Source organism: Podarcis erhardii (assembly GCF_964252035.2).
Source record: "Podarcis erhardii genome assembly, chromosome: Z".
NCBI classification, from domain to species: Eukaryota; Metazoa; Chordata; class Lepidosauria; order Squamata; family Lacertidae; genus Podarcis; species Podarcis erhardii.
The window spans coordinates 47,278,363-47,407,417 of NC_138504.1; the positions used below are offsets into that span (position 1 = coordinate 47,278,363).

General features: G+C 44.8%; 3 protein-coding genes, 2 long non-coding RNA genes and 1 pseudogene across 14 annotated transcripts; 3 read left to right on the forward strand and 3 right to left on the reverse strand.

Annotated features, from left to right (window-relative positions):
* The first annotated feature begins 15,738 nt into the window (after positions 1–15,738).
* Positions 15,739–69,381, forward strand: EEIG1 (estrogen-induced osteoclastogenesis regulator 1). 8 transcript variants are annotated; one of them, XM_081847708.1, is made up of 13 exons: positions 15,739–15,881; positions 20,717–21,417; positions 46,651–46,771; positions 48,114–48,143; positions 54,139–54,255; positions 54,855–54,901; positions 56,449–56,624; positions 58,118–58,222; positions 58,853–59,042; positions 60,039–60,160; positions 62,035–62,104; positions 62,924–62,949; positions 63,076–69,381. In XM_081847708.1, exons 2-13 carry the CDS (start codon positions 21,272–21,274, stop codon positions 63,105–63,107), a joined length of 1,182 nt encoding a protein of 393 aa, XP_081703834.1. In that variant the 5' UTR covers positions 15,739–15,881; positions 20,717–21,271; the 3' UTR covers positions 63,108–69,381. The 8 variants fall into 8 exon arrangements, with proteins under 8 accessions (XP_081703834.1, XP_081703837.1, XP_081703838.1 ...); XM_081847711.1 differs by having other exon boundaries at positions 56,449–56,618; XM_081847709.1 differs by lacking the exon at positions 15,739–15,881 and adding an exon at positions 16,269–16,474.
* On the reverse strand, positions 67,984–71,504 carry LOC309333861. The gene is made up of 2 exons (XR_014152717.1): positions 71,085–71,504; positions 67,984–69,828 (listed from the first exon to the last, which is right to left on the reverse strand). It is a non-coding gene; the product is annotated as an uncharacterized lncRNA (long non-coding RNA).
* Positions 71,505–76,970: 5,466 nt separating this feature from the next.
* DPM2 (dolichyl-phosphate mannosyltransferase subunit 2, regulatory) lies at positions 76,971–82,541 on the forward strand. Of its 2 annotated transcripts, none has more exons than XM_081847824.1 (4): positions 76,971–77,078; positions 78,082–78,171; positions 79,659–79,761; positions 80,791–82,541. In XM_081847824.1, exons 1-4 carry the CDS (start codon positions 77,076–77,078, stop codon positions 80,847–80,849), a joined length of 255 nt encoding a protein of 84 aa, XP_081703950.1. In that variant the 5' UTR covers positions 76,971–77,075; the 3' UTR covers positions 80,850–82,541. The 2 variants fall into 2 exon arrangements, with proteins under 2 accessions (XP_081703950.1, XP_081703951.1); XM_081847825.1 differs by lacking the exon at positions 76,971–77,078 and adding an exon at positions 77,294–77,421.
* Positions 82,542–85,433: 2,892 nt separating this feature from the next.
* Positions 85,434–105,339, forward strand: PIP5KL1 (phosphatidylinositol-4-phosphate 5-kinase like 1). Its single transcript, XM_081847669.1, has 10 exons — positions 85,434–85,751; positions 89,351–89,551; positions 92,147–92,197; positions 93,219–93,373; positions 96,357–96,481; positions 96,604–96,638; positions 98,757–98,812; positions 100,645–100,757; positions 102,325–102,484; positions 104,347–105,339. Exons 1-10 carry the CDS (start codon positions 85,734–85,736, stop codon positions 104,921–104,923), a joined length of 1,491 nt encoding a protein of 496 aa, XP_081703795.1. The 5' UTR covers positions 85,434–85,733; the 3' UTR covers positions 104,924–105,339.
* On the reverse strand, positions 102,491–103,539 carry LOC309333852 (10 kDa heat shock protein, mitochondrial pseudogene; annotated as a pseudogene). Its single transcript has one exon. The product of its transcript is annotated as a 10 kDa heat shock protein, mitochondrial pseudogene (transcript).
* A 13,820-nt stretch (positions 105,340–119,159) lies between the features above and the next one.
* LOC309333903 lies at positions 119,160–120,763 on the reverse strand. Its single transcript, XR_014152774.1, has 2 exons — positions 120,560–120,763; positions 119,160–119,348 (listed from the first exon to the last, which is right to left on the reverse strand). It is a non-coding gene; the product is annotated as an uncharacterized lncRNA (long non-coding RNA).
* Positions 120,764–129,055: the final 8,292 nt, after the last annotated feature.

Consider the following 129,055-nt stretch of genomic DNA (forward strand, 5'->3'; position numbering starts at 1 on the left):
AAATAAATAACAATTCTTTCTCCCTACTCTTCAAGAAGGAAATTTTCTGAAGAACTCTTTTGAGAAATCTGTCCCTAGGAGTGGAGGGAAGAACAGAGTACATAATGAGCAGTATTTTCTCTTAGCCGTAGCAATACTCCCCATGTCTGCCATTACATTTAAAATGCTCGCTCTTTGGCTACTTCCTTAGACATGCATAGCAACACAACTGGAATAGTTAGCTATGTGTGTGTACATGCAGCTGTAAAATAAAATAGCTTTGATGGTTATGCATTGGACCAGGCTAGGCTTTTGTCATCAACTGTCACACAAGCTGGTCAGGTTTCTTTTACAGTGGTACCTTGGCTTTTGAACATAGACCGTTCCAGAAGACCATTCAAGTTCTGAAACGTTCGAAAACTGAAAACTCAATAGGTGACAGATAGCATTCAGGATCTTGCACTCAGCAGAAGCTGCATGGCGTGTTCGACTTCCGAAAAGTGTTCGAAAACCGAAGTATTTGCTTCCGAATTTACAGCATTCAAAAACCGAAATGTTCGTTAACGGAGAAGTTTGAAAACTGAGGTACCACCGTATTTATTTATTTATTGACTTTCTATACCATCCTTAATCCAAGGATCCCAGGGCAGTTTACATATAAAAACACATAACATAGTCACTAACAATAATTAACAATAAAAATAATTACTGCAGCCCAGTCAGAGGTGGGCTAGCACCTTTGTTTGAAAGAGCGTTATGTGTTGACAGTTTGTAACTCCTACTGCCTTGCCTGATTGGAGCTTTTTAGTTTAGAAAAAAAAAGTATTGTAACACCAGTTAGACCAAACATTTGGCTGCAGCTATCATCCCTAGCCATTGTTGCCTGAGGCTGATGGGAGTTTTATTCAAAAACATATGGGAGGCATCAGATTAGAAAAGGCTGCTTTAGCTTTTTCTCACAGGAAAAGTACTCCAAATTTTATTCATGGCTAGCAATAAGTGTTGGAAATCCTGGAAGCTAAGACTCAAGTTTAGGACGAGTACTCTGGTGAGAGCCCCAGCAGAGATATAAAAAAAAAAAATGGTAGCAAAGAAAAGTGTGGTAATGTTAAATCTTTAAAATATGAACTTTCCCACGAATCCTACTCCCTAGGACACAAATAGACCACATATTTGGTAAGTTATGTAAACATTTTGCATGCAGAACTTTAAAGAACTTTAAAATTCATGAGCTTTTCCATACCAGTAAGAAAAACTTGCAGAGACAATAAAATGCTGCTTACAGTGGTGCCCCGCAAGATGAATGCCTCGCAAGACGGAAAACTCGCTAGACGAAAGAGTTTTCCGTTTTGGAGGTGCTTCGCAAAACAAATTTCCTATGGGCTTGCTTCGCAAGACGAAAATGTCTTGCGAGTTCCTGCGGGGTTTTTTTTCCATTTCCCCCCCTTTTTCTAAGCCTAAAAGCTGCTAAACCGCTAATAGCGCTAATCCGCTAAGCTGTCAATGGGCTTGCTTCGCAAGACGAAAAAACCGCTAGACGAAGAGACTCGCGGAACGGATTATTTTCGTCTTGCGAGGCACCACTGTAGTTACAAGATGGTACAAGTCCCTTAACTGGTGTAGGAAAATGCTAGTTACAGACTCCATTCTTGTCTGAAGCAAAAGAGGCTGTTTAAAGCCATGTTGCTGAGCTGGAGGAACTAGCTCAATCCTCCTCACACACTGAATTCACATGCAGGCTGAGTATAACAAAAGGTTTGCTTGCCCATTTCCCCCCCAAGGTAAGGGTAAGCAACATGGGCTAAACCTGACAGGATGGCTTAATCCATTGTATTAACCCCTTCATGCATTAATTCCACTCAAGAATGCTGGTTACATGAAGCTGGTTACCCAACAGGAAGAAGCTAGGTAGAAAGTGTTGACAGCTGTCTCAATCAGTATATAACCCAATTTCACCTGGGTATTTAGGTCCAGATTGAATTGTTGACCAATTCAGCCTCAGGAACTACAGAGAATGGCTCTGCCTGTCATGGGTTCCACCTATTGTTTGGGTTGCCTGACTTCCATCCTTCCAGGTAAATGGAGTGCCAGTCACCTCCAAGAAGGGAGCAGACACATTTGACAGACTATATACACCTCAGTGGCAGAGTACTTCCTTTGCATATATAACAGGGATGGGGCATGTCAGGACCTCCAGGTGTTCTGGGACTCCCATCCTCCCCAGCCAGCTTGGCCAATGTTCAAGTATAATGGTAACTGGAATTCAGCAACACCCTGGTAGCACCACTTAGTAGATGACAGGAAAGGCATTTGTTTGCCTCAGACCTGGAAAAGCAGCTGCCAGACACAAGTACAGTAGTAGAAAAATTTGGGGTGGATGGACAAATAAAGTACAGTGGTACCTCGGGTTAAGAACTTAATTCGCTCTGGAGGTCCGTTCTTAACCTGAAGCACAACTTTAGCTAATGGGGCCTCCCACTGGCCCACCGCGCCACCAGAGCACGATTTCTGTTCTCATTCTGAAGCAAAGTTCTTAACCCGAGGTACTATTTCTGGCTTAACGGAGTCTGTAACCTGAAGCATCTGTAACCCGAGGTACCACTGTAGTCTCATCTGGTGAGACTATTTGTCCTATTTCTAAAAAAATTCCTTCCAGTAGCACCTTAAAGACCAACTGAGTTAGTTCTAGGTATGAGCTTTCGTGTGCATGCACACTTGAAGAAGTGTGCATGCACACGAAAGCTCATACCTAGAACTAACTCAGTTGGTCTTTAAGGTGCTACTGGAAGGAATTTTTTTATTTTGTTTTGACCATGGCAGACCAACACGGCTACCTATCTGTAACTGTCCTATTTCTGTCCAATTCCATTTCTGACCTGCTGGTGGTGCTATCCATCCATTCTTGTCTTATTTTTGAAAGCTGTTCCTTCAAAGTAGAATAAATAACAAAAGACCTTAGCTAAATTTGAGGACCTTATTTAACTGTAAGCAATATTGCTAAATAAAATATGCAGTCTGACATACGGAGAGGCCTAGAGCTGCAGTGGTACAGCTACGTGCTGTGAGTCTGAGCAAAGATTTTACAACTGGCTGGGTTTGTTCCATCATACTATATTGTTTTCAGTTATATTTTGTATAGTGAAACATCATAGAGAAAATCTGATCAAGCCAAGAGTGTGGCAAAATTGAAGTCTTTTACCAGCAGGTATTGGAAACCTCCAGATGCTTTGGACTCCCATAAATTCTGAACGTTGACCATGCTAGCCGAAGCTGATGGGAATTGGAATTTCAACACATTTGTAGGTCACCACACTGGCTGCCCCAATTTACTGTGACTCTTACATGCGAGGAAAGATTAGGTGCTGAGTTTATTGCTTCAATCCAGGGGGGAACAAGAGAGTTCTCATAAACACACCACAAGGTACACATACACATAGGCGCCGACTCCATGGGGCCTGAGGGGGCCCGAGCCCCCTCAAAAATTCGTTTGGGGGGGCTCTGCCCCCCCCCAATAATTTAAGAAAATTATTAGTTATATTATGCTTTGTAAAATCACAAAATTATGTTGGTATTTTTTATTTTCCTTGTTTGACGATAGTTACCTTTTAAAATACATTCAGTAATGAGTTAAAACAAAGCCACTCCCGATCTAGAGAGGGGGTGGGGTTGCGGGCTCTCGACCCATCAACAATCTCGCGTGGCTGGCGTCTGCCCCGCGAGAAGCGGGGATTCCCCCTAGCTCATTAATATTCATCGCCCACGGCGGCAGCCAATCGGCTGCCGCAAAGGGCGGGCCCTCACAGGTTCACTTAAGGTCGGGGCAGCCCGGGGCTCGCCCCTTTCGTTCCCCCAGCAGCAGCGGTTTGGAGGTCTTGGGCCCCCCCAATATTTTTTATAAGTCGGTATGGGCCCCCGCCCCCCCAATATTTTTTATAAGTCGGCGCCCCTGCACATACACATCCCTTGACACATGCAGACACATGACCACACACTTCACAGCTGGTACAGGTGCTGTGACTGCAAGGTGACTGGTCTAGCAGTTCAGAGTGAGGAAGACATAGCAAGACCCTGGCATCAGATGTGTCATGCTGCTCCAGGTGGATGCATAGTTTGTATTGCCTAAAATACGCTGTTTTTTTGCCCATGCTATTACAGAGGAGGCTGATCATTCAGACAAAGGGGCACATCCCAGCCAACTTCAGTCTGCCCCTCAGGCCTGTCCTCACCTGCCTGCCAATTTGGCACTGGTTATCAGTTTCCTCCTCCTCCTTAGTCTCAGTATTGCCCTTGTACAGCTCAGCAGGGAGAAGGAGGAGGACAAAGCTAGAATTAGTTGGCTCTGCCCATCACTGGCTCTGGCTCCACCTACTGTTGGCCTCCACCCTAACCTGCACCCTATGAGTTGCACTGGGCGCCAGCCATTTCTGGGCTCTTGTTTCCACAGCTACTGGAAGCACATACTTAGTTTGCCTGTTGGGTAATCCAGCATTGCTTGGGAGCAGGCCATGTGGCAAATACCCTGGTCCCAAACCATTTAGGGTTTTATGATCGGCACCTTGAATTGAGTCTGGAAATTAATGGGGAGCCAACACGGGTTGAGTGAAACCAGAGTAATATGTTCCTAATGGTTACTCCCCAGAGAACACTGTTGCTAAATACGGCGTCGTTACTGGTAGCGTCAACTTGAGCTCCGCATCAGTTGATGCGGTTTTTATTATTTTTACCAGTCTTTTATTAGCTTTTATCAGCCTCAGTATTTTATCTATGTCATTTGGCAGCTATTATATTCACAAAGCTTGAGTTAAGGGCTTCAGTTAAAAGTCTTAGAGAAAGTCTTGGAAAGTCTCGGAGAAAGCCTTAATTAGCGGCAGCTCAACTAAAACTACCAACACTTATCAGCAGGAGTGGAGATTAAGCACCCTATCGTGGGAGGACGCCGAGCTTCCTGATTTACAGCAGAGATTAGTAGCGGCTCTATCTCTGGGAAAATGTCTAGGAAAAAGAAGCGAGCGGCCTCTTCTCCACAAGTGAGCCCACAGCAGAAGAGCAAGCAGAGTAAACTGGACGATTTTGTAAGAGCACAGAACTCAGAACCTACTACATCAAATAGAACTCGAAATGAGTTCTATGGGAATAATAAATTAATACAATAAATTAATATGGCCTTTCAGTTGCATCCTGTGTATATTTACAGCAAACTCAATTATCTAGCTGTGGATTATTATGCAAATAAAGCAGCACTATTCATACCCAAGATGGAGGGCAGCTTGAAACAGCCCACAGAGGCTCAATGGCCACAGAATGCTGAATAATGAAAAATCAGGGGGTACGGGAATGGAATGGAGTAGCTTGGGAAAGGGCATGGTTGGTAAGCTCACTGCACTGCAACATTTCATGGCAAGTCCCACAAGCTAATTGTTATGTACTGTACTGAGCTGAATCCTAGATCAATAGGATCCAGAATGCAGCAGTCTGATTGGTCTGCAGGAACCACCCAATCCAGCTCCAGCTGGAAGTGAATCAGCGACCTCATTGGCCTGCAGGAGCAGCCAATCAGGCTCCTGGATGAAGTGAATCAGCAACCTGATTGGCCTGCAGGAGCAGCCAATCAGGCTTCTGGAGGAGGTGAATCCACAACCTGATTGGCCTACAGGAGCCACCCAAAATTAGCCAATCACATGGGGCCCATAGACGTTTTGGTGAAAGTTTCGTTCATTGCTACCGTGATCTGAATAAAGAGCATGAAATTCACACTCGACTCCGAGTATATTTCACTAATGAAAAATACAAGAGAATTGAAGAGTTGCACATAGTCTGTTATCAACTTAAGCTGAGAAAATACAAGTTTAGAGTCAGTCACTGTCATAGAATAATCCTCCTAGTGGGGAAGGTAAAGGTAAAGGTACCCCTGACCATTAGGTGCAGTCACGGACGACTCTGGGGTTGTGCGCTCATCTAACTCTCTAAGCCGAGGGAACCAGCGTTTGTCCGCAGACAGCTTCCGGGTCATGTGGCCAGCATGACTAACGCGCTTCTGGTGAACCAGAGCAGCGCACGGCAATGCCGTTTACCCTCCCGCCGGAGCGGTACCTATTTATCTATTTGCACTTTGACGTGCTTTCGAACTGCTCCATGAGCAGGAGCTCGGACCAAGCAACGGGAGCTCACCGCATCGCGGGGATTCGAACAGCCAACCTTCCGATTGGCAAGCCCTAGGCTCTGTGGTTTAGACCACAGTGCCACCCGTGTCCCCAGTGGGTATACATATATGCATATATTACTTCACAGTTTTGCAGAGCTTTCTACAGCACTTACACCTCAACCGATGAGGGCAACCACTCACCCAGCCACCCATCACATACTTTAAACTATCGTATTTTTCGCTCTATAGGACGCACCCAACCATGGGACCATGTTTTAGAGGGGGAGAACAAGAAAAAAAAATTCTCCCCCTCTCTGCTCAGCGCCCCTTCAGCGAAGCGGCAGGAGAAACGGAGCCCCTTCAATTTCTCCTCCCGCTTCGCTGAATGGGCACTGCACAGCTCTCCCTCTCTGCTGAAGCCAGAAGAGTCTTGCTCTCCTGGCTTCAGCAAAAGGAACCCAAAGCCTCCGGAGCGCAGCGGGACCTCCCGCTGCGCTCCGGAGGCTTCAGGCGGCTATCCCTGAAGCCTGGAGAGCGAGAGGGGTCGGTGCGCACTGACCCTCTCACTCTCCAGGCTTCAGCGAAAGCAACGCGAAGCCTCCGGAGCACGGAAGGAGTGCTCCCTCTGTGCTTTGGAGGCTTCGCGTTGCTATCACTGAAGCCAAGGAGGCTGCATTCGCTCCATAGGACGCACACACATTTCCCCTTAATTTTTGGAGGGGGAAAAGTGAATGCTATAGAGCAAAAAATACAGTAGGTGGCCCTTTCTTACATTCCAAATCAGGGAGAAAAGGGTCACCAATATGGCACATGACATAGGCAGGCCAACTTCCCTGGAAGGAAGAAAATCGCTTGGAGCAACTGAATATAAAGGGTTTAGGGACAGTGGGGCAAAGTTTATTTTTGAAATACAATTCATGACATTCTGGGCCCCTCCAAATTACTTGGCTTTTTTGTTGGTGTATTCTGCATTGTGTCATTTATGTAATAACAGTGCATTAGTGGTGAATTTATACTGTGGACCCTCCACACATCATTCCACCTTATGATTAATTCAGCAAGAAGTTGTGGGGGGCAGTGGGAAGCAGTATGTCCATTCCCAAACATTTGCAGGCACCCTCTTGAGCAGAAATCCTCATGCATGAACAATAAACAGGACATCTGCAGCTACAAGAGGGGAGCATTTTCCCAACAGCAGCCAGCTGCAAAGGGTAGTGCATGTACCTAGGGATGCAGAGAGCTCACTGATGCATGATCACTGAACAAACTTTTCCACAAAAATCAGCACCCAAGAGAAAAACTCCCCTTCTAGTCCTTTAGCTTAGGAAAAAGGGACCGAATGGTTTTTCAGACCATCAGGGATAGGAAGAGACTCAACATGTAGCAGTTGCATTGGAAGCAAGTAGGCAAGACCACGGTAGGAACTTCAACCCCATCCTGGAGACCAGAAGTGCCAACCACCAGTGCCTTTTTTTTCAAATGTGAAGACTGGCATTTCTCCCCAATATCTAGTCTCAACCAATCGTGTCCTCAGCCGAAACTGCATGAAGGATGGCTTTCCTGACACGGGTGGTGCTGTGGGTTAAACCACAGAGCCTAGGAATTGCCGATCAGAAGGTCAGCGGTTCGAATCCCCGCGACAAGGTGAGCTCCTGTTGCTCGGTCCCTGCTCCTGCCAACCTAGCAGTTCAAAAGCACGTCAACGTACAAGTAGATAAATAGGTACCACTCAAGCAGGAAGGTAAACAGCGTTTCCGTGCGCTGCTCTGGTTCGCCAGAAGCGGCTTAGTCATGCTGGCCACATGCCCCAGAAGCTGTACGCCGGCTCCCTCGGCCAGTAAAGCGAGATGAGCGCCACAACCCCAGAGTCGGCCACGACTGGACCTAATGGTCAGGGGTCCCTTTACCTTTTTTATGGATTAAAATGCATATAAAAGGCAACATCAGAAAATTCATTCTTGCAATATATTAGGCAAAACTGCATACAAACATTTTATTATATAAAATATTTCATTATTTTCATTTTTCATTGTTAATTAAATATGGTGGGGGACATTTGCTCCTTCAGCGCTCACCTCTCACCTGTAGTTCCTAGAAGCTGGAGGCACATGCCATTTCTTGAGACAGATGGATGTCAACTACATTCACTTTTCTAGTTGCCTTTTTATGGAGAAAGCCTCCCTGTTTTCTCTTTATTTTTTCACCCTACTTGAAACAGACTTCATACCTACCTAATATTTTGCAAGCTATCTTTACATTCAAAACAACTTAGCTTGAAGTGTAAACAAATATTTATTCCTAACTCACATTGTTGCATAGACCTTTAATTTAATGCTGGCTTTTCTGGTCACCAAGTATGGTATTTTTATTTATTTTTTGGATTCTCTTTTTAAAACCCTTATCTTGGTATTTTCTTAGATTTTCAGTTTAAATTTTTAAATTATCATTCAGGGACTTTTTTAAAAGTCCACCATCACTCCACAACTTACTGTCTCTCTTTTTATTTGGATTTCTTCTTCAGCCTTTAATTTTCTTTCAATTTCAATTTAAAACAAAAAACTTCCCTCTCCTAACACTTTTTAGAAAGAGATACCTAAGGTAGGTTTATTTATTTACACATTTAAAAAAATCCAAACCTACCCTTTTTGGGAACATGGTGACTTAAAACAAGAATTTAAAAATCAGAATACCACACTAAGATATATTAAAATGATAAAGCAGTAAAATACATTTAAAATGCAGTAGATAAAACCCACAGCATTAATATCCATTTAAAATAAAAATGGGTGGTCTCTGTTTTTTATGGTTACCATTTAAAACGGATTTTACCTTTTGTATCCTTATTGTACACCACTTAGAAACTGCAGTGTTAAGCAGTATATAAAAGGCTGAATTAATTAAATAATATGAACTGTATCTCCTTTTTTAAGGTTTAAGCTGTAATGAATATTTCAGTAGGGTAAAATCCCCCAGGTTTCCCTTAGAAAAAAATCACTTTAATTTTTCAAGAGAAAGCCCTTCTATGCTGCTTTTAGTTTCATTTTAAAGCTCATCTTCTCTAGCCTCCCTCTCCTAACATTTCTGGCTAGTAATTACAGATCCAACACAAAGGTTAGCGCTGTGACTAGAACAGTACTGCAGACCAGGGTAGTCTCACTCCCTAGAATGTGCTTGCTCCTTCCACCACCTGCTGGTCACAATAACACAAAAAAATAGTTCCGTGCAACATTGACAGGATGCATACACAGATGTGTTCATTTTCAGTGAGTAACCACTGCTTTGGCGGGAGATTAGCATTCATTTCCCATATTAATACGTCCTGGAAATAACTAAGAGAATTTCACAATGGTTCTTATGTTTCCTTTTTGTTAGGACAGTAGCCCATCTCCCCAGTTCTTGAAATTTGATCTTAACCTAAATGATTCTTGAAATGACTGGGCAGTCCTATGAATGTTGACTCAGATGTTACTCTTGGTATATTCTGTGGGCCATGTTCAGTGCTTTTTTTTTCTCGGGGGACCCGCAGGGGTATGCATACCCCTAAACATTTTGTGAATCTAAGTTTGGCCTAATTGAGGGGCAGTATTTCAGCATGAGTAGGAAAATGAGAGTACCCATAAACATTTTTTTTTTTTTTTAGGAAAAAAGCACTGGCCACGTTCATCGACCCATTTGAGCTAGTGGGTTCAATGTTGCAAAAGTTCCATGGCACCAGTCCCAAAATGGCAGTAGGGAGACATGGCATAAAACAAAATAGCTGCCACAACTAAAAGAGCAGAGCAAAGAGACAGGGCCACAAAATTGTGTGGGGATGCCTCCTTCCACCACAAATTAATGAGGGTAAATACTGTTATGTACTGAAGTTCTCACCCTGGGCCAGCAGGGGGATACTGTAGATAGTTTTCACTCAGTCCGCATATGCAAATAAGGAATTGAAAGTGATGTTCAGTGATTGGATAGTTACAGAATGTTGTTACTGTTGCTTTGTAGTTGAGCTCTATATAAGCAGGTTGGCTCAACCCTTCAGTTCAGTTCTGTTCTGGCCTGTGAATAAACAAGAGCTATTTGAAGAATCGCTGTGTCGTCTGATATGTTCACCCACATCTTAACAAATACCACTGCAATCACTCATAGATCACTCTTTGCATCTCTCTCCTCTGTTTCAACACTTGCTCTCTTAGAGTATAGGAAGCTATATGCCCATTGGAAGACACTTCCCCAGTCATGGCTACAACAGCACCCATATACTCTGCCCACAGCTCCATTGTCCCTCCTGCACCCGCCTTCTCACTCACCTACATGGAATTTCTGGTCACCTATGGCTTTTATGCAGGAGTGGGCATAAAATGTGGCCTCCAGACCTCTTTCCAGAACTCTTTCCAGGTCAAACCCTCACTTGTCCTACTTCATACCCCAAAAGTGTTTTTCCTGGCTGAAGTGTGCCTTTGAACACTGATAATGCCTCTTGCTTATCTGGACGGTGGCTATAGAGCATATGTGCAGAAACTAGCCCACACTACAAAGGACATTTTTTACATTAATTGCTCCTCCCACTTTTGTCTGTGGCCCTCACCACCATGGGTACTTGGCCATCATAGGGTTGCCTTGAAGGAAATGTGACCTTTGGGCACCCACCTGTTTTAATGTATAGTCACCAACATCCATCACTGGAGGATGTTAATTGCTATGACTGACATATGTACCTTTGCAAGGAAATCTGAGCCCAATCCACAAAACTTGAAACTCATTTTCCATAGTTAATGAATATGCTCCTTCTCAAAAATAATGGAGGGTGGCTAAGCAACACTACAAAAACATTAAGTAATGCTTACCCCAAACCCCTTTTAAAAATGCTAATTTATCACAGATTCATTCAGAGTGTCAGCCAGCAGAAAGAGGTTTCACACTAATAAACATTCCCAGTGAGGCTCTTTAATCCCCATTCTATTTGCCTGCCTTTTATCAAGGAAAATGCAGATCTATGGGAATTCAACTTTGTTAAATTGCAGTATGTTGAGCAATTCTCCAGGCATTTTCCCAAGCCTGTTTATTTTTAACATCAGTCATGTTTTCCAATTAATTACAAAGCCAACACTTGGGGGGGAAATGTTTCTGATGAAAGCTGTAGAATAAATATATGTGAGAACAGCAGGGTTTATAATGCTAGGAAACTTTTAGCATTCCCTGCCTGTTGCTGTAAACGTGTAGCAGGATTCCAAAGAGGAAGTAAAGAGTAATAATCACAAGAGAGATGTTTAACCTTTGTATCATACTGTACTGAGAACTTGGAAAACATTATTCCTTTTTTTCCAGTGAGGGAAATGAATACTACAAAAGATACTTTAAGGTAGGCTCCAGACTGTCAGTATTTTGCTGGAGAGATTCAATCACATACCAGAACTTTGGTACGTACTGCAGAAGTAAAGTGGATGAAGGCGGTCTCTCACTTTGGCACAACAAATCCACAATCTTTTATGGTTAAAAAAGTGATGGGGGGGATGCTCTGAAAAATGTAGGATGAATTAATAATTGATAGTTATATAGAATAACCCGATGCAAGCAAATCAGGCAGAATGCTCATTATTGTATAATCTCCCTGCAAATATGCAATAATGAAGAGTGGAGAACATATAACCTCCTTTTAAGCTTTGTGCAAGCAAATCAGGATGAATGCTCAGTAAACAGCTCATCTTTAGATGCCCTTAGGCCAGGGGGCAAGCTGATTTTGTTTTATCACTCTCCATCTTCCTTTTGCATGTGTGGGAAACCCTTGTCCCACCAGTTGTTGCTGAAGTACGACTCCCATGAGCCCCAGCAAGCATGGGATGTTTTGCAGCTGAAAAAAGAATAGGAGATGGGGATGGAACAAGTCAAGAGAACAAGCAAATTCTAGCACAAATTCTTCATTAAGTTACATAAAAACACAACAATGTTTTAAAGGCAGTGGTGAACTGTTGAAGGCTGGGGCTGGGCACAATAATCTGTTAAATGTCCACTCCCAAGGCTTAGATCAGTGATACGGAAGGGGGGGGCATGTCTTCTTCACCTTCTTCTTCGCTACAATATATCCATTTATTTCCAATTGTCAATGTCAAAAGGGACTAAAATCTATAAAACTGATAGAAAATCAACGTGCCAATTTGCTCAATTTCTCTAGGACTCCATGACACCTCCCCTGTCCTCCATAATCCCTCAAGCAAGGTATAAAGACCCTAATCCTGTCAAATCACTCTGCCAAGCCTTTCCTCCGGGCAATGCCAGTGATGAGAAGACAATGGGCAGATAAGCATATCTCCAGCTCTGCATATTCCCCCCTCCCTCCTCCATATGTTAATCCTGTGTAACCCAACCTCTTCTTAATGTATTCATGATGTAATCTGTGTAACCCAACCTCTTCTTAATGTATTCATGATGTAACTGGGATGTATTTTGTATAATCTCCCTGCAAATATGCAATAATGAAGAGTGGAGAACATATAACCTCCTTTTAAGCTTTGTGCAAGCAAATCAGGATGAATGCTCAGTAAACAGCTCATCTTTAGATGCCCTAACTCTTAGGCCAGGGGGCAAGCTGATTTTGTTTTATCACTCTCCATCTTCCTTTTGCATGTGTGGGAAACCCTTTGCACTGTATTCTGGGACATGGAGGGAAGTTCATGTCACCCCTTTCTCGCTGTTCAATCTCGCCTTGAACCTGTTGAGCTCATTTTCCTCCGCAGGGACCCGCGCACTTAGTCCAACGAACTGGGTGGCAGAGCAGCCTCGCACCCAGATTTTACCGTAACATCAGGAATGGGGAACCTTCTAGGTGTTGCTACACAAACAGTGCTTTGTATGGTGACACTACTACATGCCGGTCTGGCTGTTTGGATATCTGAAACTGCAGTGTGTATAGTGAGGTTTGGGTACTAATTATTTGTGATTGGCTAAGTGATTTTTTTGTATAAAGAGAATTTGGATAGTGGGGCATACATTTATTTGCTTTTCATCAACGGACTCTTCTTACATTCTTGCTCTACCTAATGCTAAGGCTGGCCGTGGGTGCAACCTTGCTTTGCTGGTAACAGAGGCAGGAATATGCTTCCCTACTGTTCTCTAGTCCTGTAGCAATAAAGTGCTTAATTTCCAGAAAAAGAGATACACACACCTTACATGTATCTTAGTGTGTGTGTTTTTTTCCTGTTGCTAGGTTGCATGTGTGTTAGAGTGTGTCAGGCAACAGAGATGGAAATTCCCGGGTGTCAAAAAAAGGTTATTTATCTATGCCACTACGGCGGCCCCTGTTTTGTTAGCCCCCAAATGGAAAACAAGTGAGGTCCCAAAGAAGAATGGCAACTTAAACTGATGGAATATGTGCAGCTTGCGGCTCTAACTTATAGAACAAGAAGAACATTTGTTTAAAGAAGATTGGAAAATGTTTATTGAATATATGGGGGAAACATCTGAAAACGTTGGCAGCATTAAGATAAATTCAAGAGTACAGTATAAATAAGTTTTGATGGAAGCCCTAGTTCAGGTGGGACCTGCCACAAAAATTAGTGAAGAGCTCCTTGTTGCAGCCAGCCATATACCCTTCTGCATGATACTCCATTCCAGTTCTTACCAGGTTTTCATATTTTTTTTACAGCCAACAGCCAACAAGCTTGGGCTGGTCATTTCCCCCTGGGTCTGACCCCACCTCATAGGACTGGTGTGGGCAGAGGAGGGGGATGGAGGAGAGATAGCCTTGAGAGGCTCTGTGGTATAGTGGTTAGAGTGCTGGATTAGGACCTGGTAGGCCCAAGAACTCAATGGCTAGCCTTGGACCAGTCAGTGTCTCTCAGCCTAACCTGTACCTCATACTTCTATGTACAGGTAGGTAGCAGCATTGGCCTTCCATAGTCGAAATGTAGCAATTAGGCCAGTCAAATGACCATGCAGCAATCAGAGAAATAAAGCAATAAAGTTTTAATTGTTTGCCTGCAGCAAGCAATGGCGCGGAGGAATAAGTTCCGAAGTCCAGCCCCTCCCAACAGGGGAGGCTTCCCTTTATACATTCTTGAATCAGGTCTTTATCCAATCAAAAGTTACAGCATTACACATACTCAGATAGAGACAATAGATTCTGCCTAGAGACAAGAACTGCTTTGCCTAGAGATTGTGTTCCAGATAGATACATTAGGTTCCACCTAGAGATAAGGCATGAATAGTTGGACATTACCCTTCCATGTCCTCATTTGGTATTCCTTATCAGCCTATCTCTCCATGCCTCTGAGTAGTGGGTGTCTGAGTGTTTTTACTGGATATGGGGGCCTGGCCTAGATCAACGAAACGACTTCCTTGCTTAACATTTTAACTCACAAACTGGCTTCCCTGAGCATGTTGCCACAGAAACAAAATAAAAAAAATTCCTTCCAGTAGCACCTTAGAGACCAACTAAGCTTGTTCTTGGTATAAGCTTTCGTGTGCATGCACACTTCTTCAAATACATACCAATAACTAACTTAGTTGGTCTCTAAGGTGCTACTGGAAGGAACTCTACCTCATAGGGCTGTTGTGAGAATAAAACGGGGAGGAAGAGAACCACATACATATGCTATATTGAACCAGTGTGGTGCAGTGATTAAGAGTGTAGACTTGTAATCAGGTTCGCGTCTCCGCTCCTCCACATGCAGCTGCTGGGTGACCTTGGGCCAGTCACACTTCTGTGAAGTCTCTAGCCCCACTCACCTCACAGAGTGTTTGTTGTGGGGGAGGAAGGGAAAGGAGATTTTTAATGGCTTTGAGACTCCTTAAAGGTAAAGGGTCCATTAGGTCCAGTTGTGGCCGACTCTGGGGTTGCGGCGCTCATCTCGCTCTATAGGCCGAGGGAGCCGGTGTACAGCTTCTAGGTCATGTGGCCAGCATGACTAAGCTGCTTCTGGAGAACCAGAGCAGCGCATGGAAACGCGTTTACCTTCCTGCTGGAGCGGTCCCTATTTATCTACTTGCACTTGATGTGCTTTTGAACTGCTAGGTTGGCAGGAGCAGGGACCGAGCAAGGGGAGCTCACCCCGTCGCGGGGATTCGAACCCTTTGGAGGAAAAAGTGGGAAATATTCAATAAATAAAATGCTTAAATGATACATTCATCTCTCTGGAGGAGAGATGTTCATTACAAAAATAAGTATATTTGTGTTTTTATATTGTGTTTGTCGGATAAAGGGTGGTGTATAAATTTAAATAATAATAATAATTTAAAAAATCAAAGTAAGGCCCTTGCTATAGAAACACTTTTTTCTCTTCCTCATCCTTCCTTTCCCCCTCTCAATCCATTCCCGAATCCCCTTACGCCTCGTTTTCCCGCCATTTCCATAAAACCCTGAGGTATTGGGGAAGAGGAGGCGGGCCCTTTCATTTGAGCGAAGGCACCCCTTCTCCAATCGCTTCGCCGCTGAAGTCATCCACGCGCCCAATTGGAAACCGGACTTCTTCCTGCCCCTTCGTTTTTTTCTACTTCTTCTTCTTTCCGTTGGGGGCGTGGCGAGGGGGGGAGGAGAAAAGCACTGCCCAATCCTCGGAGAGCGGCTTCTCGTCTTCTTTTACCCCCCCCCCCCGCACTCGCGCCCAATTTATGGACAGAGACAGAGCGCAAGCGAGCGAGCGAACGAGCGAATGCCTTGACTGCACAAGCGCAGGCGGCGCCTCCTGCCGTTCCTCCATCCCCTTCCGCCTCCTCGCGTTACGCTGTCGGCGCAGCGGGCGCATTCGGCGTAGCGGTGCCAGCGCCGAGGAGGAGGGAGGTGAGAGCGAGTCGGTCTCGGGTGGGGGGTGGGTGGCAGTGTGAGGTAAAAGCGGGGGGAGGTCCTTGCGCGGGGGCCTCTTTCTCCCCACGGAAGAGATCGTGGGGGGGTCAATCTGTCTTTTGGAGTAGGGGGGAAGGGTTGTTGTTTTTTTTTTTTAAAAAAAGGTTGCGAGTGGAAAGCTTTCTCCTGGGAGGGGGCGTTATTTTAAGAGGGGCCTGAGGGGGAGGCGAGCGAGAGCCATGGGGTGAGGTTGAGGGTCAGTCGGGGTGGGGGTGGGGGTTAGGAGGAAAGTGAAGGGCGAAGGGCTCCTCACGGCTCTTGTTGTGTGGGGAGAGTTTGTATGGGGCGAGCGGAGGGGGTGGGAGAGTTTAAGACCAGCTTTTATTTCTCCCCTTCTTCCGCCCCCTCTTGTATGGGGCGGGAAAGAGGGGTTTTATTTTCCCCCGTCGGGTGGCTCGTGCGCCTGAAGCGCTTGAAACACATTCACACTTTGTGCAAAGCTGTATACATCTCCCGGTAATCATTGGAAAGGTAGTTTATGGTTGCTGGCTGTAGCTCTGTGAGGGATGAACAACGCGTATTATTATTAGGTATGGTGGGAATGTGCTATAAATGTATGCTGTGTATGCAGCCTAAGTTCGAAAGAGTTTAAAACTATACATCTAAAGCGCACACATGTGAGCACCCAAATAATCCTGGGAAATGTATTTTATGTATGCTGAGAATCATAGCTGTCAACGTTTCCTTTTTTTTTTTTAAAGGGAAATTCCCTAATTCCGAATAGGATTCCTCGCAAGAAAAGGGAAAAGTTGACAGCTATGCTGAGAATTGAAGCACTTCAAGGGGCAAACTACAGTTCTCATCATTCTTTTTTTAGGAGAGAATGTGCTTTAAAATATGCTGTGTGCACAGCCTAAGTCTGAAAGTGTGTAAAGCTGTATACATTCAAAGCACTTCGCCCTGCACAAATAAATCATTGGAAAGTGTAATTTAAGGGTGCTGGGAATTGTAGCTCTGTGAGGGCTAAATTACAATTCTCAAGGTTTGATTTTATTTTGGCAGTGGTGGTTGAGGATGTTCTTTAAATGTTTGCTGTGTATGCAGTCTAATTTGTGGGTTGGATCAGGCTTGATCATACTTAGAGCCAGACTGCACTGAAATCAGTGGGGCTTAGGTTAGAGTAACATAAGCTCTGTTGATTTCAGGGGGTTTAGTCTCAGTGTGGTGAAGTCTGGATCCAATGTTGTTTTTGTAGAGTGTAGATACAAACACATACACCTGTGTAGTTTTATCTAAACACTTTTTATGTGTGGATGTGTGTACATATGCACCTACATGTGCGTATGGGAATTTATACAACACACCCATTCATACATATCTTGTGTGTGCAGGTAAGATACATGTGTGGTGGTGTCCACAAATGTGTATTGTGTTCTTGGCAGAACAAATTTTCCTGTATAAATGTGCCCTTGCTTTAAGGTCCACAGGGAAGACACTCTAAACTCTGCCACAGTTAACTGAAATCCAATATGTAGCACCGTGAGCGAGGGCCTTCGTAGTACAGGCACCCAGTTTATGGAATTCTCTCCCTTCTCAGATATGTCTGGTGCTGACTTCTTTAAGCTCTTCTTTAAGCCCAAGCCTTTTTGTGAGAATTGCTGCACCACTTAGTTAGGGATGTGTACGTGTGTATTCTTGCCTGTTTTGTTTTAATGTAGTCCGCTCTTTATTGCTTCAGCAATAAAAAATGTGTAAAAATATATTAATTAATTACATATTGTGCATGTATATAGTTCTGTGTACCTACAGACACACAAACATTATAGCCGTGATCTAGCCAAAGTGGCACACTTTTTAAAGTTAATGTTGAAACTAGTGGCGCTCTAAAGCACTTGCTTTTGAATGAATTGTACTTTAAGATTTACTTTTGTAAGTTGTGTTGGTCTTTAAGGTGCTATAGGACTCCTGTGCTCACTCCTAAGCTATACACTCATGGGCATGTTTGGAAATAAATATCTCCGTGTCCAGGTGACCTTCCTCCTTAGCCTGTTTAGAATTGCTGGAATGTAATAATGCTGCAATCCTATGCAAACCTACCTAGGAGTAAGGCTGTTGAACACTCTGGGGCTTACTTTGAAATAGACTTGCTTGGATTTAGGGCTGGGCAATATCGGGTTTTTAACATTGTGATATATCGCAATGTCTGAAATAAGGATGGAGCTATGTAGAGGCATTAGATGGTTTCATGGTTTTTCTTCCATCGTGATTTTTTCCAGTGCCTGCTCTTGTGATTCACTGCCCCCTGCATGAGGCAGGGGAAAGCTGAGCTGGCAGAGTTAACAGGGGCTGCAGGAATCAAGAGAAGCATTGGCTGGCTTCACGTTTTTTCCTACATTATGAGTTTTGCATAACACACACACAGTCATAATTTGTGATATATTTCCAGGTTAAAAACAATGCAACTGATACCACAATATGGACTTCAAACCAGTTTTGGATGATATATCAATATATCACCCAGCCCTACTTGGATTGCACTACAACAGCTGCTACTCCAGAACATGTCTAAGAATATAGTACCTTGGAAGTCGAACGAAATCCATTATGGAAGTCCATTCGGCTTCCAAAATGTTTGAAAATCAAATCACGGGTTCTGATTGGCTGCAGGAAGCTCCTACAGCGAATCAGAAGCCACGGAAGCCCTGTTGGATGTTCAGGTTCCAAAAGAGCGTTCGCAAACTGGAACAATCACTTCCAGGTTTGCGGCATTCGGAAGCCAAAACGTCTGAATTACAGGGCGTTCTACAACCAAGGTGCGATTGTACATATATTTGAGGATTTGATTGCCTGTGAGAGGTTGATTCTGTAGTTTCATAGGTTTAGTTTCCTCTCCAGGGTCTCAGAAGCAAATAGTTATAACAAGGATAAGCCGATTTTAATCTGGTATGGCCTCCTTTTTTCTTTATAAGAATCAGCACGGTCCGCCAATGTGTTCTAAATTTACAGAGTAAGGGTTGAATAATCAGGATATCTTTAAGGCCTAACTACACTACTTCCAGTAATCCTCACTAGGTACTCATTGCATAGAAATGTAAGGAGAATATAACTGGATCCGGCCAAAGTCCACACAGGGAAACATTATTTGCAGAAATCACACCAAACCAGCAGAAGCTACATGGTCCGCTGGAAATTGGCATGTGGTTCACCAGTAGACGCTGATGTATCTTTCACTTGCTTGGGAGTAAGATTATGAGGGGTGGGAAACAGGACACCCACAACTATTTTTTACCTCATCTGTCCTGAGGACTGTATAGCTTTATCCCTTGTTCAGAATAAATAATGGGTCATGTCAATTCAGCACAATGTTCACTGAAAGGGCTATAAAAATATGTATAGATAGTAAAAGTTGACTTGAAAATGGGTTGCTATATAGACTGTGTGTCCACTAAATTCTGTCTCCTGCCCCATCAGAGTTACCCCAGATCTCCTGTGTCAGGTCTGATATTGGAGATTTGGCAGCTCTATAGTTGGGGTAGAAGCTGAGGAGGACCTGATATAGGAGGGGTGGGAGTGAGAGGGAGGTGATTCCTATTGCAAGTGGTTAGCCATTTTGTTTTACAAGCTGGTGGGGAAGTGAAGTTTGTGATGGTGGAATGTTCGTGGGTTACAGATGAAGCTACTTGGATGGGATTTGTTGGTGAATTGGGTTGTAAGCACTTAATATGTCTAATGGGAATACTAGGTCAGTGAGCTGAGGAAAGCTGAGAATCACTTGGATTGGGAAAATGTTGCTGCTGTCTGTGGAAGGGGTATTCAACGTGGGCTAATATTGGAGGGGGTGGATAACTGGGCTGTGGTTAGGGCAGTTGGTGAGGAAGTCCCAGGAGTCACTTGGGTCAGCTGTTTATTTAAAATATAGCTGAACACAGCAGGCGGGATACGGAACTACAGATCAGAATGAACTCTTGACATTGAACTTTAGAAGCATTCATCAAGGCAGAGTGGGATAGGGCAAATATGCTGGAAGTATCTCAAGAACTGCCATGTAGGCTAGGTTCTTGAAAAATAATTTCATAAATTTTAATTTGGCTTTTGGCAAGCTCATTGTCTCATTACTGTCTCATTACATGTTAACTCTAATTTGAGTTGCTTTTGAAACTGACTGTGCCCACAGCCAGTCTGTTTTGTCTTCTTCAATGAGTTAATGGGCTGAACAAACCCTGAGCCTTATACCCCTGATGTAAAGGCATGTCTAAGGCCTAGGAAAAGCAAGCCTCACAACCATGTTTTGTAAAACCCTGGTCACATTACTTGACATGTTTTTTGCTTCCTTCTTGTTGTGGCAAAGCTGACTGAAAGGCGAGGTGTGGTGGATGGAAAGTGCCTATCATTGATACGCCACAGTCTGATATCTAGCAGCCATCTGTGGACTACTTATTTCTCTTTTGAACATCCTTTTCACTGGAAGACTGTGTGTGTGTGTGTGTGTGTGAGAGAGAGAGAGAGAGAGAGAGAGAGAGAGAGAACACACATGCATACATGCAAATGTGCCTATGAGCACCCATCCTTTTCTGAGACTGCTTGCTGTAGATAACCTGAAGATCTAATCCTCTATGTATACAGTACAGAAAAATAAAAACTATTCAAGCAGGTTGCAGAAGCATTTGGCATGTAAAGTAAAGGATAGTGATGAAGGCATCTTGAATTTATTTATAGATAGATATGGGATAATACTTGAATATTCATTTATCTATGATTAGATTGGGGGCAGAGGGAGGAACTGACACTAGCGGATACTAAGCTGAGACTAACCCCTTCTCTCCCTTCTGTAGGCTTGCATGAAACCTGTGGGAGCCACAACATATGCTGCTGATGCAGTTGTCCACGTGAAACTTTTGCACAAGGGGAGGAGACTGGAACTGTGAAGTGTTGACACTGCTGTGCAGCAGCTCAGAAAGAAACTAGCAGTACTGTCAAGAGGAGCCCTGAGAGAAGCCAAGCACCACAATCTCTAATCAAGGGAGCTCCTGCTGGTCTGGAGCTTAGATTTCCCCCTCTACCCTTGGAGATGAACCAGAGACTTCACTTGCCCTCCTCCTTACCTGAAGTCTGCACCAGCGATGATACTATAGCCAGATCAGACCACCAAAGAGAGAAGAGGATTTTTCATTTAAAGCTAGGGTGCCATTGCATTTGAACTGAGATTTCCGTGCTCTATTTTTGTAAACTGGATTGACTGTGGATTTATTTCTTACATTGTGGTTTCACCTTCTTTGAAACATCTTTATTGTTTATATTTGGAGCTGCTGCACTCTATAGATATTTTTGCTCTTTTTCTTTTGGGAGTTTCTAGACTTTGTGTTTTTTGTTCTTGTTTGAATTTGCCCATGGCTTTCTTGATGAAGAAGAAGAAGTTCAAATTTCAAACCAGTTTCACTTTAGAGGAGCTGACTGCTGTTCCTTTTGTGAATGGGGTTCTGTTCTGCAAAATTAGGCTTCTTGATGGAGGAGATTTTGCCACTTTATCTTCCAGGTAGGAAGTTCTTCATTTATAATAATAATAATAATATATTATTTATACCCCGCCTATCTGGCCCTCCCTGTTTGATATTTGTTGTACTGAGCAATTATGTGTCACTAGGGCTATTTCCTCTTGTCTAGTGCCCCCCTTATGCTTTGTGTGTGTATGGTGGGTGGGGAGAGAGGAAATGAAGTTCTGTAGACACTGATGGCCTGTGTGAGGTTCTTCAGGAAGTTGGGTACACATTTTTCAAGACTTTTCAAACTAAAGCATTTGTGATCTGAAAAACTTTTCATTTCCCCACCCTAGTAGTGCATATAGTGATGAGTGTGTGTATTGATACTCACTAAGGAACTTGAGATTTGGGAAAGATAGTTCTGCATATCCTTCCTCTTTGCTCCCTTGTTGAGCTTATTCTAGGTTGCAGAGTCTGTTTGAAAAATCACAGCTTTAGATGCTGTGTTGTTCTCTTTTCTTGTTGTTTTACATTCATTAATAGACCAAAATGCTGTATCATGAATCTAAACTAATACAGTTCTGGTTCCATGGAGGGAGTCCCTTTTTAAAAAACATTTAATTTGTAGGATTATTTTCTCTCTTCTCTAAAAGGCGACTGCCCTGTCTTTCAGTAACTGTTGCTTTTGCTCAAATGTTGCTTTTGTTGTTGGCTGTTTGCAGATTGATTATTGCCTAGCATTGTGCCAAAACAAATTCCAAAAACAATCCTGGACTTGCTCGTGAACTGCCTTGTTCCGTAACTCATGGCAGGAGATTTTAGAAGCTTTTCTTGTACAAAAGCACGTAGGTCTCTAGGAAGGGACAAAAACTGATTTTTGTGTGGCTTTCTTTTAAAAAAGCAGCATGAAACCAAAGTTTTTTTTGTCTCTTCATATATTATTATTATTTCTACCCCGCCAATCTGGCTGGTTTTCCCCAGCCACTCTGGGCAGTTTCCAGCAAAATATTAAAATATAATAATTCATCAAATATTAAAAGCTTCCCTAAACAGGGCTGCCTTCAGATGTCTTCTAAAAGTCAGATAATTGTTTATTTCCTTCACATCTTTTGGGAGAGCATTCCACAGGGCGGGCACCACTACCAAGAAGGCCCTTTGCTTGGTTCCCAGTAACTTCCTTCTCACAGTGAGGGAACCGCCAGAAAGGCCCTTGGCGCTGGACCTCAGTGTCTGGGCAGAACGATGGGGGTGGAGATGCTCCTTCAGGTATACTGGGCCGTGACTGTTTAGGGCTTTAAAGGTCAGCACCAACCCTTTGAATTGTGCCCGGAAATGTACTGGGAGACAATGTAGGTCTTTCAGGACCAGTGTTATGTGGTCTTGGTGGCCACTCCCAGTCACCAGTCTAGCTGCCGCATTCTGCATTAGTTGTAGTTTCCGGGTCACCTTCAAAGGTAGCCCCACGTAGAGCGCATTGCAGTAGTCCAAGTGGGAGATAACTAGAGCATGCACCACTCTGGCAAGACATTCCACGGGCAGGTAGGGTCTCAGCCTTCATACCAGATAGAGCTGGTAAACCGCTGCCCTGGACACAGAATTGACCTGCGCCTCCATGGACAGCTGTGAGTCCAAAATGACTCCTAGGCTGCACACCTGGTCCTTCAGAGGCACAGTTACCCCATTCAGGACCAGGGAGTCTTCCATACCCACCCACCCCCTGTCTCCCCAAAACAGTACTCCTGTCTTTTCAGGATTCAACATCAATCTGTTAGCCGCCATCCATCCTCCAACCGCCTCCAGACATTCACACAGGACCTTCACTGATTCAGATTTAAAAGAGAGGTAGAGCTGGGTATTATCCTCATACTGATGAACACCCAGCCCCAACCCCCTGATGATCTCTCCCAGCGGCTTCATGTAGATGCATGGGGGAGAGGACGGAACCCTGAGGCACCCCACAAATGAGAGCCCAGATGTCTGAACACTCATCCCCCAACACCACTTTCTGAACACAGCCCAGCACGGGTAAGGATCAAGGAGACAGGTGGTTGGTTTCACTCGTCCAAGCAGCCTGTCCACATCCTCGGAGGTAACAGATTGGAATTGATCCCACACAACTTGGACTAGACAGGACTCCAGCACTCTCCCGCCCCAGCCCTGTTCCCACAGTGGAGTCTACCTCTTTCCAAATCTGAGTGATTTTATCTGCAAAAAACCTTGCAAAATCATTGCAGGAGATCTTGGGGCCCTTACCGATGGCTCAAGTGGTACCGCTAAATTGTAAACCACCTGAAAGAGTCTCCTGCTGCTGTTTTCTGCAAATGCAATAGAGGAGGTGAAGAAGGTCCTCTTCGCCGTTGCTATTGCCACTTGGTAGGCTCGATGTTGAGCTCTAACCCGTGTCTGGTCAGATTCAGAATGAGTTTTCCGCCACTGGCAGTCTAGCCATCTCAGTGGTTGTTTCATTGCCCTCAGCTCCGGGGGAAACCATGGGGCTGTCCAGGCTCCATGCAATCGGAGAGGGTGCTTCAGAGCTGGACAGTCAATAGCCCTGGTTAACTCCACATTCCAGAGGGCCACCAGGGAAATCAGCTGAAAGGTCATCAACATGGGATAAAACATCCCCTACAACTTTCTGGAGATCATTTGGATCCATTAAGTGGTGGGGGCAGACCAGCCAAATCAGTCCCACCTTCCTGCAGAGGGGAAGGGTCGTGGAGAAGTCCAGTTGCACCAGGAAGTGATCCGACCATGGCACTTATTTTGTTTCACTTTTACGTAGTGTCAGATCACCCACATCCATAGAGGTGAACACCAGGTCTAATGCATGTCCGCGACTATGAGTTGGGCAAAACTTATTCAGGGACAGCCCCGTGGAGGCCATGCTTTCCACAAAGTCCCGAGAGGCCCCTTGTAACGTTGTGTCGGCGTGGATGTTAAAATCTCCCAGGACAACCAAACTCTGTGTCTCCAGGAGAACATCCACAACAACCTGAAGCAGCTCAGGCAGGGAATCCTTGGTGCAGCGGGGAGGTCGGTACACCAAAAGGAATCTTGTACTGCCCTATTGCCCAACCTCCAGAACATGCACTCAGAAAACTGGGTCTTCCCAATAGGACGCCTGGTGCAAACTAATGACTTCCTAAAAATCACTGCAACCCCCCCTCCCCGCCCACATGACCTGGGTTGCTGTGCGTAAGAGAAACCTGGTAGACAAGCAGCGGCAAGGACAGGCCCACATGCTTCATCCAACCAGATCTCTATTACACATGCCGGATCAAGTCCTCCATCCACGATCAAGTCTTTGATGGCAGTGGTCTTATCAATCATTGACCTGGCATTGCACAGCAGCACCTTCAGGTCATGTGGGTCTCCCTTGCTGATTCCAGTATCCATCCAGTCAAGACCAGACCTGGAGGCAGGGATAGTCCTCAAACAGCGACTAAATCTGCTTCCTCGGTAATGACGTGGTCTGGTCTTCCTCCTACTACACTTCCTCCTACTACACTGAGATCGGGTGTCCCAGTGCACCCCCCCCATGGAACCTTCCCCAGCCATTCTGTTGACTGGGGCCCACTCCCAGCCAGCCCTGACCCCGCCCCTTAAAAACAAAATACAACCTATACAAAAAACAAATAAAACAATAGAAATTAAAAATAATAAAAAGTTACAATCTTACTAAAATTAAACAAATCCCTAACCCCAACTAAACATTTATCCCACGCCCAATGTTAAAAAAGAATTTAAAAGGGTAAAAGAATAATTTAAAAACATTTTTTAAAAAGAACCATCTCTGCTGTTCAGAGGCCTGTCAGGCTCCGCCCTGGGCCAGGTGGAAAGAGGCAGGAACAGGGCCCTCAGGTGCTCAGCAGGGGAGTCCATGTAGGCGTTCAAGGAGATGAGCAAACTTAACTGCTAAAGTGTTTTCCCTTTGCTGATCCTTTTTGGAAGATGCTCCACCCCCTTGTAGTGTGCAGAGGCCAGACTTGTTTCCCTCCAAATCTGGAAGCCCTTTAGATTAACGGTTGAGTTCTTCATAAGTGCTGCCTGACCATCACCCCACCCCCTTTGAGATCCCACTTTCTCCCACTTTAGTTTTTACCTATTGTTTTGGGTGAAAGAGGCTTATCTCTGGAATTTGAAGTGTGTGAAAGATTGGGAAGAGGAAGGAATTAATTCCCCCCTCTCCCCAACAAAATAAGAATCTAGGTAATTTGCTTGCAAGTAATGCTTAGTATGCCTCCTTGTTGACCTTGGATGCAGCGGTGTAGTTCTGGTGTTTGTCTGTTCCAGTGCTAGTGCTGCTGCTGCTGCTGCTGCTGAACTCGTGTGTCTTTTTTTCCCCCCTGGCTGAATTTCAGCAGTCCTCTCAGCATGTGATTATTGCAGATCACAGATGTGTTCCAGCAGAGAAACTGCCTCTAATTTAATCCAGATGCATGCATTTTTCTCTCTACCAGCATGGTTACTCATAAACCAGTAAAGTGGAAAACTGGCAATAGAGTATGCAGTCTTATCCACGCATGGGCAGCCTGCCCCAAATGAGAAAGTGTGTGGAAACTTGTTTCCTTTCCACTAAGCTTCACAGTTTGCTGTCTTGTCCGCTGGACTCTGCAACCTCTATAAGAGCTCAAGTGGGCTTTGCACATCATATTCAGGGAGCTGGCATGGAAACCTTTCACAGTGTCCTTTATGTCCTCTCATGATGGGTTTGGATATACAGTACAAAGAACAAGGGTTAAGGGTGTATCCCCTTCCCCCCACCCTTCTCTCTCTTCTATGTGTGAGTGTGCATGGGTGTGCTTACTATCCTAGGTTAGTAAGAGCCAGGTATGCTTCTAAAATTTAAGGTTCTTAAAATTACTTTTTCATGGGATAGATATGGTTGGTCACACAAAAGCAGGTGGCTAGTGGAAAGGGGTTATGGGGGAGGGGTTGAAGAGTGTGTGATCCACATTCCACTCCCTAAGCTCTGGTTCTAGCTGTGCATTGAAACTGGCCTTAATTTTTGCAGCCTCCCCTACATCTTAATAAGATGCTCAGATTATAGAAAATCACGATCAGGTTTGACAACTGTTGCAATAACATGTAAACTTTTAACACTCATCCTATATGTTACAACTTTCCAACTTTATATTCAAAGCAACTCTCTGGAGGACGTAATTGTTCTCGTTTTATATACTGTTCACATAATCTGCCAACAGAGATGCTGTGGTGTGCCTTTCTGCTTAGGTGTCTAATTCCTAGCGCTGACTCCTTTTTAGAAAGTCAATGGTAACACACTCTAGTCATCTGGACCAGATGTAGGTTTGAAGGTGCTTGGCAAAGTGTTATCTGTTGCTTCTGGTGGCTATAGCATACAGCAGCATAGTCATGTTTGACTGGACTTAACCATCCAGAGATCCTTTACCTCTACAGTAGCATTGTAATCTGTGGCTATCTGTGAACCATACACTATCTTATTAACCTATAGTGCCCTGACAGTGTGGTTCTTAGGCATTGTGGGTAATTCAAATGATGGCCAACTCAGAGACCCAGCTGTCTTTATGGGGAACCCAAAGCTGGCATCAGTGTTTGGCTCTGTTGAGCTGCTGGGGCTTCCACATCTGCCCGTGAATGCTGGGTCCTAAAGCCAGTGTTGATAGCTGCAGCAGTGTAAGCAGTTTGAGTCACTTTAAGATTAGTGCATGTGGATTTCCCTCATTCTCTCACTAACAGACCCTGAAAGCAAATCCAGATTTGGGATATTTTTAATATCTTCTTGCTGCTTGTTTGCCGTTACTGTTTTTATTTATATGCCACCATTCAATATATGCCCAAGGTGATTTACATCAAATTGACAAAAACATAATAATACAATCCCCTCCCCAAATTAGCCTATACTTTTTTTCCCAGCAGCTAAAGCATAAATTCATGATAAGGCAACACACAAATAACAAAATATTAGATCAGTAAATCTTTTTAAACAATTCATTAAAAAATATAATACATCATGAATAAATTTACTAGATCATAGCAATGTTTCAGAAATGACAACAAAATAATAAAAATCTTCCAACTGTTCAAGGAATACCAATCCTAGCTTGTTTGGAACACATTAATATTTCCAAGCTTGGATTTTATAGGAAATAGTGTGATAGGCTCGACTGAAAGTTTCCAGCTTGGAATTTTAATTACCCTTGACCAAGCGCCACAAAAGTGAAAAGCTGTTTCCTCAACTTCCTGTAACCTATTGCCACAGAAATAGTCTTACAACAGTTTGGAATCAGACTTGATATGCAACATATTAGAACATGAGGTTCCTCTGATCAAAATGTGAATTTCTCTTTCTCCAAAACGTCACTATTAAAATGCTGTAGTTTGTATCCGCCAAAAGCACTACAGAAGATGTTAGGTGGCTTACAAATACTGGGCCAGCACCTCTGCTTTCAGAGTGCAACTATGAGATTTACTATGCCATCTGTTATAGAATGTTTCAAGAAAGACCACAGAAAGATACAGATAAACATACGGAAGTTTCATCATGGAAACTGAGGTATTTATTGCATATCCCATCCCCGTGTTACTAAATTAGGAAGTCAGTTTTACACAATAGTTTTCCCCATCACATCCATTATCAGAAGTAGTAACAGTTTAACACTGAGAGGTAACTTGGGCAGAAGGTTGTATCAATCACACATGTGACTGTGCACACTCATTCCTCCCCTGTCTACCTCCCCACAAATGTAATGGAAGGAGAGAAAGCTAGCAGTATAAACAAGACAATAGATATGGGCTGTTTCCAGTGGAATGTCGAAAACCAGTTTGGCAGGGAGGAGGTCCAGATGGCGCTAGCTTCTGAGAGAACACTTTTCAGTTAAGAGTGGGAAGTGGGGAAAACTATGTGAAAGGGAGCAGCAGAGCAGGCAGCATAAATGTGTCCTAGAGACAGTGTTCCTTCTGTAGATATGAGTTACATTTTCTTCTCAGTGTATCTCATTTTCATCATGATGTTTATCTCTCCAGGCTGTGGTTTTTGCACCTGCGTCATCTGATCAAACGGAAACCACTGCAAATGGTTGTTTGTTCTCTTAAGCAAAGCTTTCTACCCTGTGGACTTCAAGAAAGTTGCTGCTCCTTTTGTGAAAGGGGTGATTAAAAAAACTTCTGTCCTATGAAGGTCTGCATCTTTTATGTAAGGATAGGCCCTACAGGTTCTGACTTCCTACTTTTTCTGTTTTCATTTGTAAAAGTCAGAGTATGATGAAAGACATTTTGCTTCACTGGGTATTAACTGCTGTGGTGAAACCAGCAATGAGAGCTAAACTGCTGTGGTGAAACCAGCAGTGAGAGCTAAACTTCTGATGTGATCCTTTTTCTGATAACATATTGAAATAATGCTGAAATCCTATGCAAACTCAAAACTGTTGTATCTTTTCTGTTGCATTGGTCTCCCAGTGGCTTCTCATTCCATCGTACTTCATTAGCTTCAGCAGTGCTGCAGGCCTGCAGCAACAGGTACGCCTAGCCTAGACCATTCAGTAGGTCTATCCTATACACATTTACACGGTAGTAACTGCTACTGGGAGGCTCACCTGGCACTTTCATATTCTAGGTGCCAGGTGAAAACATTCTATGGGCTTTTGAACGGGGGGGGGTTGTTTTGTTTGTTATTATGTCACATATTTTTGTGTGTCTACTGTAAACCTCTCTGTGAACCTCAGAGGAAGGGGAGTATATAAATTTATTTATTTATTATTTATAACATTTATAATACTAAACCCTACTGAAAATTTATGCTTTGCATCTGTGCATCATTTTGAGTTCCATGGTAGCAAGGCAGTACGTATATAAATGTAATAATGCTAAAAAAAATAATCCTCTGTATCTCCTGCTATTTAAAATTAATATTGTTACATTATGAGGGAGAGTGGGAATAGAAAGAAGTTTGTCTTTGCTCATAACCACTTGTGGCACTAAGAGAGGTCTTCCTCTTTTTAAAGCAACTATTTCACCTATCCTCTTCAGTGTTGCTCTTAAAAAAAAAAAAAAAGGTCAGACTAATTGGTACTATTAGTCTCTGAGTTCTAAATACTTCATCTTAGGGTTGGGAGTGCCAGTCTTATGTAGAATGACATATTCTCCTTGGACTCTGCTCCTGTTCCTGCAAGCTTGCTATTTGCCCATCAGCGTGTCGCAGCCATATCACTGTGCCGGCATTCTGAGCTAATCTCGATGTGGTACCATTCAGCTGGGCCCTGAATCTCATGTACTGGCTGGGTTTGAAAGACTGTTCTCGTTAGATAAAACACTTGTGCTTATGTTCACAAAATGAATCCAGTTTTTGTGAGTGAGGGAATGGTTCTGTCATGGAGGTGGAGGAAATGAAATCTTTTTGTAGTGACTCTTTCTCTTTCCCCATGCCTTCTCATGACCCAAGCTCCTCCATCAAATTGTGCTCAGAAAAATATGTACAGTTATGACTCATATTTTCAGAAGGTTACTTCAGTTCATTAAATTCTTGAAACAGGAGAACTGGAGGATAAAGACTAAAATTTAAGTGAGGCAGTAGTACTTCTCAGTGGATTTCAGCACTCAGTGGATTTCAGCAAAGTAGGGTACTTAATAAAATGGTAAGTGACAATGAAATGCCATAAATGACAATGGAAATAAATTAATAATTCTTGTGTTCCTCAGCAACTGGTATTCAGAAGCATCCTGTCTCCCAACAGTGGAGGCAGAACATAGCCATTGTGACCATTTGCCATAGAGACCCTTGTTGTTGTTTAGTCGTGTCCGCCTCTTCGTGACCCCCTGGACCAGAGCACGCCAGGCACTCCTGTCTTCCACTGCCTCCCGCAGTTTGGTCAAACTCATGCTGGTAGCTTCGAGAACACTATCCAACCATCTCGTCCTCTGTCGTCCCCTTCTCCTTGGGCCCTCCATCTTTCCCAACATCAGGGTCTTTTCCAGGGAGTCTTCTCTTCTCATGAGGTGGCCAAAGTCTTGGAGCCTCAGCTTCAGGATCTGTCCTTCCAGTGAGCACTCAAGGCTCATTTCCTTAAGAGTGGATGGGTTTGATCTTCTTGCAGTCCACGGGACTCTCAAGAGTCTCCTCCAGCACCATAATTCAAAAGCATCAATTCTTCGACGATCAGCCTTCTTTATGGTCCAGCTCTCATTTCCATACATCACTACTGGGAAAACCATAGCTTTTACTATAAGGACCTTTGTTGGCAAGGTGATGTCTCTGCTTACCCTTTATTCATTTGTCTAATCCTCTTTTAAGAACATAGGAAGACCCTGCTGGATCAGCGCAATGACCCATCTAGTCCAACATCCTGTTCTCACAGTGGCCAACCAGATCCGTGTGGGAAACCCACGAGCAGGATTTGGGCATAAGAGCACTCTCCCCTCAGTTTCCAGCAACTGTTGTTTAGAAACATTGCTGCCTCCAACCATAATATTTATTTATCTATTTATTTATACATACGTCGCCCATCTGGCTGGGTTTCCCCAGCCATCATGGCTGGTACCTCCTGATCGCTTTATTCTATGTGGATTTTTGTAATCCATTTTAAAAGCCATCATTGTCTCCTGTGGCAGTGAGTTCCACAGTTTAGCTATGTTCTGTGTGGGGAGGTACTTTCTTTTATCTGTTCAGAATCTTCCAGCATTCAGCTTCATTAGAGGCCCATGAGTTCTGGTCTTGTGAGTGAGGGAGGAAAAATGTTTTCTATCCACTTTCTATATGCCTTGCATGATTTTATGAACTTCTGTCATGTCACCTCTTACTTGCCGTCTCTCTAAACTAAAAAGCTCCAAATGCTGCAACCTTTCTTCATAGGAGAGTCACACCATCACCTTTATCATTTTAGTTGCCATTTTCTGAACCATCTCCAACTCTACAATTTATTTTTTGAGAATTGTACACAGAACTCCAAATGCAATTGCATCATAGATTTGTATAATGACATTATGATATTGGCAATTTTATTTTCAGTTCATTTCCTAATTATCCATAGCATGCCCTTTTCACTGTTGCTGCACACTGGGTCAACACTTTAAAGTCATCCAGTTAGGCGGCCATCACTACCTCTTGTGAGAGTGAATACTAATACTACTACTACTAATAATAATAATAATAATATCATAGTTTTTCCTGAATCTTTCAAAAATTGTTCTGCTGGATCACACCAAAAGATCCAGTCCAGAGATTTGTTTCCCAACAAAGGCCAGTCAGATGCCTTGGGCAGTTACATAGTCATCTCCTGCTTTGTAACTTCTCTCTCTCTCTCTCTCTCTCTCTCTCTCTCTGTGTGTGTGTGTGTGTGTGTGTGTGTGTGGTAATTGGAGAGAGAAAGTATTCCTGGCAATTAAGATTTTAGTTTTAGCCACCATCACCACAGGCTAATAAAGCTATGGTAGACCGATTCATTGAATATAATTTAAATTAAGTAGCCATCTATTGCTAGTAGCCATCACCATTCTTGCCGTAACAAATTAAATGGCATGACCCAGTCAAATAAAGTATTTTTTAGCCCCATTGAGCTCACATGCTTTAACTCTCCCCCATGAAACTGATGAAAAGTAAATCTGGTTGGATCACTTCCTAAGTAAATTAAGCATTGGGTGAAGGAAGTGCTTAACTTGATGCCTGTCCTTTAACTGGGTGACAAAGTTTCAGTGTTGCATGAGAGTAAATTACTTTGAACTCTTCATGCTACTGATAACTTTTATAAATCTTTATCATATTTTCTTTTTAAACTGGGTGAATTTCAGGTGTTGATGAACTCCAGCTTCCTTAAGCCCCAGCCTGAATGACCAGTCTTCAGGGATGATGAAAGATGTAGTCAAGCACCATCTGGACGGTCACAGATGTTAAATATGCATTATTAAAACAATGCATATGTTAAATAACTGGCTTTCCATAATTCAGTACTATAATATTGTATTGCTCAGTGCACAGATGCATAATCACAACATCTATTTATAAAATCTATCTTGTTTGTAATGCTTCCTCTAGGTTGTTCCCTAGAATTTAAAAAAAAACAACCCTACCTCCAACATCATAGGTGCAATATATATATATATATATATATATATATATATATATATATATATAGCGCACCAGGCGCAATAGATAGATAGATAGTCCTATTTATTTAAAGAAATAGTTTTTAGCAAATGTTAAGAACTTCACAGATATGTATGTAACCAAGTTGTAGTGGTGTGTGACATGTTTGCACCTGTAATTTCTGAAGTGATTTAAGGTTGAAGATCCCTAAGTTCTTAATATGAGCAATGCCACTATATATTAATTAAGTCAGTGAATGTAGCTTGTCTTTCTAAATCATACTCCTTCCAGTCTCTTTGCCATATCCTTTTGAGGTGGGGTGACTGGTACTGTACACAACATTCTGACTGGGTGTATGCATCTCATGGAGCTATATGATGACACAGTGCTGTTTTTATTCTCATTCCACTGCCTAATTATTAGTGGGTTTCCCTCTTGTGTTTTGTGTGCCATCACACTGAGCCAACTTATGGGGAGAGGAGAAGAGGGTAAAAGAAAGTTGTTTTCTGACTCCTGCCTTCCACTGGAATTTCTACCCACCCTACTTCTCAAATTACTTACTTTGCTTATTCTGCACCACCAAGTGGCAGTAGTGATGGAAGCGGATTCAGGTCTTAACAAGTATGCATCATTACTACTCCTAGGTCTGGGCGATGTTAGGTTTTCACCATCGTGATGTATCTATCACCTGTCAAACAGTGTGGTTTGGTGATAAACTATGATGTTGAAAGAAGTTGTATTGGCCCCAGCCGGCGGGGCGTGGGTTGAAACTGAGTCAGCTCTCATTATGGGAGCTGAGGCGCTTTCACCCCATCGCCTCATAGGCTGGAGCCAATGCGCTGACCCCACTGCTGCTCAGCTGACTGAGCTGACCACTGCCCCTAGCTGACCAAGCCCTTGATGTCCCTGTTGCTTGTGCATGAACAGGAACCTCAGGGCTCCTACCCACCCTCGCAGGTGAAGTCCGCAAGGCGGGACTACCTGAGGTTGCTGGCAAGCTCTGGACCCGGCAGCAGCATCAGAGAGCCCTTGAACTGCCTGGCTGAGCCCACCAAAGCCACATGCCAAGGCTGTGGCTGCCTTGAAAGGGGGTGGAGTCTAATGGAGCCTGCACTTCTAGGTTGCCTAATGCAAGCTGGAGGTGAGGTGGGGGCTTTTTTAAGCTACAGAGCTTTCCCTACCTGTGATTCCCAGCAGCTGGTATTCAGAGGCAGAACATGACTTGATCGTGATGGTGGTCTTGTTTCTTTGTGGACTTGATAGCACCTGGTAGTGTTGTTTGATGGGACAAGTCCATACATGTTGGGGTGTGAACGTTTAATCAGGGCTATTTTTATAGCTCTTATATAATGCAGATTATGTTGTCATTTCTTGTATTGAGCTTAAAGGTGGTGTAACTTTGGAGATAAAAAGCAAGGCTAAAGTTCACTGCAGGACTGAATTTAGGCTTATATTATTCGTATTATATTATATTATATTATATTATATTATATATATTAATATTATATTATTAGGCTACAATTTATTTGCAGATCCAAAGGGTGAATTGGAAACTGTATCTAAAATGAAGTTACTAGTAAAGCTACCAGCTCCGGACTGCCTCCTTTTTTCACTGGAGAGGTTTTTACTCTCTGTTTTAGTAAATCTGCCAAGTGAAAATGAATTGCGCCTCACCATGCCTATAAAAAGCAAAATAAAAATGGAACCAATATGTTAGTTCAGAATCTGAGGTCTGGAAACAAATTTTTAAAGGAGTATGGGAGGAGAGAGTAGAGCAATATATATCTGATAGTAATATGCCCAAAAGGAATTCTGAATGATGTTTCTCTAAGCCAGGGCCCCAAAAAGTTGATCTTGTAACCAGGTTTAACACCTCTATGGCCTCATTTGCATGTCATTTTGACTATTAACTTTAACTATGGTTAAACCACAGAACCTAGGACTTGCCGATCAGAAGGTTGGCGGTTCGAATCCCCGCGACGGGGTGAGCTCCCATTGCTCGGTCCCTGCTCCTGCCAACCTAGCAGTGCGAAAGCACGTCAAAGTGCAAGTAGATAAATAGGTACCGCTCCGGCGGGAAGGTAAACAGCGTTTCTGTGCGCTACTCTGGTTCGCCAGAAGTGGCTTAGTCATGCTGGCCACATGACCTGGAAGCTGTACGCCGGCCCCTCGACCAATAAAGTGAGATGAGCGCCGCAACCCCAGAGTCGGCCACGACTGGACCTAATGGTCAGGGGTCCCTTTACCTTTACTGGTAAAGGTGAATGTGCAGCATGGTGATGCACAGGGCTGAAAAGGTGGGTGCATTGGTCCTCCCCTTCTCTTCCAGGCATTATGTCTAAACTTGGGCTCATTGGTTTATAAATCTCCACAAGCTATAACCAAAGTTTATTCTTGGTGTCTTGCTTGTGGTTTGTTAGGGGATGTAGCACTAAGCCACATCATGGCTTCCTTCCTTCTGTGCTTTTGGGAGCTGGGGAAAAGCCAATAAAGTCGCTGTGCACCAGCACTCTGCACTTCCATCTTAAACCATAGTGAAATTTGGCTGGTTTAAAGTGATATGTGAACCAGGCCTGTCTCCATCCAGACATAGTCATCCAGATGCTCCTAGGTAGCTTGTAAGCATAGCTGTCCCCGGTACTGGACAGTGGAGAGCATTGAAACTTGAATGGTTTTAACTTCCCCTCTACCCCAACTTTTGCTGTCCTCAGTCACTTAAACAGTAAGTCAGTTTCTCAGTTGAGCTTCCAACAGTAGCCCTTTGCTTCTCAGGAAAATATTAATACTAGAAGTCAGATTCCAATATCCAGAATGACCTTTCCTACCACAAAACATGTGCCTGTAAGTTTTCCATCGACTGATCTTAAAACCTATCACTTCTTTTCCCCACCACTTCGTTCTGTTATCCAATTTGCCAAATAAAGTTGAGTTCACATGTCTCCATTTCAGTGCTAGCACTAGTCCTAGAATGCATAACAAGATGATCTCATGATTACTGTTTATCACTTGTCACTCATTCTTTTTCATGAAGAGATTAGACAGAAAAGAGACACTTGTTTTGTATCCATACATTTGTTTTATAAAGTAGTTTCCAACCTATATTTATGGTGTGAGTAATCTTCAAGGGGATTGTAGCTGTTCTCCAAATCCAAAATAACAACCTGCGATCTTGTGTGTGCACTCAGTTTTTCTGCATTGTTAATAGTGTGTCACCATTGACGGAAGAAGAATTGTACTTATTCTGTTGATTTGCTCAACCAGTTGTTCTTCTTGACTGACGTACCTCAGTTTTATCTGCTTTTTAAGTACATGTGCTCCTATTTAAATGTCTAAAGGTAACTCTTTGAAATGAGAACATAGGTCAGCTATTTACATGAAACCAACCAACCAAAAGGCAATAAAGCCCCACCCTTTTCACTTGCTTAACCTCAGCCACCCAAAGTTAAGTGCAGATTGTATCTTAAATACCTAATAGTTCTGAATGATGTCTGGCCTTTGATAGCTCATTGGAAAGGCTGTTCACTGTTGTGGGCTATAAATGCAATTTTAAAAGGGAAAGAAGTATTCTTTGAAGGTGCATCACATTTCCTGCAAGGGCTCAAGGTGGCATACATGGTTCTCCCATCTCCATTTCATCCTCCCTATAGCACTATGAGGTAACCTAGGCTGAGAGACTGTGACTATTCCAGGGTCCTTGCCTTCCAATTATTGATACTGGGATAGACTCAAAAGGGTGGTCTCAGTGTTCAAAATTAGGCAGGCATCAGGCACACTTTGCCACTGGTGCAGATCCAATTGTGACTCCGTGGAGATCTTTAGACGCCAGGTTGGCGACTGGGAAAAGCAAAATTGTCACTTGGAGAAGGATCTGAAATACTTTCCCTGAAGCTTGAATTAGTTTTATTCTGGATTGTTTTATTTGATGTTTTAATGTATTGTAAACCACTTTGAGATTTGTTCTTTAAAACATAAAGCGTTATAGAATTGGAATGAACAACAACAATAACAATAATAAATCCCATGGGGGGGAGGGAATGGTGCCTAGATGTTCCACTGTGGCAACTGTAACCTAGGTTTAATGTGCCATTTGACGATTAGATTACATAATAATACCACTGGGTAGTATTCCTGGTCGGCCTGGGAATCCATAGTGGATAATATTGTGCCCAGACTTCTGGAATTTTATTGACAAACTTGAATTGTGCCTAAAAAGCTGCAGGTAGCCAGAGTAAATGCCATGTTCCTAACTCCCCAACTTACAAGGATTTTAACTGCTGTCCCAGCTGAGTTCTGTACTGTAGCACAGGGGTGAGAATCTTCTGACCCACCAGACTCTCCCCAGACCATGCTCCTCACCCTTCCTGGTTCCACTGATAGCCAGTCAGGCTGGTGCAGCAAAGCCAGGTGTCACTGCTTTGGCATCTCAATTGCCTCCATACTGATGAAAGTAGGTAAGACAGGTGTTTGGTTTTTTAAAAAAGAATTTAAGGATCAGACCAAAGGCTTATCTAATCCAGGATCCTGTTTCTCACAGTAGCCAACCAGATACTCCTGGGGAGCCCACAAGCTGGAGAGGAGGACCATAGCCCTCTCCCCACCTGCTGTTCCATGGCAACTGCTACTCAGAGAATTGCTGCTTCTGTTATTGGATCAGTTACAGATAGGTAGCCGTGTTGGTCTGCCATAGTCAAAACAAAACAAATTCCTTCCAGTAGCACCTTAAAGACCAACTAAGTCAGTTCTTGGTATGAGCTTTCGTGTGCATGCATGCACACGAAAGCTCATACCAAGAACTGACTTAGTTGGTCTTTAAGGTGCTACTGGAAGGAATTTGTTCTGTTATTGGAGGCAGTATATAGCCACCATGTTGAGTAGTAATTGATAGCTTTTCTGTAGGGTTATTTGCAAATCTGTGTTGTTTGCTTTTGTATTGTTGAAAGTTCTGGGTGCGTTTTTTAGTAACAGAGCATTGCCTGCCCAGTTATTGCTTTGCTTCTGTCAAGGGCCATCTGTCTCTTTGAGCTGCAGCATGAGCTCACTTTGTGACCCTTGTGATATTTTTCTCTGGCAAGCATCCCTGGCCTCTGACCAAAAGCAATCCATGTTCTTTCTGTAGATGTGGCAGAAAGACTCTGGAGTTGGAACTGCCCACCCGCTCTGATTGTACTGGTGCATCAGCACTCCTTTGCAGCAGTTGATCATAACTCATAATCTGTTAACCCCTCTAATGCCTTACTTTAGCTCCTGCAGTCTTTATTTCTCATTTCACCAACTTCCTTTCCCCCCTTCTTTTTTGCTGTGTCATTTCAAGCCTTTTAAGCATCTCTGAGGTAGCTCACTGCTATTTTGAATTGCAATTTATATTTCCTTAGTTGTGAAGATAAAAATATACTTTCTGGGGCAAGCAGTAGGTAACTAGTATGTGGTTGCAGACCCTGTCAGATAGTCTTGTAACAGCCGGAAAAGACTGCTTTGAATTTGTAGAAGCAAGGTATGCATGACCTATCCATCACACAAAGAAGATACTTTTTAAAAATTGTAAAGCTGTTTTATAATAAAGCTATAACAATAGCAAACCATTTGTATTTCAAATATAATCTGTTCTTACTCATTCCCTGCCCTCTGTGAACATAACATGCTTAAGTAGTGTCTTATCCATCCAGTGATATGTTAGCAGGCGTTGGGTGTGTTTGGATATAGCATGAAGCCATTAACCAGAGTTAAGGAAATTGGCTGATGAATGCAGTCCAAGCCTTCCTGCTTCACTCCTTCCTTATTCTGGTGGAGAAACAACCCATTTGTGTGTGAACCAAACCATTTGTTACTCTCCAAAAAGTGATCTGAAGCTAAGGCTTGTGCTTGGTTTCACAGTCAGGTTAGTTTGGGAGGAAGGAACTGTGAGCAATGGTTTACACATAGCCAGCTGCTCCATGGTTTGTTTTCCTGCTTAAGTAAGTAAGGAAGGAAGAAAGCAGGGAATGTTCAGGCTCCAGCTTGTACAACAGGCTAATTTATTTAATTACTGTTCATGGATTTGTGCTGCATTTGAATGTGGCCATCTTTCTGTTCCCAGTAGGCAATTTTTTTTACTGAGAAACATAGTTTAATGGGAACTTCAGTGCATTTTAGCTGTGTATTCTAGCATTGCTTTGAAGTTTGGTTTTTACTTTTCCTAGCGTGAAACGGCAGTTTCATCTCTTTTAGGCTGCTTTTCCACTTAATCATTTCTGTATTTTAAAAGAACTTGCCTTTTATGCACAGCATATATTCCATATTCAGCTAGATCGGCAATCTTGTCTTCATTTGCTTTGTAATCCTGTAAAAAATTGTCCAGACATATCATTGTGTGAACATAACCTAGGTTCAAGGTGCCATATGACTCCTAGATTTTGTTACTAACCCTTCTAGAGATTGAAGTTATTCATGTGGAAAGATGGCTGCTTAAGCCTAGTAAACCCCCAGAACTGTTGCCAGACCTAATGTAAGTGTCCACTTCTATGCCCTTTAATAACTTGTTAATTAAATCTAGGAAAATGACAGTAGGACCTCCTCCATCAGGCCTATTGCACTGGTAATTAGATTAAGACTTAAGTTGACATTCCTTGGGAAACATGTCCACCTTTCCCCACAACGAACATTCCACTCTCCAGGCTTCACATTCTAGTTGGTCAGCAACCTCTCATGATTAGGGCTGGGCAATATCAGTTTTTCAGCATTGAGGTATATCACCAGCCCAAACATCACAGTCTGGTGATATACCGCTATGTTGGAAAAACAAGCTGCATTGGCCTCAGCCAATCGGTGGTTAAAATTAGTGCAATTTTGAAAGGTTCAGTCCACCACTTTGATTCTAAATGGTGTCCAGTAGTATTCATATGTAGGCAGAAACCTTATTGAATCTTTGGAATCATCATACAAAATTTGCATAGTGAACAAGCAACAACTTTCCAAAATAAATAGCAGATGTTTAGCATTCCATATAGCCTTGTCATGATATCTGAATAAGATAGGTAAGCATAGGACTATAGAAGAATGAGATGGAGATAGCTTGTAGTTGTGTGGGTTATAAAAGCATGAGTGTAACTTAATGGGTAGGAGGATGTGGTAACTCATTTGCGTGACCTTCAGTAAATGCTCACTGTGGAACATCTAAGTTGTTTGCATTAACAACTGAATTTAAGATTTGTATTGATAACAAAGTTTTACATCATCAGTGTCTGAGCCATACTCTTTCCATTTTAGAAAAGGCTCCCTCCTTCTTTTTTGCTTGGATAATTACTTCAGTGTTCTGGGAAAGAAACAGCATGTAGAGAATGAAAACAGCTGAATGTTCATCTGTTAAGTTTGGCTGTTTGTCTTGGATGATGTGAGTGAAGTCACGAACAAATGACTTTCTAGCATTGACTGGCTGTGTCAAAGGTACGTCTTGCAGTCCAAGACAAAATGCTGTTGATTCAGAGCCCTTCCTATTGTGTTCTGGGATTTTTAATAAGTTGGATCTTATTTATTTATTTATTTAATTTGTCTACTGCCCTTCATTCAAAGATCACAGGATGGTTCACTGGCCAGTCTTTGAAACCCAGATACAGTATATAAGCTAGGCACCAAATGCCTGCTTAAACTAGGGTTGTAGTCATCAAAACGGAATGTCTAGTTGCCATTTGGGGGCCAGGCAGCTTGAAAGTCATATATTTCAATATGACTTTTGGATACATGAAATTAATTCTGATTGTGCAGATAAAATATCACAAAATTCTGCAGGGTGTGTTGTTAGAAAACAGGCAAGATCCTAGGATCCCCAGGCATGCGGCTCCAGATGGTGGAGACATCAGGTGCCATCCTGGCACCCAGGCATCTTCACTTGGTCACAAGTGGCCAATAGCCAGGTGCAAAATGTGCCTGGTTCCTGACAAATTTTGAATGCTGCCACTGGCTCATACATGGGCAGTGGCATGGGCAAGACTGCCCTGATTGACTGACTGAAGTGTTTCCTTTCCATCTGCTCTTTTTGATGTGCTGAGGAGCACATCAAATATTATACATATTGCAAACAAACTGTGAAGAAGCTCTTTCAGACAGTTAAATGTATTGCTTCTCTCATGTGTGCAGGGAGTAGGAAGGGAGATCTGACTGATTAGCAGGTAGAAACATGGTGTGGTTTCAAACAAATGGATTGCTTCTCACGAGGAACAAGGAGCAGGAGGGGAGATTTGGTTGATTTTTCTGGAGAAAGTCGCTTTGGAGAAACAGAACTGCAAACAGTGGCAGAGCCTGGGATGGCATTCCACATTGTTGGTGTTACCATCAAAAAGGTCCTGTCGCTGACATGCCCACTTGCTGCACCTAGAATGGTAAGAGGACAAAAGAGTAGATGGTTCTATAGATGTCCTAACCCCAGCCTGATGGCTTAAGTAGGAGAGCCATGCCATCATGAGGTCCAGCAATATGCTTTTTACTTCATAGACAAACATGTTTTAGCTGATGGTGCTAATATTAGGAAAGCTGTTCACTAGGATGAAAGTGTCCAGCAAAGGTGCCCATTGTTGGATTACATTAAGTAGGGTTGCCATATTTTGAAGAGCAAAAAAGAGGACACATTTGCCGACTTCTACTTTTAACTATGGATCACTGTGACTACTCTCATTTTACATTCCCTTGAAAAGGTAGATGTGTCCTGGAAAAAGAGGACATTTGGCAACCCTATTAAGAAACTGGCTAAACTCTTCTAGTTAACCAAGTTGCATAGTAAGGAAGTTAGTACAAACTTGAAAAACAGCTGCTGCTACTATTTTTTCTTAACTTTTTTTACAATGGGACATAAGAGATTTGCTGAATCAGAACAAAGGCCTATCTAGTCCAGCATCCTGTTCTCACAGTAGCCAACCAGAAGTCCATGGGAAGCCCACAAGCCGGACTTAAGCACAGCAGCACTTTCCACACCTGAGATTCCCAGCAACCGCTATTCAGATACTGGATTTTTAGGATTGGCTGGGGGAATGACTTTTTATCAGATAGGTTGGCTTGTCCTACTGATTAAAAACAGGTAGCGTGACATGGCCTTGGTGCTTAACTGGGGCATCCTCAAACAAAGTGGTGAGCCAACATGCCACGCAGAGCCATCTGTTGCAATAGCACAAGAGGATTAGTGCTGCTTTTGAGGGTTTGACCCAGATTTATATCTTAGTTATAAAACTTTTAATCAAGCAGATATCGCAAAAGCACAATGACCCCTGAAAATGAGAAGTAAACAAAGCTATTGATCTGAATAAATGCTAGCTTTTATGCTGTGGGAAAGCTGCCATGGCTGCTGCTATACTTTTTTCTCTTTCCCCCATAGTCTTTCACTGCAACCTGAGATCCCTTTTTGTACCTAGTGCTGAGGATGAAATGTGAAATACGTGTGTGTCACATATGTAAAGGTAAAGGTAAAGGTACCCCTGCCCGTACGGGCCAGTCGTGTCCGACTCTAGGGTTGTGCACCCATCTCACTTAAGAGGCCAGGGGCCAGCGCTGTCCGGAGACACTTCCGGGTCACATGGCCAGCGTGACAAAGCTGCATCTGGCAAGCCAGCGCAGCACACGGAAACGCCGTTTACCTTCCCGCCAGTAAGCGGTCCCTATTTATCTACTTGCACCCGGGGGTGCTTTCGAACTGCTAGGTTGGCAGGCGCTGGGACCGAGCAACGGGAGCGCACCCCGCCGCGGGGATTCGAACCGCCGACCTTTCGATCGGCAAGTCCTAGGCACTGAGGCTTTTACCCACAGCGCCACCCGCGTCCCTACGTGTCACATATGTATATTCAGCAAAATGTGAGTTGTTATGCGCATAATGATTGGCCATGTGCACATTCACCTGGTCTCATGTAGAGTGTGCACGTAATCTATCCACTAAGAGGGAATTGTGCACTTTTCTCGGTCAGCATGCATAATGACTTTGGGGAATGTGCATATTTCATCTGAATTGTGTATATTCTCTGGCCATGCATAATCTCTAATAGGCCTTGGGGAATATGCATATGTGAACTGCATTTTGTACAATCTCCTGTCAGTTTTTTTTTTTCTTCGTTATACCATACATCCTGGATAAATTTGAGGAACTTGGAAAAAGTTTGTTCTGCCCCATTACTTAAGGATCTGTAAATGGGGATGCCTAAATCTGACCTTTGTGCATCATTAAAATACTTGGGCTTTTCCACTTCTGTTTTTCAGCGTAATTCTTAAGGAAGTACTTGCACAAAATTAGCTGTCCTGGAAACTGGATCTGTATGTAACTGCAGGAACTTAAAAAAAGCAAAAATGGCATTTTCTTTCTAAGAATATATGAACATTTAGTGTCAATAAGTAAAATGGAACCATGATAATAGCCTTGTATTTAAGCACCAGCCTGGTAGCCTGAGCCAGACTGTTGCCTGCAGGCAAGTGAATGGTGCTAGAAGAGAGACAGAATACTTTGGCCTTCCTCTGTGCCCCTCATAAAAATTTCCAGGGTGCAGTGGTAGGTTTTTGGATATTTTACTTCTTTTCTGAAGGATAAGAATATGAATGAAATGTAAATATTTTTGCCTGGCAGAAATATAATAATAATGATGATGATGATGATGATGATGATGTTTGCTTCTGGAGGTATTAATGATATTAGATAGACACTTGCAAGCCCAGTGATGATCTGGCACTAATGGCCAGTCATTGGTCTAATCTATTCCCACCCCAGCTCTCACTCACAGGGCATTGTTTTCAAATTGGATGCATCTATTTCTGGCATCTGATTTAGGGTGAAGCTGGGGTTGCCCTGTAATCTTGGTTGGGAAATGTTGTTACTTTCCTCTTGTCTTTGTGCTTTGCTTCTGGCACCTTGTTGGCTTCATTCTGTGTGCATGCTCCCTCTCTAATTGTACCCTTTGTGATTATACACACATTTTTCTTGGTCTCATCCAGGCCAGCTGTTAATTTATGCTCCCTGTAATTTCCTTCACTTTAAAGACTTAAGCTGAGCAGGCAGAAAATATACCTTCCATAACCCAAGCTTTATTAAAGTTTATTTCTAGAATTCTACTGCAGCACACCTCCCACCAACAATAATATATAGAGAATGTATTAGAGTGACGTAGACTTTTGACACACATTACAGCAATGTTCAGGTTATCCCATAATTTAGCTCTTCTTCCCCCTCCCTTATTTAACCTCTCAACAACCATATGAGGCTGACAGACTGTGGCCGGTCCATAGTCACCCAGGGAGCTTTGTGGCTAAGTGGGAGTTCAAACCTGAGTCTATGGTCCGAATCAGTAAGGCCAAAAAATCACAAGGAAGGCCTCACTGAATGGCTGATACTGTTTACCGCCATTTTGTAACCTCTTTTTTTTTAAAAAAGTCCTAATAAAGTTATTGTACTGTGTTGGCTTTGGGATGATCTGCTGACTGTAATAAATGGATAATGATGACAATGACAATAATAAATGTGTGTGGGCTAGTATGTCATTTTGTGAGCTTGTTACTTTTCCAGGTGTATTCGCAAACCTAAACATTGAAAAGAGTCCCTTTAGCCATAATCAAATGTTGGAAAGCAAAGAACAAGCAGTGGATAAAGCTCCCTCTTCCTACCAGCCCACAACTGATTCTGTTTCTGTTCACTTGCATTGTGCCTAAGGGTAAAAAGGGATGAGGGAGAGACAGCCACATTTAATTATTGGTGGGGAGAGAGAGCTGCATTTAGTTATTGAAGCACAATCTTATCTAATGTCTTCTTGGTACTATCTCCCCCACTCCACTCCTTTTTCTTCTGTGCTTGAAAATTGCTATCCGGTGGTAGCTAGAGAAGTATTCCACTAATCTCAGTGATGTTATTTTTTTCTTCTTATCCCCTCCAAATTACACTTTGAACTTTTAATTGTCTTCAGAGCTGTGGGCAGGCCCACAAATTGATCAGACAAGCCTCCCTGATTCATCAAAGTACACCCTCTCATTCAGAGGGAAACTCACACTGTCTGCCTTGTACACATTCACAGTTGTGTTTATTCTCACTGAAAAGGGAGCTGGCCAATTCTACCTATTTTCCCACTACCCTTGATGGTTTACCCCAGAGAAGAAATGAAAACCTGAACCTTTTCACTGCAACACGGCCCCCTCCTCCCAGTCTATTGTCAGCCTTAATGTTTCTGTTGGTTTGCCATAAAGCCAAGGCCTGCACCAGCCAGGTTGTTCTCCTTATCTGTTTCTGCCTGAGCCATTTCTTTTGTCAAGTGTCCTGTCACCAGGGCCATTTCCCACATTTCCCCCCTGTAAAACATGCATTTCTGGTTTGGGTTGATGGAAGCAACAGGCCAGTAAAAAAGAGAATCTTCAAACTGGGCCAAAAGGCAAAGTAAATTCAGCTGAAAGTAGGGTACTGTTCTCCAGGTGTTCATTTGAGACTTGGGATTACAGTGGTACCTCGGGTTAAGTACTTAATTCGTTCCGGAGGTCCATTCTTAACCTCAAACTGTTCTTAACCTGAAGAACCACTTTAGCTAATGGGGCCTCCTGCTGCCGTTGCACCGCTGGTAACGATTTCTGTTCTCATCCTGAAGCAAAGTTCTTAACCCGAGGTACTATTTCTGGGTTAGCGTATGTAACCCAAGGTACCACTGTATTAAACATTTATTATACCACTGAGGAAAACAGTATGTCTGGGGTGGGCAAACTTGTTTTCTGTCAAAACACTACATTCACCTTTTTAGGGGGCAGGGATTGTAAACAGGGCCAAAACTGAGGGTGTGTGACCCTACCCTTTTTCCTCCATCTCTTCCCTGCTGGATACTTCTAATGTTTCTTTCTCCCCCCATTCCCAACTTGTCTTTGAGGTTTAGATGTTGAGTTTGATTCCTCTTTGTAGTATTATTATTATTATTATTATTATTATTATTATTATTATTATTGACCTGCCCTTCACTGTAATGTCCCAGGGCAGGTTACAGCAGTTACAATGCAAACCGCTTCCTGATTTCTCCTACTCCATTTCTTCTCTCCCCTCCCCCAATTAAATTTACTTTGTTTTAATTTAATTTAATTTGCTGCTCATTTACTCTAAGCTGCTTCACAAAGTATCCTACCCTTTTATATTCTGCACTTGTGTAGTATCTTGGGGCAAATGATTGAGTTATTTAATGTTGTTTGTTTTATTACTAGTTACATTTTAATCCGTCCTTCCTTTGAAGACCTCAGAGCAATGTACATGACAGATTCCCCCCACCCTTCTTTATCTTCACAATGGCGCTGTGATGATAGCTAAAAGAGGGTGATTGATACCAGAGTAACTAGTTGTGTAAAAATGGCTTTCCCAGGGTGTGGTATGGGGTTCAATGTTATGCTGACTGTTAAGGAATACAAAATCAGGGTGTGTAGGATAACCACTACACCTGCTTTTCACTCTCTAAAGCAGGGTGATATGTGGACAGTGAAGGCATGTGTTAGACAGTGGATCTTATAGCTAAACAAATTTGTTCATGTAACTTACTGATATCACTACCTGCGATCAGGGCTGCCAACTTTAATAAAATATTGGCGGGGGGGGGGGTAAGTCTTGCCCTACATAATTGATTACATGATGCAGTGCACGGACACCACTTGAATGGCAATGCACATCAACTTTGGGGGCCCCCGGCCCCCTCAAATTTTTATTGGGGTGGTGAAGAGCCCTCATCCCCTAGGAATTGGCTCCTATGCCTGTGATAGAAAAGTGGAGTGAGTGAATGTGTGTGTGTACTTAACCCCCCCCCCATACAAGCAGGGATCAAGAGCTGAAGGTAGAGGGCAAATTTAGGCTCATTGACTACAGTTGAAGGGATCCTGCAGGAGAAGATTAGCCTTCCTGTGTCCAGTTTTTTCCCTGCAAAGAACCTGTTAACCTACAGGGCTGCGGTAGGGCTGGTGTGTGTGTGTGTGTGTGTGTGTGTGTGTGTGTGTAGTGTGCTTTCAGTAGCCCGCCCTTCATTCATGACATGTTCATCCCACCTGACCCCCACATGTACTTAAGCTTTTAGGCTTGTTCTCTCCCTCTCCCCCCCCCCTCTCTCTGTGTCGTGCAGACAAATGTGCTCCCAAAGTAAATGTAGATAGAGCTCAAGGGACACAATGGGTAAGAGGTAATGTTTTCTCTCTTTTTCTGGGTTTGAAGTCTACAGCCAAGATAGCTTAGTTCTGGAATCTGTTCAAAGTGGTTTGAATTCAACATTGCCTCTTTTTGTTTTCTTTATAGAGAAGAAGTTCAGGAGAACTGTGTTCACTGGAAGAAGAAATTTACCTTTGTCTGTAAAATGAGTGCCAATCCTGCCACTGGCCTCCTGGACCCCTGCATCTGCCGTGTGTCTGTCCGGAAGGTGAGTGTCCCGCATTGACTCTACACCTGTTTGGTTTATGACCTAGAACTATGGCTTTAAGTGGGGAATACAGTCTCCAGCAATAATTCCTTTTTTAAATAGTTTTTGTAGTTGTTGTTCTCTCTGTTGAGCTAAGAATACGATTTCCCTCTATCACCACCCCAGCTTTCCCCTGACCTGTATGAACCTATATGTATAAAAATCCAAATTCCCCTGAGTTTCCCCCACAATTGTAACTTGCTTACCAACCCCACTCCTTGTACAGAAGGCCACAAACTGCTATTTGTGGCAGAATTTTTGGATAAAATGCATTATTTCTTGGGTTCCTATTCCTGAAGGGAGGATGTAGAGAATGCATTGGAACTACATTGGCTCCCTATTCATTACCATGCCCAATTCAAGGTCCTGGTGCTTGCTTTTAAAAGTCTTAAATGGCTTGGGGCTCAAATATCTACAGGAGCACCTCCTATGCAGTAAGGTCATCGGAGAGGGTCTTTCTCTATGTGCAGTTTTTAGAAGTACATCAAGTATGTGGAAAAGAAAGAGCTGCTCCTGTGGTGGTTCTCTGACTCTGGAATGCCCTCCTAGTGTAGGTAGGTCTGGTGCTGAGACTGTGTTTTGTTTTTTGATCCCAGTTTAAAACCTTTTTATTTTCCCATAAATTTTAGATAATGGTATAGTAGCAGGCTTGTACCTGGCATTGCTCAGGAATTCTAAGAAACAAAAACAGTGCAGTTTTGAAAGGTTGTCTGCCGTCTTGATTCAAAATGGTGTCCAGTTGCTTTCAACCATAGATGAAAACTTGCTCCTTTATCTCAGAAACCATAATACAGAATTTAGCTATGATATCTTAAGGGGTGTCCAAATGCATAGCAAGCAGGCAAACAACTTTCCAATATATTTAGCAGATTTAGTTAGTCTAAAGGTTTTATTCCTTTTACATTTTTTTGTGTGTCGTTGGTTGGTTTTAGAATGTCTTTTAGATAAAAGGTTTATACATTTTAAAAGTAAATACAGTATAATAAAACCAGGTAACTTAGAGGTGTTTGGTTAACACCCCCACCCCACAAACACACGTAATGCATGTCAGTCCTAAGTGGTTGCTGCTTGACTAGCCATAAATGTACCTCATTTTTAACAGAGAAGCTAATGCACCCAATTTAAATAGCTAGGAAAGCAGCAGTTGTTTCAACAGTGGGTGGTTAGTACTGCATATTCCTTTCATTGCACTGAAAGGTATCTTCACCATGTACAGTCACTACACTCAGGCAGGGAGAGGGATGCCTTTGCTATAATTACTGTAATGAAACTCCTCTGTCCTCTTTTTGTTTTCTCTTTACAGGAACTGAAGGGAGGGAAAACTTATTCCAAGGTAAGATGGATTATGAGCAGTGAAAAACCAAACTTTACATCATCTCTTTGTAATTGTAGAATAATGAGCTTTTGAGCATACAAAACACTTTGAATGCATTCTTGGCAATCTTTACAACATCCCCTTAATGCAGATGGGGAACTGAACCGGAGAGAGGATGGCCAATGATGCTGTCTTACAGAGTCTGGCAAAATAGCTCTGGGAAACTCAGAGATGTGGGTGTACTTTGTACCAGGGAATGGGTAGCCCCCTAAATTACATTTTCTGACGGAGTTGGCTTGTGTATCCCTCTGTTTTCAGCTGTTGCACCTGTTGGTTCCTGGTGGATATCAGCTCTCCTTTACCTGTTGTCTTTCTTTTAAGATAATGACACCACATTCTTACTGCTTATAGAGAAAAAAAGGACACTTTCTGTCAATAGGTTGCCCTGCTGTTCTAGGACTCTGTAATTTCTGCTGTTTAAAACACTTAAAATAATGGAAGACTGGCTCCATTTGGCGTAGGAAGCTGGTGTGAATGACCCACCCATGCATCTTGGGTGTCATTTCAGAGGCTGACTAGTGTTTTGGGGGTTGGGGCCATGAGCCATCTCTACCTGAAAGTGTTATTTAGCGACCACATTCTATGCAAACAAAAACATCCAAGGAGTGTGTGAAGCAACACCAGTGAGGGGTGAGACCTGGGGTGAGGATGTGTGGTTGGGGAAAATCTCAAGAGCCAGATAGAGAGGCCTGGAGGGTCACATTTGGCACCTGGGCCTGGGGTTCCTCATCTTTGATTCATTAGGTATGACCCTTTTTAGTGTCTGGCTTTTAAGCTGGGTTCATGTACTATTCAAAAGCCAGGCTCCCAAGATCTCTGTACTCAGTTAAATTATTTCTTTGGGAGAGATCTGATGGATGTGCTGATGTAGAGAAAACACTAGGTTCTGAACCGGATGGTAGAGTTGGCTATGGAATGAAAATTAAGGAAGCTGTACTGAAAGGTTATAACTGAACATCCTTTTGTTAAAAGCATTGCCCTTCCTCTAGCAGCTTTTGGCTGTCTTCAGTTATCTATTTGCTCTCAGGAATCCATTTCCTGGGAAAAGTTTAGACCTCAGCATGTATTACACATAGCATTGGTGGCTACTGGGTTAGGAACCCAGAGCATCTTTTCTTGGGTCTTCTTTGCAGCCGGCAAGAGCCCCACATTTCTCTGCTATGTGTTAATACAGCCTTCACCAACCTGCTGCCCTCCAGATATTTTGGACTACAATTGCCACTAGCCCTAGTAGGAGGGCACCAGGTTGCCAAAGGCTGCATTCATGCATAGTGGAGAATTGAAGACTTTTCCATGACGGAGGGGTCCTCCCTCTTTGGGAAGCACTCACTAGCATGAATTAAGAGCGGATAAGTGACTTTAAAAGGGAGAAGCGGGGTATGCTGAAAAAATAGGTCACCATTTCCCTGAATCAAACATCTGAAGGAATCCTCTTGTTCCTTCAGGGTTCCAAGCTGTTGACTAATGTGAGAAGGGTGTGGTGAGATTTGCCATCTGGGAAATGCCACCCATAATGACAAAACCAGGTGATGTTTTATAGCAGGAGTAAGCAGTGGGTGTGTGGTCATGTTAAAACAGAAAATGAAATGCACAAGTGGAAGAATGTATTGAGCAAGTTCCGGAAAACTAGCTTGTCACGTTTTGGAGATGTATTTGCCCTTGAGGGGGTGCACGGGTCTATGATGTGTAGATCACGTAAAAGCAGGACACCTGGTTGACCACTGAGAATTCAAATGTTCTGTAGCTGCTTTCTGAAGTACCCTGTTGCTAGTGCCATAACTCATAACTAGGGCAATGAAGGTCTCATAGGTGCCTGGTTGAGTCTGTTGTGTTTTCATGAGCCTTTAATAGAAGCTTAAGATCAGATCACAATTTGAACTGCTATTATCTACCCATTTTGCTTTTAGTCTAGGGATGGATAACTTGTGGGCCTCCTGATGATGTTGAACTCCAACTCTTACGACTCCCAACGTTGCATTGGGTGCATGATCCTATTCCTAACATGGTTGGTTTTTTTCTGATCATGAATGGAAATTTAACATCAATGTGAGACTGAAGATTGAAAAGGGAAGTGGGGAGACTCACAGAAGCCTTTGCAAGTTTCTTCCTCCTTTCCTTCTAAGTCCCCATCTTGCTACAATCTTAAAAGGCACCATTTTGCAAGCAAAGGCAGAGGAAGTTACCTCCATTGCTTTTGCTAGCAAAATCACCTTTCTTTCTCCCCAGAAAGGAGAAAGAAAGGAGCATAGGCAGCAGATTCAATCTTAGAGTGCCAGGCAAAAGCACACTTTGAAGCAAGCTCCCTCCTGCTCTCAAGACTACTTCAAAGGCTGCTTTGCAGCTTTAAGACAGACTCCAAGCTCTGGCCTTTGCAAGTCTCCCTGTATTCCTCTTTTAAACCTCCAACATTGGATTTAAAAGGGAAGTGTAGAAAGAATTGCAAAACTGTGTGAGGGATTTTGACAGGTGGGCAGCCCTGCTCACTTGACAATCAAATGGCATCATTAATGACACCATGTGAGTGCCAGGTCAGTGGCCACACTCACATGCCAAATTTGGCCCACAAGGCTGAGCCTGATAAGGATGTGTGCCAGGAGCTAAAAAGATTCCCCACCAAGGCATGTTGAGGACACACCAGGTGGAAATGTTTTTAAACAATTTTAAATGAAAGAAACTCAGAAGATGTATCATTGTCTGTGAAAACAAACTCACAGAATTGTTAAAGGCTAATTCAGTGCATGTCTGCTCCCATTTCTTTTACCATCATTTGGTCATGGAAATGTTTCCCTCTCAAAAGATACCATAGAGTTATTTGTCCTATCCCACATTTCCCAAGATGAAAGCTTGGAAACATGAAAGATCAAGCAAGAGGTAACCAGTATTGTGTAACAGCTAAGAGCACCTCTTGTCTACAAACTTACAAATATCAATTTCACTGTTATGATTTCTCCACAGAAAATCCTGGGAATTTTATTTCAGTGAAGGTACCAATAATTAACCCTAGCTCCCCTCCCAGAATATGAGAGGAGTGACAGGATGATTGGTTTAGCAGTTTAAGTCTGTTGCCTAAGAGTGTGAACAGTGAGTTGAGGAAGTCCTCAGTTCAGATCTCACCTCAGTTGCAAACTCACTAGATGAGTGTAAACAAGCCACCTCCTTCTTTCTACTTCTGTGCCACACCTCAGCAAATACTGAGCTCCTTAACTGATACTTACATCTATTTTAAGGAAAAGCAACCAAGGCAACGTACCTCCTAACATAACATATGCTAAGAGTTTTGAACATCCTTGAAATGTTCGATGTCAATACTTGCTTGTTTACTAGCTGGTATGGTGGAGTATAGGGACGCAGGTGGCGCTGCCGCATGGTCGGCGGTTCGAATCCCCGCGGCGGGGTGAGCTCCCGTCATTCGGTCCCAGCTCCTGCCCACCTAGCATTTCGAAAGCACCCTTAAGTGCAAGTAGATAAATAGGTACCGCTTTATAGCGGGAAGGTAAACGGCATTTCTGTGTGCTGCTCTGGTGCCGGTTCACCAGAGCAGCTTCGTCACGCTGGCCACGTGACCCGGAAGTGTCTGTGGACAGCGCTGGCCCCCAGCCTCTTAAGTGAGATGAGTGCACAACCCTAGAGTCTGTCAAGACTGGCCCGTACGGGCAGGGGTACCTTTACCTTTTTATGGTGGAGTATCTGAGTGACCATAGAACAGGCATGTCCAACTTCAAGGAGGCTTTGATCTACTATCCAGTATCAAAAACTGGCAGTGATCTACCACACTCTCCCCTTGTCATTCTTCAACTTAAACATATTATATTTGGCTGAGCTTATGATAAAAGTAGTAACAAATGATAATCACTTCCATAAAATCTGAAAAATTCATCATAAATCAATATATTTTTAAAAATACATGCTTTGTATACTTGTAATAACATAAGAAAATAACATTGAGGACAGGTTGTTGTTGTTATTATTATTATTATTATTATTATTATCATCATCATTATAATCAGAACATGATGCATGGATTGTTGTTCACAAAAGCTCATGTCATAATAAATGGGGGACACGCTGCACACCCTGTAGGATTTTTGTTTCCCCATCAATGCATTCCAGAATTTCTCTCCCCCTGCCCTTCAGTTTTGTTCTGCCCAATCCTCTTGTACGTCTTCTCGGAAGTAAATCTCTCAATGTGGGCGGGATGGCAGCAGCCAGGAAGGGTCCCCCCCTCCCTCTCACGTGTTTACCTGGGAGTAAGCCTCACTGTGGTCTCTAGCACGCACGCTCTCTCTCTCTGGACCCAAACCAGCCCTTTCTCTTGAGGAGCCAGCGCGCAGGGCTTCTCTCTCGCTCTCTCTCTTGCTCAGCCTCTCCATCTGCGTAGACCTCCTCCCTCCTTGCACTTGCTTGCTTCTCCTTCAGAGAGAGAGAGAGATAGAGAGAGAAGCCCTAAGAGACAGAAAGAGCTGGTTTGGGTCCAGAGAGAGAGATTGACAGATTGACCAGAATCACTCCCGCGATCGACACATTGGACATGGCTGCCATAGACTAGTTACTGAAGCGGTGTCAGATACAAGAAAGCTGGGAGCTTCCACCATTACACCTTAGCCACGTGCTGTATGTTTGGGTCCAAAACAAAGTTGTCCTACCCCTTTCACCCTGTTAAAAGTGGTGACACCTCCAGTATGATTGTACTGTGGTGCCAATACTAAAGTTTGCAAGCAATTACTGTGATTTGTCCCATATGGTGGGGGAAAGGGAAAGGGAGGAGAAAGCCTGCCTTCAGAATTCCTCTTTATCAGGTGATGGAAACCCTAAACAAATTATGTTTGACGCTAAATATATCCTATAATGGGCTAAAATGCTGCTTAAGTAAAATACCTAAATGGTTTTGGTTCTAAGCTGTTCATTAGACCACATGTACCTATACCAATCAGCGCCCTAAGGCCTGATTCGGAGGCTCTCCTGGGGTGTCCATCCTCTCCTGTCAGTAAGGTGGGTGACCCAGAGGTTGTGAAACTCCCTCCTATTGGACCAGCACTCAGTACCTGCAATTTAGGCTTTGCATAAGGCCCCAGAGACCTATTTCTCCCCTGCACTGGCTTTCCAGACGAGATGTCCACCAGTTATATTTCTGTGATTGAGATACATGTACGATATCTGTGTGTGATCTGCTTTGGAAGGCCATTTACCTAGAAAGGTGGCTTATAACAATGTTGGTATCATCCTCTGGAGACAATAATGGATTTTTAACTCCTCGAAACATATCCCCTAAAAGTTTTCTTTGCTATCTTTAGACGGATCAGTATGTGAGAATGTTATAACTTGATGTCAGTTGGACATCTCATACTCTAGTGGCAAGTTCCTCCACTTCACCATATGGCTTGCTGTACAAGAGCATTTCTAACTCATTCCTCAGAATTTTAAAATAAGTCTGAAGCCTTGTTTCTGTGCAATCTCCCAGTCTTGTTCCTTAGGAACTGTGCACTGATTTTCATCTACAGCAATATCCTTTCATCTCTTGGCATGCTTGCTGCAGTGCATTCTGGGGTGGCATAATACAAAGAGTGTTTTATTATGTTGGGGTGTGTGTGTGTGTGTGTGTGTGTGTGCGCGCGCGCGCACATAGGAGTGTGTGTTTTTCCACATCACTGACCCTAGTGTCTTCTATGTCCTTGGTTATGCAATGACTCCAGGCGGGTTAACGCTGTCCTTGCCAGAACAGCAGTTCTGTTTCTTCCACCCTTTCTGTAAATGTTTCCTGAACAAACCTTTTCTGAAAGTTTCCTCCAGGTGAGGAACAGGGCATGTTCCAAAATAGGATTTGGACACTGCAAATTCTGGTCCTGTCCCACTTGGTGCTCTTCTTTTTTCTTGTTTACTGTGCAGTGCAGTTTGTGTGTGCATGCGTGTGCATTCACGTGGAGTTTTGCTGATCTTGACTCTGTTGCCTTTACAGCTGGGTTTTGCTGATCTGAATCTAGCAGAATTTGCAGGCTCCGGGTTCACTGTCAGATGCTGCTTGCTGGAGGGATATGACACCAAGAATACTCGGCAGGATAATTCCATATTGAAGGTAAATGCTAAGAAATTCCATGGACAGGTGCTGTTTCTGAATATCAGCCTGAATGTGTATATATTTAAAATCCTTCTCTCTACTCCACCCCCTCCCCAACCTCTTATTTCTTCCGGTTCTGGTGTGTCTTGGCAGTAGGGTGCTGAAAGGAGGAACTTGAAGCTGCTGGTTCCCTACCCAATGGGAAAAAACAGTTTCCCGTATAGGATGTGGAGAACTACATGTTCAGCAAAAAAAATATATCCACGCACATTGCCTAGTGCTATGCTGTCATCGCTTTTAGGGGCAATTTTAGTTCCTTTAGACTTGGTTCAGACGTAAAGGGAAACCATGGCTTCCTGCTATAGTAACAAACCGCAACAAGCCAAGGACTTGCAAGCGCACCCTTCCCTTTCCCTTATTATGGCCAGAAAGAGATGGAAAGCCTCTGCTTCCATTTAAAAAGGGAAAAGGGAAAAAAACCCAATGACAGTTCCCAATAACTTCTAAACCCAGAACTCTGGTTGGTTTTAAAACTATGGTTTATTTGTTTTTGTTTTATGAATTACCAGGGTGGTCTACATATATATTTTCAAGACTTTCATTTCAATCTTCCTCAGGTAACGATTGGCATGTCCCTGCTCTCTGGAGATCCTTGCTTCAAAACGTGAGTGGTTGTTTTGTTTTGTTTTGTTTTGTTTTGTTTTACCATTATTTTGTCAGCAAAGGGATTTGAGAAAAACAGGCAGAGTTCAGAGAGAAAATTATGTCTGCTGTTGTGCTTCCAAACACTTCTACGCTAGAAGGAGATGATGAGGAGCCGTGTGCAAAGCCCAGGATTGCCATTCCTTTGCCCTGTTTCCCTCTGACTTCTGAGCAGGGTGTGTGGCTTGGGATGTAATTCTGAGTGTTTGCCTGTTGGAGGTCACCTCTCTACAGGGTGACATTCAACAGTGGCTATAGTAAAGCTGTTTGCTGGTGGGAACTGCTGGCTGCTGCCATGGGGCAGCCACGAGAGTATTGGTTCATTCAGTTTATTAATTCATTTGATTTATACCCCCACCCTTCCTCCCAGAGGAGTCCAGGATTCCAGTGCTTCTTTCACCAGTAACAAAATCATCACTATCACTTGCATTCGCCGCTTACTGCCTAAAATGTCTCAGAGCGACTTACATGTATAAAAGCCTACATAATTCTAAAATTGAAAACAAATCAAAAGAATATTCTTGACTAAAAGTGCTTATCTTGCTGTAACATAAAAAGGACAAATTCCACCCCACCCTGCTAAAAAATGAACACCAATATAGGCAAATTACACCCCAATTAAGAGTCAAATGCCTGAGTGAATGGGAATATCTTCACCCAGTGTCTAAAGGTTGATCATGATGGCACCCAGCGCAACTCTTTGAGGAGTGCATTCTACAGACAGGGAGCCGCCACTGAAAAGATCTCACCCTTGTGTGGCTGCCTCAGAGAGAACACACATTTCTGTGTGTTCTGTGTTCTGGCATTTCTGTCAGTGCTGTGCCTGTGTGTTGTTGCTGGCTGGTTTAAGAGCCCCTGCACGGTGTGTGCTGGGGCTGCTGACTTTGGAGAGGGCTGCTAGCCAGTCAACAACCACTTATTCACAAGGTACTTCTGCTTCAACAGCTACTGCTAAAGGATATATTTTCTGTTGTTGCCTCACAACAGGTAGTTTCTCTTCCTGAGAACCACTTGGCCAAATCATTGCTGCTTACAGACACTATGTAATAACCATTTTAAAGTGCCTGTCACATGGTTCCCTGTTGTCCTCCTTCATTAGGTTGAGGGGAGAAGGGAAGTAAAATGCAATTATGTCTCAAGACTATCAGGTTGTTTCTGTTTGCTGTGGAAGATGTCTTAATGCTGTACAGTATACTCAAAATGCTAAAATATTTCAATCTCGGCTTGCTAGTGTTTTACTTCATATCATATTGCATACTTCACTTACACAGCTGTTATGGAATTTTTTTCAAGGACATACCAGCAAGGACCTCAGCTTCTCATGAGCAATTCTTTCTCCCTCCCTTCTTTCTGTTATGTTGTTATTTACAACCTGCTTGTCTCTTTCCTTCCTTGTAATGCAGCAAAGCACAATGATCAGTGCTAACGTTCCCTGGCTGACTGACTACTGCTAATGTTCCTAGATCGCTGTGTGCATCTTGTTAAACTCTGTGTGTTTGCTTTTTGTAGGCCTCCATCCACAGCCAAATCAATTACTATACCAGGCCAGGACTCTACCCTGCAGTTGACCTGTAAAGGGGAGGGGACGACCAGCAGCAGCACAACTCCCACCAGTAGCACATCTGCCACCATTGGTTCAGTCCGTCAGAACAAGCCCAGACCCACCATTCTTGGTTCGGGTACAGGTAATATATGTTTTCTGAAGTACATTTGCTGCATCTCCACCACATTCTGAATTAGCATCAAGCTTGCTGTTCTTTGGGTTTAAGTGCTTCAGCTCATTTCTGCAAATAGTATCTTTTCTTCTATTTGCAGCATTCCTCTTTTTCTGCAGAAGTTTATTTACTATTTATTGACCACTGTTCTCCACTTGGTTCTCTCCTTGTGCCAGACTATTTTGTCTGGACCTAGAACAGCTCCCCTACCTTTCAGCAAACACAGGAAGCCACTTTATACCAAATTGGTCCATTGGTCCAACATGGTCAGTGTTGTCTATACTGACTGTTAATCTCTCACCAGGGTTTCAGAAAGGCAGGGAGTCTTTCCCAGTCCCATCTGGGGATGCCTGCGATTGTATCTGAGACCTCCTATAGGCAGAACACGTGCTCTACCGCTACCCTTCCATTTTTAGACTTGTTCTGGAGGTCTTTTCTTAACCTGAAGCTGTTCCTAACCTGAGGTACCACTTTAGCTAATGGGGCCTCCCGCTGCTGCCGCCGCGTGATTTCTGTTCTCATCCTGAAGCAAAGTTCTTAACCCAAAGTACTATTTCTGGGTTAGTGGAGTCTGTAACCTGAAGCATCTGTAACCTGAAGTGTCTGTAACATGAGGTACCACTGTATCTTTTCCCTTTCCACTTGGGCAATAGCCAGTCTGCACCATGTGCTAACATTGAATAGTGCAACGATGTGCCTGCTCTGTTGCATGAGAGAGGTCTTAAAATAGGAAGCACAAAAGGGGAGCAAAGGCCAAAAAAAATTCCACCTTTGGAATGCAGTGTGCTGACTTCCTGATGGTTGTGCTGAGCTTTTTAAAAATGGAATCCTTTGCAGCAGGGGAAGGCAACGGGATACAGTGAGTGGACTTGTTCTTAACCTGCTCCATGGACCAACTTTGACATCAAAATCCTTTGGGTTTATTATTACTACTACTACTACTACTACTACTACTACAACATTGGGGAACAATTCCAAAGACACTTGCTCTCAGTAGTGATGAGGAACTCCCTAGTGCAGTCAATACCAGGCAAGTCTTTACCTGCCTCACATCTGATGTCACATACAAATGTCAAGTGTTGGGCTGGCGGCTGTGGTTTGTGACCACTACCAGGCCCAACTGGAGCCAAGGGGCTACAATTTCCCCACCACTGCTGTACAGAATCAAAGGATACACCTCACCCAGTAAACTTTAAGGGTCAGACCTGTTCAGGAATTGGCTGATCTCTCAGGAAGGGGGTGGGGCAGTCCAAGGGAATGCCTCATGCTATTGTTGTGGGAAGTTGCTTGGCAGTTCCAGAGCTGTTGCTCCTCTTACACAGATAATATTGACATTTGATGGCATGGCTTCCTCACTACATGCCAGTTGAAACAAATCCTGTGGAACTTTTCTAGAGAAAGAGAAACCACATAGCTGACATCTCCCAGCATATTTCCATGTCCTTGTCTCCTTTCCTTATCAGGTGTAACAGAAGAACCAGACCAGAACCTGTCAAGTCCTGATGAAGTATTCCATTCCGGACACTCACGGAATTCAAGCTACGCCAGCCAGCAATCCAAAATCTCTGGTAACTTTGCTTGTTGCATAGCTTGCCAGGGAAATGCAAAGTACATTGCAGTTGTTCCTTGCTGCACTTAATTTTGCTTAATTCTATCTTTGCTGCAATTGCAGAACTCTAGAAAGCATAAAATTCTTTGGTACAATGCTTTTTTAAGAAAACAACCAAGCACAAACATCTCTCTTTGGTGGGGCAGAGCTCTGTGTTACTGTCCAAGAGCCAGTATGTAGAGTAAGAGGGTTGGGGTATGACCTGGTTCTAGTCCCAAATTAACCGTGAAGCTCACTGCGTGACTGTCCTTGAATCTTCCTGCCACACTTGCCGTACCAGTGTAACGCACCACACCCTTTGAGAACCACTGATTCAGACAATACATTCTTCGCAAACCAGGAAGCCTCCAAATATTTTGGACTCTGATTCTCATTGGAGACTTGCAGTCCAAAAATCTAGAGGGCACCCGGTTGGTGAAGACTGGTGTTGACAGTACCTGAAGGATATACTTGGAGCAAGAATTGTCCTGTTTATAAGCAGATTAAAACTTTCCTTGTTTGTGGAGCAAACTGCATGCAAACCCTTGTGCCTGGTGGCTGTGGTGTGGAAAAGTGGGTTGCTTGTAGTACCTGATACATCTATTCACAGGCTACAGCACAGAGCATTCACGATCCTCCAGCTTGTCTGACCTGACCCACCGCCGCAACACATCCACCAGCAGTAGCGCCTCAGGAGGACTTAGCATGACAGTGGAGTGCCCGGAGGGTGAGCGGGAGCACAAGCCAGAGAAACCACCTCGCCCACCAAGACCAAACCTTCTGTTGGACAGATCATCCAGGTGAGAAACGGTTGGTTGGTGTAATGGAAGTCATCTAAAGTGCTGGAGGTTTCCCATCACTGGTGCAATGGGAGAAAATTCATTTGTGTCTCTTGGAGCACATATGAAACTTCTTTATGCCAGATTAAGACCATGGATCCCCAAGACGCTTTAATTCTGTGGCCCTTCAGGTGGTGTTGAACTTCAGCTCCCATCAGCTCCAGCCAACAAGTGGCCAAACACGCTGGGAGTTCTGGTCCAGCAACATCGGGTGGGCTACATGTTCTCCACCACTAGTTAAACTGCACATGATGGAGTCTATGTTTGGGATCTTACTCATTCAAAGTATGTGTTATGTCACTGAGATAATGGCATTGCTCAGTAATCTGGGCACATTTCTCCTTTTTCTGAATCAGAATTCAGGTTCTTCTAGCTCTGGGCTGCCTGCTGCAATGAACAAGGTTTCCAGACCTGCACAGTGAAATCCTGGTGGCCAGATATGATATATTTATTTTTATTTTTGCCCCTCTCCCCACTGGCCAGCTTTGGCAGGTGGGCAGGACAACTGGCTTGTCAATCATTTGGTGCCAGGTGATTGACACATGCCAAAGTCCCTTGCATAGTGCTTCCTAAAAACAACCAGGTGGTTGTCTCATGCTTGGGAGGGCTATTCAATGCACCTTTCACTGTGCCTACAATCTGCAATGCCTGCAAGGACCCTTCTGGTTTGGCTTTGCCTACCCTACATCTGAAGTCATATATGACACCAGATGTAGTGCAGGTGGGCATGGCTTGTCCAAATGTCTTACGGCCAAATGGGCAGTTTAGGCTATGGCTGTTTTGTAATTTCCTGCAGTAGGTTAAAATTGTAAAAGTGATGCTTAAATATGTGGGACATAAATTCTTGGATATAAAAGCAGAACTTTGTGTTTTCCCTTCCAGGCAGAAATTGAGGTTTTCATTATCAGGATAGCCTCCTTCACTTTTCTCTATTTTTTCCATATTTTATTTACTAAGGAGAAAAAAGGATTCTGTGGAAAGCCATCCCACCTGGGTGGATGACACCCGGATTGATGCAGATGACATAGTGGAGAAAATCATGCAGAGTCAGGACTTCACGGATGTCAGCAACACTGAAGGTGAGTTTACTAGTATTTTACTAGACTCTGTTCCCGTGGTTTTGAGGTTTGTTTTCATGGTCTTGAGGTTTGTTTTCTGCCTCCTACAGTGAGGGGGGAAAGTGTTTGATCCCCTGCTAAATTTGCCCGTTCTCCCTCTGACGAAGAAATGACCAATTTTCATGGTAGGATTATTGTAGTGCATACAAGATTCTGACTGCTGTTGTTGCATACATAAATAAGTTTATCATCTTTTTTGGGGGGGGGTTCTGACGCTAAAAGGAAAGCATCAGGTTTTGGGGGAATTACCGGTTTAAACATTTTTTCATTTCATTGTGTATCATTTCCCAGAAACGTTTGGCTTTTTCACATGTTGATCACATATGAAAAAATGTTCCCTCATTATGTTTACATTTCTAGCGTTTGTTTTGATACCATCTTCTACATCTTTGCCAATTTGTCTGGTGTTAGATACCATCTGTATATCATTTTAATATACTTTTTCCTTCAATGCATTACAGGAGTAAATTTCAGATTTACTCTCCACAGTTTTTCCCATGAAGACATATCAGTATTATGCCCTAAATCTTTGACCCATTGTATCATGACTGATTTAACCATTCATCTTTTGCTTCCCATTCCAATAACAGTTTATACTTTTTTGAGATCAGTTTTACCTTAACTTCTAACAGTTTGATTTCAAATTCTGACCTTTGTTATGTAAAACCATTCTACATATCTTTTTTAAATATTTCGTTTACTTGACAATACTGAAACCAATCACATCCATTGTTGGATCTCTTACTGTTTTTTAAGCTCCCCATTTTGCCCCCATATTTGTTTTCTTTTGTGCACATGCCTCTATGGGGGATAGCCACAATGGCGCTTTTCTTTCCAATAGGTTTGTATAGACAGCTTCTTATAATACATTTAAAAATTCTCTGTGGACTTTTACCTTCTCATACCACAGATATGCATGCCATCCAAACCTTGTATTATATCCTTCCAGATCTAGCAATCTGGTATTTTCCAATAGCAACCATTCCCATAACAACATAAAACATGATAAGTCATAATATAATTTTAAATCCAGCAGTGCAAATCCTCCTCTTTCTTTAACATCTCTTAGTATTTTATATTTTATTCTAGATTTCTTCCCCTGCCAGATAAATTTAGTTAATTCTTTTTGCCGTTATTTGAAACAATCATGCTTTATTATTATCGGTATTGCCTGCAAAAGAAATAACATTTTAGGCAATATATTCATTTTTACAGCTGAGGTTCTTCCCATTAATGAGAGTTTTTTTCCTATCCCATCTTAATAAGTCCTGTTCCCCAGTATTCCACACTTTTTCATAGTTGTTTTGATACAACAATACATTCTTATTTGTTACCCATATCCACACAGATAATTCACCTTTTTCCACTTTAACACCCAATTCCTCTTGCAAAGTCTCTTTCATTGATCTATATTTTTTACCAACATTTTAATTTTATCCTTATTAACAGAAAATCCTGCCAGACTCCCAAACTGCTTTATCATTCTAAATCCAATCTTTATTTTTATCTAGGGGATCTTCTATATATGAAAGCATTTCTTGCGTGTGAAATGTGCTTCCCTTTTGGTGCCATCCCAGCTTCCTCCTTCCTGTTTGCTGTGCTGCACTTTCGCCATTGTAGCTTGAGAGTGCCTAATCCAGTATGAAGAGCACTTTCCCAAATACTCTGCTAAGCATGTTCTCTGACGCTGAAGACGGTGTAATCTCATGGCTGTGCAAAATGGCAACTGTGAAAATGCCTTCCCTTGCTCAGCAGTTTTGCATAGCCAGCAGGAGACCCTCTGGGGATTGTGGCAGTTTTATATTTCACTCTTCCCCTTCCTTTGTTCTTTACAGATAGTAACCTGAGGCTGTTTGTGAGCAGAGATGGCACAACTACACTAAGCGGAATTCAGCTTGCCAACAGGTATGAGTTCCCTAGCAGATTCCTTTTGAAAGACTAGGTTTAGACCATGTCCGTGGGGAGATGCTTTTGCTGGTATTTTGTGGGTGGGTGTTTTCAGTTAATCCACAACTTTGGAAATTGGTGGCAAAGGCTCATTTGGGGGGATGGATCTAGGCAGTGCCTAAGAAATACTGAAATAAAAGGCCTAGGGAGGTATTCTTTTGGTACTGCTATTTTGGCTAACGCATGCTCAGTCACCCCTGCAACCATATGCTTTCCATATCAGACAGGCCATGACTTCATCTAGCTCAGTACTGTCTACACTAGCTTTCCCAGACTACAGCTCCCATCATCCCTGACTATTGGTTGGACCTGATGGGAGATGGTGAGCACTATGTCAGTCTTTATTGAGCTCAGGCAGTATTCTTACCTAACCTAGAGATGCCAGGGATTGAACCTCAAATCTTTTGTATGCAAAGCATATGCTGTAGTCCTGAGTGACCTCTTTGAAGCCTACTGTTCTGTTGTGAAATGAAAAATCACAGGCATTGTTTTGTAAGCACAAATCCACAGGTCTTAGGCCATTTCAGTGACGAAATCATAGTACCCATTATCTACTACTAATTTAGAGGATATGACCCTATCTGCAAACTTTGCTAAAAGCATGACATGCATGAAAAAATAAGAAGGAATCCTGATATTTAGCTCCATTGAAATCCATTTTTACTAGTATCGAAATGCCCTGCTAATAACATGGTAAACTGTCTTGAATTAAAGCAATATCTGTGTGTCTCTTTCTCTCTTTCTCCACCCACTCCCGAAAACCCCCCACCAAAAAAGCTTTCTGACGTATGATTTCAGGCCAGGTTAGTTATCTTCAATATCTCCATTAGAACAGTTCTTAATGTCTTCATTTTTAAGTTTCAGCTCTTTACAAATGGGACCTGCACACACAGAGATTATAATGGCTCCCTCCCCTCTTTCTTTCACAGAGTCTCATCTGGAGTTTACGAGCCAGTGGTAATTGAAACCCATTAAATGTGAACAGAAGCAAGTAGACCTGCTGGAAACAGTCTCCTTACCCATCTGCGGTGGTGTTGGTGGATGCCATTCTTTATTCCTTTTCTAACCTCTCTTCAAGCAACATTCCAGGCAGGATTTCCCAAAACCTGTTCCCTGACATGTGTGCACTGCAGAACCTTCTCCAAGGACTTGACACTCCAGAACATGCACTTTTGCCCAAATCTGCCTCATGTCTCCTCAGATTTATCTGGCAATGTCCCAGAATTTTCCTGCCAATCTTCCTTGTCAGGGGAAGACAACTCTGCACTCCATGTCAAACCCTCATTCCATTGAACCACTTTTTCTTTTCATGTGTAGGATTTTGCTGATCCTGTGCCTCTCAGCCATTGGGTTATACCACTTTGAATACTTCCTCTCAACCCCCCTCCCCAAATCGAATTGGGGTTGAGGAGAAGCATTGTTAACTGAATGCAAAAGGCGAGGTGGAAGCAGCCACTTTGGTGCAATCACTCTTGCAGCTTTTTCTTCAGCAGGCTTCTGCCTTGTAGATCATGGGAGAACTTTGCTGTAAGGACAGCTGCTGAGCAGAGCACCCAAACATTTTTTTTTAAAGTTTAAAGTCAACAGCCCCAAAGATCATCCATTCATAGGAAATGGCTTTTTGTTTCTGTTTTTCTTCCAAAAGTGCATTTCAAGAGTTGCTGAAAAATAGAACTTGATTGTTCAAAGAAAGAGAGAAAACAAATGAATTACGAATGCTGAGCACATCATGGTATTGCCAGCTGCAGTCTTACAGTAGCAGCCCCTCCCCCCCCGCCCTCCACTGCAGGACATGGGAGGGGGGGTGCCTGGCCTCAATTTTAATTAGATGGAGCACTTCCGGATTCCAAACGTACCTTTGAAAGGCTGTTTTCAGAAGTGCAACCTGCACTCTTCATTCCTTTTTTGCAACGAAGAACTGATGTTATAGGTTGGTAGGGGTGTCTGTAACAGTTGAGCATCAGAGCACCTCATGTTACAGCTGCTTCAGGTTGCGTTTTTTCGGGTTACGCACCCACCGAAACCCGGAAGTACCGTAACAGGTTACTTTCGGGTTTCGGCGGTCACGCATGCGTAGAAGCGCTGAATTGCAACCTGCGTGTGCAGATGTGCCACTGCGGGTTGCGAACGCTGCGGGTTGCGAATATGCATCCTGCACAGATCACATTCACAACCCGAGCATCCACTGTAATTATGATTCTGTCTGCTCATTGTGAGGCCAGTAGGAGAAATCATTTAACATTACGGCTACCTTCTGGGTCACAAAATGTGTTGAATTAGGGTAGTCTTTTATCCCATGCTGGGTAGGGAGAGTTTTGACACTCTTCCAAAACTGAAACATGGTTGATAGTTCTTCCCCCTGTCCCCTACCAGTCTTTCAGCTTTGATTTGGAATAGCTGCTGGAATTGCTGCTGCTATAATGAGTCCAGTCTCCTCTCCCTTTGCCTAAAATGTGCCTAAAATCTGTCCAGGAGGCTCCTGCTTTGGCCCATGGACTCCATCCCTTGCCGAATCAAGCTAAATCTGCTGAATGCAAGCAGCAGAATGAAGAGGTAGAGTAACCTTAAAACAGGAGAGATTCCGGTTTTTTAATGCTCCCCCTGTGTAAAGAAAAACATTCTTCTGAAGTAGAACACTAGCACAGAAAGAAGAGAGGGTCTAGCTCAGTCTACTTGTTGCTGTGGTAGATTTCTGCTTGCAGGAGATGTTTGTTTTCATGGGAGAAAACTGCCATCTTGGGGTTCTTCTACTACTTCATTTTCCTGCCTGTGCTTGCTGTGTCCTCATACTAGTTTACCACGATTTGGAGCATGGTGACGGGATTGGGTTTTGTAATAATTGATGCCTGAGCTTTTTCTCTGTTTCTTCTTTCCCCTTCCAACACTGAGACCTTGTAGGGGAGTGGGAATAACAGTTCAGGTATGCAGAAGAGGAGAAAGAGAGTCTGAGCTCAGTTTTCTTTCCACCCTTATAATCCTGGCAATTGTATTGCTAGGTCTTAAGGGGTTTCCTGCCTTGACCTGGATGCAGGCAGGACACGGGCACTACTTGTGTATAATTTCAGCCTATACGCTATTTTCCATTTAGCACCTTCCCCACCTCACTTTCATGTCTGCTGCTCTGCAGACAGCATATACATTTTGGGAGCACTGCCAGCCACTGTTGAGAAGAGGCCAAGGCCATTAATGTTCTGTTAACACATGTGCTCAGCACTGGGTGTTTGTGTACATGAAAGCACACACATTCACACTTATCACCTGCAGCAAAGTAGAATGGATGGGAGGGGCTCCTCCTTTTCTTTCTCCCCACCCCTGATACTTATATTAAAGTGGGCTGAGAGCCATCTTTGTAACAGAGGTATTTGTGAATGGAGTGCCACAGATGGAATTCAGGTGGGTAGGTGGGAATTGGGAAAGGAAACATGGCTCTGTCAGGTTGCTGTCTCTGAACTGACTAGACCACTGTGTTCTGAGGTGGAAGTGCGGGCACACAGCCTTCACTTTACAGTCATACCTCATGTTATGTCCGTTTCATTTACGTTCTTTCAGGTTATGTCCTGCGGTGACCCGGAAGGGTTACTTCTGGGTTTCGTCGCTCGCGCATGCACAGACATTCAAAATGATGCCATGCGCACAAGTGGCGAATCGCAACCCGCGCGTGCGCAGACGTGCCGCTGTGGGTTGCGCTCTTTTCAACCAGAGGTACCACTGTACATGCTTTGGAGCATCCTTTCTTTAGGGTTTAGCTATATTTAGGGCTCCAGGCTGCGCACATCATCTACTGCAGGGAGGGGGGAATTCATTCTGACGTGGGCCAGATTTTACTCCACCTACTGCTTTTGGGCCAAGTTTGACAGGTGGCCAAAACCTGAAGGGGCCTTGTAATCAGTTTTGCTGAACCCCTTTCCAAATGCTGTGCCGGATGGCGCTTTGAAGGAGCTTCTGAAGACACAACAATCAGCTGATTATCTGCTCTTCAGAAGCCCCTTTCACAGTTCTACCTTGAGCAGTGCTTTTCTTAGGGGTTCTGTAGGCATTGCCAAGCAGTGGTGCTTGCAAGCCCCTCTTTTCAGTTGCCGTGTAGGGCAGGTGGGCATGGCTTGGCCAAAATAGCCGGACGGACCAAATGGATAGACCCTGTGGGGGTCCCCGCAGGCCGGATAAATGAGTCCCTCGGGCCTTATCCGGCCTGTGGGCCTTAGTTTGGGGACCCCTGATCAGGAGGAAGTAGGAGGGGAAAGGGCACCCTTCTGTTGCTACCTTCCCCAAACTGGTGTCCCCTAGAAGTTTGGGGCGACAGCTCCCTGCAGGCCCCAGCCATTAACAGCTGTTCTTAGGGGCCATCTTTCAGTGCTCTTGATGGCTTGTTAGGTTCTTGAAGCTTTGACTTAAAATGTGTTGCTATGATGAAATTGTGTGCTCTGTTGTGCCAAGCCACTTGGTACTGCTTTCAAGGCTAAACCAGTTTTGTTTCAATATTAGTAAGGACCAAGGGAGTCTGTGGGGTCTATGATTTTATCACCCCATCCTAAAATTCCATCCATGGCTCTTCTCTAAGTGCACTTCACTAGTTGAATAGGATCTGTGTTGGGGAAGCTGGGGACTTTTTTTGGTCAGCCATTCTGCTGCTGCTTAAAATGTTAGTTGCATCACAAGCACTGTCTTTCTTGGCTTGATTGGTGTGTTTGTTCCTAGTTGACTGGAAGATAATGGTTGTATTTGTTTTTTGTTTCTTAATTGAACTTCTCAGACCACTGATCCCGCTTGGAGACTTTTTTTCATTTCTTTATTCTTGATTTTTTGTTGAATTTTGTTTATGAACCCAGCAGGCTGGTGTTTTGCAGCTTTTTTTTTTTTTTCTTTTTTTGCTTTTTTTTTGAGGGGAATCACTGTTTCATTGCTATCTTGTGTTGGGGGTTATTATTATTATTTCTAGCTTGTGTGAGACAAAGCAGGAACCCAGTGAAGCCTCACCATTTTGATAGTCATACTGCTTTAAAACCCAGAAGTTTCGGCAACAACACCTCCATCAAATTCCCATCCCCTCGGGTCACGCAAAAGATTTTATAGGGGCAAATGTTTGTATCCAATGTTAGTTCTACTCAGAACAGACCCACTCAAATTAATGAATATTACCAACTTGGGCCCATTAATTTCACTGGGTAGAACATAGTTGGATACCACCCTAAGACCATCTGGATGGTGTTGAACTCCCAACTCCCTTCAGGACTAGCTAGTAGGGCCAGTCATCAGGGATGATGGCAGTTGTAGACCAGCTTATCTGGAGGTACCTGGTTAGAGAAAGGTGTTAGCTGATAGGGAGCAGTATCTTTGTCCCCCTCTTTGTCCAGTGCCAAATGAGAACAGGTTGATCTTCAACTCTCCTGCAACTTAGACTTTTTTTTGTGTTTTGGTATCTCCCTGTCTCTCTGTGAATCTGATCTGCAGAATGCAAAGGGTATTCAGTGTAATGGTATTTGTGGTGGGTAGTGAATGAGGCACCTTTTCCCTGTGGGTAATACATTAAGCCTTAGTGAATCGTGCTAATCTCCTGCTGCACTGATGTTGGAGATGGGCTCAGTAGAGACCCTGAAGGCTAGAATGGTGGTGAAAAGGGATCAGGTAACTGAATTTCACAGTTTGCTCAGCACTTGGGGAGGGGCAAAAAGTAGTTATGTACTAAAATTCACTTGGCTGTCCCTGACTGGTTGAGATGATTTATTTCCTTATTTTAAAAGGCATGGTTTGTTCCTTTGTAAAAAAAAGCCCAAGACACCAATGAGCGGCGATTTAAGGTCTTGAACATGAGCTGTGTTTATATTTTGTGTATTCTTGCCCTCCCCCCCCCCCCCCGCTTAACAACAAAAAACAAACTCTGTGCAGCTGGACTGTGCCCATAATGTGAACCTCTGGAAGGCCCCATACCTGGTACGCATCGCGTTAAAGCGCCCATGTTAAATGCACCTCTCCTGGAGAGGGGGGAACCTCAAGGAGAAGAGCAGATCTCTCCCTTGTAGCTTGATCTCAGGAGCTGCTAAACGAACCCACTTTTCCTGCTCCCCTTCTCAAGCTAGCTAAGGAAATATGTGCCATTGTTTCTTTGCCCTGTGGACAGGGCTGCTCTTCATAGGGCCTGATCCACAAACTCTCTGCCTAGTAGCAAGTGTTTGTAGGATCTTTAGCCCTCCACATCCCAAGGGCCTTGTTCTGCAGAGTCCCCATTGTGGGCTGACTGCACCTGGCCATCCTACGTCAGGACTGGGAAACGTGGCCCTCTCAGTATTGGTGGACTGCAGTTCCCATCAGTCCCAACCAGCGTGGCGAAGGAAGCCACCCCAGTCTGTCCTAACCTTTCCCCTTCCCTCTTTGGCTAGTGGGGGGAGATATATTCCCCTTCCCCTGGAGAAGTAAAAGGAACTTGGAACTTAAGAGTAGAGCTTCTGATTCTTTTACTTTGCTTCAAGAGAAAATGTTTGCTAGTTTTGTTTTTTAAGCCCATATTTTTGAGAGGGTTAGAAAAAAAATGAGAGAGATCATGTTTATTTTCTTGGAAAAGTTATTGAGGCTCAGAAGAGAGCTGCGCTCAAGTTTATATTCAGATAATTCTATAGAGAGAAAGAGAGCGCGTAGATATTTTTGGAAAGGGAAAATGGGACTATGCAAACTTTTTTTAAGAATGCTTGAAGAGATAGATTTAACATTTTCTAAACCAGGCATAGGCAAACTCAGCCCTCCAGATGTTTTGGGACTACTATTCCCATCATCCCTGACCACTGGTCCTGTTAGATAGGGATGATGGGAGTTGTAGTCCCAAAACATCTGGAGGGCTGAGTTTGCCTATGCCTATTCTAAACTAAACACAGATTTAAGTAAAATCTAAAGATTCCATTATCATTAAAAGCAAGTATAGAAGATATGTTAGTTCCACTGCTCTGTTCTTTCAATTATTCTTGTTCAGATTTTGTGGGGCTAGAGGAGAATGGTTTATGAATGTGTCTTTTCCCCCCCGCCCACACCATTTCTAACTTGCTCCACTAGTGTATTCTGGTTTTTTGTTTTCTAATGGAATGCTGTGCCGTCTCTGATTCAACCAATTGTGTTTGTGTTCTCTGATTTTTGCTTCCTAATGTAGAGAAGCCACAAGTATAAATGAGAAAATCACTATAATGTCAAATGTCATTACGGTTTTGGGGGTAATAAAGGTGATCTTCATTCTTTTTCTTTTTGGTACTTCACATCTGATCTGTCTTGACTGTTTTTTTGTGTGAGTTTCCTTTTTGTCTTCAGCCTTTTGGCATTCATGGGCTGCAAACACCTCTAAATACAGCACTCTGGACTTGCTGAGAATACAAGAGCCCTACTGGATCAGACCACAGGCCCATCTAGTCCAGCTTCCTGTTTCCTACAGTAACCAAACAGATGTCTCCAGGACGCCCATCCAGGAAGCTCATGAAAACCATGTGATTTGCACTTTCTGGGATTCTGCCTTGGCTCATGGATGTCTATAAACAAACACCAGTGTCTCCTCCCTTTCTGTGGTAGTTGCAACCTTCACCAACCTGTTTTGGGGCTGATAGCACTGGCACTACAAAGAATCTGGAGGGTACCAAGTTTGAGAAGGCAGTGTATTGAGTTCCATAAGCCACATGTACATTTTTAGAAGGTAGCCGTGTTTCAGCTTCCTGCAGCAAAAACATGGAAATTCTTGTGGCACCTTTAAAATATGAAACAAATTTGTTATGGCATAAGCCCATTTCATCGAAATGCAAGAAGTGACATATTAGTGGGCAGGTATATAAAAAAGAAAATAGCAAGGTGGGAGTTGAAGAGCAATGAGATATAAATATTAGCTAATGATAGTTTTTGGAACAGTGGGCACATTCTGAATTTTGAGAGTGTTTTTGGTCCAGTCATAAAATGGCTGCCGTAGGGGTTTGGCATAACAGCAAAACACCGCCATGGGCACCATAACAAAATTATGGAGCACAGTTAATTCTGCTCCCCAAACCTACCTGTTAACCATGGGAAGTCCACTATGCCCTACTGGTCCTGATTGTGGAGATACAGCTGTTAAGAAAGTACAAGAACCTCCCCCCGCCCCATGGCAATCCTAAACCAAAGAATGGGCTGCTTACCCAGGAGTACAGCTATTTAAATACAAACATACTTGCTTCTAAAGTAGGCATATATACTATTCCACTGTAAGTGGGATTCTTAATGTACAATGAGTTGCAGAATTGTAGAGTTGAAAGGGACACTGAGGGTCATATTATTCAACCCCTGCAATGCAGGAATCTCAACTAAAGCATTCATGGTAGATGCCCATCTTACTGAGTGTCTGCACATCAACTCTTGCATAGCTGGAGACAAGCCTAAGTCCCTCTACAAAGTTTCTGCATTTGCCTTTTGGGGCTTATTATATAATACTCAGAAGAGCCCAACACAGTAAATATATACAGTGGTGCCTCGCAAGACGAAATTAATCCATTCCGTGAGGCTCTTCGTATAGCGGTTTTTTTGTCTTGCGAAGCAAGCCCATTGACAGCTTAGCGGATTAGCGCTATTAGCGGTTTAGCGGCTTTTAGCGGATCAGTTGATAAGCGGCTTAGGGCTTAGGAAAAGGGGGGGGGAGGGAAAAAACCCTGCAGGAACTCACAAGACATTTTCGTCTTGCGAAGCAAGCCCATAGGGAAATTTGTTTTGCGAAGCACCTCCAAAATGGAAAACCCTTTCTTCTAGCGGGTTTTCCGTCTTGCGAGGCGTTCGTCTGGCGGGGCACCACTGTATCCTGATACTAGAAAAAGACATCAGTCAAACTGGAGATCCCAAATTCTATTAGAAAATAAGGCAGAAGCAGGAAAAGTGCACTAAGAGGGAGAGGAAAGGTGTGTACCCCTGTCCTGGAGTGGTGAGAGACTCCAGGAGTTCCCCCACTTACCCAGGGTTTGGTTTCCTTTAGATGAAGGTCAATGGAGTCTGGCTTCTTTATGATACACGGTTTTATTTACACATATATTCAACCTGAGCATACGATGCAAAGGCCTGCTGCATTAACAGTTCAACAGATACTGGTTTCCCCCTTGGGTTTCTAGGGAAGCCCCAAGCCACAGCTTTGGTGCCAGCACAGAGCAAAATGAGTCTTCCAGCATCAGCCAAAACACACCAAACTGACAATAGCACTTCAACCTTGGAAGGTGATGTTGCTTCCAATGGGTGGGGGACAATCACCCCCATTTGTCTTTGGATGTGTAAATGGCGGCACTTAACTAAGGCTATTACTTTATGAAGAAGAAACTGGTCTGAGTGTTCAACTGCTGCTACTAGATTCTAAACCTTACTGGATGAAGAACTATAGGCCTAGAAAGGACCACAGATATCATCAAAACTAATACTCCAAACCTATAGCACCTATAAAGTAATATGCCTGGGTGGATTGAATATTGCGTTACTTGGTTTGAAAAGAGGGAATTCTGACAATGCAATTAATTTTTATTAAATTGAATTTGTTGCACATTGTTACCAAGGTAACAATATAAAGAGCTTTACAATATAGAAATAAATGCATTTTAAACTGGCTCAAAAGAACAACAAAAATATAAAAGACAATCCTATTTTTAAAGGACAGGGGTGAAACATTCCACCTACTCAAGGAGGCCACAAATAATTAATAACCAAATACCTGGCAAGAAAAATGTTTTTGCCTTGTGCCTAATGCTATGTAGTGATGGTGCCAGGCAAGCTGCCTGGGGGGAAACATTCTGCAAGCAGAGAGCCACCAGGGTGGGGAACTACTTTCAGCAAAGTGGCTGTATATCTATCATGAGGAAGCCTTCCATGGCCCAGATGCCAAAGTAGGCAGAGCAACTTAACTATGTATATGCAAAAGCTACTGGTTGTTATACACACCTCAACCTGAGCATATGGCCTTGGACCAAAGAGGGGAGGCCTGGAGGGTTGCATTCCGCCCTGATGTTCCCCAACAAGATAGGGGGAAAGGTGCACAATAAACAGTACTTTCTTAAAAGGTGAAATATTGAAGGCCCAAATGCAGACAATTCCAACAAGAAAGAAAAGTGGGAGGCATCTAAGGAAACAGGTGAGGCTGCATAAGGAGCTTGCAGATGAGGTGAAATTTAAGAAGGGCATGCATCACAACGGAGGTTGTGGATGTAATCTCAGAGTCTCTGTCTATAATCTTTGAGAACTCTTGGGAGAACAGGTGAGGTCCCTGCAGACGAGGTGGGCAAATGCTCCCATTTTCAAAAGGAGGGGAAAGACCCACGTAACTACCAACTGGTGAGCTTGATATTGATATCAGTAAAGGTCCTAAAACACATAATTAAACAGTCTGTAAGCACTAAGAAAAGGATGCGGTGGGCTTCCTGTTTCCAGCGGTGGGAAATGGCTGTCTCCCATACAATTGGATCGCAGCCGTGCCGGTAATTCAGGACTGATGTGGGGGGTAATTATCCCTGGCAGACCCCCCAGGGTGGGGGAGGACTGTCTCGTAGACCCACAGATTTTCCGAGATTGTCAGCTTGCATCAAGGTGCAAGCAGCAGGACACTGGGTCACAGAGCACGACACGGCTGGCACTCTCTGATGTCGCTCTCATAGCCAGAAATATCTGTTTGATAAAATAACTGGATTTGAACAATAAAAACGGATCCTAAAGGTTAGAGTAGAGCTTTCCAAACTGCATGTTCTGACACGTTAGTGTGACGTGTGAACGCTCCCCATGCTCCTCCTGGGGCTGGAAAGGGGTTAGTTTAACCTCTGGTTTACTAGTAAAACTGAATTACTGTGTTGAGAAATGATGCATGTCTAAAAAGTGTGTCACCACCATGAAAAGTTTGGAAAACTCTGGGTTAGAGTGACAGGCACTCACTGATAGTGACATAGCCAAAAATTTTTAAAAAACCATCTCATTTTCCATGTATGACATTTCCTGGTTCACACTGAGAAGCCATTTTTAGTAGATGCTTGGATAGAGTGATGTTTGAGCTTATTGATTTATGTTTGGATATTGTGATTATAAAAAATTGAAAATGTAATAAAAATTATTTTAAAAAATAATAATAGAGAAGCCATTTTTAAATGCCCCCCGACACTGGAGAGGAATTGAAAGCTGCTGCTAGGAATCGGTGTGGAAATCCCATTTAACAAAGCTGGCAATTGAGCACCCATGTGCCCTCTCCATCACCAAGCAAATGGTAGCAAAGAGAGGAGCTTTCTGCTCTGATTCAGGTGTTGCTCAAGTAAAATGGGGGTTGGCAACCTGCAGCCCTCAGGTGCAATTAAGGTCTTAGCTTAATTTAATGGAGGAAATGGTGATTGAAACATGGAGGAAAAAGTGACTGAACGAGAAAGAAAATGGGGTGGCCCCACCCCACCAAATAAGATAGGTTAACCCTGAGAAAATGCGGCCCTCAACAGAAAAAGTTGCCCACCTTTCATCAATATACATCCCATGCATATTTTGTTATTTCTGTTTAATTTATATACAAAACCATTCAGGTCCAAAATAAGGCTCCTTTAGAGGTTTACAGAGGACAAAAATAACATAAACATCCATAATGAAAATTACATATTGCATATTGGAGAAGCCTGGGTCCGGAGGACAGTGGCTGATGACAGCTGTGTCGTACAGGTCTTCCTGGATATATTACGTTGGGCATTGGGCTGAGGCAACCCTACAGTGTAGTCTAGTTGTATTGCATGCTATTTACAAGTTGGCTGAGGCAGAGAGGTGGATGCAGGGAGTGGCAGGGAAGGGACGAACTCAGAAATGTGTTCCAGTGCTCAAATCAGGGAGAGAAGTGGTGTACACAATATATCTAAAATAGCGTCCAGGGTAGTTGTTAGCAGGTTGGCTACATTCCCAGAGGAGATGGGTCATAACTCAGGTCACATTCACGCTATACACTTAAAAGCACTGTTATGCCACTTTAATGGTCATGTCAGCAGCGGGATCTGTGTTTCCTAGTGGAAAAAGGCCTGAGAACAAAGTGTGGCTGAAGTCAAAATGGAGGGAGAAAACAAAAAGTACTTCTGGAGCAGTTCAACTTGCTGATGGAGCAGCAAAGCCAGTGGCTTGACCAAATGGAGCAGCAACAGGGCTTGCAGTTCGTTGAAGGGAAGCACCTGCGAGCAGAGTGCATGAGAAGTTTCCTTGGGGAGAAAAGTGACTCCATGCGAGGCAGGAGCCCTGCCTGGCAAGATGCTACAACCACTAGGAGTGACCCAGGAGCCCATCTGGAGGCCTAGAGCATGGGTGAGCAACTGGAGGGCTTGGACTGCAAGGCAATGGGGAGGATGATTCCTAGAGGAAGAATGAGCTGGCAGGTTGGGGTCATTGGAATCCTGGGAACTTTAGTTTGTTAAGGGTGCTGACCATGTGGAGTTTCAATTCCCAGCAACCTGAAGAATTTACAGTTCCTGGTAGTCTCCATGACCATCTGTGAAAGCAGCATTAAGAGTGCTTTAAATGTATTGGGTGTGAGTGAGACATTGGTGGTGATAGAACATCTGCTTTAAATGCAGAAGGTTCACTCTCAGCATCTCCAGGGAGGGCTGGGAAAATTCCCCAGCCTGAAGCCCTGGGCAGCTACTGCCAACCAGTGTGGACAGAAGGACTAATAATGATGATGATGATATTGATGATGATGATGATGATTTATTGTTTATACCCCACCCATCTGGCTGGGTTTCCCCAGCCACTCTGTGTGGCTTCCAACAAAATATTAAAAATACAATAAAACATCAAACAACAATAATAATAATAATAATAATAATAATAATAATAATAATAATTTTTATTTATACCCCACCCTCCCCAGCCAAAGCTGGGCTCAGGGTGGCTAACAACAATCAAAATAATCCAACATTCTAAAAACCTTTCATTATAAAAATTAATTAAAATCAAATTGATGGCAACCATTAAGCAAAATTCTGTGCAGATTGCCAGAGGAGGGGGTCAGGCTGCGCCCTGACCAAAGGCCTGGTGGAACAGCTCTGTCTTACAGGCCCTGCGGAAAGATGTCAAGTCCCGCAGGGCCCTAGTCTCTTGTGACAGAGCGTTCCACCAGATTGGAGCTGCGGCCGAGAAAGCCCTGGCTCTAGTTGAGGCCAGCCTAACCTCTCTGTGGCCTGGGATCTTCAGGATGTTTTTATTTGCAGACCATAAGTTCTGTGGGACATACCAGGAGAGGCGATCCCGTAGGTACGAGGGTCCTAGGCCGTATAGGGCTTTAAAGGTTAAAACCAGCACCTTAAACCTGATCCTGTACTCCACCGGGAGCCAGTGCAGCTGGTATAGTACCGGATGAATGTGATCTCCCATAAGGAGTCTCGCTGCGGCATTCTGCACCCACTGGAGTTTCTGGGTCAGTCTCAAGGGCAGCCCCACGTAAAGCGAGTTACAATAATCCAGTCTGGAGATGACCGTCGCGTGGATCACAGTGGCTAGGTCAGGGCGAGAGAGATAAGGAGCCAACTGCTTAGCTTGGCGGAGATGAAAAAATGCCGCCTTTGTTATAGCTGTAATCTGCGCCTCCATAGAGAGGGAGGTATGGAACTTCCCTAAACAGGGCTGCCTTCATATCTTCTAAAAGTCACATGGTTGTTTATTTCCTTGACATCTGATGGGAGGGCGTTCCACAGGGCGGGCATCACTACCAAGAAGTCCCTGTGCCTGTTTCCCTGTAACCTCACTTCTGACAGTGACGGAACTGCCTGAAGACCCTCAGCGCTGGACCTCAGTGTCCGGGCTGAACGATGGGGGTGGAGACACTCCTTCAGGTATTCTGGTCCAACGCCATTGATGGCTTTAAAGGTCAGCACCAACACTTTGAATTGTGCCTGGAAATGTACTGGGAGCCAATGTAGGTCTTTCAGGACTGGTGTTATATGGTCTCGGCATCCACTCCCAGTCACCAGTCTAGCTGCCGTGTTTGGATTAGTTGTAGTTTCCGGGTCACCTTCAAAGGTAGCCCCACGTAGAGCATATTGCAGTAGTCCAAGCGGGAGATAACCAGAGCATGCACCACTCTGGCGAGACAGTCCGCAGGCAGGGAGGGTCTCAGCCTGCGTACCAGATGGAGCTGATAAACAGCTGCCCTGGACACAGGATAGACCTGTGCCTCCATGGACAGCTGTGAGTCCAGAATGACTCCCAGGCTATCCACCTGGTCCTTCATGGGCACGGTTACCCCATTCAGGACCAGGGAGTCCTCCACACCCACCAGCCTGTCTCCCCAAAACAGTACCACAGTCTTGTCAGGATTCAACCTCAATCCATTAGCCGCCATCCATCCTCCAACCGCCTCCAGACATTCACACAGGACCTTCACTGCCTTCACTGGTTCTGATCTGAAAGAGAGGTAGAGCTGACTGGGTGTAAGGAAGCTCCCTAAGGTCCAGGCTCAGTTACAGGACAGAAAGCCCCATTCAACTAATCAGGGTTTTACTTCTGGGAAGACATTTGCAGGACTACACTGCAAATGGCCAACAAAACGGAACATTTCACACAAAAACAGTATGTGGTTGGGAAAGGGCTTTTTCTTTGATGGTCCCTGTTCTTGATGCTTTTTGAGGGAGGGGGAGGGACACTTGCCCCCTCCTCCCCAGTCACAGCTCCCTCCACTGGTTAGTGTGAGCAGCCTGTCAGTTAGAATGAAATAAATATTCTTTCGAAAAATAAAAATATAGTGTCCGTGGTTCCATCTGTTTATTCAGTAAGTCTATGGTGAGGTTTCGACGTTCCCGAAAGTCAGTCGCTAGTTTAATCTTTCCTCCTCTTCCTATCTCTATGGTTGGATGCTCTCTTCCGGCGCTTGTCTTACGTCCTGAGTTCTGGTTGGACAGCCTGGCCGGAAGTGAATCCGTCAACCCGCCTTGGAAAGGGAGAGACCGGACTAGCCGCGCTTACTATGGTGAGTCCCTTTCCCTCCCCGCTGGTTGAGGGTCTCGCTGCGGGGAAGGGGCGTTTTGCTGCCTCTCTTTCGTTGGGACTCAGTTTGGGGAGCTGGGCGTTGCTGGGGCGGCCGCCTCCCTTATTTGTTTTCTTGTGGTTCTCCAGCTGTGGGTCCCCAGAGGTTGTTGGACTACAACTCCCATCATCCCTGAGCTCTGGCCTTGCTAGCTAGGGGTGATGGGAGTTGTAGTCCGACAACATCTGGGGACCCAAAGGTTGAGAAAGGCTGGTAGAACCACCTGTAGTTCAGCCAGGGAGCAGCGCTCTCGAACGGACCTTTCTCAGGACCTCTCCGAAGCATGGTTGTCACACGATGATAGGGCACATAAGTTTTATGAATAAGCTGGCCGCGCTGCGAAGAGGACACCGCACTGCCCTTTGGGGTGGGGTGGGGGGTGTTGGACTTTGTTATACGACATGGGTCGATTCTCATGGACAACTGTGGAACGATGATTTGATCTGTTTTCAATCTATACTGCATAACGTCAAGTATTGGGTTTCAATATATTATTCTTTAACGCAATCTACTCTTTTTTGAAACTCGTTTACATAAAAAAAAGAAGCAAGGGTTGTTGTGTGTGTGTTGTTTTTTTTAAAGTCCCCTGGGTTGTTTGCACGGAGTTAAAATAATATACAATTCTAAAAGTATAACAATAATTTTGAACAGTTTAAATCAGTAAAATAATGAACCATTTCAACGCCCTGCCCCCCAAAAAACTAGCAAAAATAGCATAATATTGAAATTTCTGGTTTTGTTCATATTTTTGTAACGTATTGTGTGAGCTTATCTTTAATGTTTGCTTTTTATCTGTATTTTGTAAACGAATGTTTTGCATTGTGTTCTGTAAACCACTTGGATGTTTTATGTTGCGTAAACGGTATATATGCTGGTGTATGTTATATCTTGACTGCCTTTCATTGAGATGACCCTAATTTTTCTTCTACCTCTGGCTTTGTTTTAGGCCACTGCTACTGACCAGTTGGTTGGGTATGGCTTGGTAGCCTTCAGTCTCATTCTCTTTGCTTACTATACTGTCTGGATTATTATTCTGGTATGTTACTTATTATTGTTTTTAAAAAATCTTATTTTAGTACATTTATACCCAGCCTTTCCTCCAAGGCACGGGTAGGAAAACTGAGGCCTGGGAGGTGGAATGTGGCCCTTAAGGCCTTTCTATTTGGCCCTCGGAACTGCCCCCCAGAGCTCACCCATCACCTGCCTGAATGGAAGGAAGAGAGGGGTGTGCGCAGAAATTAGCTTGCTGTACAAGGGTGAAAGGACGCGGGTGGCGCTGTAGGTTAAACCACAGAGCCTAGGACTTGCTGATCAGAAGGTCGGCGATTCGAATCCCCGCGACGGGGTGAGCTCCCATTGCTCGGTCCCTGCTCCTGCCAACCTAGCAGTTCGAAAGCACGGCAAAGTGCAAGTAGATAAATAGGCACCGCTCCGGCAGGAAGGTAAATGGTGTTTCCGTGTGCTGCTCTGATTTGCCAGAAGCAGCTTAGTCATGCTGGCCACATGACCCGGAAGCTGTACGCCGGCTCCCTCGGCCAATAAAGTGAGATGAGCGCCGCAACCCCAGAGTCAGTCACGACTGGACCTAACGGTCAGGGGTCCCTTTACCTTTACAAGGGTGAAATGTTACATTCTTTGATTGGCCCACTTTTGCCTCTGGTCCCACCCAACATTAGCATGTGCCTCTTAGGATGCTCAGATGGAAATGTTGCCCCTGTGCTGAAAACGGTTCTCCACTTTAGCTCTAAGGAGCTCAGGGTGCTCTGTAATCTTCTCCCCGTCGCCAGCTTATCCTCGCAACAAGCCTGTGAGGGAGGTTAGGCTGAGCAATAGTGATTGAACCAGCACCACTTAGTAAGCACTGTAACTGAGTGTGGGTTTAAATCCCGCTTCCTAGTCTCACTTGAACCATGGCACAACACCAGTTCTTGCAAATTCAATTGCGGCACAATCGTGATAGCAGCTCTCCCAAGTTTTGGACAAGGATTTCCCCCTGTCTTACCAAGAGATGCTGGAGATTGAACCTGGGACCTTCTGCATGCCAAGCAGATGCTCCAACACTGAGCCACAAACCTTCCCAAAGAGTAACATAAGAAGCTGCCTTATTCAATGTCTCACAAATAGCCCATCTAGCTCAGTATTGTTAACACTGACCAGCAGTGGGTCCCTAGATATTAGATTGGGGACTTTTCCAGCCATACGAGGAGATGCTGGCGATTGAACTTGTGGCCTTCTGCATTTCAAGCAGATATTCTGCCACTTAGCTACAGAACTTCTGTAGGAAAGTCTTTCCCATCGCCTGCTCTGTGATCCTATTTACTGGAGGTTTCAGGGGTTGAATCCAGGAAATTCCAGATGCAAAGCATGAGCTCCCTAACCATTGAGTTTCTGGTCCCTTTGAGACCTCTACAAACTCTCTGTGCAAAAAAGGTGGAAGGGTGTTGGAATCTGGTCTACTGCTGAGGGTACAGGCAGAAACCTTTCCCCATTTGCACTCACTGACATATGCACCTGTTCCTTCAGCCCTTCATTGAAATTGACCACCTGATTCACAAGTATTTTTTGCCACGAGAGTATTCGGTGATCATCCCTGTGGTTGCGGGGCTTGTGTTGCTGCTCTTTATAGGTAAGTCCATGTCTCCATGTCTTCATGTTGTGTTGTGTTTTTTACAGATGGAAACTTGTGTTAAGGACTTAGCAAGGAATCTCTGTATTGATTCATAATACGGGGGTACTGCCCAATAATTAACATTCTCTGGCCAGCAAATGATACAAAATTTAAAAGCTGTAAAAAATAATAATGGGGGGGGGGGCAAGCCTCCAGATCTCGTTGCACTACAGCTTCCATCAGCCCCAGCCAACAATCTAAAAGGAATGTCACAGAAAGAATGAGGAGATTAAAACAAACACAGGTTCAGGGGTGGGAAACATCCAGCCTCCCCATTTTGCCCACGAGCCCCAACCCATGCCCACTTGCCCCACACCTGATGTTGCATGTGAGATCAGGAGTGGAGCAGGTAGAGACACGGCTGCAGAAAGCAGGATTGAATAGCACATCAGCTGGTGACCAGAGAGTTAAATCCTGCCTGGTTCAGGCATGCCAGCAAGTTCTTAATAGAAACCGTTTGGTGTACCCAAACCCTGAAGAAAGCAGGACCGACCACCCCCCATGCATCAGCTGATGCATGGGGGGGGGCAGTAATCCTGCTTGAGCAGTATCTCCCCACAACCGACTGGAATGGGAAACTGTTCAAGGAAAGGAGTCAGAAATTGCTGGTCTCTTTGCAGGCCAATGGAGTAGCCCCAATTACCTTCTTTCCCTTTGCTGCAGCCTGATGGAATAGTTGCTGGAAGATAACAATCGCTCGAGGGAGGTGCCTGATGGAACTGGCTTCTCAGCAGAACCTGTCTTATTTGTGTTGCCTGTTCTTCCTTTCACATAACCTGAAATGTGCAATGTAAAGCCTAGGGGGCGAGGAAATGAGGTTCCTTCCTCACTTCGATATACAGAGAAGAGTTCTTCCAATGCACCAATGGTTCCATTGCCGTAGAACAGCTTTGTTTCTTGAATAACCTGATGGCCGAGAGTCTGACGTTGCTCAGGGCAGCACAGCAGTGCCTTAAAACAGATTTCCCTCCCTTTGTGTTTCGCTAGGAACGTTCATAGCCACCATCACATGGAAGAACCGGAAGACTGCGAAGAAATCTGCATGAAGGTGGCAAGAAGGAAGGAGGACACAGGAAATCCTGCAGGCACTCTTGACAGCAGCAACGTGTGTGGTTTTTTTTCCCACCAAATCATTTTTATTGAACAGCAACACATTTTCTGGGGCAGCCCAGCCCACAATAACTAGCAGACACCAGCAGCAGATGCTAGGAAGGGCAGAGGGACTAGGCTGCTACCTTCATCAACTATGTCCCAGTCTGGGTATGGACCAAAGGGACTCAAAGCCAGAGGCGCCACAAACAATACTGCTCTGTTCCAGCCTTTTGGAATACTTAGATCAGTGCCCCAATGTCCTCTTGGCTACCCCAGTAAAGAGCCTAAATCTGGGGTAGACAGCAAGACGCTCTCCAGATGTTGTCACACTCACCCCCATCATCCCATAACCGTTGGCCATCCAGTGGTTGCGACTCCACCCCAAAGTGAAGGGCACCAGGTTCCCCATCCCTTCGCAGGGAGGGAGGCCTTGTCCAAACAGAGGTCTTCCTCCATCTCTCAAATGCTGTAGGGGATGTCTTGGAGTACAGATGGAGAACCTGTGGTCCTTCCAGATGTTGTTAGGCTACATCTCCTGCCATCCCTGAACCACTGGGGGCTGATGGGAGCTAGAGTCCCAACAGCATCTGCAAGGTGTCATTGGCTACCTCTGGTTGCACTGCAGCCTCTTTTTGTTGACACACTTTTTCCTCTTCTCCTGCCTCCTCCACCTCCTTCAATTCCATCTCTCTGCCACCACCAATCTCACTCCCCTTTCAGCTCTTTGGACCATGTTTTCCTTCAGTTCAGCCTCCTCTAGTACAGTGCCCTGCTGTCGCTGTGGATTACATCTCCCAGAAGCCCCAGGCAGCTCTGCTGCATCCTGCGAGCCCCTTTGCTTGTCAAAATTGCAAAAGAGGTCCTAGGAACACTTTCACATGTTCACTGGCAGCATTTGGACAGCCTGACTTTTGAAGTGGGGTCATATAGCTGAAACTGGCACTCTTACTGCTGTGCTGACCCAGAGTTGTCTGATGAGTAAGCAGGTCCCACATGAGAGCAGAGCTTTGCTTACAGCTGTGGCATGTTTGTATGTGTGCAATTATGGCCATGCCAGTGTTGCTGTTCGACTCCCAACTTCCATCATCCCCAAGCATTGGCTGTGCTGACTGAGGGTGATGGGAGCCCTCCAATGGTTGGAGGGCCACAGATTCCTTACCCTGACTTAGAGCTTGTGTTTTGTTGTCCTAGAGTATTAATTCAGTTTTGTAATTTTATTAACCCAGAGGCGGGGAAAGTTAATCCGCTAGCTGGGCTTGGCATTTGCTCTGGGGTCAGACTGCACATCTGTTAAATGGACTTATAAACACTGAGGGGCGTTGATGGTTCCACTCACAGCATGGGGATTTGCAAGCAGGAAGAACCTTTTTTGAAACCACCCTGTCTTTTGAATGTTAAAAAGAGAAAGAGGAGAGGAAAAGCTGGAAGCAGTGCCCGAAAAGCAGTGCAAAATAATATTCAATCCAGTCCTACTCAGAGCAGACCCACTGAAATGATTGGGCATGACTAATTTAGCCCCATTCATTTTAGTGGGTCTACTGTGAAATAGGACTAGAATTGGACAACCCTCTGTATCTTTGAGCTGAAAACAGGTTTCCTGACCAAAGTGTATTGAGCTTATCAGAATAAACAGTTAATGGCCCCTCTTCTTCTAGTTTTGGTTATTGCTATTATTTTCTCTGCCTATGTATGTATTGGAGACTCTGCTCCTCAGAATTGTCTCCCCAGGCTCTTGCCCTGTAATCCCCAGCAACTCTGGTAATAAAGTATGTGCTGGTTTCTTCCATGGGTACAGTTTTGCAGGCTGCATCTCTTTTCTTTATTTATTTCAGCTTTATAGAGCCATATTTTGGCAGGGGTGGGGCGGAACCTTCCTGTTTCGCCTCACCTGGCCCCTTCACGTTTTACCTCAGGTAGCATCTTCCCAATTTACCTCAGGCAGCAAAATGGGGCGCACCACCCCTGCCTTCCTCAAACAATAAACCACTGTGGTTAGTGGTGAGTGAGGAAGAGGTTCAAAATCTGGTGTCTCCAATGAAAAGAAGCAGGGGATGGTCTCTCTCTGAAGAGGCACTTCCAGGCAGAAGAGAGAAAACTGGGCTGGTTGTAGACAGTCTGACCAGGCATAAGACAGATGATGTTCCAGTCCGGATGTTCTTCCAGAAGCCCTGTTTATTCAGCCTTCGTCCTGATTTGCTTGCATGAAGTTTATGTGGTGGTTGGGCTATGGGGTCACGTCCACATCTTACATTTAAAACCATATATGCACATGGCTTCCCTCAAAGAACCGTAGTCCATCCACCACAGAGCTGCATCCTTAACAAACTGCAATTCCTAGGATTCCCGGGGGGGGGGGGGTCACATGTTCTGAATGTATGGTGTGAATGTGACCCCAAACCTGGTCTTTATTGAGCATTAATTTTTATTCGTTTACTGGGCAGTTATATGACATGGAGGATTCATCCTCTATTAACTGATTGCAGGGTGTTCCCATTATTTGTTCCACACTTCTCAATGCCTTTCCCATCAGTTTTTTAGCTGCAAAAAGTCAGATTCTTTTTTTAAAGTGGATGTATTGTGCTAGGCCAACAGAGTGGTTTAATTCACTCTGATTGTGCCATCCTAAAGCCCTGGTATGCACTTGACTGAAATACAGGAATCTTAAGAATATTCCATATGGAGGAGGGCTTCCATGGATGATGGTCAGACATGTGTAGACACACACAGGTTGCCTACCCCTGGTGCAAAGGCTAAAGCAGCATAGCCAATTGGCAGCAGTGGTTGGTACCTATTGGTACTGCAGTGTGGAAGGCCCCAAGTTTGCCAGGCCTCCTGGGAAGACCTGAAGTATCCAAGTTTCCCCAGCTCCCTTCACATGGCAGGTGGGTTTGAATCTCCAAGTGGGCAAGAGCTGGTGGCAGACAATAGCATGAACATTATGGGGACCTGCCCTTCTCCCCTCCCCTCTCCCAGTTAACCTCTGCCTCCAGGGCTGTGACATAATCGGTGGCCTCTCCCTTGATATCACCAGGGGCCACCCCTAGGTATTAGGTTTGAAATCTGGGGTGCTCCTAACCTTGTACCACTAGAAGGCCTGGAGACCATCAGTGCATACCCTCCCGAGTGTCCCAATTTCCAGGGACGGTCCCAGAATGACGAAAGTCATTCTGGCTTCTGATTTGATGCCAGAATGTCCCTATTTCCCCTGCCAGTGCTGCTGCGAACAAGCTCAGGGAGGAGGAGGTGGCACATGTCCTTAAGGTCCACAAATAACAACACTTTGGAGGTCCCAAGCCTCAAGGAGGTTAGATTGGTCTCAACTAGGGCCAGGGCCTTTCCAGCACTGGCCCTGATTTGGTGGTACACTCTGTCACAAGAGACTAGGGCCCCGTAGGACTTGACATTTTCCGCAGGGCCTGCAAGACAGAGCTGTTCCGCCTGGCCTTTGGTTTGGACTCTGTCTGACCCTTATGTTTCTCTCCCCTTATGGTCTTGATTTATCGGCAACTTTAAAATAAGGCTGCATTTTAAATTGCATTTTAACCTGTATTTTAAATTGGTTGTCCCCCCTCTCTTTCCCCCCATTATGTTTTTACTGTGATTTTATTGATGTTAGCCACCCTGAGCCAGGCTCTGGCCAGGGAGGGTGGGGTATAAATAATAATTCTTATTATTATTATTAAGGGGCAGCAGCGGTAGTGGTGGCTGCAAAGCAGCATCACGTTACCACTCCATGGCTGCTGCTGCTGCTGCAGCCATTCTCCTCCCTCCTCCTCTCCTGTGGGCAGCTCACAGCGACTGCTAGAGAGCAGGTGAGGAGGAGAAGGGGCTGCTGCCGCTAAGGCCCTGCCCTGTGTGACACACCAGCTCTGAGGGGCAGGCAGAGCGCAGGACCGCCCTGGGCAGGGAGAAAGGGGGAGCAGAGTGCAAGGAGTTTTGATTTTTTTAAACAATATAAAAAGTGCTTTGTGGATCTGAACTTGCCCCTCTGTAAAATCTATTTATTGGGGTGTGCCTTCTTTTTTGTAAATCTACCAAAAAACAAAATCTTTATTAAGGGGTTTTCTCCAGTGTGGTGTAGTGGTTCAAAGCGGTGGACTCGTAATCTGGGGAACCGGGTTCGCGTCTCCGCTCCTCCACATGCCGCTGCTGGGTGACCTTGGGCCAGTCACACTTCTCTGAAGTCTCTCAGCCCCACTCACCTCACAGAGTGTTTGTTGTGGGGGAGGAAGGGAAAGGAGAATGTTAGCCGCTTTGAGATTCCTTGGGGTAGTGATAAAGCGGGATATCAAATCCAAATTCCTCCTCCTCCTCCTTCTCCTCCTCCTCCTCTTCTTCTTCTTCTTCTTCTTCTTCTTCTTCTTCTTCTAGACTTTGGAGGGCAAGTGTTCTGTGTCCCATAGGAGTAGTGGCGGTGGCACTTGCCCTTCTTCTGATAGGAAATGCTCAGTGTGGGTGGGATGAAATATGGGGGAGGGAGCGATCGGGGGGGGGGGAGAGTGAGAAATGTCCCTATTTTAATCTGTGGAATGTTGGAGGACATGTTGGTGCCCATGATGGACAGATGGCTGGCTGAGGGCAGAGTGCGGTTGGTGGAGGCAGTGCCACACTCACCCATATGGACCAGCCTCCTCTGTCATTTAGCCCAAGAACCTGATCCAATTTCTTCTCCTCATGCAATGGAACTCCCACGTGGCCCTCTGAAAGGCCACAAGACTGAACTGCCATCTTGGAAAGGAACCTCCAAGTGGTTCCGTGGTTTCTAGGGAGATGAGAACTCACCTGATCGTCACCAGCTTGTTTCTCTCAGAAGTGCCTGTGCGACCCGTCCGTTTATCATGAGTTCCAAAAGTCAGGTATGTAGGAAACTTTCCCCCACTTGCTCACAAAAACCATGTCTGTGATCCTTCCTCATACCCCTTGCCCCAGCTCACAAAGTTGACACTTATTGGGAGCATTTGGAAGGCTAGGCTCCCCCACACCATAAACCATCCCAGTAATGGACTCGTATTCACATTCCCTTGTTTTGAACAAAATGAAAGGCTTGTGGGAGTCAGTCCACATCATTGGTGGGCTCACTTCCTGGTGATTGTGCAGAATCCACAAATCAGTCCTTCAATACAGAACCTCAGGCCCAGTGGTCAAGTGTCGCCCTCCACACCTCTCTGCCTGGCCCTTAGAACTCTCCCTCACGCGCACAACCCTCACTGGGCCTACAGTGCAGCCCAAGTGTTTTTGCCTGGCTAGAATGTGTCCTTGAACTCTGAACATGCCTCTCAGTTGCCTGAATAGAGGGGTGTGGGTGTAGAAACAAGCCTACTATACAAAAGGAATATTTACATTCAGTGCCCCGCCCATTTTTTGCCTTTGCCCCCACCCACCACTGTCATGTGGCCCTCGGAACGTTGCCCAGAAGCAAATGCAGCCCTCGGGGACCCCTAACACTCTCTTAATTCACGTTTCTTACATCTCAGTGGAACGCACTGCCAGGTCCTTTTAAAGGGCTCCCAGGCAATTCTGCCTGTTTACTCAGAAGAAAGTCCCACCGATCGCAATGGAGCTTTACTCCCAGATAAGGGACAGTGTGTTCCCTAAAGCTTCCTGTCCCCTTCCTTGGAATGAGACCTCACGGCAATGCCATGTGCATATGGTATTTATCTGATGGCACAGGTAAAGAGAAAAGACCCCTGGACAGTTAAGTCCAGCTGAAGGTGACTTTGGGGTGCGGTGCTCTTCCCAATCTGGTACCCTCCAGGTATGTCCCAGTTTCAAACAAGCAAACAAATGTATTTTATACTAATATCAAGATACACAGAAGCTAAAACTAAGGGATGTACACAGGACCCACTGAAATAAAATACTGTGGGGCTAGTCATGGCCACTATTTTTAACGTGCCCGAGTTGAACTATCACTGGAGCCAACCCAGGCATTTCCTATAAGAGCCACTTTTCTGTGAGATAAATCCATTTACAACAATTGGCAGAATATTTCCCTTTTTAATGGGGTTTATTTAACCATTCACCCTGTTCACAACTTAGCAACTGAGAGGTTTTTGTTTTTTAAATGAAAATGGCATCTGGGATTCATATATTTCATGAGAAAGTGCAAATGCATTTCAAGACATATGGTATGCTATCCACTGATAAAGATTATCCACAATTTTCTAGGCCACTGTTGCTTCCTTACATTTCCAGTGATTGGTCTTGCATTTAGTCCTTCTGAGGACTGAATCTGGGATAAAATCCAAACAAACAATAGAATTCTGCATAGATCTACAGAGCTGGCACTTACAGGTGCCCCAGAAGACTCACTCTGCGCTTGTGAGTAAAAAGACCTTGTAATGTGGCAGCAGCTGCACTTCGGAACTCTCTGCCTGTTGACGCAAAATGGTCAAAGGCCTGGAAACGATGCCTTATGAAGAACGGCTAAGGGAGCTGGGCATGTTTAGCCTGGAGAAGAGGAGGTTAAGGGGTGATATGATAGCCATGTTCAAATATATAAAAGGATGTCACATAGAGGAGGGAGAAAGGTTGTTTTCTGCTGCTCCAGAGAAGCGGACACGGAGCAATGGTTCCAAACTACAAGAAAGAAGATTCCACCTAAACATTAGGAAGAACTTCCTGACAGTAAGAGCTGTTCGACAGTGGAATTTGCTGCCAAGGAGTGTGGTGGAGTCTCCTTCTTTGGAGGTCTTTAAGCAGAGGCTTGACAACCATATGTCAGGAGTGCTCTGATGGTGTTTCCTGCTTGGCAGGGGGTTGGACTCGATGGCCCTTGTGGTCTCTTCCAACTCTAGGATTCTATGATTCTATGATTCTACGCCTGACAGCTTCTTTCGCTATATACTTTTCAGCACCTGCTTAAAACATTTTTGTTTAGGCAAGCTGATCCAGACACCTTGACATGCTTAATCTCTTCTACCATATATATATATATATATATATATATATATATATATATATATGAGAGTTCCATTGTTTAAATTTTTTTAATTGATAAATTTAATATTTTTTGAAAACTGCGTAGAGGTTTTGCTGCATTCAAGTTGTGTGTGTGTATATATGTGTGTGTGTGTGTGTGTGTGTGTGTGTGTGTGTATATTGTATATAGTTAACTGAATAAATTCATTGGTACAATAACATTAGCAAAGGATGTTACATCTTGGGACTATAATCTGGAATCCATTCAACAACATTTGCAGCAGAAATCACTGGCCAAGAGTCTTAGCAAAAAATCAAATAAGTGGCAAGCCGTGAATTCAGTCGTGATGTGGTGAATCAGATATTGCCAAGGAATTTATTCTTAACTTACATACCCTTCAAGCCCCAGAAAAATAACGTTTAGAGATCCATAGATTGGAGAAAGCTGTAGTGGATTTTCTTCAATTTATGATGTTTAAGACCGCTTTAGTTTGTTCAGAACAAGAGCGGCCACTGAGGAACTCACAAAAGCAGAGTCCACAGGCCTCTATATACTCTTATATACACACTTATATAAAGGCAAAACCCCAACTTAGTTTTACACATGCAGGGGCATAACTAGGGGTTGGCTAGGTTGCCCTCCACCAACGCGCAGACCCAGGGGATGAAAAAATTGTACAGAAAGAGCCAGCGATTGCCAAGGCTGTAAGGGACTGGGGGGGGGGCACTGTTAAATTGCCTTGCCAATGGCACAAGGGAATCTAGGTATACTTCTGTACACATGCATATAAATTCACATTCTCAGAGGAAAAGCATTATCACAGCTGGTTGCCTGATTTAGCAGGAATAATTCAGTGTCTACCTTCTACAAAACTGGTCCAAGGCTGCATTCTTTTCCTGCACAAACATTCTTGACACATACAGTGAGCAGATTATCCTAACAATATCCTTTCACACACACTTTTTTTGCACCTCTTCACATGTAGGCTACCTGGCAATGTATACAGTACATCAATACGATTACCTGCTACAGCAGCTGTAACAGATTCTGGACCTGGGCCATTTGATAGAAACGAATCTCCAGCCCTTTTCTCCAAGCACTGAGCAACATTCAGCCTCACCATACTCTGTCAGACATCACCGAGTGAATATCAGCAGTGGGGGAGAAATCTGATTCAGTTTGCATTTAAACCGTGCACTTTCTGAAACTATGCGAAACACAAAATTGCTTACAAAAATACATATACTGGTAGAAATTCACACTAAAAAGCTGGTGACCCTTCAGGATTAAACAATTTTGCATTACTTTCTGGGAAACCGTGCCTTGGTTTTGGAACGCTTTGGTTTTGGAACTGACTTCCAGAACGGATTAAGTATGAGAACTAAGGCACCACAGTATATTGATTTTGCTGGGTTTGCTCTGAGTGCGACTTATTCTGATTCCATCCGCTGTGCCTCTCCCCATCCACTGCTGACCGCTCCCTCCCTCCCTTCCTCCCTTCCTTCCTCCCTTCCTTCCTTCCTTCCGTTTTAGCACTGCGAGATCCTACCTAAAGGTAGAAGTCGGAGGTTTAACCCATTCCTGTACCGGATCCTCTGGAGAATCCGCCAGCAGTGGAACCTTTTGGGCTTCTTTGAAATCAACGAGGATCACCCGCTCTATCAGTTCACCAGTATGATAAAGAAGGGGCTCAGGGCGTCTGTCAATCATGCTATCCATAACCCAGTAACCACAGTGAGTTTGGGCTGCAGGATGTGGGGGGCAGGTTCTACTCCCACCTTTGTTGCCTCCTTGGCAACTGTGAAACAGGAGCCTTCTGGGCACAGGGATGGGCCGACTTTGTGTTTGGGCGATCAACTTTTCCTCCCTCTTTCCCCTTGAACCCCAAGGTTGACCATCTGGAGCCAGGTGTAGAAGATTAAGAGGAGGCAGTAGCACAGTGTGGGGGGGGGACCAGGTGCAGAATTCTGAGAGGGATTCAACTAGTCAGGGGTCAGCAACCTTTTTCAGCCGTGGGCCAGTCCACCGTCCCTCAGACCATGTGGTGGGTTGTTTTTTAAAGAAAAAAATATGATCAAATTCCTATGTCCCACAAATAACCCAGAAATGCATTTTAAATAAAAGGACACATTCTACTCATGTAAAAACACTCTGATTCCTGGACCGTCCATGGGCTGGATTGAGAAGGTGATTGGGCCGCATCTAGCCCACAGCCCTTAGGTTGCCTACCCCTGAACTAGGTGCTCCCATGACAGGCTCTCTGCTGAGCTGCTGCTGCCTTCTGGAGACTCAGGGAGGGAAGCCATGTCCGGGCTGGGGCAGTGTGCTTCCTAGTCCTCCTCAGATGCCCCCACGCACACGGTTCCTGGGCTGGCCAAGAGGTGAGGGCTCGCTCACCCAGCCTGCGAGGTGTCGAGGATGGAGGTGGCGGGGCCAGGGGAGCACAAGGCACGAGTGGAAGCAGTGGTCGAGACCCAGTCCACAGAGGAGTCCTCTGCTTCCATCAAGGGCGAGGAGGAGGCTACGGCAGAGGCTGAGTTGGGGTCGTTGTGTGCGGAGCGGCGGGAGGCCATGGTTGGTGGGTAACAGCAGAGTGCGTGAGGACAGCGGCCCTCAGCTCTCCTACCACCACCCACGTGCTGCTTGGCCTGGCTGAGAGGGATGGAGGAAGAGGGTGGCGGCGCCACTCACCAAGGAGGGAGAAAGCCTCTCCCCTCAGGTGCACACCTCCACTCCAGCTGCCCAGTCCATGGGGGGAGGGGAGGAGTCAACACCTGTCCTGACCCAGGTGCTGGCAACCCACGCTATGAGGAAGAAGAGGGCAGAGAGGCCCACATCAGGGATGAAGAAGCTGTTTCCCCTCAGGTGTTGTTGGATTCCCAAGGTCCATTGGCCCTGGCCAATTGAGTTACAGTTACAAGGATGGCGGGAGTTACTACTACTACTACTACTACTACTACTAATACTACTACTATTTATATCCCACCCATCTGGATGGGTTTCCCCAGCCCCTCTAGGTGGCTTCCAACAAATTATTAAAAATACAATAAAACATCAAACATTAAAAACTTCCCTAAACAGGGCTTCCTTCAGATGTCTTCTAAATGTCAGGTAGTTGTTTATTTCCTTGACATCTGATGGCAGGGCGTTCCACAGGGCAGGCACCACTACTGAGAAGGCCCTCTGCCTGGTTCCCTGTAACCTCACTTCTCATAGTGAGGGAACCGCCAGAAGGCCCTCGGAGCTGGACCTCAGTGTTCGGGCTGAACGATGGAGGTGGAGACGCTCCTTCAGGTCTACTGGACCGAGGCCGTTTAGGGCTTTAAAGGTCAGCACCAACACTTTGAATTGTGCTTGGAAACGTACTGGGAGCCAATGTAGGTCTTTAAGGACTGGTGTTATATGGTCTCGGCGGCCGCTCCCAGTCACCAGTCTAGCTGCCGCATTCTGGACTAGTTGCAGTTTCCGAGTCACCTTCAAAGGTAGCCCCACGTAGAGCACATTGCAGTAGTCCAAGCGGGAGATAACATGTGTGGGAAAGCTCTGAGGCCTGAGGCCTAAATGTCTCCCCCAGGTTTAACTATCTGGCTTTCATGACTATCCTGAGGCCACACCCCTCTTCCCCAAGTCACACTCCTTGCCGCCTTTGCTTTACACATTCATGGAGTGTTCCTGCCTCACTGGGATGCATCCTTGACCATGGCTCTTTCTTGCCTAGATAGAGGATGGGGAAGGGTGTGTGAGTGTGGATGTAGAAACTGGCCTACTGCACCTTCGCACAAAGGATGGTGAGCAAACATTGCATGGTCCAGAGGTAGTATTGACATTTTTGCTTTGCCCAGTTTTGCCCCAGCCCCACTCACCTACCCACTGGCATGTGGGTTGCTCAGAAAGCAATGAGGCCCTTGAATTGAAGAAAGGTTCCCTGTCACTGACCAGGAAGCATGGTCAACGGCCAGGGATGATGGGAGTTTCCTCTGAGCACACACTTGGCCTTGAATCTCCCCACCACCCTTGCCACCCTCTACTGCCACACCATTGTGGTGCACCACATCTTCTGAGAGCCACTGACATAAATCATAAGATCCAAAATAGAGACACATAAAACTAACAGCAACAACACCGCATGCAATTACCCCCTAAACAACAACCCAGTGCAAGAGGCTGTTCAGCAGCCTCAGCATTTGAGAAATGACTGAGAGATTCAAGTTTTTATTACATGTAAAGAGATGTATTTTATTGGTGACAAGCATGTGAGGAATTTGCTGGGAAATTCTGAGGACAAGAAGGGGGAAAGGGTGGGTGTTCTGACTCTCTTTCTCTCTGCAGGACGTCCTGAGGGAGGATCAGTTTAAGGCAGTCCTCAGGCAGATGCACGAGGTAGGCATCCTTTGAAGGGTGGGGGTGGGGGGTCCCCAAAGGAAACCTCCCAAGCACAATTTGGGTTTGGGCTGGGCAGATCTGTCCAACATTCCAGATTCTCTCCACTTCTCCTTTTTCCAGCATTAGGTTCAGTTCTTCACACGAAAATTCAGCAATATCTGAGCACATATTTCTCCTTATTTATTTACTATTTCATAACGTTTGTTGTGAAACCGCCCTGAGATCTCCGGGTATAGGGAAGAATACAAATTTAAAAAACAAAACACCTCAGAGCAGTATACAAAAAGAATGAAATTCAGGAATGAAATTAGCAGTAAAAACAGTTTTAGAAAGCTATTTATAACATTAAAAATCAGCAGTAAGCACAATTTGGTAAACACAAATTGAAACACATGTCAGCATTATACATATCTGGGTAAGCAAGAATATATTTAGAAGGCACCAAAAAGAGTACAGCGAAGGTGTCTGCCTGAAGTCAATAGGCAGGGAGTTCCAAAGTGTGGGTGCTGCTAGACTAAAAGATAGATTTCTTACAAATGCTGAATGAGCATTATGTGGCACATGTAACACTGCCAATTCCAGAGACTGAAGTAGACTGAAGTGAGCACATGTGTGTGTGTCTATGTATGTAATTTCCCCTAATAAAAACACTTTATGCTAAGCAATTTCCTCCTAATATAATGTACGTTGTGTCTATTATCACTAATATGTGCATTTTAAGCACACTTTATCTTTGTGTGCATTTTTTCACACGTTACTTGGCTGGAGAACTTAGCAATGGGTGATTTGGATGAGTACACATTTTGAAGGCCTGCTGTGTTCCAGTTCCCATATATTGCTTTGAAAAGTGCGAAGCAGATATATTTGCCTTGAAATGGGAACTGAACTGAATCATTCCCTCCCTATCAGGGACTTTGCTCAGCTGTAAAGGTTCTCCACCAGAAGGGCAGCATTTTGGCCCCCATAGCCTTCTGGTCGCCCCTTTCTCTGAACTGACCTCAGTTCTGCTTCCCAGCAGGGCTTTGAGATGAGGACGTATGCTGCTCCTGCTTTTACCCGGTTCCGAAAATTTCTTGGCATGGTGGATGTCGATTACCAACGGTCACTGACTTGTGACAGCTCATACTTGCAGTTCATCAGCAACTCTAAAAGCACGGCTGACTTCTTCCTCAGGTCAGAAAACTACCTTGTCCACAGCAAGAAAAGACACAAGTGAGACCTGCAATAAAGAGCTGCAGTGTGTCGTGCTGCTGTTCATATCTCCCCTGCCCTGCTTCCCTGGCTTTTGGTTGCCCCTCCCCACAACAAACAGTGAGCCTTCCATGCACTCTGAGCATGCTCAGTTCTCACTGGACTACTTTGAGTCGGTCTCTTCACTACCCTCACCCTCATTTAGGCTCCCCCCCCCAAAAAAAGGAGGTTTTCTTGGTACATCGGCAAACTCTGGGATTCTCCCAAGCCTGCTTGTGGATGGGTGGTTCTGTTCTAGATACAAAAGCATCAGCACACACACACAGGACATTGGAAATACAGAGAATAATGTGAATATATTCATATGAACCTGCTTTGTGCTGTGTCAGACTCTTGGTCCATCCAGCCTAGCATTATTCTGACTGGATTCAATAGTGTAAATCAATAGTAAAGGTAAAGGGACCCCTGACCATTAGGTCCAGTCGTGGCCGACTCTGGGGTTGCAGTGCTCATCTCACTTTACTGGCCAAGGGAGTCAGCATACAGCTTCCGGGTCATGTGGCCAGCATGACTAAGCCACTTCTGGCGAACTAGAGCAGCGCACGGAAACGCCGTTTACCTTCCCGCCAGAGCGGTACCTATTTATCTACTTGCACTTTGACATGTTTTCAAAGTGTTAGGTTGGCAGGAGCAGGGACTGAGCAACGGGAGCTCACCCCATTGTGGGGATTCAAACTGCCAACCTTCATCCTGGGGCAAAATTATCAACCTGAGATACTACTTCCGGGTTAGCAGAGTCTGTAACCCGAAGTGTCTGTAACCCGAAGCATTTGTAACCCAAGGTACCACTGTATATATTTATGAATTCCTATGCATTTTATGTTGGAGCTGTTAGAATGCAGCCATTGGCAGATTCTAAGACATAGTTGTGGCATCCCTTGTGGTGCCCCAGACTCCCCACCCTGTGCAACCAAACCAGTTGTGCTTCCCAGATCTGCCTCTTATGCAACTCAATTTGCATTCATACTGGATGGGATTTGCGTAAGGAGAAAGCAGATAGACAGCAGTACCTCCAAACTTCCTAGACTGTCTTTCTAAACCAGGGGTCAGCAAACTTTTTCAGCAGGGGGCCGGACTAGATTTGGGGCAGGGGGAATGAACGGATTACTATGCCCCACAAATAACCTGGAGATGCATTTTTAATTAAAGGGACACATTCTACTCATGTAAAAACACACTGATTCCCGGACCACCCGCAGGCCAGATTAAGAAGGCGATTGGGCCCCCAGGCCGTAGTTTGCCTACCCATGTTTAAACTAACATGTGCTGGCCTTTCCTATACAGTGGTACCTTGGTTCTCAAACTGCTTAGTTGTCGAACAAATCAGCTCCTGAATGCCACAAACCCGGAAGTAAGTGTTCCGGTTTGCAAACATTGGGGGGGGGGGCGGGGGTAGCTGAATGTCCAACATGGTTTCTGCTTGAGTGCAGGAAGCTCCTGTAGCCAATCAGAAGCCGCTTTGGTTTTCGAAGGGTTTCAGGAATCGAACAGACTCCCGGAACGGACTAAGTTCGAGAACCAAGGTATGACTGTACAGTATGGTGGTACCTCGGGTTACAGACGCTTCAGGTTACAGACACTTCAGGTACAGACTCCGCTAACCCAGAAATAGTACCTCGGGTTAAGAACTTTGCTTCAGGATGAGAACAGAAATCGCGCTGCTGTGGTGCAGTGGCAGCGGGAGGCCCCCTTAGCTAAAGTGGTGCTTCACGTGAAGAACAGTTTCAGGTTAAGAACGGACCTCCAGAACGAATTAAGTTCTTAACCCGAGGTACCAGTGTATTACTAGATTGCTGCTCTTAGGGTTGTTGACCCTACCCTGTCCCTTCCGAAGCATGGAGGATCCATCTTCCTTTCTCTCTTCTGCTGAGATCAGAGAGCAAGCTTTGCTCCTTTGCAGCTTGTTAGCTGGAGTAGAAACTATTTACTATCTAATATGTACTTCGTATAATAAACTAAGTTTTATATCCAATATGTTTCTTATAATAAACTAAGTTTTCCACACTCAGTGTGATTGTTTTACTACTAGATCGCATTCAGCAACATGTATTCAGTATGCAGCCAGCTTCCAAGCTGTGCGCTAACTCTACTAAAAATTGAATGCATTTTCAATTTTTAGCCTCTCTACATATGCTATCTATTAATCACTGTTTATGAATGATATATACTGCAAATAAAGAAAAGCAAAATGTTAAGTTGTGGGTTGACATAGCAGACGACACAGCGATTTCTCCAAGTAGCTCTTTATTTCGTAAGCTGGAATAGAACTGACTGCAAACAGCTCAGCCGGCCTGCTTTTATAGGCAGCCGGCTGTCAACATTGTAACAACAACAACCCAGAGTTCCCGCCTAAAATAACTGACGCGGACCTGAGGGAAAACTATCTACAGACCTGAGTGAAAACTATATACAGTATCCCCCTGCTGGCCCAGGGTGAAACTTCACTACATAACACAAAAGAACAAAAATTTATGGACTTTGTTAATTTTTCTACCATTTGATACAGTTCTTGCCAGGCAGTTACTGCTGGTTATATTATCACTGACATGCAATCGCATTGGAATGTTAATTACATTTTGCATTAATTGTTCTATTTTAATGGTTGATAGTTTGCTATATGATGACTTTGAAATGTTATGGTGTTCATATAAACAACTTGAGTTATTTGTTGGATTGTTGGGGTTGGGGTTTTTTTTTGGGGGGGGGGGTCCTTTTGAACTCATTGAACCCAACGGTGATCTAGTCCAACCCCCATGCAGCTATTTCATATTTGAACTTTGTTGTAATGATGTATTGATTTGCAGTTTTGTTCTGTTGAAAGATGATTTGGGCATACTTGCATGAGAAAGTGATATGTAAATTTAAACAAATAAGTGAATTCCTGCTTCCCTCCCGTCTTAAACAGCAATGATAAACGCTTCTTCCTGAAGACTCAGAGTAAGCAAGAAATCCAATTCCTTCTCATGAACCTAGCCAAGTATCTAGAGCACATGGAGAGATACCCTCACTCCATCCTTGTCAAATTCCTGGGTAAGACATGCTTGAAGCACATGAATGAAAACAAGCCTTAAAAGTCAGCAGCAGTAATACGTTTCTTATGATCAGGCCAAATCCTTTGGCTGTGATGTGTGTTTCTCCCTTTCTTCCAATAGGTGTCCACAGTATTATCGTCCCTCGGGAAAAGAAAGTAAGGTTCTATGTGAGCTATTTCTATTAGTAGTTAATATACAGTACCTGCGAGGAGATTTTGCAAGGCTTCAAAGCTCCCTTACTGGAATATTTCTGCTGGGGCTCCAGCCTTGAAATAAGCTAGCTGGGGGCTCAAACAGGGCAGTTCACTCTTCACCCCCCAGGGCATTTTGTGTGTGTGTGTGGGGGGAGAAATGGCTGACCTCTTGATTTCAGTTAACCCTGTTACCATACACTCCAACATTTCTCTGATGAAAATAGGGACATCCCATTCCATGATGATATTTTTACTATTATACCCCACACACATCTTATTGGGTTGCCCCAGCCACTCTGGGTAGCTTCCAACATAATAAAACATTAAACATTTTTTTTAAAACTTCCCTATATAGAATTCCCTTCAGAAGGCTCAGGGGTCTGATAACTCCATACCCTCCAACATCTCTCCAGTGAAAATAGGGACGGAAAAGCAGGACATTCCGGGATCACATCAGAAACTGGGATGGCTTCTCTAAATCAGGGACATCCCTGGGACACTTGGAGGGTCTGTGTTGCAGCTTCTGCACACCTACAAATACCTCCCTCTTTTTCCTCAATATCCCTGTTTTGGAGACAATCCTGTTGGCACTCAAACACTTGAGTTTGCTGTTAGAGGGAATGTTAGATAATTGCCACAACAGAAACATAAATAAGGCCTGCAGAGGGGGGGGGCGGCTATGTAATCACCCCTCCTCTCCTAGCCCCCTCATTTTTATTTTGAAAAGCCTGAGGTGTTGTACCCAGTGCTAGCCCTGCTCAGAGTAGACCCATCGAAACTGCCAAGCATGGCTTACATAGGCCCGTTAATTCCAATGGTTCTACTCTGAACTTATTTGGCTACAAGCCATTATGTTTATTATCTAACTTGGGAAGAACAGGCACCTACATTTGCTTGTTTTCTTGTCCCCACCTCACTTTTTGCAGGGCCTGTCTTGATTTTTCATTGTGTTTTTAATGTCATCCAGAGATTTTCAGGTGCTATACAAAAAACAAAATTAAAAAATACTTTTTTTTAACTGAACACATTTTTAGGGGCCTTGTTTGCATCACAGCATTACAGCAGCAAACCCTGAAAATGAGGGGTGAGAAATAGTTTTTTAATGGACAAATTTTGAAAGCTTTGTGGGGCACGAAAAAGACTTTGGCATCACAGTTGGGGTTGTCAATAATTCTTTTATTACCAAAAGAAAAAACACTTTTTAAAAACTCATTTTTCCTCTTAGAAACGACAAATTTGGGGAGTATTTGGGGACCCACCTTGGGGGGGGGCAGGCTGAATATGATCCACCACCCATGGCTTAAACCCCACCCCCCTACTGTAGGTGTTTTATTAAAAATAACAAGAATGCTTAGTAGCATTCAGAAGCTACTAAGCTTCTTTTACCCACCATTCACCCTCAGATCCCAGGGCAGGTTAAAATGATTGAAACACAATATTAAAAATAGTTTACAACAAGTTGAAATTACAGAAGTAAAGTGGATCCTAAAAATATACATCTTAAGTGTCAAAAGCCAGGGTCAAGAGGTGGATCTTAGGGGTCCTTCCCTTCCCCACCCATTGAGGAAGGCCCTTGCCTTCCACCCATCCTTCTGTCTTAGCATTAAAGGTAAAGGGACCCCTGACCATTAGGTCCAGTCGTGGACGACTCTGGGGTTGCGACGCTCATCTCGCTTTACTGGCCGAGGGAGCCGGTGTACAGCTTCTGGGTCATGCGGCCAGCATGACTAAGCCGCTTCTGGCGAACCAGAGCAGCGCACGGAAATGCCGTTTACCCTCCTGCCGGAGCGGTACCTATTTATCTACTTGCACTTAGACGTGTTTTCGAACTGCTAGGTTGGCAGGAGCAGGGACCGAGCAACGGGAGCTCACCCCGTCACGGGGATTCGAACCGCCGACCTTCTGATTGGCAAGTCCTAGGCTCTGTGGTTTAACCCACAGTGCCACCCACGTCCCATCTTAGCTTTAAGCATCCTGAAAATGTCCTATGGGAGAGATTGCACACTGCCATGAGTGCTGCATGCTTGAACGGTCATAGCCCTGGACTGACCTGCTGCTGTTTTCTGCTTGTGCCTCTAGAGATACTTCATCATCATGCAGAGTATCTTCTATCCTCACGATAAGATTGTCGAGCGGTGAGTTCCTTGCATGGTTTGAGAGGAATGGCACCATTTTTAGCTGGGGGGTGGAGGGTGGGTCTGAGTTGACGATAGAGGCCTTTCTCCACTCCTGGGGCTAATAATAATAATAATTCTTATTATTTATACCCCACCCTTCCCAGTTCAAAAACCGGGCTCAGGGCGGCTAACAACAAATTTAAAGCACTTAACTGGAAGGAATTTGTTTTGTTTTTACAAATTTAAAGCACTTAATTGTAAAAGCAGCATAAAATACAGCATAAAAACATGAATAACAATAAAATTCAAAATTCAGAAATCAATTTAGGGGAAATAAGCATTAGATAATCACCAGGGCTAGCTGGCTGAAGTGGTCCTACTTAGGCCAGCGGGGAGGCCAGAGGAGAATTAGCTGTGGGGTCTCAGAGCGGGTAATCTTCATAAAGGGGAGGGGGAGGGAACAGAAGGGAAATAAAAGATCAGGCTGAATTCAAATTAAAGGCCAGGCGGAATAGCTCTGTCTTACAAGCCTGATGAAAGCAGGTTAAATCCGGAAGGGCCCCAGTCTCAAGGGACAGAGCATTCCACCAGGTTGGAGCCATCACTGAGAAGGCCCTGGCCCTGGTGGAGGATAGTCTGACTTCCTTAGGGCCCGGGACCTCTAAACTATGGTTATTCGTGGACCTTAAGGTCCTCTGCGGGGCATACCAGGAGAGGCGGTTACATAAATGCGAGGGCCCTAAGTCACAAAGGGCTTTAAAGGTCAAGACCAGCACCTTGAACCTGACCCTATACTCCGCCGGGAGCCAGTGCAATTGGTGAAGCACTGGGTGAATATGCTCCCATGGCAGGGACCCCAGGAGGAGCCCTGCCACGGAAAAAGAACACATGTTATTTTCAAACTTTACACTGAAACCGTCAGCGACAAGAGCAGACACGGATAAAAGACAGTTGGCAATTTCTGGAACCACAAAAGCCTGGACCTCATTATCTAGGAAGGAACAATACAAAAACCCAGACTCAGTTAAAGGCCTCTTAGTCCCATCTGCCAACGACACAAAACGTCCACTGGAGTTTGTGGGACAGTTTCAAGGGCAGCCCCACGTAGAGTGAATAACAGTAGTCAAGCCAGACTTCCTTATGCCCCTGGGAGTAAACCCCGTTGAATAAAGGGGGGGGGGGTTACTTCTGGAGGAACGTGCACAGGGTTGTGCCGTGGAGGAAGACCTTATTCCCTATCAAATACTGTCTACTGACTGGGCTCTTTGAAGCAAGGCTTACCATCCCTCTAGAAACATGCTAGGTTTCTGTGTGCTGGGATTTATTGTTTTTGTGAATTGCCACAGCTTAGATGCAGGTACCTGGCCTCAGCAAGACCTGGGCCCAACTGCACACACCCCGGGACATGTCTGGTGTGCACCCCCCCCCCAAAGCTGTGTGTTGGCAGTGAATGAGAGGAGGTGTAGCAGTGGGCAAGAGAAGTTTGTCCATTGTCACCAAATCTTGAGTCTCCTTCTCTGAGGGACTGTATCATTGCTCAGACTGCAGATTGGAAGCCACTATTCTCACTAGAAAAATTGTTCTCTGGCCTGCTACTCTGAAGGGAAGTGGGTTGCTGAAAGAACAACAGAGCCCTGAAAGCAAGTTGGGAGTGTTGATCCAGGAGGCCCAGGTTCGAATCCCCACTCAGGCAGGAAGCTCACTGGGGTGCTCTTGGGTGTCACCATCTCTTGTGTCTGACCTACCTCACGGGGATGTTGTTGCTGGGATGCCCCAGGCCTTCTTGGACGACAGGTGAGGGAATGAATACCACCTCTCTGGCACTCACCAGCCCTCCTTTTTCCTTGCAGGTATGATATTAAAGGATGTGACGTGGGCCGCTGGACAGATCCAGCCCCGAAGGGCAGCGAAATCATTGTGGTTTTTAAGGATCTAAACTTTGCTGATAAGACCATTTGCCTTGGTAGGTCTCGCCACCCCCCACCCCACCTCTGCAGGAGCTGAAGGAGAATGCTCACCTTCCTGGCCCCCATCCCTACAAAAGTCACACTTTGTGCTAAAGCAGGGGAGGCAGTCCAGGGGTGTGCGTTATTTCACTCTTTATTTATTTATAAATAAATTAACTGCTTAATATTTATTTTTTCACAAGAAAACAGCATCAGCAGGATGTTGAACCAGATGTTTTGCTCAGATGACAGCCAATTTGCTGCTCCTTACATTCTTAGGCACCTAACCACAATATTGTGCACTCATCTTTGTGTATTAACCAATTCAAGTCCTTTGTACAGAATTCTGCTCCCACGGTGACCATTTTGTTGGCATCCATTTCTGCCTTAAAGGCACGGGGTCAGGGGTACATTTCAGTGCAAGTGATCCAAGGAATCTCTGGGGAATCTACACTTTCTGCAAAAAACAAAACCCAGCCAAAGTACTGAAAATCTGTTCTCTCCCACATTGTTCTACAGAATAGCTGTGTGTGTAAAACAACAACGGGTGTCTTAGGCAGAAAGTGCAAATATCAGAGATTCTGTAGCGCACCCCTGCATCCCCGAAGAGTTGTCATTGCAGCCTGTTGCCACAGAGCATTTACCGGTAGTTATTTTAGAATGCTGCCACATGATTCCTTATAGGAGTGAGGCCTTGTCAGCATATATAACATCTCTTCTCAGAGATCTGCACTGGTTGCTGATCTGTGACCAGGCCAGGTTCAAGGGGCTGCTATTAGTATACAAAACCCTTAACCCCTGGGACCAGTTTACCTACAAAATCGCCTACCCCACATGTGCCCACTTGGCTGCTTCAATGGACAAAACTGGTACTGCTACAGATGCCACATGGTACCCATTCCACACGTGTAAGAGCTCCAGTGTGGTAGCCCCTGCACTTTGGAACTCCCTGGCTATTGAGATCAATCATGTGCCTTCATTGAACTCTTTCTGATGCTTGCTAAAATAATTCATATTTAGACAAGATGCTTAGATGTGCTGGAGGGAGTTTTAATCTATTCTGGTATTCACTTCTTCAGCGTTTAATGTATTGTAAGTTTTTCCTGATTTTTTGGATTTATCTTTCTGTAAACGGCTTTGATGTTCCTTACAATCTCGTAGCGTATAAATTTTATGAAATAAGTAAATAATCTTAAATAAATGGCAACATGTAAAACCACAACCTCCGAAATGAAAGCTACTGTCCCTCCAGACGGATGTTTTTGTGTGGAGGGGGGGCTGTATTCTGCAATATGCTATAGATGCAATAATAGTGCAGCTTTCTAATGGCCTGTCCACACAAACATCATTCTGCTTTATCAGTTGCTTTGCAATGCTTCCACAGGGTTACCACATTATTGCCACCTGGGGGTGCGCTCCTGTGTTGTAGCTCAGCAAAAGCAGGACAAAATTCCTCTAAAGAGGGCTGCTCAGGGTTGGGAGAGATCTCGGAGGCCAAAGAGTTTGCTTTTCTGCTCAGTACAGGGAACCTTGCAACCTCTTCACCCCTGACTGGCCGAATATGCCCATCTCTCATCCATGCAGGTCCACAGCGTGCCTGGATGCTGACTCAGCTTGAGCTGGACACACAATTCCTGAAGGATTTGGGCGTGATAGACTACAGCCTTCTGGTGGGCTTGCAGCCCCTTCATGAGGACGAGAGGCTCCTGAGCCACGCACTTGCCAACATCATTGCCAACAGCATGTGAGGCCCTACGGTGGGGTTGTTGTTATTGTTGGTGGGGGGTATCTGTCATAGGGGAAGCCATTCTGGCAGGGCCCTGACTTTCTCCCCACCCTCTACTAGCCAACTCAACCTTCTACAAGCCCTGAAAGCTCCCAGGTGCTTCTCACACCACCTTCTCTCTCTCTCTCTCTCTCTCTCTCTCTCTCTCTCTCTCTCTCTCACTTTTTTTAAATTTTGAAGTCAGAATGTTGCTTGGTAATTTGGGAGAGTTTGTATTTATTGGAAAAATAAAGAAATTATTTATGTGGTGGAACAAAACCATTTGAGCACTTTTTCAGAATAATAATAATAATAATAATAATGAAAATTTAATGATAGTGCTTCAAGATGAACTGTTCAGTCCACATATTTTCCAAGAATATCTCTAAATATGAAACAGTCCTCGTCATCCAGTCGAACTGTTTATCCATCATTCTCCAGTAGCAGAAACTTCTCACCAACTTTTAAACTAACTGGATGAGTATCTCCCTCCTTGCCTTTAGAGCATGTTCCAATTGCCATAACAGTGGCTTGTAGAATCACAATGCCTCCTTTGTTACAGTCTCAGCTGCACACCTTTCAACCAATACACGGTCAAAGAGGGGAAGAATTTTTTTCAATGCCTGCTTTGCCATGGTACACACTTACAAGGCCCCCTGTTCTGGCTACCTGCTCCCTCTGCAAGAACTTGAGATTTTTTTAAAAAAAATAAAACATTTTCTTTTAATTTACAAACTTGTATACCCCTGCATACAAGTTTGCATGTCCTCCTGTATGTGTGGAGGAGAACATATGCAGTATACTATAATAAATATGAATTACCGGTATTTATTCTATGCTATCTTATTTTTGGATGGCCCCAAAAGCTCTTCCCAGTTGCTCCATGTGTGAAAGGCATAGCAGGGCACTATTACTGCAGTCAGTGACGTGTTGCAGACATTTTTGCAGGGCACTGATGCAATAATATTGCAATTGTGGTGGATAATCCACATGTCATTTTGCTTTCTAAGTTGTTCTGTGATGCTTCCCCTGTGCTAATACAGTGGTGCCTCGCAAGACGAAATTAATCTGTTCTGCGAGTCTCTTCGTCTTGCGGTTTTTTCGTCTTGCGAAGCACGGCTATTAGCGGCTTAGCGGTTATTAGCGGCTTAGCGGCTTAATTAACGGCTTAGAGGCTTTAAGAAAAAGGAAACAAACTCGCAAGAACTCGCAAGACGTTTCGCCTTGCGAAGCAAGCCCATAGGGAAATTTGTCTTGCGGAACGACTCAAAAAACGGAAAACTCTTTCGTCTTGCACGTTTTTCGTCTTGCAAGGCATTCGTCTTGTGAGGTACCATTGTATATTATTGTTGGCCAGAGGAGCTCTCTTGAGCTCCTAAGTGCAACTTAAGTGGGACAACTCCCCCTCCCCATAACATTTAGATGGAATTAGGGGAGTGCAACTGGTTTGGTCACACTGGCACGAAGCCTTGCAGGCCCCACAGGGGACACCACAACTATGATGTTTAATGGACGTCAAGAGGCGTGGGGGCACTGAATTTTGGCATCGTACAGGGCTCCCCTGAAATTTGAGACACCATGGTCCACCACTAAATAACACTTGTGGTATTAAAAAGTTACCTGTTTCAGCTGAAGTTAGGGGGGACTGGTTGGAAATGTAGGAGTATGTCTGCCTTGAAAGCTTTGCAGGCACAAACAGTACTGAATACAGTATTGCATATAACTGTCATCGACAAAAAAGGGCATCTGAAAGGAACCATTATACAAACAGGATGTTGGACTGAATGGGCCTTGGCCTGACCCAGCAAGGCTCTTCAAATGCGCTTATGTTCCCCTGACAGGTCGATTGACACTAACAGTGATTACCAGAACCAGAACTTTGGGAACGCCTTGCAGGAGTCTCACACGTCTCATGGCTATTCTTCTAGTGTGGACCAGTTCTACAAGCTCTCCCCTGAAAGCAGGTACACCATCCAGAACATGCTGGCGCTGTACCTGAAGAAGAAAGCGAACACAGACAAGGAGGCAGACTCTTCTAGGGGAAGCGAGACCTTCATGCAGGAAGTCTTGGCTCCTTACATGCTCCATGGGATCAACTTCGACCCGACCGCCCAGTGTCCTGTTGGAACAGAGGAGGGTGGGCATCCCCAAACCTTCAACCATCTGGCGGAGTCACTCTTCCACCTGGCCCAGAACAGACGGCTCCTTCCCAACACGCGGAATGCCTTGCACGTGATTGATGGTCCTGACTATCGCTATTACATAGGTATCGTTGACCTGTTCACAGTCTACAACTTCCGCAAGAAGATGGAGCATTTCTGGAAGACCCTTCGGTTCCGGGATAAAAGTTTCTCCACAGTTGGCCCCGTCTATTATGCTAGGAGGCTTTGCAAATGGGTGCAAGACCATACCGCATGAACGCAGGGAGGGGGGCAGTTGCAGGAGGGCTGAGGGAAACATCCCCAGACTGTCCCCAGAGTCTTGTCCCCTACATGCCTTGCAGAGAAAACAACAAGTACACAAGAACAAGCTTTGAAGTGACTGCTCCAGGGAGTTGGAGGTCATTGTGGAAACTTTTTGGTGTCCAGGGATGGGAACAACATCTGCAGGAAACTAAAATTCCCCTGTATTCTGGTAGCTGGGTTATGTCACAGAGCCAGAAGGGAACAGGTTTTTCTGCAGGAGTGGTGTGTATTTTTGTGAGGGTGGGAGACGTGTGTCTTGAAGAGCTGAGACACTGCAACTGCTGGGATTTAGATCTGAATCCTGGACATTGTAAACATTGCTGCATCCTGGATATGAGGGTGGTGACAATACAGGAATCTACAAAAGTGTTTGTGTGTGTTTCTGCATCCCAGCTTGTTATTGAGCATAGTTCTACAGAGGCATTAAGGAGGCCAGGTGGAGTTAAAGGTGAGGGGAGAAGAGACATCAGACATGCAGTGACAGCACCCCACTGATGGCAAACGATTAAAAAACAAATAGCTATACGCATACTTTGTTTTCCCTTCAAGAAGCTGACAAGAAAGTTGCACTGATATTCATTAAAATTGGGAATATTTTTTGGGAAACACTTTCAGTAATACGGAATAAAGCATCTCATAAAAAACCAATACCAAATCTTAGCAGAATTCCCAGGAGAGTTCTTAATAAGGGAAGAATCAACCTCTCCCCCACTCACAGCACCCCAATCTGTGAGCAGTGTGAAATTCCAGGGGTTCTTGGTGCTCACCCAGGGGTCATGTTTCTTTTTGGAAACGAGGCACAGCGGAGACAGTGCTGTCTTTAGGATATATGGTTTATTTATACCTATATATAAGCTAAGCCTATGATGGAGGGGTTCATGGCATTAACACCCCCAAAGGGTCTTGCTTCTCTCATAACTGCAGTCTTGGATCCATACAGATACCAACCACTGCTCTGCCTCTCTGCCTTTCCAGCTTGCCACTTTTCTTCTTTGTGACATCTCATCACTTTCAACTCTAAATTCTGGCTTTAACTTTCATCAGAAAGCCAGGATGGCTTATATTTTAACACTTGCTGGATCCAGGGATTAGAGGGATCTGGAATGTTAACACCCCAAACTCATAATACAAACTGGAATGCAAAAGGCTCTATTGCTCCAGCTCCACACAGAGACAATGGTTCATTTGCATATTGTACAAAAGGCATCGCACTGAAATGGGTGGGCACAAATGCTCTCCTATATTTGTTCTCTCTCCGTGTGTATACACATATAATTTTTATTAAATTTTCTGTTTTACAATTTAAAAAACTCCTTTTACATCCTTAAGATAGCAATGACTTCCCTTCTTGTCCTTCCATGGTTCATTTTACATATCATAAATCCCTGCATATTCTACAAAACCTATACCAATCAGTATTCCATCCAACCTTATTTACACTGTTGAATTCATCTTAACTCTGCCAGCGTTTTCAGCTGTACACAATTATTTCCCATATATTCAATAAATATATGCTCTCCTATATTTGAAGACAGTTAATGCATGCAGTTATGGAGCTCCAACTATTCCATAATTTTGAGAACTCTTAAGGCAGTGGTTCTCAAAGTGTGAGGATGGCAAGTATAGCAGGAAGGTTCAATCAAAGAAACATTTAAACATTTCAGTGTATTTTGATAACAAAGAATATATATATATATATATATATATATATATATATATATATATATATATGCAGGTTTTGGTGTCCTCGGGTGTCTTCCCGTGTAAAAGTTGGGGTGTCTAGGCGACGTTTCGACGAGGTCTCACTCGTCATCTTCAGGCTGGTGCTTTCGGCTTCTTGTTACTGGAACAGAGCAGGATCTCAGTGTTTGAGTTCCTATAAATACTGTAGAGGGGGTGTGGTGTATAGCCTCCAATGTTCTGGGCAGAGAGGAAGTTCCCAGGCTAGTGTGCCTTTTCTTCTTTTGTTCCTTAATTACTTGAGAGATATCTTGAGTGATTTCTTGAGTGATATCCTGAGTACCACTTAGGTGGGTCATTAGGTGTGGATTAGTTGTTAAAGTCTTTGTGTCTTGACCTCTTGAACTTTGTGAAGAGTTTTCCTGAGAAGATGGCTGTACTGTACTTAGTTGTGCTCTGGCTTGGCTTCGTGTATAGGGGCGAGCTGTGGTTTTGTGGCTTGTGTCAGCCAGATCTGTGTAGGGATTGCAGGGGGGTGCAGCATCCGGAGGTGCCACCATGGATTGGCTACTGGATGGTGTCTGTAATTCATCTGTGGAGAGGGTCTGGGTTTGGGTCTGGTGTGGTTGATTGGTGTTGGCGTTCTGTGTGCCTCTGGATCTGGTGTCAGTTTTTGTGGGGAGGGCTAATTTCCAGATGTCTGGCAAGCGGGATGTGTCGTCACGCTTGTTCATGTTGTGAGGGTGTTTCTCTATCTCGATGGCTTCCATGATTATTCTCTTGTGGTGATGTTCCGTGTTAAAGAGCAATTTGGAATCTGCAAAATTAATTTCGTGTCCTGTTTCTTTCATGTGTTGGAAAAGAGAGGAAGTTTTTTCTTCTTTTTTGACGGCATTCTTGTGTTCTGCGATACGTGCATTTATTCGTCTGTTTGTTTGTCCAATGTACGTGGCTGGGCAGACTTTGCAGGGTATTTCATAGATCCCTTGGTTTTCCAACTGGATTTTATCCTTGGGGTTTCTGAGGATATTGGCTATTTTTTGGTTGGTGCAAAAGGCTGTTTTGATATTGTGTTTATGGAGGATTTTGCTAATTTTATCTGTAGTGCCCTTGATATAAGGAAGGAGGGCCATGCCATTGTTTTCTTCTGTGTCTTGGTTTTTGGGGGGTGTTTCCTTTTGGATTAGCTTCGTAATCCTGTTTTGCTGGTATCCATTGGCAATTAACACGTTTGAGAGATTCTGTAACTCAGTTGTCAAGTGGTCTTTGTCAGTTGTCAAGTGGTCTTTGTTAGCCCTCCCCACAAAAACTGACACCAGATCCAGAGGCACACAGAACGCCAACACCAATCAACCACACCAGACCCAAACCCAGACCCTCTCCACAGATGAATTACAGACACCATCCAGTAGCCAATCCATGGTGGCACCTCCGGATGCTGCACCCCCCTGCAATCCCTACACAGATCTGGCTGACACAAGCCACAAAACCACAGCTCGCCCCTATACACGAAGCCAAGCCAGAGCACAACTAAGTACAGTACAGCCATCTTCTCAGGAAAACTCTTCACAAAGTTCAAGAGGTCAAGACACAAAGACTTTAACAACTAATCCACACCTAATGACCCACCTAAGTGGTACTCAGGATATCACTCAAGAAATCACTCAAGATATCTCTCAAGTAATTAAGGAACAAAAGAAGAAAAGGCACACTAGCCTGGGAACTTCCTCTCTGCCCAGAACATTGGAGGCTATACACCACACCCCCTCTACAGTATTTATAGGAACTCAAACACTGAGATCCTGCTCTGTTCCAGTAACAAGAAGCCGAAAGCACCAGCCTGAAGATGACGAGTGAGACCTCGTCGAAACGTCGCCTAGACACCCCAACTTTTACACGGGAAGACACCCGAGGACACCAAAACCTGCATTCCTGTACCCGTGAAAATCTACGAAAGCAAATATATATATATATATATATATTCACAGAATATGGATGGGTATCTTTTCAAAATGAGAGCAAGAGCTCCAAGTAATACTAAGTACAATCCTGGTTGTATTTCCAATGTATTATCAATAAAAACTTTGCGCAAGCAAATTTTTATTCCGAAAGTGTGGGCCAAAGGAAGAAGTTTAAGAAACCACTGCATTAAGGAGTAATTGAGAAAAGGAGTTGTCAGCGACAGTTCTCAGAAGGTCGAGTTTTCAGAGGTGAGGAATCTGTGACCTTCCAAATGATGATGGACTTCAATTCTCTTCATCCTTGGCTCATTGGCAATTCTGGCTGGGGCTGGTGGGATAGCAAGTTTTTGAGCTGGGAAAGAATGGGGGATGGGGAAAGGAAATGTTAGAGACTTCAGATTCTGTAAATTCAGAATCTAGACCAGAATGGAAAAATCCAGGCAGCAATATTTTTTATTGACTTTGGTTTATTTGTCAGACAAGCAAAGCAAAGTGGGTACATTCAGCAAAAATGAGAGAATGCCCACGAACACCAGGGGCAGACAACTTTTATACCTTTTGGCAAAAGCACAGTTCAGCCCTTGACCCAGCCCTCAAACATTCCCCTTTATGCATATTAATTGAAACTCAACCAATTAAAGAATTGATGGTGGCCCTTCGGTTCCAGGCTGCATTATCCGCAAGGTGGTGCTGTAAGCTTATAAACCTCTTGACCTACATACCCTTCCTAGTAAAGCCGCATTGACCATCTGTTAGACTTGTGGCGAGCTACCTTCTCCTGTTGCTCATTTGTGGTGGGCTACATCTTCCTGTTGTTCGCTCTATTCTCGGTCTGTTTACTGGAATTGGGTCAGCAGCTAGAGCAGGTGTGAAGTGCTCAGACCACATTTGCTGCATTTGCAAAGAATGCTTTTGCAAACAGAAGAGAGATAGCTTTTAGCCTTTTAGTTTGCTTTCTAAGATGGCTTTCAGCTTATAAAATGGCTCCAGCCTGGCTCTCCAAAGTGGACCCAGGTGGACCCCTGGTCCTCACTCCTTCATTCCCCCCTTTCCATCACGAAAATGCTGACCAATTCCGGTTCATCATTTTCGTTTTGATGGATCAATAGGTACCACATCATAGAGAGCCAGATGGGAAAAGTTGGCATGGGAGGCCAGGGGACTCTTTCCCGCTTTGGCCAATGCCAGCAAAAATACATGAACATCCAAAGAAATAGGGCAGTACATACCACTCCTACCCACCAACCTCAATATTTCCATAGTTCCTCCCACCAATACTCGGGGTCATTCCTAATATTCTTTTACTGCTGAAGGGCCCACTGATATTCATATTCAATTATTTGCTGGGCCTCAGGGGTGACTCTCCACCTTATTTCGGAAGCTCCTACCACTTGGATCAACTTCCCAACCATTCCCGGTGGGTGGAGACCCCTGTGGTCTCCTGGGAGAGTACTATATCCAAAAGGGGCTTCTTCTTCCACGTAAATGATGTTGCACCCACAAGAATATATCCACCCCTGCAACGGCCTGACACACACGGAGTGACTATATCAAGGGGTTCTGGTCCCAATACCAAAAGTCCTAGTGGTGCCTCTAAATTTGCTGGAGAGCAAGTCTCTACCCTGGGGATGCTGCCCTCGGGCACCCCTCCCATCCAATTCTTCTGGAACTAGGTGCCCTGTCTGTCTACTGGGTGGCAACTCTTATGCAGCCACAAGAATACCCTGCCACATTCAAGGGTGGAGTTACCAGGCCCAGTAGTTCAGGTAGTATTCTGGGATTTTGGGAGACTCGAGCCACCACAATAATCACAGGTGGGGCTGCAGAATTTACAGACACCTGTTCAGCAATTTTAATGCACACCTGGTTAAGGCTCCCACCCATGCAACACCTGGAGTAAGATTTGGGCCTGGTTTATCAAATGGGGTTGGTATGGTTCGGTAGGGTCAGGGCAATAAGACATAGAGCAAATCAATACAGAAAATAAGAGAGAAAAGATAAAGTCTTTGTGACTGTCCTTGTGATGAGTAGTCGCAGGATCTCGTTGCCCGTGGCTCAACGCATTCCCGGTAGCGTCAAACACAAGGTGATGATCAGCTTCAGAGGGTCAGCAGGATTTCAGACGCGTGTGATGTACCCAGGGGATCACCTCGGCTACTTTCACTGCAGTTGGGGATGAGGGGGTTGCCAGACGCTGTCACCCAGAGGAACTGGTGAACCGGCTCAGTGAGACTGCCGCGGGACTGCACGATGTACGCTCGAGGGAATACCTGGAAAGGAAGCAAACACACACACGACAAACAAAGGGATTGCACTTGTCCTTGGGTGATGTGATTTTTTCATCTGCCCCAAACTGGCGGGGATGTCTCGGACGAAAGGAGGTGGCCTGCCATATAAAAGCTCAAAGGGTGATAGTCTCTTGGTTGGTGCACAGGACACAGTTTTGGGATATAGCAGCAGTTAGTTATAGCAACAGTTAGTTGTAGCAGCAGTTAGTTGAGATAGGTTGGTGATGTAGAATATTCTCCCAAGGTGTGCTTTAGCAGCTGGGCTTCCCAAATGGGTGGATTCGTGGTAATTCTTCACAATCACGCTGGCCAGATGCTGGGGCACCAAAAACACAGCTGTCTGGTCCTTCCTGGAGCGTTGCTCCTTCTTGGCTTGCCCTCTGCTGTTCATCAAGGGTGTAACGCTGTTCCACATCATCTGGAGTGAGTTCTGGGATTATTCTTTTGGCATAGCAGGCATTTCCTGGAAATCTGGGCTGCCAGTTGATAAAGGTTGGCTATATAGACATACTTTTCCAGCTGCTTGGTTGTGGCATCTGGCCTCATGTGGGTGGACTCATAGTATCTGGTTTGTTAGCAGTGCTTAAGATCCCTTCTGGGACCACTGCTCCAATAACTGAGGCTGGGGCTGGTTACCGGGCTGCTTCCTTGGCCACTCTGTCTGCCAATCGATTTCCCTTGGCCACTTCTCCTGGTCCAGTCTTGTGTCCATAATCTCAATGCAATCGTGCGTCTGCTCCTCACCTTCTCCTACCGGCAACAGGGTAGCTGGGTTGAGGGCGGTGGTGACCACTGGTGGAGGTTTCAGAGCTGCCTCACAAGCTGCATTATCTGCTTTCCGGTCGCCTCTAGTGACCATGTTCCGACCTTTGCCATGGCCTTTGCAGTGCATCACATCAATCTCTTTGGGGGCCCATACAGCTTCTAGTAACGTCTCAACTTCTGGACCGTATTTCAGAGCTTTCCCGGCTCTTTCCATAGGGCGCCATGCGCATGCAGGGTTAAGAAGGCATATTTAGAATCAGTATAGATGTTAGCCTTGCATCCAGCTGCCAATTGCATGGCAATGCCTTTCGCTGTTGGACTTCACCTCAAAGGACAAATAACTCTTGGAGACTTTGGCCTCCTCAGAACTCTTGGAATGGCTTGCCTGGCCTGCACCCCCACTTTTGGGTGCTCTATTGCCTGAGGAACAGCTTGCCACTGCCTTTTCAGCCTTTCTCCAACACACAGTCCATCACACAGATGCATTGAACCATAGAAACAACTTCCCAAAGCAACCTCAGCCCCCTCTGGGCTTGGTACTCAGCCCCCTCTGGGCTTGGTACTCTTTCTGGGCATCCTCTAGGTCCCTCTGGTCTGGCTTCTACTGCAGCCTGACATGCCGTCTTCACTGCTTGCCACACAACCCAGGGCTGCTCAAGAGCATCAACCACGTCTGCTTCACAAGCCTCCACTGCGCCTGTAAACTTCTTAATGGGCTGGGCAACGCCTGTTTCAGCCTGTGTACTTTCCCATAGCTGCTTTTCTGCCAGTCAGTAATACATGCATTTTAACCAGACTTCCCAATTGGCTCCATGCAGCCTTTTACAGGGGTAATTCTTATGGCCTTGCTGTTGCTGAGCAGGCATCTTCCTCCCCTTGGCTGCGGGTCTCTGAATGGCTACGGCGGACCCCTCAGATCCCTGTGCTGTGAGCCATTGCCGTGCCTAACACTGCTGCCTTTTCTTTCCTCCACTGCTTTTTTCTCCCTCTTCTCAGTCTCTCCTCTTTGTTTAAACACCTTCTGGGCGATGGCCATGAGCTGAGATCTGGACATGTCCTGGAACCCAGGCTGTTTTGGATTTTGGTTCTAATGTCCTTTGCACATTGTCCTATGATAGGTACTTAGAGCATTGCGATTGTCCACATTATTTGGGTCCCACTGTGGGTTGGTTAAGGGATATCGTTGAGGCCACTCTGCCTCCTGAACCTGCTGTTCTTTTAGGTGTTCTAGAGCCTGTGTATTAATTCTCCTCCTTTCCTCTGAAGTAAAGAGAGTGTTCAGCAATTGCTGACAGTCTGTCCAGGTAGGCTCATGTGCTGCAAATATGGAGGACAGCAAGTCCACCATTGCCTGGGGCTTCTCAGCAAACGCAGGACTGTGGGTCTTCCAATTCATCAAATCAATGGTGGTGAGGGGGACATATTGAAGGGTGAATGTCCTAGGCTGCGGTGGCGGGGCAGGTGGGGCAGGGACATTTTGAGCACCGTCTTGCCCTGCCGGAGGTGCAGGGGGTGGAGGTGGTGGATTGTCAAAAACCACGCGAAGGGGGGGGCAGGACTGCTGTCCCTGCCTCTACACTGGACGTGGGCTGATTGGATCTGCACTGTTTTAGGTACTTTCAAAAGGCTTTTTCTCGACCCCTGTGATAAGCGTCTGCAGCATCTCGATACATAGTGGTCGAACTTCTGTATTTGCTCATCTTTTTCCTCAATTCTGTAAGACTGGGGTATAATTCATCCAGGACCTGGTCACTGGGCTCTGCCTTGTGTACTTCTGGGCTGGCTGGCAGCCCCCCCTTTCCTGCTTTGGCTCCTGGGGCCGCATATCGGGGCAGCGGTGGAGCTTTGAGGATATGGGGCTGTCCCTGTCCTCCCAAGGGGGCCACCACGGCACTTTTGCCTCGGATCCCTGGTAAATGGGCTTCTTGAGGCGTTTTCCTGCCTGTGCTCCTTTAATTTCATTGAGCAGTCTTATATTTCTTCAGCCAGGGGGGTGGGGGGGTTCTCTATTATCACGTAAACCTCTAGAACTTCATCCATGTTCACAAACTCATCCAAGTTAAATGGAGAAAGTTCTTCCTCTTTTTTATGCAGGTTTTTTTTTTTTTTTTTAAACTTCTAGTAGCTCTGCCAGCAGACACCTGACCTTGGCTGCTCACACCCTGTGGTCAGCTTCAGGTGTCCGGCTTGCTTCTTCATCTGTTCCCTCATCCTTTTTCTGTGGCAACTAACTTGTCAACTGTGGTGGCCACAAAGATGCAGGTCTTCTCTTGAGGCTCCTCTGCCTAAGCCTCAAACCAGGGGTCTGTTACAGTGTTCTCTGAGACACACCTGAGCTCTGAGCCATCCAGCTGGTGCCTGATTAAGAACACCAATTAAATTGTCCTCCCTGTCTCAACTGTAACTGCTATAGGTCTGAAAGCATTTCGTATTTCCTAGCCATAGACCACCTCTCACTAGTCATCAGAGAAACTAGGGGCTGCTGGTGGTTTCCCTGATGTATTCCAAACTGCCGCTGGTCACAGAGGTACCCAGCTCTTCCCTAACTAAATTCTGGGATTTAGGTTGACCTTCCTGGTCAAGCTGTAGTTACTATAGGGATCAAAACTATTGGAGGTCTGCAAGGCTCATGTGCTTCCCAGTTCAGTAATGGGCTTTGGAGAAACTAGGAGGCTTGCCTTACTACCAAAGCCACAGCTCAGCAGAGAATTCTCCAACTCTGCCTGGCTGAACTCTTGCCTTCATTGAGGTCCAGAGATCTGAAAGTTTTATATACACTCTAGTTCTATATACTAACTTGGATAACCTAAGGGATCTCTGGAGCGATCCCCTCCATCGCTCCCAGAGCTGCATCTGAGTCTGAAACTCTTCCCTAAGTAGATACTCAGCCTCAAAAGAGATACTCCTTGTTGCCCTGTCCCAGCTAGGGCCTCTATGTTTCTGAAAGATTTGATGCCTGATGACTGAGGAACAGGCATCAGAAAAATTTGGGGGTGGTTATTCCTTTGAGGCCTCCTCTCTCTGATTGCAAGCAGTTTGGGCCAAATCAAAAGCATTCAAAAGGACTACATTGGCTTGCTTCAGACCCCATTTTTTCAGATACTCCGCTGAATCCTTTCTTGAAATTGTTCAGCATGCACTGTAGGGGAGTTATTGGACCTTTCGAGCCACCCCCTCCCATATTTAATATGGTCCTTGTGCAGCGTCCCCAAACACCAAACACACACACATGCAGTTCCCAATTTTCCTTGCCCAGTCGAGCTCGCGCTGCTGGGAAACAAAGTACTTATTGGTTCTACCCCAGGGGAATACCCTGGGGTTACACACACACATGCACCAAGTGCCTCTTTCACTGGACGCTGTACCACACACTAGCCTCCCGGTTCCCCCCCTTTTTCCTTTCTGCCTTCCTTATACCTTTAAATCCTTAAGCGTGGGTGGTTTTCAGGGGCCAACTCTACCCTTACTGCCACCAAGCACGCTGGACAGGTGATCAGTCTGTCCCTTCTCCTTAGCCAAGGAGGTTTCCTATGTCCTCAGGGCCCTTTGCCCATGTACTCACCCCAGCCGGCTGGTCTCTGCCCTGTTCTCCCAACCTCGGTCCTTCAATCCGTTGTCTCCTCTCACAGGATCCAGCAGAAGGGTCAAATTGGCTTCGCCCTCCTCCGAAGAAAAACCTCGGTGGCGCCAGGAGTAAGCGGCCTATTGGCCCTTCCCCTGCGTCCTGCCTAGAAAAGGACAAGGGAGCTGCCTTCTGGTCTTTTTGAGGACTTAAGGTCCTTGATCCGAGTCACCTGTGGCACCAGAAATGTTAGAGACTTCAGATTCTGTAAATTCAGAATCTAGACCAGAATGGAAAAATCCAGGCAGCAATATTTTTTATTGACTTTGGTTTATTTGTCAGACAAGCAAAGCAAAGTGGGTACATTCAGCAAAAATGAGAGAATGCCCACGAACACCAGGGGCAGACAACTTTTATACCTTTTGGCAAAAGCACAGTTCAGCCCTTGACCCAGCCCTCAAACATTCCCCTTTATGCATATTAATTGAAACTCAACCAATTAAAGAATTGATGGTGGCCCTTCGGTTCCAGGCTGCATTATCCGCAAGGTGGTGCTGTAAGCTTATAAACCTCTTGACCTACATACCCTTCCTAGTAAAGCCGCATTGACCATCTGTTAGACTTGTGGCGAGCTACCTTCTCCTGTTGCTCATTTGTGGTGGGCTACATCTTCCTGTTGTTCGCTCTATTCTCGGTCTGTTTACTGGAATTGGGTCAGCAGCTAGAGCAGGTGTGAAGTGCTCAGACCACATTTGCTGCATTTGCAAAGAATGCTTTTGCAAACAGAAGAGAGATAGCTTTTAGCCTTTTAGTTTGCTTTCTAAGATGGCTTTCAGCTTATAAAATGGCTCCAGCCTGGCTCTCCAAAGTGGACCCAGGTGGACCCCTGGTCCTCACTCCTTCAGGAGAACAGGGACAGGACAACAAGCAGTGCATTTGTTTGAAACAAGGCTTGGGAACATCTGTGGCCCTCCAGGTAATGTTTGACTCCAGCTCCCAGCTCATCCAATGGAGCCAAATGCTAGAGATATGGGAACTGGAATCACAACTACACTGCAAGGGCTACAGGTTTCCCATCCCTGCTGTAGATCTAAGTCATGGGTAGGCAAACTAAGGCCCAGGGTTGGATCTGGCCCAATCACCTTCTAAATCTGGCCCGCAAACGGTCCAGGAATTAGTGTGTTTTTACATGAGTAGAATGTGTTCTTTTATTTAAAATGCATCTCTGGGTTAGTTGTGGGGCATAGGAATTCATTCATTTTTTTTCTTTCAAAATATAGTCTGCCCCCCCCCAAAGGTCTGAGGGATAGTGGATCGCCCCCCTGCTGAAAAGGTTTGCTGACCCGGGATCTAAGTCTTGTAAACAGATTTGGACTTCTTTAAACAAACAAACTGCCTAAAATAAACCCAGCCTAAAAGTCTTAAGGGGACGTGAGTGGCGCTGTGGTCTAAACCACAGAGCCTAGGGCTTGCTGATCCCCGCGACGGGTGAGCTCCTGTTGCTCAGTCCTAGCTCCTGCCCACCTAGCAGTTCGAAAGCACAAAGTGCAAGTAGATAAATAGGTACCGCTCCGGCAGGAAGGTAAACAGCATTTCTGTGCGCTGCTCTGGTTCACCAGAAGCGGCTTATTAATGCAGGCCACATGATGTGGAAGCTGTACGCCGGCTCCCTCGGCCAATAAAGCGAGATGAGCGCCGCAACCCCAGAGTCGGTCACGACTGGACCTTATGGTCAGGGGTCCCTTTACCTTTCAGTAAAAGCCTTAAGAAGCTGCCTTATAATTGAGTCAGACCTTTGGTTCATCTTTCCTGGGGTTGATAGGCAGCAGCTCTCCAGAGCCGCAGTGAGGGAATCTTTCCGAGTCCTACCTGCAGATCCTGGTGGCTGAACCTGGAATCTTCTGTGTGCAAAGCAGATCCCCTAAGAATGACCTCAAAACCGCCCTTTCCATCTCCTCCTCCATCTGTGCCTAGAGCAGATGAGGAACCTGTGACCCACCATACGCTGTTGGACTCCAACTCCCATCAGCCCCAGCCAGCATGGCCCTGGCTGGCGATGAAGGGGCTTGCAGTACAACCGCATCAGCCCCAGTCCAGCAACCATCTGCCAGGAGCTGTACTGTGAAGAATGACAGGCACTGTCAACTCCCACCAATTTGAATTAGGTTTTTCTTCTCATGGGCAAATCTATGAAGAAGTAAATAATTAGCTGATCAATTAAAAGTGCCCTTATCTGGGTGATAGTTGGAGCTTTTCTCCCCATCTTCTACATTTTTGACATTGCTGAATTAGAACTGGTGTATTCCACAAACAGAACCATCTTTTCTAGAGGTTCAAACCTTTCCAGGCCTGTGGGCACAATAGCCGTTATCCGTATGGGTCGTGGGTGCTGCTTCTTATAGTCACTTCTCTGCCCCCCCCCCCCGAATCACAAATCTTGCTATCCCAGAGGATCTAGGTAAAAATGACAGCCATTAGACTGGGTACACACTCCTACTTATTCTGCACCCAGTGCATTCCAACCACATCAGCCACAATCCATATCTATCTTGTATTTATACTGTCTTATGAAATGCTGCACTTTGATGGCATCAACATCCCCCCCAACCCCCCCCCAAGCTTAGATCCAGAAAAGCAACCTATCTGCACATTTACTCTGTACACTGCATTCAAAGTCAACAGGAGTGAGAGTGCGCACACAGCCTTAATCCTAAGCCTTGAAAAGCAAAGCTGAAAGAGGAAATGGGAGCGAGGATCACTCTCCCAGTTTCCTCTTTTAGCTCAATGCACTTTTCGAGAGATATGAAAAGCAATCACGCCATGATTCAAAGGGAAGCCAAGGAGGTGAGGCTCGGAGACTTTGTGGGTGTGAGGACTTGCAAGTGTGCAGGTGCATCACTAGAATCCATTGAGGCGTTTCTTTCCTGCTCAATGGGCAGGAGGACAGAAGTTTGCTGCAGACTGAACCTCCTCTCCCCAGAGGTAGCCAGGTAAAGATGGGTTGCTCAACCACCTCCGGATGACAGACCTCTGCCATTTTACTGCACACTGGGAGAGAGGCTGGAACAACTAGCTATCCTTGCGCCCTGAGGTTCTAATTCAGCCACGCTGCTTCATCTTCCAAAAGGAAGAGGCGCTGCTGCAGAAACCTCGCCCCTTCCATGCGAAAGGGCAGCACCGGAGTTGTGTCTCTCCATCCGCCTCGTTTCTGGTCCGCGCGGCAGGCGGAACTCCAACAGGTGCCGCTCAACCCGCCCTCCGCGCGTGGAGAGGAAAGTCTCCCACTCCCCCAGCAAGGGACGCCCCTGCTTCCCCCTCGCCCTCTGGACGCCTGACTCGGCTGCCCTTCCCTCCGAGAGACTCCCCGGGACCGTGGCGAGGATGGAGAACAAGACGTCGCTATAAGACGGTGCCGCCGCTCAGCTCCCCGCAAGGCCTGCCTTGGCCGGGGGGCGTCGGCGGAGAGACCGCGGCGTGGTCTCCGGCTTCGGCCGTCCTGCTCCTTGCCTGCCGGGCGGGCCTAACCCTCCTCGTGGCCTTTGCGGCCGCCTCCTCCGGCCAGGCCCTGCCCCGCTCTCGGCGCTCTCGGCTTCGGAAGGCGGCGTTGCCCGGTTCCCTCCGGGGGCGGGAAATTGGAAAGGGAAAGATGCAAAACAAAATAACCGTTCCTTGGAATAACTTTGTATGAGTCTTCTCGTGTCGTTTCTTTTAAAACCATTGGGGGGGGGTATATAATTTTTATTGAATTTTCTGTTTTACCATTTAAAGCACTCATTTTTACACTCTTAAGATATCTATGACTTCCCTTCGTCTCTTTCCACGGTTCATTTTACATATCAGATATCCCTGCATATTTTACCAAAACGATACCATTTGGCATTCCATAAAACAACAGTATAAAAATATGTAAGAGCAAATAAAAATGGAAGAGAGTCAAGCACAAAGGAATAGGTCCAATTTTATGGGTTAGGGAAAGGTAAAGACTTGACAAGCTGTCCGCAGAAACTGAGGGGTAAACTGTAGTTCCAACGATTCTGGGTGTGTGTGAACATGTGCTTTAAATGTGCTCCACGTGTATGGCGTGGCTATGACCTTTCACACATGCTTGATTTTCTGAGAAAGCTGTAAAACAACAGAGAGGTTTATGCGTACTGCTGTAGACTTATGGTGAACACGATGGTTTGTAGAATCATGTATAACTTTCCAAGTTGGTCTCTGGCCAACACTTCTGTGCCATGTAACCAGGCCCAGAACATTGGTACCAAATGAGTGCCACATTTTGTGTCACATGCACTTCATTCTAATACAGTAATATTGGAACTTTCTCTTTTTTTAAAAAAATAATATTTATTAAAGTTTTAAAGGTTACAAAAAGAAAAAGAAAACACACCAAGTTAAACACAAACTTGTAAAAAACAGAAAAATAGAAAAATAGAAACAATTAAAAAAAACACACACAAGGAACCTTCCCATAACTTATCTTTCATTTGCTTGTTTCCTTGACCTCCTCGCACCTCCCTTTTTTGTATTCTAGTTCGGTTAGCTATTTCAGCAAATCCTTTCCATCCTTCCCAATTTTTATCCTATAATTTATCTTAATATAATGTAACTTTACCTTTCCTCCTTTCATCCATTAAGTCTATTTTTACTTAGTCCTTTATAATATTTCTGCTAAAGCCACATAACTTCATTCCAGCCTCCTTCTAACATTCCTTAATTTTACAATGTTTCTGTAAATAAACTTTAAATTTCTTCCAATCTTCTTCCACCGACTCTTCTCCCTGGTCTCGGATTCTGCCAGTCATTTCCGCCAGTTCCATGTAGTCCATCACCTTCATCTGCCATTCAGTATTGGAACTTTCTCAAAGAGGGGAATTATACGCACTAAAATAAATATTGGAAGAGGAAGTGTGAGTCATTGGTGCTCCATTCCCATATATATATATATGTACATATTGGGGAAAGTGGGGGCACCAGTAACTCACACTTCCTCTTCCAGTTTACTATAAAATGTTTCCTCAGATAACTAGCAAAAATGTGCATGTTCCAGATAACTGGAATTTGAAAATCTCACTGCAGGGGAAGGTGTGCCGTTCCCTTCAGCAATACCGCCCCGAAGTAAGAAAGAAATTTCCACAAACTAATGTGGAAAATGTTGCAAAATGCAATTCTGGCGCTCCTGAAGATCTGGTTGAAAAGTTCTTCTAATGTCTGGGTATCGCTGACTTGCAGTGGCTCTGTAAGGATGTTTCCTAGCAGCCTTATCTGGAAATGCCTGGGACGCCACCTCCTGCATACAGAGCATGCACTCTGAAATGGAGCTGTAACCCTACTAGGGAGTAAGTCTTTGGAAGCACTCAGACTTCCTTTGAAGTAAACTTACTTAGGGTCAAACCGTATTCCTCAGGATCAGGAGAAAACAAAAGGGCCTGACTGAACATGCAATATTGCATCCCTAGATACTCCCAACTGCAGAAATTGGACACATCTTTGTTTAGAGTGGCCATTGACACTTGGCCAAAGGAATGGACACCAATTTGTATCTCAACCAGACCTGGAATGCACAGCCATTCAAATAGAGGACACCTTCATACAGAGAATGGTGACCTGTCCACATCCTCTGATAGCCCTGAAAACTGACCACTGTCTTCTGTAAAATAGGACACCTGAGCATCTTATATTTGCTGTTCTTCTTCTGCTGATGAGTGAACGTGATGCCATTTCTCTTTCATCCCGGCCTTTTCCACATTCTGCATAATCTAAATAGGATCCATTTGTTTGTTTATTTAGGTTACTTCCTAAACAAACAATGCAAAATTCAGAGACAGTCTTTTTTCAATAAAAAAAGAAGTATTTTGTTCCCTATGTCTGGGAGTGCTAGAATGGGAAGCATCCATGTAATACAGCTTATTTTAGACACACGCCAGTGATGCATCAGGGGAACGCCTTGCTTGATTTAGTTCTTAGGGAGGAAGAGATAGAGAGAGAGAGAAAGAGGTTGCATTGGAAGTAATAAAGGGCACTGCAGGGACTTGAACCCCGTCCTGGAAACCAGGAGTGCCAACCACCAGCGCCTTTTCCTTTGCGGGGGGGGGGGGGGCGATGCAACAAAGTGAAAAGCAAAACCTGAGCAAACACTGAATACTGAATGTTCTCTCAGGAAAAAGAAAACCCTTAAGAGTTATGAAGTTGCAGACAGAACACAATCGAGGTTTTAAGGGATATTCACCTAGATGAGTTTAAGTCACTATTTGCAGGGCCATTAATTTGCAGGGCAGCAGAGAGAGACTGGTTCCAGTCTTAAAACTCTGCCTTTATGCTCACCTTTTTGTTTGTCCCTCTGAAGTGTGAATTCATGGGCCTGGAAGTTCCTTCTGCTGGTCTGTGAAAAGCAATCTGGACTCATTAGCTTGTTGCTAGCCCATTCCCGCCAGTTCTAGAGAAATGGAACACAGCTGTTCTTACCAGCCTGACTTCTGCAGGAGGAGCTGGCTTCCCCTGAGTGTGGTGGGCTCTTGGACAGAACTGTGAAGAGATCAAGTGAACGGAAATGGAGAGGCCAGCACAAAAGGATTGTACTGAAAAAGATCACTAAATTGTGGTGTGAACTTAACTTGCCATTAAGTTTCCAGAAGGCTTGCAAAATTGTATTTCTTGTGTTGCTGAGATGCACCTGGAAGAGACTAGGGTCTTCAGCAGCCCTCCCCTCCAGACACAGCGGAGCAAAAACAGCAGGTTACCTAAAGCAGCGCGATCAAGACGCAGGTATCTCTCAATCCTATGCTGCAGATGTTCACTTGATGTATCAAGAGCTCTGACACTGCCTTTTACTTGTCAATTGAGCAGATCTGCTTCAGGCACAGGTAGCTCTGTAAAAAAAAGAGCTGGAACAAAGCAAGGTTGGCTGTCCCACCAAAAGATGTACCTTATTGTGTGGTGATGGCACAGGAAAGGGCCTCCCTTGCAGCAGTGTCCCGACAAGAGAAGTCCCTCCAGGTAGAAGCACAGAGAGTGACTGCATTAGGCTTTCGAGTTCGCAGCTCTTCTGAAAAAGTGATTGAATAACCAACATTGCTCAATACAAGCTCTTTGGAATATTTAGTTTGCATATTTGATGTATTATTCCATTTGGAGCCTACCTTTTCTCAGGATGCTTGAATGGTCCCCCTCACTGCGAGCTGAAAGAATCTTTGTACAAAGAGTTGCAGGCATAACACAGCGCATATTTTCTCCTCGGCCAAGCACAACATACTCACCTAGTTGACCTTCAGCCAGAAGACACACAACTGTATTGCTGGTATAATTACAATAGAGCAGTTAGAGATTACTTGTTACTTATTAGTGCCTATCGCCACCTCTGATAATTCAAAAGTTTTTTTTAATAGAAGCTACGATTGCAGTTGAAGGTAACTAAGTGAGACATTACAAAGGAAGAAGTTTGCTACACCAGGTTTTTTAATATATTACCTTAGGAACAGAAGTACTGGTGAGGATTTTAGTATTTGTTGGAAACCCAGCAACTATCAACCCTATCATGCAAGTTTTCACCAAAAAGCCAGTAATACAATTTTGGTGAAATTAAATTTCTAATAAATGGATCATGTTTCCTGCAGTAAACAGACCTATCTATACCCCAGGCAAAGAAAATTGGGAGCTACATGCCTCCTTTATCTACAGGATATAGGGGTACAGATCTCTATTCCAAAATGTTTCACAAAGGTGGGTTGTTATTATTTTGTGTGCCCCATCTGGTCATTAGTGGAACAATCAGCCACCCTCTTATTTATGAGTGAAAATGGCCAGTCAGGATTCCTAAGCTTTCAACTATTTTCGCAGTCATTTCAGCCTTATCTTGTGTGCCCCACTACACCCCCTCTGGTCATTAGTGGAACGTTCAGCCACCCTCTTATGTATGAGTGAAAATGGCCAGAGAGTTTCAAATATTTCAGCCTTACCATTAGCAGACAAAGTTTTCTTCCCCTTATGTACAGGAAAATATGGTCAAGGCTCATTCCAGTAATTATGAATTTGTATGTGCTCAAACGTTTGCTGGACTTTTGCATGTCTGAAGTTTTGCTTTTAAATGGCCGAAGATGGTGAAAACCTCTAGAATCTAGATACTCACTCCAATGCCTCTACCAAGCCGCCTCTACCATTGCTATCAGTAGGTTCATCCTCAAAATGCCTTATTTGTTTTTTTCACACTGAAATCCGCAAGGCAACTGTTACAAGACAAAGGAAGCAGTTTGATGCATCAGATTTTAAAATGGCTATTCTAAATGTATTACCTTGGGAGCAGAAGTGCTTGTGAGGATCCAAACCATGTTTGGATCCTTCTGGATTTATACACATCTGAAGGAATAAAAACTCAACAATATTTTGGTGAGCCTCTTCTGCAGTTGCCCAGTAACTACAATTAGGTATAATACTCTCACCCTTAGTTGGTTGCTTTTTGCTGCTGCTTCTTTTGGCTTTCTCAGTTATTTCCTCCTTTTTTTGCTTCCCCCAGAACCAATTCTTGATCCTAGTGGCTGCCAAACTTTTCTTGTTCAATAGTTTTCGTGCCTTCATTCTGTTCTAACTTCACCAGTCTGAAATGGCTCCTGGAATGCTTGTCAGTTGCCTTGATTCCCATCAGGGAAAAGGGTGGGGTATTAATAATAACAATAGCAATAACAACAACAACAACAACAATAATAATAATAATAATAATAATGCCTCTTCCTAGCTTCATATGCCAAATGCCACCACTTTTAAGCCAGCTGTTCAAGAGGGTTTGTTATTCTATTCCTTGGAAGCCACATTATAAATAAAATGAAGTTCTGCCCATCAGCAAAGGAGCTTATCTATAGTCCCCAAGAAGGTATCACAAAATGGCTGCAAAGCATTTTTGTCAACAAGGCAACCTGAGATAACATGAAATTAAAAGGAACTATGTTGTCTTCTCCCCCTCTGCTTTGCTCTTTATCACATGCACAGCCTTCTTTCCCCCTGGATCCCCCTCCCCTTCTCACTTCTAAGTCTTACCTATGTTAAAATCTTCCCAATTTTGGTTTTTCTAACTTCTGGAGCGAAGTTCTGGAGCGAGTGGTCACAGACCAGATCCAGGTGTTCTTGGAAGAAGCTGTTTTTCTGGATCCATTTCAATCAGGGTTTAGGCCTGGTTTTGGCACAGAGACTGTCTTGGTCACCCTGTGTGATGACCTGTCAAGAGAGAGACAAGGGAAACATGTCCCTGTTAATTCTTCTCAACCTCTCAGCGGCTTTCGATGCCATTGACCACAGTATCCTTCTGGAGCAACTCTCTGAACTAGGAGTAAGTGGCACCAATTTGCGGTGGTTCCAGTCCTACTTGGATGGTCGCTCCCGGAGGGTGTTACTTTTCAGCCCCGTGGAACCTCCAACAGGGGTTCCGCAGGGCTCAATTCTATCCCCCATGATGTTTAACCCTGCTCTGGATGGGGTTACACCGCCCCTGAAGGAGTAGGTTTGTAGCTTGGGGGTACTCCTGGATCCTTTGCTGTTGCTTGAGGCTTAGATCACCTCAGTGGCCCAGAGTGCCTTCCATCAGCTTTGGCTGGTGGCCCAGCTATGCCCCTATCTGGACAGGGATAGCCTAACTACTGTTGTCTATGCTCTGGTAACCTCAAGGTTAGATTACTGCAATACATTATGCATAGGGCTGCCTTTAAAGAAGGTTCGGAAACTTCAGCTGGTGCAGAATACAGTGGCCAGATTACTCACTGCAGCAAGACGGTTTGAGCATATTACACCAATCCTGGTCCAACTGCACCGGCGACCAATTAGTTTCTGGGACCAATTCAAAGTGCTGGTGTTGACCTATAAAGCCTTAAACAGCTCAGGACCACAATACTTCAAGGAAAGCCTCCTCCCATATGAACCTACCCAGACCCTGAGATCATCTTCTGAGGCCCTTCTTTGTGTGCCTCACCCATGTGAGGTCCAGAGGGTGGCAACACAAGAAGAGGCCTTCTCTGCAGTGGCTCCCCACCTGTGGAATGCTCTCCCCAGTGAGGTTTGCCTGGCGCCTTCACTATATACTTTAGGCACCAGGCAAAAATGTCCCTTTTAAACAAGGCCTTTGCCTGTCTGATCTACATCCTATACCCTTTTAAAAATGCTGGCTCTCTTGGGGTGGGGGAGGGTTATTGGGTTATTATTGTTTTGATTTTGTGTATTTGATATTTTATGTGAACTGCCCTGAGACCTTTGGGCATAGGGTGGTATAGAAAACAAACAAACAAACAACTTTGACATCAGACACCCCATTCTTCTTTTTATGAAATGGCCTTTTAAAAGAAAAGCCATCTATTTTCTGTATTTATTCTTCACTCTGCTTGAAGCAGACTTCATATCCACCTACCATTTCCTGTGCTCCTTTTCACACCCAATGACTTGCTGGTTGAAAGGTAAATAAATTTGATTTTGCCCCTCACATTCTTTCATTTGTCTTTTTCCCCTGTATCTCTTTTTAAAGTGGTAAATAATAATTTTTCTGTGCCTTACAATTCCTTTGCTTACTTAAAAAAAAATTAACAATAGTTTTGAAAAGAAATCTAACCTAAACTGGTTTTAGTTTCCATTTTAAACCTATTCCCCTAGCCTCCCTCTCCTAATCCCTCTGTCCATTAGCTCCTCCAGCTCTGACCAGTGAGAGGGCTAAAACCAATACTATAGCCAGGGACAGTCTCGCTCACTAGAATCTGGCTCGCTCCTTCCACCATTGTTGGTCATAAAGGCACATAAAAAAGTCCCTCAGCCCATTAATACAATGGATGTAAATGTGTTTGTTTTCAACATGGGGTCTTTGTGCATGAGTGAGAAATTAGTGCCCACCCCAGTCCCTAATAACAGGGTTGCTGGGGTGCCAACTTGAATAAAATATTGGGGGGAGGGGGCAGTAAGCACTGCCCTCCATAATCAATCACATGACATGGCACACCCCCCCCATTTGAATGGCAATACCCATCAACTTTTTTGGGGGGGTCCCAGCCCCTTCAAATATTTTATTGGGGAGGGGGCTTAAGAAGAGTTAGCTCTTAAGTTGGGGTATATGTCGTTCCTGGATCAATGTCTTTGCTTGCTTTGCTATGTGTAGCACCTGCTGTGCCTTTGAATGGCATTTTGCCCATGTATCACACTGATCTGAGCATTAAAGATTTTGGTAGACTCTGCAGCCTGAGTTCGAATTCTTCACTGAGTGGGAGACGAGAAATTCTCCTCCACTGTGTGCTTTTCTGGAGATTCTCCTGACCCTCCCATAGCGTTTTTCGGGGGGGGGGGGCAGTGTCTATGCTCTTCCCTTTCGCAATAATAAGATGTTCTTGTTCCATAATTTCTACCCAGTTGTAATTGAAGGTGGCACCATGAACAAACATCTCCCAAGGGATCGCAGGTAGAAAATTGTCTTTCTTGCTTTTATTTTTTTAAATAAAAATCAAAGACTTTTCAATTCCGAAATTGGAAATATTATTTAACACAATATGAAGAGGTGTTGATGTGCCAGGTATAGGGAAACATTTTTTTGTATTGGATTAATTCCCAAACCCAGATAAAAGAAATTAACTGTTTCAATTCCTTCTGCCTTCTTAATCTTCTGAATCAAGATCAAAAAATGTTCACAGCATTAGTTTGAGTAGTAGCGCTCCAACCGTAGGAACATCTGCCCACTTTGGGCTTTGTAGGCCTTGGTGGCTGCTGCCTGTTGGGGCTGGTAGAGCAGAAGGCAGGGGGACCAACAGTGGCTGCCGCCACAGCCAACGACAAGCAGGGTCTGTGTAATTCATGTTTTGTGCCCACCCTCCCAGCAACGCTGAGGCTAAGGCGGGGGAAGCTGAAAGCCAGGACCACCCCAGTGTGGTTCTAAGTAGGAAGACTGGCAGGAAGCCACTGGCTCTAATGGATCAGCCACCAATGGATCTGAGCTAGTATGCCACAGCGCCAAACAAAATGGCTGGGATATGTTTCACAGGGGGGAATGCACTGGGACATCCGATCTCAGTGATCACGGGTAGGAGGAGGAGTTACGCTAAGACCAGACCATGTCATTACAGAGGAGGCAGGTTTAGTCATTGTCTGAGGACTATCCCTGCCTCCGGGTCTGGCCCTGACCGGATGAATACTAGAATCAGCAAGGGATACCCACATGACCTGAAAGTGTTGCTGTGCAATGCCAGGTCAATGATTCATAAGACCACTGCCATCCATGACTTGATCATGGATGGAGGACTTGACCTGGCATGTGTAACAGAGACTTGGTTGGATGAAGCAGATGGGCCTGTCCTTGCCGCTGCTTGCCCACCAGGTTTCTCTTACGCACAGCAACCCAGGTCATGTGGGCGGGGAGGGGGGGTTGCAGTGATTTTTAGGAAGTCATTAGTTTGCACCAGGCGTCCTATTGGGAAGACCCAGTTTTCTGAGTGCATGTTCTGGAAGTTGGGCAATAGGGGCAGTACAGGATTCCTTTTGGTGTACCGACCTCCCCGCTGCACCAAGGATTCCCTGCCCGAGCTGCTTCAGGTCGTGGCGGATGTTCTCCTGGAGACACCTAGCTTGGTCGTCCTAGGGGATTTTAACATCCATGCCGACACGACCTTACAAGGGGCCGCTCGGGACTTCGTGGAAAGCATGGCCTCCATGGGGCTGTCCCTGAATAAGTCTGGCCCAACCCATAGCCGCGGACATGCCTTGGACCTGGTGTTTACCTCTACGGATGTTGGTGATCTGACACTAAGTAAAAGTGAAACGAAAGAAGTGCCATGGTCAGACCACTTCCTGGTGCAACTGGACTTCTCTGCGACCCATCCCTTCTGCAGGGAGGTGGGACCGATTCGGATGGTCCGCCCCCGCCACTTAATGGATCCAAATGGTTTCCAGAGAGTGGTAGGGGATGCTTTATCCCATGTTGATGGCCTTTCAGCCGATTCCCTGGTGGCCCGCTAGAATGTGGAGTTAACCAGGGCTATTGACTGTTTGGCTCCGAAGCGCCCTCTCCGATTGCATGGAGCCCGGAGAGCCCCGTGGTTTTCCACGGATCTGAGGGCAATGAAACAATCGTTGAGACGGCTAGAGCGCCGGTGGCAGATAACTCATTCTGAATCTGACCGGACACAGGTTAGAGCTCAACGTCGAGCCTACCAAGTGGCGATAGCGACGGCGAAGAAGACTTTCTTCACCGCCTCTATTGCATCTGCAGAAAACAGCAGCAGGAGACTCTTTCAGGTGGTTCACAATTTAGCAGAACCACCTGTAACATCGGGGCCCAGTACGGGCCACATGTTCTCCTGCAATGATTTTGCAAATTTTTTTGCAGATAAAATCGCTCAGATTCGGGAAGAAGTAGACTCCACCGTGGGAGCAGGGCCGGGGCGGGAGAGTGCTAGAGTCCTGTCTGGTCAAGTTGTGTGGGATCAATTCCAATCTGTTACCTCCGAGGATGTGGACAGGCTGCTTGGACGAGTGAAGCCAACCACCTGTCTCCTGGATCCTTGCCCATCCTGGCTTATAAAAGCTAGCCGGGAAGGACTGGGCGATGGGCTTCGTGGGGTGGTGAATGCTTCCCTCCGTGAGGGAGCCTTCCCAGACCCGCTGAAAGAGGCGGTTATTAAACCGCTTCTTAAAAAAACATCTTTAGATGCGGCCACGATGGCCAATTATCGCCCAGTCTCAAACCTTCCATTCTTGGGCAAGGTGATTGAGCGAGTGGTTGCTGAACAACTCCAGGCAGGCCTGGAAGAAGCGGACCATTTGGATCCATTCCAGTCAGGATTCAGGCCTCATCATGGGACTGAAACTGCCTTGGTCGCACT

Coding starts and splice junctions, on each gene's coding strand:
- EEIG1 (XM_081847708.1), top strand. CDS start 21,272: ATGGCTTTCTTGATGAAGAAGAAGAAGTTCAAATTTCAAACCAGTTTC. Junction 54,256..54,854: donor AGGATAATTCCATATTGAAG/GTAAATGCTAAG, acceptor AATCTTCCTCAG/GTAACGATTGGCATGTCCCT. Junction 59,043..60,038: donor CTGTTGGACAGATCATCCAG/GTGAGAAACGGT, acceptor TTATTTACTAAG/GAGAAAAAAGGATTCTGTGG.
- DPM2 (XM_081847824.1), top strand. Junction 78,172..79,658: donor CTGTCTGGATTATTATTCTG/GTATGTTACTTA, acceptor CTGTTCCTTCAG/CCCTTCATTGAAATTGACCA. Junction 79,762..80,790: donor TGTGTTGCTGCTCTTTATAG/GTAAGTCCATGT, acceptor GTGTTTCGCTAG/GAACGTTCATAGCCACCATC.
- PIP5KL1 (XM_081847669.1), top strand. Junction 89,552..92,146: donor TCCATAACCCAGTAACCACA/GTGAGTTTGGGC, acceptor TTCTCTCTGCAG/GACGTCCTGAGGGAGGATCA. Junction 93,374..96,356: donor ACGGCTGACTTCTTCCTCAG/GTCAGAAAACTA, acceptor CGTCTTAAACAG/CAATGATAAACGCTTCTTCC.